The sequence below is a fragment of the Camelus ferus genome, chromosome 10 (assembly GCF_009834535.1).
Source record: "Camelus ferus isolate YT-003-E chromosome 10, BCGSAC_Cfer_1.0, whole genome shotgun sequence".
NCBI lineage: Eukaryota > Metazoa > Chordata > Mammalia > Artiodactyla > Camelidae > Camelus > Camelus ferus.
In genome coordinates, this window is record NC_045705.1 from 21,277,034 (window position 1) to 21,421,212 (window position 144,179).

At 43.4% G+C, this 144,179-nt stretch overlaps 2 protein-coding genes and 1 non-coding gene across 6 annotated transcripts; 1 reads left to right on the forward strand and 2 right to left on the reverse strand.

The window, feature by feature from the left end:
• Nucleotides 1-10,882: 10,882 nt before the first annotated feature.
• Nucleotides 10,883-49,444, forward strand: CAT (catalase). The gene is made up of 13 exons (XM_032488443.1): nucleotides 10,883-11,053; nucleotides 24,538-24,709; nucleotides 25,771-25,881; nucleotides 27,162-27,292; nucleotides 27,798-27,902; nucleotides 28,484-28,609; nucleotides 31,537-31,728; nucleotides 32,187-32,339; nucleotides 35,353-35,491; nucleotides 38,239-38,369; nucleotides 45,109-45,216; nucleotides 48,312-48,395; nucleotides 48,732-49,444. Exons 1-13 carry the CDS (start codon nucleotides 10,988-10,990, stop codon nucleotides 48,795-48,797), a joined length of 1,584 nt encoding a protein of 527 aa, XP_032344334.1. The 5' UTR covers nucleotides 10,883-10,987; the 3' UTR covers nucleotides 48,798-49,444.
• Nucleotides 29,579-29,650, reverse strand: TRNAV-AAC. The gene has a single exon. It is a non-coding gene; the product is annotated as a tRNA-Val (tRNA).
• Nucleotides 49,445-57,917: 8,473 nt separating the features above from the next.
• Nucleotides 57,918-96,118, reverse strand: ELF5 (E74 like ETS transcription factor 5). Of its 4 annotated transcripts, none has more exons than XM_006195047.3 (7): nucleotides 85,391-85,562; nucleotides 80,775-80,899; nucleotides 69,652-69,885; nucleotides 66,469-66,519; nucleotides 60,054-60,122; nucleotides 58,896-59,091; nucleotides 57,918-58,426 (listed from the first exon to the last, which is right to left on the reverse strand). In XM_006195047.3, exons 2-7 carry the CDS (start codon nucleotides 80,893-80,895, stop codon nucleotides 58,330-58,332), a joined length of 768 nt encoding a protein of 255 aa, XP_006195109.1. In that variant the 5' UTR covers nucleotides 80,896-80,899; nucleotides 85,391-85,562; the 3' UTR covers nucleotides 57,918-58,329. The 4 variants fall into 4 exon arrangements, with proteins under 4 accessions (XP_006195109.1, XP_014423552.1, XP_006195108.1 ...); XM_014568066.2 differs by lacking the exon at nucleotides 85,391-85,562 and adding an exon at nucleotides 95,704-96,118 and having other exon boundaries at nucleotides 57,919-58,426; XM_006195046.2 differs by lacking the exon at nucleotides 85,391-85,562 and adding an exon at nucleotides 87,466-87,621 and having other exon boundaries at nucleotides 57,919-58,426.
• Between the last annotated feature and the right edge of the window lie 48,061 nt (nucleotides 96,119-144,179).

The following is a 144,179-nucleotide window of genomic DNA, read 5'->3' on the forward strand; positions in this document are numbered from 1 at the left end:
TGCACATTTCTGGTGAAATTTTATTCTGGCTGGATCCAGCTCCCATAGGACGCTTATTCTGGCCTGAGGCATGTGTCCTTCGTAGGACTCTGCCCCTAACATTTGCAAACCCAGGGCAGGGCAGAAATAAGAGGGGAAGCTCATATAGCAATTGTCTAAATATTTAACAAACTATTTTATTTTATTTTTATTGAATTATAGTTGATTTACAATGTTGTATTAGTTTCTGGTGTATAGCATAGTGATTCAGTCACGTATATATATACATATTCTTTTTCATTTTTTTGTTATAGGTTATTACAAAATACTGAATATAGTTCTGTGTGCTATATGGTAGAACCTGTGTTGTTTATCTATTTTATATATAGTAGTTTGTATCTGCTAATCTCAAACTGCTAATTTATCCCTCCCCCCTTTTCCCCTTTTGTAACCCTAAGTTTGTTTTCTATGTCTGTGAGTCTATTTTGTAAATACGTTCACTAGACTCATTTTTTTAAGATTCCACATTATATCATATGATATTTGTCTTTCTCTGTCTGACTTACTTCACTTAGTATTACAGTCTGTAGGTACATTCATGTAAATAGCATTGTTTCATTTTTTATGGCTGAGTAGTACTCAGTTGTGTATAAATACACCACAATTTCTTTATCCAATCATCTGTCAATGGAGATTTAGTTTGCTTCCATGTCTTGGCTATTTAACAAACTATTAAAATAGTAAACAGTTAAGTAAAGTTTGTGCTGTCCTCCTATGTTGACAAATATACCTTAATAACAACGTGGTAGGCCAGGTTGAACTTAAGAATTCTTGGACTTCCGGTTCATCCCTGGAATTTGGCAGTGTGGAGAGAGCTGGACCCAGCCAACTAACACTCCCCATCCAGTTGTGTGTTATAGCTGTAAAATCAAAAGTTCTATATAGTAAGCTGTGATTTTAACCATTAAAATCCATACTAGTCCTAATCCATTTGGCAGTCCAAACTTAGTGTTGATTTAACTCCCAAGGGCAAAGCTCTAATCAGCACCACAGCCATGTGCCCTGCTTAAGAATTTTTAGTTTCCTACATTTAAGTTAAGCTATCAGGAAAGGCGCAAAGTTACTAGAGCGAAGGAATTACAAAAGGCTCTGGGTGAAAAGTCCTTTATTTTAAACAAGTGCAAGAGTGAAAGAGATTAAGTAGTAACTGAATAATGATCATTTTACGAAAGTGTTAAAGGAGTTTTTGGAGAGAGCTGTGCTTTGTGGAGGATTCAGTTTATTTGTAGAAAATCACTCCTTTGTCAATGAAGCTTCAAGACAACTCTTGCTGCTCCTAATTCAGCCCAGTAAAGCCACTCAAGTCTCTCCTATCTAGAAACTCCAGAGCTTCCACTGTCTTGATATATTAAATAACCTACTATTCTAATAATTTTTCAGTTATAAATGATCACTGCAGAAGAGAAGTTTGGTCTTACAACTGGCAAAGAATGAACTATAGGTACAAATGAAAGAGAGTTATCATTTGACAAGAGGAAACACCAACACAGTGGCAATCAAGCATGTTTGCCAAGACTTTAAAGGTTATGATGATTATAAATGTGAACACAAATGCCTGCCCTGAAATGTCACTGCATTATGTGGTAATGGGGTTCAGGGCTGGCCACCCAGAAGTGTCACCTTGGGCATGTAGGTAATTCTGAGCTGAAGACAAGTCTAAACAGACTGAAGGAGGCCTATTTATCCCTCCCTTAATTCATTAGAGAATTTAGATACCAGGAAGGGAAGTATTAGCAGAGAGAATTTTTTCATCACAAAGACTTTTCTGCATGGCCCAGCAAAACATTTGTTTATTCAAACATTTGCTCTTCCCATCTTTCTGTGAACTGCCTTCCCCTCCTTTGAAGTCCCAGACCCCTACCCTCTTCTCCTTAGCTCAGGATGTCATAGAAACCTCAGTTGCCAGACTGTTGGGGAGCCTCATATCTTTGGGATTCCCGTACATATGAAATTAAATTTGTTTTTCTCCTGTTAATCTGTTTAATGTCAATTGAATTATCAGGCTGACCAAAAAAACCTAGAAGGAAGAAGGGAAAATTTTCCTCCCTTACATTGGCTATCCAAAATATGTTGCTATTAAATTTTAAAAGTTATCTTCAAAATAAAAATACAAAATTTAAAGGTTCTTGAAGAGGATGTTCAGGCCTCTAAAAATTGGTCCACAGACTCTCAGGGTCTGTTTGAGAAACCATGAAATAGGACATGGCTTTGTACTTACCTACTTACTAAATGATCCCTCTTTTACTGTGGGGCCTTGAACAAAATGGTCTAACCGGTCTGAGGCAGTTTCTTAATTTTGAAATTCGGAATAAGATCTATTTCACAGGGATGTTGTGAGAATTAAACATAACATGGGATATGTAGTGCCTGGCACATGGATAGAGCAGCAATACCTGGGTAGTGGAAAGCATGTGGGATTTGTACTAAAGAGAATATATATCAGATCAGGCTTTGCACTTCTGGTCCTGTGACCTTGGGCAATTGACAAGAGCAAACTTGGTCTTCCTTGTCCATGATATAGGGAAATTATCAGTATTCTTCCCAGCTGGATCGACAGTGTGTGGAAGTCACTCCAGTGCTGTGCATATGTTAGATTCCTTTACTCCTTACTGCTTTCCCATCTCCCTACTTCTCTGTCTTTGCTCCCTCCAACCCCCCTACTCCTGCAAAATACACTCTCTAGGTGTTATCTAAATTCCTATGAGCATTTGATGCTTTGTATTGATAGTGTTTTTCCTGGATCTTCCTTATTAAATAAAAAAATTTTGACAACTAGAACATTAACTACTGGAAAATTTTCTTAGGAAAAATTTTCAACTGCTCCACCTGGATACACTAGGCTAAAGGACTTGAACCCACTGGGTGCCTGAGAAGAGAAGAAAGAAACAGGAAAGTTTATTTTGCCTTTTCACTCCTAAATACATTTCACAACTTTTCCTCAGTCTAGCATATTTTAAAAATCACTATTACAAGGGTTATGCTAAATCCTTGTGGCAATCTGAAAAGGCAACTGAAAGGAATATTACATGTTTATGAAAAGTAAGCTTTGATGAGACTTTATTGAAACATAAAATAGCAGAGATTAATGCCATTATTTAATGTTTACCATTTAAATCCATCGATCTATCAAAGTCATATGTGAAATTCTTCTCATATAATTAGCTTTCTGTTGGACTTTGGTTTTAAAAATAAAGATGTTTCAAAACAAATTTATGTAACAACTGTACTCTAGCAGTTGGCAAATATACAAGGCAAACAATATACTGCTTTTGCAACGCAGTCAGGAGTCAATGGCCATTGATTCCTGCGTGTGTCAGCAGATATTTACTGGTCTGAGGACTCTAAAATGTGAAGCTAGGCTTTTTTGTGTGCGTGTGGAACTGGGAAGGAAAGTCTAGGAGTCCATAGAGCTGGATTCTAGTTCTGGTTTCCAACTAGCTTTAAACACCAGGTACACAGATATGATGATCTAGGAGGACCTCAGTTGTTTATTTTTTTCCAGATTTATTGAGGTGTAATTGGCAACTAAAGATTGTAATACTTAGGGTGTACCCAGTGATGATTTAATATATGCATACAGTTGTGAAATGATTACCACAATCAAGCTAATTAACACATCCATCAGCTCACATAGTTACCATTTTTTGTTTGTGGTAAGAATACTTAAGATCTATTCTTTTAAGCAAATGTCAAGTGTATAATATAGTACTTATTAACTATAGTCACCATGATGTACTTTAGATATCCAGAATTGATTCATCTGATAACTGATAGTTGGTACCCTTTGACCAACATCACCTCATCTCCCTCACCCTTCAGCCCTTGGAAACCCCATTCTATGCTCTGGATCGATGAGTTTGACTTTTTCAGATCTCACATGTAGGTGAAGATCATATAATACTTGTCTTTCTGTATCTGGCTTATTTTACTTAGCATTAATGTCCTCCAGGTTCATCCATGTTGTTGGAAATGACAGGATTCCTTCTTTTTTTAATATATATATATAGCTAGTAATATTCCACAGTGCTCACATTTTCTTTATCTACTCATTTGTTGACAGAACTTAGGTTATTTCCATATCTTGGCTACTGTAAATACTGCTGCAATGAATATGGGGTTACAGATATCTCTTGGAGATACTAATTTCAATTCCTTTGGATATACACCTACAAGTGGGATTGGTGGATAATATGAGAGTTCTATTCTTAATATTTTAAGAAACCTCTATACTGTTTTCCCCAATGGTTATTCCAACCTACATTCCCACCGACAGTGTACAAGGTTCCCTTTTCTCCATATCATCACCCATTATCTCTTGTCTTTTTGATAATAGCCCTCCTAAAAGGTGTAATGTGATACTGTGGGGTTTGATGCTTATTTCCTGATATTAGTGTTGTGGGACACCTCTTGGTATACCTGTTGTCTGTTTGTAGGTCTTCTTTGGAAGAACCATCTATTCAAGTCCTTGCCCATTTTTTAATTGGGTTGTTTGTTTGTTTTGCTATTGAATGGTAGGAGTTCCTTATGCATTTTGGATTTTTTAAAACATTTTTTATTGATTTATAATCATTTTACAATGTTGTGTCAAATTCTAGTGTTCAGCACAATTTTTCAGTCATACATGGACATATACACACTTATTATCACATTTTTTCCTCTGTGAGCTACCATAAGATTTTGTGTATCTTTCCCTGTGCTATACAGAATAATCTTGTTTATCTATTCTTCAATTTTGAAATCCCAGTCTATCCCTTCCCACGCTCCGCCCCCCCGGCAACCACAAGTCTGTATTCTATGTCTATGAGTCTATTTCTGTCCTGTATTTATGCTTTGTTTGTTTGTTTGTTTGTTTTTGTTTTTGTTCTTTAGATTCCATGCATTTTGGATTTTAACTCCTTATTTTTAAATTAGTAATTTGAGGGTGTTGGATGGTTCCTTCCAGCTCAGTCAGTTGTCCTTCGGGAATAGTTGATTGGCTAAATCCTGAAACTGTGATATTGCCAACTGGAGAAAGATTAGATTATGAGGTCCATAGGCCAGGGATCATGACTATTTATTAATTGCTGATCCCCAGAGCCTGCACAGGTTAATCCCCAATAAAAACCTGTTGAATGTTGAACAACTGAGTGCTGACTAGCCAGCAGAATGATATTCAATTCAGAGCCAACTCTACATACAGCTCTTAAGCTATGACTCTAAAAGTTAATGAGCAGTGCACATCTGAGGGATCCACAAAGGGATATAGATTGTGCAATGACAGCTTCGACTGATGTAAGGGCTGAGGATTCCAATACTCCAGCCTCACATCTACAGGTTAGATCGTTTTATGATTTATACTGAAAGCTCCATTAAGTTAAACAAAGGTCTTTTCTCAACTGAACAGATGCCTATTGTATTGATGGTGTCCCATCTAAAAATAACTAACTTTCTAGTGGATCCTGACACTCTTTCTTCCCCCTTCTGCCAGGCATCTACCACCATCACCACTCCCATGTGCCAGTGGCAGTTTTCTGTGGGTCCTGCTATAATATCAAGCCCCAGGAAAAATTAAGGAAAGGCAGAGATTGTGTTGTCGGAGCACACTGCTCTCAAATTGTCCAAGTGCAATTTTAGCTTCACCCCCGGGAGCCAGTTTAACTGGATGTTCTATAATAAGGCTGCCCAATGAGCTAGTCATGTCCCAGAGAGGGTGGGGAGAGTTACAAAAGCCATCCCTGCCCTTAGCCCAAACCAGCCAGTGAGCAGCAATTCCCTAAATTCAGTTCTTAAGATATGAGCACTTCCACTTTGTGTTAATAATAGTTTTGTCCACAGTTTACAGTTTTAGAGCTCAAAACATTTATGCCCAATATCTTTGAGGTTGATCACTTGTTTGCAATCCTTTCAGCTTCTAGCTAATGGAAAGTTGGAAACCATTGTTGTAATTTTCCAAGGAAGTTTTAACATGCCTCATCATAATCACATTCTATCTTAAATGATGTTTGGCAAGGTTGAGATTGAGAGTTCCAACATGCATATTAACTTCTTAACAGAATAATTCATAATTAGATATATTACAATTTTTTCCTTCTTTATTTTTCTGATACGTGTCTTCAGCAGTAAAGTTCAACACCATCCACTTGGCTTCCATTAACAGATGGACCATACTGGCCTCTCATTCACTAACTTCCAAAGTGACTCGAAGACAGTTATTGTTTCTTTTAGTAAACATTAAATTACAGAGTAAAGAATTAACAAATTTTAGTATCAGTAATAATATTCTTAGTTCTTCTGTTTGGATGCTTCACTTATTAGATGTGGAAACTGTATTTTTAAACAGTTAAATACTGATTTCTTACAGACCACACTGCTGAGAGATGGCAGAGTTAAAACCTAAGGATTCTGACTCCCAAATCAGGGTCCATTTCTCTTTACCGGAGTCTTAAAGCATGGTCCAGAAAATCCTGTTGGTTCCCAAGGCCCAGCTGGAGGGGTCAACGGGGTCAAAATTATGTTAATAATACTAAGATGTTATTTATGTTTTTGCTCTCATTCTCTCGTGAGTGTACAGTGGAGTTTTCCAAAAGTGACATGTGATATTGCAATAGATGGAATGTGAAGGCAGATAGGAGAATCCAATTGTTTTCTATGTCAGACACTAAAGGATTTGCAAAAATGTAAACCAATGCCATTATTTGCTCCAATATTTTGGAAAATATAGTTACTTTTCATAACAATCTGTCATTTATGTTAACATACATTGAGCTTATTATTTTTATTTTAAAATAAATAAATGTTTAAATATTTAAAATTTCTCAGTTATAATTTCTAACTATATATTTTATATGCATTTCCAACATTAACAAAATAAAGCTCTTTGGAGTCCTCAGTACTTTTTTAAGAGTGTAAATGCATTCCGAGATGAAAAGTTTGAGAACTATCGCCCTACCCCATGCTGGTTAGGACAAGCACTGAGGAACACAGGGTTGCAATATCTCCAGAAAGTGACCTTTAAAATACATCACATCATGGGGGTGGGTATAGCTTAGTGGCAGAGCACATGCTTAGCATGCATGAGGTCCTGGGTTCAATACCCAGTACCTCCACAAAAAAAAAAAAAAAAAAAGAAAACAAAAGCATCAAGTTATTTTGCTTTTTATGAGTTGTATCAGTCAGAATCCCTGCAAAAATATAGCACACACACACACTGAAGGGACAATTGTGGAAAATTTCTTTAAGGGACTATACAAAAAAGAGTAAGCAGGGTTAAGGGAAACCAGGGGGAAAGTGAAGCACCTGTAACTGTCAGGCTGTGCCATCCTTGGGTCTGAAGAGGCAAAGAAAAAGAGTGGTTTCTGGAACCAGTTATACCTGTGGCTGTAGAAAACGGCTGCCTCCAAGGAATGGAGGAATCATGGCAGGGGAGGCGAGGAGTGGGCTTGGTAGGAGTGGATCCAGGTTTTGTGGGAGCCAAAGCTTATATAATTTGCACTACCTCTTTAAGGACAAGAACAAAATAATCAGGCACAAAACCCAATCTTTATTTACAATGGTAAAAGAAATCATAACTTACAAACTTGAGGAATCTGACAAGTACGATACATGTCACAAATTACTGAAAAATTGCACACTATTTTATTAACTGCTTGACACATCTCTAAACTTTTCTGGATTTTGACTGCATAGTTTTTGATCACCTCTTCATATACCAAAAAGGTCATACTTTCCAGTGGAGAGAATAGAAAGGTCATTCAGTCTTCCCTCTAGTATAGTTTATCAAAATTTGTGTTTGTTATTGATTGCTCAGAAAAGTTTCATTTCAACTTTGCTTTCAACTTACTACTGGTGATGCAATTTAAAATTTATGAGTTGTCAAATCTGGGGAAATCAATACCAACTGGCTTTCACGTAGGAGTTGTAAGATGTCAGGGCATTTCCCATGTTTTGTGCTGTCTACTCCCAAATACTTTTTGAACTGATCATCTGTATGAACCATTCTTGCTGTGATACTGTATCATGAATTTTATGTTATTTTCATCATCATTATTCTTTTATGTCAAGCCAGCTAGAAATTAGTAAGAACCCACGTGAGTATGATTGGGAAAGACCATTTCCAGCCAAGAGAAGAGGGTGAGTAATACCAGGTTCAGCAGAGTTGAGAATCCTAGCTTAATGGAGTAAGGAGAACAGGCAGGGCAGTAGTGGGGGATAAGACCAAGCGACAAGACAACAAAAATGTGCTGGAGTTTGATAGGGAGGTGAGAAGAGAGGGCCAAATGTTGGCAGGAGGCTTGGGATGGGCTACCATGCCTTTAGGTAGAGAAAGCAAAAGCTCAGTGATGATCACCAGACATAGAAAAGGCCATACAGATACTCAGCAGCAGAGTCAGACATAACTCTGCCCTTTTCTCACCTGTGAAACCTTATGAACGATAGCCTAACTGTACACAGAACAAAGGCACATAATTATATTCCACTAAACCCAACTAAATGAATCTCCAGCTCAATGTCTCCTCAGCCTGATGACAAAAATAACCACAGTCACTCCAGGGACACCTGATAAGAGAAGAAGTGTGACAGAGGGGAATTCAGAATAGAAAGAGACAATGGTCATATTGAATTGTGGTTAAATATCTTACTCTAATTTTATGAAAACACACTGCATGTAAACATTGTGAGGACTCTTCCCAGTGGTTTAGAAGGAATGTGTGTAGGTGGGAACTCTAAAGTTTAAGCTTCAGTAGCTTCATGGTAAATCTGGCTTTGGTGCTGATGTAATGAATACCTTGACCGCTCTCTCTTCCTAACCACCCCTACCCCGAGCCCCGTCTCATGCTAGCGTGCTATTGGCTGAACTCAGCAAGAAGGCGGGGAATCGTGGGGACAAGTGGGTGATAAAATCAAGATCCCTGGCATACAGATTAGATCGAGAAGGGTGGAGAGTGGATTTGGAGAAGCAAACAAAAATGCCTACTTTTCAAATGACACAGATAAGCTAAGTGATGACCCGGAGAGATATTGCACTTGATCCGACTCATGGGGAAAACTAGAAAGAATCAGAAGTCCTACCACTGAGTAGCAGAGGCCCAGGAAACAGAGTCTTTACGATATGGAGTTACCTGCAACAGGGTTCAGCAGATGTGATTTACATAGAACCACTGAAGAAATCATGTGCGTTATTGAATACTTGAAATCTCTCTATGGGCATTGTTTTTTTTTTTTTTCTTTCATACTTTTTGGTTTCTTCTTTAGGGTTTTCTAACAGGTCTGGTGATCATAATGTGACTTGGCAAAAATCTCTGGTAGCCCTCCCTAGCTCCTTTCACTTATATTGATATTTGAAAGACGTATTCCCATGCAAATAATGTTATAAACAGTGGTCAGATTTCTAGATCCATCGACAAAAATCCTTTTTCATACAAATGTGACTAAACTAGAGTTCTAACAGTATGCTAACATTTCAAAGACAACCCCAAGCATAAAAAGTGATATGAACGCAGAAGTAAAAGAAAAGAGTGACAGCCTGTCTGGAAAGAGACAATCCCTGACCATATAAGGATGGAAACAATCAAGGGCAGGGAAGGTGTAAAGAGTAAATATGATGCCCTAGGAGTGGGAGATTCACAGAGTGGAAGAAAGATCCCTGGTGTGGCCTCAGGATGAGAAGTTGTAGGAATCCAGTTCTCTGTTGAGGTCTAGGAGTCCCATTTTCCCCAGCTTTATTGTGGCGAGGCAACTGTTTCAAACTTTGTATACAATCTCTCTAGCTGGGGACCAGCAAGTCCCCTTTTCTTTTTTCATCTAATCAGATTAAGCATTTTGAGATGAGTCATACCCCAACTGAAGATATTTTGCTATAGAACTTTTTGCATATTTGAGCTCTTGGGCAATTTTGTTCTGGAATATGACAATTCTATTTCTGTCTATTTCACTTATTATATTGCACTGCTCAAAACCCTCAAAAATTAGTCCCATTAACTTGTTGAAGACATATTCCAAACTCTATGGCAGCATTTCTATTAATAAACAGTGGGTCTGAGCATCTTAGTTAACTTAAATTACTCTACATCAGGAGCAAACTAACCTCTTGACGTCTGCTTATACTCTGTCATGGTGGGGAGACTTCATTTACCTTTATTGTCTTTTTGTCGTGAAGATTAAGTGACATAATCTGGCAAACATCTAGCAGTGTCTAACACATAGTAGACACTCAAAAAGGGGAGCTTCTAAGTCAAAAAGGGAGTCTTAAAGGCTGACTTTTCTTTCTATGTATTTCAGAGTATTAAGATCATTTAGAACAATGTCAATGTTTTGCTTTTCTATGTTTTTTAAAACGGCACGTTTTTCTGTGTGACAAAGAAAAAACAAAGTACTGTTTGAGAGTATGACTACTGATTATACTTAAATGCAAAATCAGTGTTTGCATTCATTCTAAATTCCATCAATCCTTCAGTTGTAAACAATACTAACATTAGGGTATAACAAAATTTCACTTTGCACAGAGGAATTCAGCCCAGGATTTCGGACTTTTTAAGAGCTGACAGCATATTTAAGGAGTTCAATGCCCCACTGAGCAGGGCCTAAGCGTTCCCCCAATAAAACTGGCAGGCCACCAACCGCCCCGTCCCAGGGCACCCTGAAGGAATGCTGATAAGCCGAGGCGGGAAGTCAAGTCCCGGTACTAGGAGCCCAGTCCTAGGCTCACCGATCCAGGGGTTTTGATCTCGCCTCTTTTTCCCTCCCCTTCCTTTCTCCTCCAGGAGTCCCTGCTCCTCAACCCCGCCCCTACTTGGCTTCCAATCCTATCTCGCCTGGCGCTCGGGCGGCCAATCAGGAGGCGGCCCTGCTGAGGGGGCGGGACGAGGGGCGGAGCTGAGCGGCAGAGCCCCAAGTCGCCTACTTCAGGCGCGCGGCTGGAGACGCGCGAGCCCAGGCCGCCTGCGACGTTCTGCGACTCCAGTCAGACACCATGGCGGACAGCCGGGATCCAGCCAGCGACCAGATGAAGCGCTGGAAGGAGCAGCGGGCCGCGCAGGTACACCCTGCGCTCTCCGAGCCGGCCCTACGGTCCTCGCACAAAGCTGGGCGACCGCGAGTAACGGCCCCTGTTTCTCCAGAGCGGCGGTTCCGGGGCGGGGCGGGGGGGGGGGGACTGTACCACCGATCGGGGACCGGGGTGGGGCTGCCTTTCGGTCCGGTTGGACTGTTACATTCGCGGGGAGGAGGGGAGAGGGTTCTGGGGCCGGGGGCAGCCAGACCTGCAGGATTTGTTGTCAGCCGCAGGGCGTGGGTTGTTGGATCATAATTTTGCACTCTTGCCATCTGGGACAGAGGTCGCAGCTGGAAGCACGAGTGAAGGCTCACGGGGAACGAGGCAGAGAGCTGCAGCTGCAAGAAGGGAAGTTGGGTGGGAGGGGGAGTGGAAACAGGCTTTAGCTTTGCCCGCTCAAACAGTAACTACCAGCTTTCATATTTGCGGGACGCCATGGGGGCAAGGACCGTGTTTTATCATCTCAGTGTCCCTAGCACCGTACACACAGCATTAAGCGACTAAATAAAACGATTTTTACATCCATAATTTCTTTTGCACTTAAAAACATCAAGCCTAGCATTTTAGAGCTGGAAGCGACATTTCAGATTAATTAATGCGTTTATTCCACAGGTATGGTTTGAGTGCCTGCATGTGCTAGGCACTGGCTGGGATGAGGGGTACAAATTCCAATGAGGCCAGAATTGGCCATGGAGAAGCTCAAAGTCTAGTCCGAAAGACAAGACAGATAAACAAATGATTACCTTCCAGCGTGGTGAGGGCTCTAATACAGCTTATCTGTAAAGTGTAAAGGGACTGATGGACTGGGCTGACAGGCTTGTCAAAGCAGGTGACATCTGAACAAGAGCTTTAAAGATGAGTAGGATTTCAGCCCAGTGGTGGTGGGCCAGGCATTCCTGGCCTGTACCCAGGAGTGCAGAGTCTTAAAGGGCATCTTTAGATGAGGGCACATCTGTTCTGAGTCTTCTTTTGTCAAATTGGCCCAGAGTCCTTGCCTAGTTCCCATGGCAGCTGGTTAGTGGCAGAGAGAGTACTAACTAGAGTCATGCCTCTAGTCCTTTAGTTATCTTGCCTCTTCTTGCCTCGTGCTCTTTCTCAAAACCAGGTTAGTATTCAGGAACTGGGGTATGAATGCCAAGTGCTTGTGGATTGTCTTAGAGTTCTCTATTTGTGAGAAGACAGCCATCCTCTAAGGGCCTGGAAAACCTCTTTTCTCATTCTGTCCTGTATCGTACGCCACTAGGGTATTTAGTTTTTCATGAGTTCTTAGTCAAAGTGAACGAGAGAGACTTGTAATCTTACTAATCAAAGACAAGCAGCTAGTGAGTGGAAGAGTCAGAATTAGAACTCAGCTTCCTGGGGCCAGGACTGTCCATACCCAGGGGTTGCCACATCCTGGTTCACACTGAGGTTTTCATGACTACTCAGTGAATTGAGAAAAATATGGACAATGTAGCAAGTTTTTCGTAAAACAAAATTTATTCATCTTTAAAGGACTCCCCTGCAACTAGCTTGCCTCTTCATTGTTTGGGAGAATCATTAACTATTGTTAAATCATTAAGACCTTGCTGGTGGCTTACCCTAGATGGTTGCCCATGTGAGAAACGGCGGGCCCACAGAGCACACCTGTAATCTGGGGACTCCTAGTTGAGCTACTGCTGCCTCCTCTGCCCGAGCATCTTAGTGTACTGTTTACATTGTCCTGATTGGTGGTCACGTTGATGTCTTGTTCCTTGCTTTCAGCTGCTCTGAGTCAATATTGTTTATTTCTTTGAGGTGACCACCCCCAAAGGAATTTTGCATATGTCACATAGTCTTTTTAAGTTTTCAGTGCTTTATTTTGAGAATTTTCAAACGTCCAGAAAAGTAGAAAGAATTGTGTAGTGCCTACCCATTTATCCACCACTTTTTTTTTTTTTTGCTATATATCTTTTATAACATGTTATTCCAGCTGACTATCCCTTCATACATCCATTAACCTGTTTTTTGGGGGTGCATTTCAGAGTAAGTTGTAGACATCAATAGACTTGACCCCTAAACACTAAGCATGCAAATGAACAGAACTCAGTGTTTATTTGTATTTTTAAGGTAAAATTTACATCCAGGGAAATACACAAATACTAAGTGTACTAAATACAGACACTTGTGAATCCCATTCCTTTATTGAGATATAGAAGCCTCATCACCCTGGAGCATTCCTGATGCTGTTTTCCAGGCATTTCCTGCAACCTCTTCAGTCTTGCCCCAGGCAGCCGCTGTTGATTTACTTTTTTATCCATTGATTCCTGTACTTTTTGCGTAATGCTGCTTTCATTCAGCAAATATGTTTTAAGATTGAAAAAAAATGTCTCAGGGTTCTTTCACATTGTCACATATATCTGTAGCTCTTTTTATTGTTGAGTTGTTTTCCATTGTGTTAATATCCCACCATGTGTTTATCCTGTTGCCAGGCGCCTAGGCTCGTTCCAGTGTTTGGCTAGAATGAATAAAGTTTCTATAAGGGATCTTATACAAGTCCTTTTGTGCATATATGCTTTTATTTCTCTTAAAAAATACCTACGAGTAGAATTGCTGAGTCATAAGGTAAGTGAGTGTTCTATGAGAAGCTGCTAAGTCTTTTTCCAATATGGTTGTACCATTTTACATTTCCATTGACAGTGTTTGAGAGTTCCATTTGCTCCACATCTTGCCATCTTTTGGTATTGTCATTCTTTTAATTTTAGCCATTCTGGTGGGTAGGAAGTGGTATTTGCAATGCTCTGATGACCAGTGAGGCTGAGCATCTTTTCATGTGCTTATTTGACCACTGGTATATGCTGCTTTGATAGATCTGTTCAAATCTTTTGTCCTTCAAAACATTGGATTGTTTATCTTATTATTTTTGATTCATAGTCCATATTTTAAATATGATTTTAAAATCGTGTGTGGGTTAAATGCTGTAATAATATATCCCAAAGTGTATAATGGTATAAACACATTAGAAATGTATTGCTCTTACATGATTAGCCAAAGGGGTAGTGAGTACTCTGTAGCTCACAGTTATTGAGGGCTGCAGGCTGAACGAGGCTTCCCCTTCAGCATCACTATCTAGTCACAGAAGGTGAAGAGCTTGGAGGAGAGTAGGTAGGAGGTTTAGAGGCCAGGCTGGAAGTGGTGTAGGTCACATCTCACATTCCTTAGGCTAGAACTCTGTCACATGGCCACACCTAACTTTGAGGGAGGCTAGGAAATGCAGTCTACCTTTGTGTGTAGATAGCCAACCCTACTACAGTATTCAAACATACATTCCATGTGCTGAAAATCTCTAGCTGTTTTCTTGTGGTGTTGTGATGGGCAAACAGGCGTAAACTCTTTCAAAAGAGTATGTCCTTTTTACTTTCTGACATTAAAATATTCTTTCTGTTAGAGAATTATGACAGTAAAGGATGATATATATTGTTTAAATCTCCTCTTGCGTAAGTGGGCAGTGGGCAGCCTTGTATCAGTATCCTCCCCCCCACCCCCAACACCAGTTTGTTTTTATTTTGTCTGAACTGTGAGCACTTGAAGTTATGGAACTTCGGTCGGAGGGCACCCTGTAATCTCCTCCCTCAAGAGCCAGATGCCACATGGCAAGCTGGGTGTCTCCTCCTTTGGAACCAGAGTGTCAACCAATGTGAGAGCAATTTATTGGGCGTCTCTCCTTGTGGGCATATTTTGCTGCTGACAAGCGAATTGGGAGTTTTGTAAGCTTTAACAAGTGAACAGTGAATCAGATATGTTCATAGGTATGCCTTGGATCTTCTTAAAAATCTATTTCTTTTTCTCTCAAAATACATTGAGGGGAGGGAGGTGGTTTTGCAGATATTCCCAGTCACTTTGGAACTTAGACAGGAACTTTGTTGTTTATTGCTTAGAATGCCCTTGGTTCTTCCTTTGGGATACTTAACTGTAATTAGTAGTCTCTGATCCCTTAGAAACTGGAAAATTTGAGCATTTCAAACCTTACCTTTTTTTTTTTTTTTAACAGTTCCCTTATTACTTGGGGGAGAGCTTGGGTCTTAGCCTGTCCGTTCCCATCAGTGAGTCATAAGACAGTGCCTTTGAGGGTCTATGTATGTTTTGGGGTAACTTGATAATAACTGCATTGATGTAACACTGCCAGCATTCGGGCTGGGGAAGGGGTGACCGAGTAGCTTCTTGTGTACATGTGTTTTCATTTCTCGTGGGAACTATCTTGAAGTGGAGTTGCAGGGACATAGGGTGGCAGGAGGAGAGAGACAGACACTTTGAAAAGTTGAATCAAAATTTCTAAGCATTCACGTCTATTAGCCAATGTCTGGACCACCCCATATTTCTTTTCCCAGGTAAGAAGAGAGTCTGATTGCAAATGTAAAACAAGCAAATGTTTATTTTTGTTTATTTTTTCATTTTTGTTCTTTATTTTCTTTCTGAGTACTGTGACGACTGTAGTTTCAACTGCAGGGAGTAAAGGACTCTTACATTTGTAGATCAATTACCCTTCATTTTTTGAGCCCTTCTCTTCTCTTATTCCCTTTTCTGAAAAAATCGAAGGACTAGGTCAATTCTCAGTGCTTATCAGACTTATTTAGTAAAGTCATTTTCAAGACAGAGAAAAACCTCTTTTGCAATAGCTATTCTGTGTATTTTCAAGGTTTTATTCTTGGTGGGATTATTCTAAGTGTTTGCTAATTATTGAAAACCAGTAGCAATGTGTTTTGATCATATCTTGCTAGAAATTTGGACAACTCACCAAGAAGAAACTACTGTGACATGTTTGCTCTCATACAAAATAATATGAAACAGCCTTGGACTTGAAAAGCAAACATTTCCCATTTGGGTGAGGAAGGAGGTGCTGTCAGTCAGTCTGTGTTTAGGTCCAGCCATGTGATTTTGAAGCCTGTCATTTATTTTCCTTGTAAAAGGCAACCTTTGTTTTATGTTTCCCCTGGAATTAAAACTGCCCACTCGTTCCCTTCCCTGGGATCCTGGGACTCTTTTGATTTTCTTCAGGCATTTGCTCCCCTTCCCCTGATGGAGTTTGACACCAAGGACAGGCAATTCTTTGCATGCCTGTTGCTTCTTATTGTTCCTGGCTTACTGCATGGTTGTCAGCCTGAGGCCATAATACTTCCGGGTCCCATAAGCCGAGATGTCCTGTTGCGTTCACTCAGTGTACTTTGTTCAGTACCAACAGGATCCACTTGTGTTCTTGATGACAAACACAGTTTGATTTTTTTCTTACACTTACCGGATTTCACTTTTCCCACTATAGATTACTTAATATTTTATTGAGTGACAGTTCCCTAGGCAGATGGTATAGGAAAACTTAGGCAATGAGTAAAGTAGAGTGAAAACTCATGCTCGCCTCCAGAGCTTAGAATGACCCACTGGTCTTGACTTACCCTGGGGCACTTGGTGGCTTAACCATGATGAAGTCAGCTTACAAGATGATGTACGTTCCAGTGATGAATTTGCCGTTTGGGGCCCAGAAAGCATAGTTTTCAGTCTTTAAGGAAAATCAGAAAAATTTCCCAGTGTTGTCAGTTCACTGATTTTGTGCTTGAGAATCCATCTAGTGTGATGTGGTATTGAGGTGGGTCGCTCTCTGATGCTTACAGTGTTTTGAGATGAAAACAAAACATATCAGAACTGAATCCAGAATTGAGGAGTAAATGGCCTATATAGAAGTCGGGGTTTTCCACTTTTTCTAGTCACAATAAGCCCTCTCTGGGCAGGAGCCAGTGTTAATCACCTGGTGCATTGTATATTTTAAGTACAGTGCTGAATTCATCTGCTCTTTGTCTTAACTGAATGTGTTAATATATGAAAAGGTTTTAATACATAGCCTGGTCAGAGTTACCACTCTTGTATTAGTGTTATTAATGTAGTCCTGTGTTTCTCTCCCTTGCTTCAACAACTCCCTTACTTCTTTTATGAGGCATTTCTCTCTGATTCTTCAAAAAAAAAGCCCCAAACCTTTATATTGTGGAAAATTTCAAACCAGAACTGAAGTAGTGAGGATAGTGTGATCAACTTCCAAGTGCCTTGTCTCTCAGCTTTAATAATGATCTTATTTCATTTTATCTGTAAATATTCTCCAGAAGACAAGAATTCTTTAATAACACCGTTGTCACATCTACAAGATGAACAATAATACTTAATATCCTCAAATATCCAGGCAGCATGTTCGCTTTCCCAGACTGTCTCTGTGCAGAAAAGAGTTTGCATGCAGGAGTGAGTCTGCTGTCCCTAGAAGGGCCCACTTGCAAGGTTGGCCCTTGGCTAGCGTCCAGACCTCGGATCTCTGGAGGGTTCTCTGGACCCTAACTGATAAGAGTGGCTCACGGTGCCTAAGTCATTTGTGCAAACGGTGTGGTTTACGCTTTCCTTCTGGGAGTCAGAAGGTGCCTCCATGATCAGCACCCAATACAGACCCTGGGCGCTGAGTCCCTAATGAGCTTCCCAGCTAGACAGGATTTCACATGCATTGCCACAACTTGCTGGGGGAGTTAAGCGTGTCCTGTGTGACTCCACCAGGAGAGGACTCTTGGAATCTTGTGCTGGTTTCCCCTGGATTTCATGTGCCTTTTGTCTTTGCTGATTTTGCTTTGTATCAAAATGCTGTAATAAATTATGGCCTGAGTATAGCTAGATGCCGTGAGTCTTAGGGAGTCACCGAAACTGGGCCTGGTCTTGGAGACCCCTGACACTGTCTCTCTCTCTCTCTCTTTTTTTTTTTTTTTTAACATTTTGTTCAAATCCAGATGCAAATAAGGGTCACACATTGTGTTGGTTTTTATGTCTCTTAAGCCCATCTTTCTTTTCTCGAAGGCGGTTGTAAACGAAGTTTATAATGGTTTAGTGAATCAGCGAAGGGTCAGGCTTTATAGTCAAGCAGGGTTCAAAATGAGGCTTCACCACTGGGCAGGTTACTTCACCCCCCTTCCCTTTGGTTTCTCGTATTTAAAACGGAATAATAATTCTTCTTACCTGGCAGTATTATTGTGAGAATTCACTTGAATAAAACATGTGTGTAAATTGATACATGTCAATTACACAGCCTACAGAACATGTGCAGGATATGCTGGCTGCGCTGTTTTGAGAGGTGATAATATATGGTTAAGATTTGGGTCCTTGAGCCAGTCTGTTTGGGTTCAGATTCTCATTGTGCCTCATTCTTGGTGGGTGAGACCTTGAGCAGGCTGAATAACTTCTCCACACCTCAATTTCCTCTTCTGTGTAGTGGAGATGATCATAGTCCTTACCTCAGAGAGGTGGATTAAATGTGATAACCCGAGGAAAGAGTTTAGAACAATGCCTGCATAGCAAGCTGATACTATTGTTAATTTTGAGGCTGGAGTGCTTCTCACACACACACATCACATACCTACGCTGAGAGAGAGGCAGGGAGTCTATGGGATGAGAGGAGATTCAAGTTTCACCTTTCTTACTGGTAGAGGCTTGGTTGGAGAATGTGGCTTAGGAGTTTTGGCCAAGAGGGCTTTCTGAGACCGCACCCCTGAGTTGAATTTATTTACCCTTGTGTTTAGACAACTCTGGAGATTATCAGGCCTCCCCTTGGGAGGAATGGGTGCTGCTTGTGGCCACTGGCTTCTAAAGGGGAGGCTGTGGGGGCCCTGTGTGGCCTGGGCCCCTTTCCTAACTCTCCCCTTCCTTTGATCAGGACCAGAGGCCTGGAGTACCCCAGTGTCATCTCTCCACCTCCAAGAAATCTGAGGGCCAGGGCAGTCTTTGATTGTCTGTGTATGGGTGTGCATCGAGGGCACTCGATGAAGCCTTGCTGAGTAAGTGTGTGAGGCAGTGATTTGCTAGAACACCAGGTGTGCTCAGCATTGATCCCAGAGTATAGCGCTGTTGTCATGACCCCGCCAGGACTGAAAGTTAGGGCACGGTTTGTATTACCACTCTTTCAATTTAAAAAAGGAAGACTAAGATGGTTAATAAGTTTTTGAAAACTCTGTGAGCAGAGGGCACTAATTAGTGGAGAAACTGTGTTGATTAAGTATTTCACCAGAGAAAGCCAACCTGAGTCCTCCCAGGAAAATTTCTTCTGTGACTTAGTTTGAGCCAAAAAATACAAACAGCAAAGCCAAAATGGAATTTAACTTTGGGTCCCTCTTTCTAATCATGGTGCCAGTTTTTAGCCAGGCCAGGTTACTTCTTTGCCAATTTCTGTGACAGGTTTTATAATAAGTTTGTCGAAAGGTGTTTGATCAGAATTTGAAGTTGTAAATTCAAATATTTCCCTTTTATTTTTTGGAGGGGAGACGCACGGAGTGGCACAGACCATTACATATTGGTCCATAGTTTAATTCACTCACACGTTGAATCCACAGCATCTGTTGTGCACTTGTTGGTAACTCAGCACTGTGGTGGGTGTCAGGCCTATGGATGCAAAGGAGGCTACTGTGTAGAGAGGAAAAACCGTGCTGTAAACAGGCAGTTATAATACTTTGTTCTGTTGGGCCCAAGAAGATGCCCTTGACCTGGCTCCCGGCTCTCTTTCTCCTCGTGGTGTAGGGTGCGGGCCGGAGGAGCAGTTTGGGAGAAGCACGTGAGAAGGTCATGAATAATCAGCAGCCAGAAACATGTAAGCACATTAACAGGTACAAGTGCTGCTTTTCCAGAGACGGAGCTCTTAGAATTGTCCGGCAACAGAAAAACTATTCTGTCTAAAAAAAATTCGTGTTCTAAAGTGATCTTACACTGAGTTAAAAAAAAAACAAAATGACAAGCCTATAATCAGAAGTTGTAAGACATACCTTTGCCCTTCTACACTTGTTACATGTGGCAGGTAAACGTGTGCCACCACGCTGAAATCTGCATAAAGTTAAATTGTCTGAGCATGTGGCATCACTTGTTAAATGGGAATCAGAGCATTTATCTCACTGAGTTATTGGGAGGCTAGAGAGAAGGTAGTCGGGAAAAGATCTTGCATGTGGCAAGTATTTGAGAAATGGCATTTTCAGAGGTAAATGAGAAGCTATGTACAGTTCTTTCAACCACACTGATTCTGTCTTTGTCCTTTCTGATTAGCTTTGGACCCGCATAGCCACCCTCCATCATACCTCTAGAGAAAGCCCAGAGCTTGTCTGATGCTTGTGAAAAACAGGGGTGCAGGCTGCAGGGTGTGGCTGTATTGTGGTTTTACTGGCATTCATTATCTTCAGGAGTCCACTGTTTCCACTCTCCTCCAAGACGGCAGACTTAGACCGTGGTGTGTGCAAGACAGAGGGATGCTTCTTGCTAGGCTCCATGGTCCATGGGGACAGGGAGGACAGGGACCATGCCTGGTGAATGAGTGAGTGTTGAAATGAGTGCACCTGAGGGGTCCTTGTTCTAAATGCCCCACCTCCCGCCCTGGGCCCTACCGTCCAGCCTGCAGAGGGGTCCACCTTGGGACTGCTGAACTTCTAACGTGACCCAGGGGTGCTATGGCTGCTTTTTATACCCTCGACCTGCAGACAAGCTCTGACTTAATTTCTCCCTCCAGCCCCTTCTCTCCCAGCTCCTGTTAGTCTTTCACTGTTGCCAGGTGGTTGCTGCCTCTGCTGTTTGTGCATTTTTCATTTTTTTCCTCTTCTTCCCTCCTCTCTTTCCCTCCTGTCACCCCTGCCCTTCTCAGCTTGTGCAGAGAGTGGCTTCATCAGACTGTACTCATCTAAATAGGTATCATCTTCCAAGTTTTGCCATTCCTGGATATTTCTGTCATTGCTTTCAGCGCTGGAGGGCTGGTTTTCACTGCTTCCTACTTCAAAAATGAAAATAAATGGTCTCTTCCCTAGGGTTGATCACAATGTTCACTGCCCACAACTGGCTTTTTACAGAAATGATTTTTAAAAATGTGCTTTCCATGTTTTTTCCCAGCCCCACCCTCATTTTATTTGGTAAAGCTTCATTGCATTAATTCGCTCCATCTCAGCGAATATACTGCATCCTTCTCATCTTCTAGTAAATACTCTTCTTTTTGCTTCAGGTCAGTTTCTCTTATCTGATGTTGCCCTAATCATCCCCGCAAGTCGGGGTTCTTTTTCTCCCTAGTCTTTGCCCACTGGCCTCCCTTCTGTCTTGCTGACTGTGTTGAAGCTTTTCCTATCACACTTGTTTTAAAGGCAAATTGCATATCCATCAGCTTGTGTGAGGAAAGGTATTAAAAATGAAGGCAATTGGTCTATTAGACCAGGGAATTAGAAGAAATGCTTAATGCTGTATTTGTAACTTACAAACCTAGGTTTCATTTCTTGATGGGATGGGTATTATGGAGGAGATTCCTGTGATGGGTCAGGGGAGGCCCACTGGTGGCAACATTGCAGCCTGGCCACGCTAAGTTTCCATGATTCAGTGTCATCAGGCGAGACCATCTCACTCTTTAGTTCGTCACTCATTCATTCACTCATCCAGCTTACTCTGCATCTGCCTCCTTTGGGCATGGTTTTCATTCTTGACTTGGTCATGCTGACCTAGTCTTGAGGAGGGGACATGCGATGTGTTCTCATTTCTCAGCGCAGCTCCTTCCTGCATTCGGGATGCGGGGATGTAAATGACACACTGACCTGTTTACCTTTCCTTTTCCTGAGCTTGGTGCTTCTCTCATACTCTTCTCCTTTATGGGATGTTCTTCCCTCTCCTTTTTTTTTTTTTTTTCAATTTTTCCTTTAGTGCCTTGTTGATAGGATGAAAAGAGCATATAAAGGGTAGACAGATTTAGTTTGCTCATACTTTTTATGATTTTAATTGTGGATCATCCAAAAGCTTTAGGTCAGTGGTTCTTAATCCTGGCCTCACTTAGGAGTCATCTGGAGAGCTCAAAAAAATCCCAACGATGCCCAGGCTTCACCTGGACTAATTACATCAGTAATTTCTAGGGTGATGACCAGGCAGCCTTATGCTTTGAAAAGCTCCCAGGTGATTCCAGTGACAACCAGGGTTGAAAAATAAAGATTTTAGGTTTAAACTAAATCTTTTCTTTTCTTATTGATTTTCTGGTTTAGATGAAAAAATGTATACAGTGTCATATGTATCACATGTGGAACTTCAAAAGAGAGTGGTATGATTGGGTGGGAGCTCCTAACTAGACCCTTAAACTTTTGTGCAGTTTGGAAGGGTTTGTTACTGGATTGGTGAGATCTGGTGAGAGAGACTGAATGAATGCCTACACATTTGTCGTGGCTTCTAGGAAAATAAAACCTAAAATGCTTTGCTTCTGCTGTCAGGTCGCTTTCTCATGGCTAGTAAAAGTGGTAGTGAGACAGGAGGGAAGGGGGCAGGGCATACCCACTGAAGGAAAGACACAGCAATTGAGAACAGGACAAACTAGTTAGAACCAAGATGGCGGAAGACTCGGCTTCCAGTAGACCTTGAACCTCATGGCGCACCCACAGGTGCCGTGACAGTGCCTAGACTGCCCATGAAAGGTCAAAAAGTGGGCAGGGGCCCAATTCCTGGAAATCACTGCTCCTTCACCCAAATAGTTGGAATAATCCTCCTACTCATTACTGTATGAAATTACCGAGCCCATGAAAACTAACGACCCTGTGCCTCGTGATCACTCTCTTGCCTTCTGAGTCAGCCCACACTCTGTCTATGGAGTGTGTGTCTACTTTTACTTTAAACTAAACATCCCACACCTCTCGGTCTCTCTCCCTCTCACCTTTTGAGACGGCCCACATTCTGCTTATAGAGTGTGTATCTCCTAAGCTGCTCTCCCTTCCGAGTGAGATGGACCACTGTCTGTGGAATGTGTATCTCTAAATAAACTTGCTTTCACTTTACTATGCTTCATTCTTGAGTTCTTTTCTGTGGGAGGCAAGAACCTGTTCTCTGGCCACAGTAGCATATGTGTGCCTAATGTGTGGCCGCATTTTCCACACATTTAGTTATTTTAATCCATGTATTAACTATGGGAGGTAGTTCTTTTTTGTCCATTTTGCAAATGAAAAACTGATTCAGAAATAGGAAGTAGCTTGCTGGTAGCCACACATCTGGTAAGTGACAGAGATGGGGGTTGGAGAGAGGCTCTGCAGTGCCAGCACTCATGGCTTCTCCACGGTGCCATGTTGGCCTTTCCTCACTCTGATGTGGATAGAACTCTGGTGTGTGTGAAAGCGTCTTGTTTATTAATTTTGAAAATTCCAAGATCTCTTTTATTTGGTGCATTTTCCCAAAGAGCTCATGGTACTTTTATAGTTTTTAAAGTACTCCCCCACTCCCCTGCCATATCCTCTCTAGAGAAGAAGAGGCAGCTATTGTGTTTATTTTAATATTCAGAACAGATGTGCATGGAGAGTAAAAGTTACATCCTCTGTTCCAGGTTTGGGGAAATCCTGATTGTAACACTTTTCTGGGTACGTGAAGTTGGTACCGCTGACGTGCACCAGTAGACCTTTCTGTGTTGTTCTCCCAGGATGGAGATGGCTTAGCTCTGCCTCACCCACATAGCTCCTCTGATTTCCCAGTGAGCAGGGGAGGACTTTGGAGAGGCAGTTGGTTGTGGTCAAAAGCAGAGTGTGACCACAGAACAAGATGAAGTGGGAGCTGCCCAGAATCAGGGGCTTAGAGACGCTGCTCCTACCCTAGATAAGGGACAGCTGAGAGGCTGTTTTGTGGGGTTTTTAAATGTTTTTCTGTGAGGGAGGGGCAGAAAGTAATTAGGTTATTTATTTTTAAAGATGGTACTGAGGATTGAACCTAGGACCTCAGACGTGCTAAGCAGGTGCTCTACCACTGAGCTACACCTTCCCCCTGAGAGGCTTCCAATATAATGGAAATGGGAGAACTGGGTGGATTAAAACTAATTATTACCATCAAACAACCTATCCCATCTCAGAGACACCTGACATCTTTAGAAAATTAATACTAGCATCCATCTTACCAGTTCCCATTTATTTTCAGTGACAGTAAAAGCCACTTTATTGACTTTTTGGGGAGAGGGGATGGTGGAATTGAAAAGACGTTGCAAATAGCTGGTGTACACTGCTTGAGAGAAATGCATGCACTGTATGGAGTGACCCGCCTTAACATCTAGAGCAGTCATACAGCATCTGTGAGTTCTGAGTAAAGCATGAGCAGGCAGATTCTCTGGAGACCACCTTCTCACTGTGAGTCTGGACATTCGTGTTAAGCACATGTGGTCTTTTTTCAGGTGATCCCTATCTGGAGCCCAAGGGCTGTCCCCAGAGCAGGAGGGGAGCAAATTGGCAGGTTATTTAGCCATCTTCCTGCTCTAGGGACAGCCTAGAGCAGATTTCTTAGCATTTCTTAGCATTTCTGAGACCTGACTATGAATTTCAGGCAGTGGGATATTTTGTAGTATTTCAGTACTTTGGACACAGGAAATTGAAAAAAGAGTTTGGACAGAAGATTTAAAAAATGCAAAAAGATGGCCATGTAAATGAAGGGTGTGATTGTACTGACTCTCTCACACTTTTCCTCTCGTGTTCACTCAGAAACCTGATGTCTTGACCACCGGGGGCGGCAATCCAGTAGGAGACAAACTCAATGTTATGACAGCAGGGCCCCGCGGGCCCCTCCTGGTTCAGGATGTGGTTTTCACTGATGAAATGGCTCACTTCGACCGGGAGAGAATTCCTGAGAGAGTTGTGCACGCTAAAGGAGCAGGTGAGAACTGTTGTCAGTTGCTGTGAAAGGACTGTTTCATAGCACCTGGGTTAAAAATTATTTCTCAGTGGCTCGGAGCTCCTTTCTCCTTTAATAGAAGTGCCAAGTCTCCATTCCTAGGAGAGAGGAAAAAAAATGTCCATCAGTAGAGGAATCAGTAATTAAATGATGATTATTTCCCCAGATTGGACCTTATATGTAAAATACTTTGCTTTATTAAAAGTAGAAGTAATCTTCCATTTATATTATTTTATAAATGTAGTTTAGTGAAAAAGTAAAAATATGGAAATACAGACACAGACATGCTGTAATTGTAATAGATTTAGATGGCGTACGTAACTGGATAAATACTGGAATGAACTTGGCAAAATCTAGGATGGTCGTGTTAGTGTGGTGAGTTTGTGGCGATTTTTCCTTTTTGTCCCAAACTGTAAAACTTTAACTTGTTTTTATTACAGAAATAAAAGACTGGGGTGGTGTTTAAAGAAAGCTGAAAACTCAGAAGGAAAAAGAAAGCTTGATAGAAAGGAAGAAAAAGTTTTTGTCTAACCTGCTTACTTGCACTCCCAGTTAGAACTTCTTAATGTCTTCATTTCCTCTTCTTCCATCTTCTCCAGCTTTTTTCCCGTGGCTTTTCCATCGTGACTTTGATATGCTGTTAAGTATGTTGTCTGGCTCTGTGTTGTCCTTCCTCAGTGTTTAATCTTTCTTTCTCTGTGTTTTTTCCTTCTCTCCTCCCCGTTCTTTGTCTTGTAGGTCCTTCAAGTTCTTCTCAGCCCCCGTGTCACTGGGGCAGCATTGACTAGCTCCTTCCGGCCCCATTCATCTTCTCCTCTTGGCTCCAGCTGTGTAGCGCTCAGCTTAGCGCTGAATGATCGTAGGTCTTTGCATTTTGCTCTCATCATTTTGTGTTTGGATGTCCCCCTGTCTCCCATCACATTGGAAGCTCCCAGGAGGCTAGTGCTAGACCACAGTTTTCTCTCATCACTCAGTTGCCTATTGAGGGCCTGACGGCCTGAGTGACGGTCTTGTAATGAGGATTTCTGTGTCTTTCACATTAGGGGCTTTTGGCTACTTTGAGGTCACACATGACATTACTAGATACTCGAAGGCGAAGGTGTTTGAGCACATTGGAAAGAGGACGCCCATTGCCGTTCGCTTCTCCACTGTTGGTAAGTCAGTCTGCTTGCATTACTGGTGTTGCTTAACTCAACCCTGTATCTTATCTGGGGCACTTAGAATTTAAGAAAAATTATTAGACAATAGGAAACAAGCACTTCTCCAAATAGTAGCAAGGAGTTACAGTAGAAAAAAATATTTTAAGACATGTAGGAAGTTACTTACAGTTCTGTTTGTTGAAGTCTTAGGAAATCACACTTATGCAGAGGTTGCCTCTGCAATTCTGTGACATTTGGAAAGAATTTTTCCTACAAGTTGTTCCCTCCGGCGGAAGCGTGGAGTGGGCATCTTACTCAATAGCCACGGTAACAGCTGCCCTTTATTGAGGTTAACTCTGTGCCGTCCATGGTGGGTGCCTTACTGACATTAATTCTGATCCACAGATCTACTTTGCAAGGTGGGATTCTTTCTATTTCAGAGAGAGTTAGTGTTTTTTTCCTCATGTTACAGAGCTAGTAAGAATTACATCTGTCAGATTAGATCTCAACACACCACAGTGCCTGATGAATTCTGTTTCTGCGTGAGTCTGTATTTGTGCATGTAAAAAATACTGTGGAAACTATGGTTACCAAAGAGGAAAGGTTGGGGAAGGCTAAATTAGGATTCTGAGATTAACGTATACACATCACTATATATAAAACAGATAAACAACAAGGACCTACTGTATAGCACAGGGGGCTATATTCAATATCTTGTAATAACCTATAATGGAAAAGAATCTGAAAAAGAAAATGTATATATATATGTATATGTATAACTGAATCACTTTGTATACACCTGAAACTAATACAATATTATAAATAAACCATACTTCAATAAAAAAAAATACTGTGGAATGGAAAAATAAGTGAAATTAAGAATAAGAACTTATGTTTTGACTTATTTTCTTAATATTAACCTCATAATTTTGACAGCTCGTCTGTTCATTATTCACTACCTCAATCTTCATAATTATTCTCTTCCCCTATTTTAATTTAAATTTGAATTACCTGTTTGAACAAAGCTATCTTATTATGTTAAATGGATAATCTTTTCAGCTGTTTATATATTCTCTAGTTACTCTCCATTAATTCCTTTTTTTTTTTTTCTGTCACTTTTTAGGCTTAGAATTAGCTGGTGGTGGTTGAAATAATAGCCCAGGTGCTTAACTACCTAATTTACTTCTAGAAAATGAATTGGAAAGACTAGATCCCAATGTTTCTTTATGACTTTAGGCTTCTTGGATGCAGAGTACTCTGGCGTAGGCTTCATTCTTCCTGTTTAAATCTTCTAGCTGGAGAATCAGGCTCACCTGACACCGTTCGTGACCCTCGTGGGTTTGCAGTGAAATTTTACACGGAGGATGGTAACTGGGATCTTACTGGAAATAACACCCCCATTTTCTTCATCAGGGATGCCATGTTGGTAGGTGATGAAGTATTTTGTACTCTACAGATACTTGTTGATTTAAACTGATTTCAAATACTATGTATAGATTGGTATTTGAGGAAAAGCCCTGGGAAAGGTGGAAAGATGAGAATTTGGTTGGCTGGATTGCCTTTTTTTCTTTTTCTTTTTGGTGGGGGGAGGAGATTGCCTTTTTAAACACATTTTTCTATATTTAATATCTTTTTACAAGATCAAGTAACAACAGTTATCTTGGTCTTAGATTTGGCATTTTAGGATTCACCGACTTAATGGGAGTAATCCAGTCTTCCTTATAGAGCATGGAAGATGAATAAAAACAGGCAATTTGCCCTAGAAACATGTAGCGGGTAAATTTCATTTTAGGATTTTGCAGTTTAAAATTCTAGGGTTATATTGTTCAGAATTATAATCCATAAACCTAGTAATAGGCAATGTGTAATATAAGACATTATAATTCCTGTAAACTCAATTTTTGTTTTTTTTCCTCTCTTTTTCCATTTAGTTTCCATCCTTTATCCACAGCCAAAAGAGAAACCCTCAAACGCATCTAAAGGATCCAGATATGGTCTGGGACTTCTGGAGCCTGCGCCCTGAGTCTCTGCATCAGGTGGGAACACTTCTTTTTTCCCTGCGTTGTATCACCGGATATGGAACTGTTAATTATGCCTCCTAAGTTTTTCTCCAGTTTTGGCTATTTTATTATATTGTTTTTTTGACTCTTGAGGGGGAGGCTTTCTCAGATTTCTTGATCCTTGAAGAGTTTTATAATGACTGATTTTTTAAATCTTCCCCCATTCATAGACCTTATGTGATGCTAGAACCATCACCAATTGAAATTAAGCAATATTAAGGATTAAAGTCTCTAGTAGGAAGTAAAGCTCTTTGTATTAGGGAAATGAGGAGAAAGTAGTACCAAACAAATTTTCTATTAAATTAAAATTTGAATAACAAGTTAGGCTAGTTTGTTTTAGCTTTTCTTTATAGAATTTTGAGCCATGAGGTTAGTGATTGGTATATCATTCTGCTTTAAAATTGTTCTGTTTGTTAATTTTTATAAATGGTAACCCTTCCTATGGGCACTTGGCTAGTACGTTCTGTGATTTTCCTGGAAGCTTAGGACTGTCTTAAAGATAGAAGATGTTTTGATTTAAACTGAAAATTTCTAGGCTTTATTTTTCTGTTCCTCAGGTTTCCTTCCTGTTCAGTGACCGAGGGATTCCAGACGGTCACAGACACATGAACGGATACGGATCGCATACTTTCAAGCTGGTTAATGCGAATGGAGAGGCAGTTTATTGCAAATTTCATTACAAGGTATGCTTTGCCTCTGGGCAGGGGGTGGAGGGCTCCCACCACCCATGTCTCCTTAACTTTCCTGAGGACTGGGCAGCCATCAAGGCCTCCCACCTTTCGCTGACCTCAGGGATAAGTATTGATCTAGTTGATAAGGACCATGACTGTTTTGTTGGCCACTGCCCAAGTGAATAGACTCACGCTGCCCAGTTAGAACTATGTGTGGTCGTTTTTCATGTGGCAGGAGAATAAGAGCACAAAGCTACTGTCACTAGTCAAGCTTTCTTCTTTTGGATCCTGGGAGCTCTGCCATACATATTTGGAAAAAATGTTCATTTTGTGCTGGCTCTCTGGTTTAGTGTTTCTGGTGCTAGCAGGGGCACATTGATGTTTTTTTTTCCTTCTCCCTGGAGAAGGAAGATCTAAGATTTGGTCTGGGCTCAAACATGAGATAATACAGGCCTCCAAGCTAGGCAAAGGAGATTCCTACCTGGTTTAGCCTAGGGTTCTTTGTTGGACTTTAGAGTCAAGTGTTAGCAAACAGTAAGGATGGTCTTGCTGTGCCTTCCCAAGCCTGGAGTCACTGCTCTGAGCACAGATACTTTTGGGATCCAGGAGGGGACCAAGGCAGAATCAGGCACTCCTGTCTGTAATACCAACCTCACTCTCATTTTCAGCATCTGATGCTATCTTTCCAAAAACATTTCTCCTAACTTTCTAATTCATCCCTCCATTTATTTAGCATTTATTGAGGGTATATTATGAACAAGGCAAATGCAAAATCAGTTACAAATGTCAGAAAACAAAAATTCTGGCTTTTCCATTTGCTTTCATACAATCACATCAGAGTAGATCAGTTACCTTTGGGGAAGCTTTTGTGAACCTTTTAATTAACTGAGGTGTTTTTCCTCCAAGGCTCTTTAGAAATTTCATTTATTTGTGAGAGAGGTAATTGGGTTTATTTGTTTATTTTAATTCACTTTTTTTTCATGGAGGTACTAGGGATTGAACCTAGGACCTTGTGCATGTTAAGCGCACACTCTACCACTGAGCTATACCCTCCTCCCAAATGAGGTGTTTTAAAGAGTTCTCTCTTAGTATGATCTTGGCATTAGTTAGAATAAGTAATATTGCCAGAGAACTCTAGAAGTTTGTTAAAAACCCCCTGGTTGCCTAAGAACTTGTTTCCAAATACTGCTGCTAAAATAAGCAGAGACAGAAATGGACTGATGACAAGTATAGTTTTCCTGTTAATGAAATCCCCAAACCTGTTTTCTTCTGTCCTGTCTTAATCTTTATCTGAACAATTTACATGGGTATTTCAAACAGGAAAACTGTCACCCTCTTTATATTTATGACTTTATACTTACGTTCTTTGTCAAGGAACAGTTGTAGGAAACAGTTGACCCATTGGCTTGTAATTGCCAAAAGGAAGCAGTGTAGTGTCACTTAGAGCAGGACTAAATGATTGTATCTGGGACAGCTGGCATGGTTGGTGGCTTTGCAGACAGAACAATCTGAACTCAGATCTTCCCTCTTCTGGATAACTGTGACTTGGTATATTATTAAAAGTTCCCTGAGCTCCAGTTCTGTCTCTGTAGACGTGGGATAATTGTCTCAGCAGTCTATGGTCCTGGAAAGATCAGATTGCTTATGGGTCTGTTCAGCAGAGGGCCCTGAGGTAGCATGAAATCTACATCGATTCATCGATTTGGATTATTCTGGCCTAAGATTATTCTTTTCTAAGCCTAAGGGATTCAATTAAAGTCAGAAAGGTATTGCAATATTATTGCACAATTTAAGGTATTAACTGGGTGATCTGCAGTTGGTGACCTCCGTTTTTTAATCCTGAAGATCTAATAATAAAAAGGGTTTAACTCCTGCAGTGGCTAGAGAGAGCTGTTCTGTGGTAGACGTAGGCCAGCCTTCCAGGGTTGACTTTTTCCAAGGAAATCTTTCCATGTGCTTGGCCTGTTGAGAGGTCTTTTAGAATAAGGTGCAGGTGGGAAGTCTATTGACCTGCAGGATGGGATGACAACAGGAGCACTTGTGAAAGTGACAACTTCTCTGGGTCTTAAAGGCTTGTTCAGAAACTCAGAAAACTAATATTGGCTCCTCATAGTTGGAGGACTGGTTCAGAGCAGCTGCACTGAAGTTCTTTCCAGCTCTATGAACTGTGATTCTATGATTTCTTTAAAAAAGAAAAAGGAAGAAAGTTGAGGTGGAGGGATGCTAGTTGAGCACAACCTCAGTAATTGATTTGAGCTATTATAAAACAGGTAATAAAAAAAATTACTTCATGCAAAAAACAGGGGAAATCCTTTAATTTTATTAGTTTTTTGCTTATTTTAAAAATATATTTTGATTTTTTTTCTGATTTGAAAAGTATAGCATGAGTATAAAAATTCAAATAATAGTCACTCTGGAAAACAGTTTTGAAATTCCTCAAGAAATTAAACATAGAATTAGCATATGACCCAGCAACTCCATTTTGAGACAGACACTCAAAGAAATTCATGGAATTGGAGACTAAAATGGTTAAAATGGTGAATTTTATATTATATATGTATATTTTATAGCAAAATGTTTCGGCTTGTCTGAAGACAGTAGTGCAGCATTCTTTATATGAGTGAAAAATTGAGAAAAAACTGTATGTCAACAATTAAAAATTCAAATAATATAGAATACTGAAAGGGAAAGGATAGGGCTAATTTTAAATATAAAATGTGTGGGTAGATTCCCTGGACAATGAAAAGAATCAGAATAATCAAGCAGAATTTCTTGTTGACAGATTCTTACTTGCATCAGATTTGAACCGTGGAATTCATGTTACGAGGAAAATCCAGTCTTTGGGTAGTGTTACTCATAATGCTTCAATGAATTACTGATTCAAGGTTAATAACTTTGATCATAAGTTTCAGTTTGAGCTTCTTTCTTTCATTCTGTAGACTAACCAGGGCATCAAAAACCTTCCTGTTGAAGAAGCAGCAAGACTTGCCCAGGAAGATCCCGACTACGGCATCCGGGATCTTTTTAATGCCATTGCCACAGGCAACTATCCCTCCTGGACCTTTTACATCCAGGTCATGACATTTAATGAAGCAGAAAACTTTCCATTTAATCCATTTGATCTTACCAAGGTGAGTCAGTTAACAACTAAATTGTTTTCTTTTTAAAGTGTCTTCATGCCTAATTTAAAAAAAATTTGCAGTCAGGCATTCATAAGGATAAGAAAGTCAAGTGCAAGACACAGTCGGTACCACTTCAGAGTTTTCTAGCCTGTTAGTGAGGTCTTCCTTCCAGTTCCTGTTTGATGAGTTCGTTGAGTTCATCTGGTTGCCCTGGTATATTGTTATTAGCAGGAAGCAAATTTTGATAAGGAGATGTGCTTTTGTCCAGGGAGAGTATCAATATTTACTGCTTACTGTTGTGAAAGATTCAACCAATGTGCTCACCTTACTTTTTTATTTTATTGGATTAAAAAATATTATTTTCACTTATTATCATTGGCTTCATTGTATTTGAAAGCTGATATTTTTATGGGTACTTTAATTTCCTTCTGTTGACAGTCTGATAATTGTGAACATATTATTTTTAGGTTTGGCCTCACGGGGACTATCCTCTTATCCCAGTTGGTAAACTGGTCTTAAACCGGAATCCAGTTAATTACTTTGCTGAAGTTGAACAGTTGGCCTTCGACCCAAGCAACATGCCACCCGGCATTGAGCCTAGCCCTGACAAAATGCTTCAGGTAAACCTGGTGGATTGAGATGTTCTGAGGCACACGCGCGCGCGCACACACACACACACACACACACACACACACACACACACACCCCAAGTATAATTTGGCAGATCTTTTATATAAAGAATTAATGAGGACATCACTTAAAATTTCATCTAGGTCCTTAGTTTCTGTGGAACTAACTGAAACATTCTTAAATGAGCATTAAAGCATAAAACAAATTTCATACTACATCCTTCAATATGTTAAGACTTTGATCTTTAGTCTCTTAATTTAGAAGAGGTTATGTTAGAAATGCTGTAGGTATTTTTCAGGTCAAGTATGCTTTTTCAGTCTGCAGTCAACAAGAGGGACTATCATTAATTGATTATAGCACTTGGTCAGCATAGGTTTTTTCATTGCCTCTTCCATGGTGATGCTTGAATTTTTCCACGTGTAAAAAGAGACCCAGAGATGATTTTTACAAACTCAGTTTATGTTTCCATTGATTAAAGGCAGTGGCTTAATTTAACTGTCTTGGTAATGTTCTTAGGCTTACGATATTCTTCCATCACTCTCCAATGTGCTCTTTCAAGAGTACAAAGAGTGAAAAATTCTTCTTTGGATCAGAAATTAATAGGAAAACAACTGGCTTAATAATTATTGAATAAATCCATCTTTTGTGTTCTTGGACTATGACCATGGAACAAAGGTTAAAGTTTATACCCTGGATCAGACCACAGGGACTGACGGCTGTTTCTTATGTAAGCGTCTGATTCCAGTTCACGTGTCACTCTCCATGGAGCCAACCTAAGATCCCTTGTTTTTTAAATAACTTTTTTGCTTTGTCATTGGAAACATCTGAACTGCTTATAGAAAATAAGTTTTAATTAGTCTTTAGTTCAATTTAACTACTATAAATTGAATACCTGTCTACTGGTAGATTCTTCTGGCTGCTAATAACAGATATAAAAACACAAGATAACTCTCATGTAAGGCGGAATGCTGTGGTGACTCAGAAGGAGAAGTCTTGTCTGATAGGAGGATGATGACAAAATTTTGAGAAAGGTAGCATTTGAGATGGCTTTTTGAAGAATGGATAGGATTTCTATTTTCAACAGTGGTGAAATGGAGCAGGAGAGGGACATGGGTGTAGACACAAAGGTGGACCGTGTTGGGTATATTTAAACTGTAAACAGTCACTCTTTCCTGAATTAGAGGAACCAAGATGCGGTACATTGAGTGTATGTCAGAGGGGACCTTAATGCTTGAGGAGAAGTTTGTACAATTGTCTTTTCTAGGAAAAGTTTTCTTCATATATATCAAGTAGAATCACTCCTGTTGGTGATAAATAGAAAAGAAGAAACTGGGGGTTAGGAATAGAAAAGGGAGGTCAAGCAGATTACAGAGGATAAGCAGAAGCTCTTGCATTGAAACCAGGGAGCAGAGGAAGCCAAGACCATGTGACGTTGAGCCTGGGGTTAGGAGGGAGCTGAACTGCAAAAAGGCACAAAATTGTCATGGGCAGAGCCAAGGCTGCAAAACCCTGGTATTAAAGATACAGGTTGAGGGACGAAAGGTCACCCAAAGTCTTCTCACAAGAATCCAGGTAAGTGTGGGTCTCTGGGACCACAGTGTGACCTGGAGGCGTTGAGCAACACCAAGTCTAATAGAATTAGTTGAGCACTGAAGTGTTGGGTGGAGGCCTGGCCCCGGGGAGAAGGACCCCAAAGCAAAGACCCATTCTCGACCATAAGAGAAAATGAATGTATGAGGCATTCTGTTGAGATTGCTTGAAGGAGCTCTAGTTGGTTCAGGGAAATTATCAGTTCCTAGCCTAGTTTTCCACACAACTCCTTAGGTCATTTCGCTGAGAGTTTTGATACCCCGGAGCGTGTTAGGGGCCACACATCAGGGAAGGACTGTAGTATGGGTTTAGCCCTTTGATGACCAGTGAGGAACTGTTCAAGGCTTTTTGAGTAGGTCAGTAATATAACCTGCATGGGACCTTAGGAAGCGTCTTTCAGCGGGAACGTATAGGATGTTGTTGTTGGAGGAGGGGCTGGAAGTGGAGGGCCAGCTGGGAGGACTTGGAAATCACTCTGATGAGAACTAATGAGTGTCTGGGTGGTAGCTGTATTACAGTAACAGACCATGTTCCAGTTGCCTTTCAACAAGGTCATCATTAAATATTAACACTTTGTAATCAAAGCGGTAAGCCCAACCTCGGTGAAAAGTCACTGAGACTGTCCCCTGAGTACTGGTGATGCAGGCGCAGCCTTTCTTCACTCCCATACTCTGCAGTTTACCAGGAGCGAAGAAATTGGCCTGACTGCTTGGGTGGGAGAGCTTTGTTCTGCTTTCTCACCCTGGCCCAGCAAGGAGCTCAGGCCTTGGGTAAGGCCTCCATTCAGGCTGGAGCCAGGGTATGGCCTCGCTGGGCCCATTTCCCAGTCTTGACCTGCAGGTGGAGTGGAGATGCCTTATAAGCCATAAGGGGACTCAAAACCAGAAATACATGACGAGGCCATATCCGAGAGTTGCCTATGGCTCAAGGGAATCTTCTGTCTCGTTGGTAAAGTTAGAGCACAGCTTAGTCTTTACAGTTGGTTTTGTTGAAATTTGCTCCTTTGTTAAGAGCAAAAGTTTGATCCCTGGAGTGAGAAAGTGGGGAGGAGTGGAATTAGTTCATGGTTCCAGTTAGTTGGGTTCTTGCAAATTTATCTTACAGTGTAGTATGTCCTTGTGAATAGGAAATACTGCAAGAGGGGCACTAACTTGTTATTTGAGGGAAAAAGGAGTTATTATCTAGAACATATGTGAAAATGTGTGGATGTCTGGCCACATGGCACGGAAGATTAAGGACTGTTCAATTAGGGAGAACTCACTGCATGACAGAAAAGAGATTGTGCCCTTTACTGGGGGGATGGGCAGGGTTATGTGGTGCTTTGTGCTGGAACCTTGACAATGCAGTTTATGGACCTTTCCTTTTTTATATGTTACTGCACACAGACACCGTCTGTTTCACTTATCACTGCAGGGCCGCCTGTTTGCCTATCCTGACACTCACCGCCACCGCCTGGGAGCCAACTATCTTCAGATACCTGTGAACTGTCCCTACCGTGCTCGAGTGGCCAACTACCAGCGTGACGGCCCCATGTGCATGCTGGACAATCAGGGTAGGTGTGGGACCGCAGCTCACTTCGCGGGTGCGGGGCCACTGCTGAGCAGGCGGCGGGCCGGCGGCCGCACCAGCCCAGGGCTTTCCAGGCTGCCCCACGGGTGCTCCTGCCAACCACGTATTTTTGCCCAGCGTTGAAGGTTTACACTGCCTGAGGACTCTCCGTCCTTTTATCTACTTTGTATGTTTTATTGAGAGTTCCCACCTCAGATTTACTTGCTGTCCATCTGACAGTGAAAGGCAGGGAGAAAGAGCTTTCACACTGGCTGTTATAGGGTATCATCCAACCTAGGGAGCAGGCTTTAAAGCCTCTTCTCAAAGCAGACAATCTCTAAAATCACTCAAGTCACCAGGACTCTTGGAAGTGCAAAAGCTAAGAGTTTGCATCTTTTGTTTCTCTTTGTGCTTTGCTGGGGCCCTGAAGGAGCATGTCTAGCTAGAAGTCGGGGGGTGGGGGGGGGGGGGGGGGGGGAGGGGAGAGGAGTTAGAAGATGGGAGAGAGAGTAAATCCAGGGGTTTCCCCCCACCTCTCTGATTCACAGAAACTGGTGAGATGAGACTCCACTGCCTTTTGTCCTTTGGAGCTCATCTGTCAAATTTGATTTTTTTCTTTTCATTACTCTTTTTTGGCCATGTTCAAAAAGTCTCTGATTACTTATTCTAATTAGAGAATGCTTGATTAATGTTTTTTTCCTTTTAATATTCCACAGTTTAACATAGATCTCAGTTTCCTTTTTTTTATTTTCCTGTTGAAGGCATCTGATCCCTTCAGAAGTTTTACTGGTTATTCATTTTCATAGCTATAAATACCTATATTCAAACAAAGTTTATTTTTCTATGATAAAAACAGTACATGTACCCTAAAGGAAATGTGGAAAATATAAGGGAAGGAAGAGAAGGGAGAAGAAAAACTCGTTAATAGTCACAATATCCAGAGGCCAGAACTGTTGCATTTTGCTGTATTTCTTGACAGTCTTTTCTGTGAATACTTCTGTACATTTAAGATTATTTGTATATATAAGTTTGTGTCTTGCATTTGCTACCATTATCATTAAGCCTTTTGTAAGTATTTAAGTTGACATGCTCACTAACTGTGTTAGGTGTTTGCAATATTTCTGCTCTCTGAGGTTTACAGAAGTATGAGGTGTGTTATTACTCAAAGTAACCGATACTTGCTATGTCTGTCTTCTGCATTTTTATTCTGAAGTGATTTCTTTTCATTTATATTCCTTGGTCCTTTTGTTGTTGAGAGTGGCTGTATCAGAGAGGTTCATGTATATTTTGGAACTTCATTAATAAGGAATTGCTTCATGTTTACCATGATAGTGGCATACTTAAGAAAAAACTACTTTGACACACTTTTGCCTAGTTTTAAAAGTAGAACATTTGGGCTGTGCTCTTGCAGTTTGATGAAAAAGCTTAATTGTTTCAGGTAGTCAATGACTTGAAGACAACTTTGAGTAAAGATCAGAGCTTATGAGAACAGAATTTTTAAATTACTCAATTGGCACGTTTCAAAGAACTAATTCTTCGTTCAGAAAACTACTGCGGTGGCTCCTTATTGGAGCACTCTGCTTTTCATGGAGGTGGGGCTGACCTACAATGAATTTCTTAGGCTGATGCCTGTACTCCATGGTACTGTAGTGCCCTCTCTTCCTCCATGCACTCGGTACCTTGATCAGTGTGATACACAGGCATCTCCTGATTATTCACCCTGGATAATCTATTCTGGCAGCGAGCTGGGTGAAATTCTAATGCCAGACTAGTTTGTTCAAGCCACTTACTATGTTTCCAGGCTACCTTTTCTGGTTAGGCAGCATGTGCTCTGATCATTCAAGCTTCTGCTAATATCAGCCAAATCAGAGTATAGATGGGAAAATAAACATGCCAAGGTGGAAAAAAAAAGCCTCATAACTTATTCCAGAAGTCATAATAATGTTTTGATTGTATTTGTCATTATTTTTTTCTGTAAGTCCAGATAAATGAATGCTGACATACTAGAAATATCAAACTTCAGAAAAATATTTTGAAAATTTATCTGTAGAAGAAAGTGAAAGTGAAGCTGGAATTGGATAAAGTCTTGGTCAGTAAAAGGAAGATGCCCTGAGAACCTTAAAACACCGTAAGGAATAGCGAATAGAGGTCTGTGATAGGAGTGTAGTACATGCTGGGAGGGAAAAGACAAAAATCCCAGATCACCGCTGACCACCACGTCACCTTGCAGCAGTCAGTGAGCATCTCTAGGTGTAGTTCACGTGTCCACTGGAAGAGCAGAGCTAGAACCTTCAGTTGCTCCCAAGAATGCTGAGATTCCATGTTTGAATTGAGCCCATGCCCAAATGAAACCTTCCAACTTGAAATGTCTTCGGGCCTCATCTTTTATGGGGGCCAAACCAAACCTGTATAAATGTATTTGTACTGATAAGCATCAGAAGACTGTAGAGATGAGACCGTCTGAAGCATTCAAAGGAAATTTGAAATCTCTTCATTAAGATGCAGAGTGAGACAGTCCATGCGAGCATTTGGCAGATGGCAGTGTTCTCTAAGGATCTGAGTACTGCCTTAGCTAACTATGGGGCGTTAAAAATTATATGTGCGTGGCATGTATATGTGTGTGTGTGTGTGCATATACATATGCATGTATACATAATTGCCACTTGAATTTATTTCTTATTTTGTTGACTGTTTGCAGACTTGCTTCACTTTTCATCTTCCCAAGTGAATTTGTGTGGTTTTCCTTTAAAGGTGGGGCTCCAAATTACTACCCCAACAGCTTTAGTGCCCCGGAACAGCAGCGCTCTGCCCTGGAACACAGCACCCGCTATTCTGGGGACGTGCAGCGCTACAACAGTTCCAATGAGGATAATGTCACTCAGGTAATGGCTCCTTCGTCTGCTCTGGCTGGCGCTTGCTCGTTCTTGTCAGTGTCTGCGTATGTTCCCCCCTTTAAAGTGCCTTAAATTGAATGCAGGGGCAACACCTCTAATAGTCATAAGTCAGTCCCTGTTGTATTAGATGGAGTGGAAGAGTTGTGTTACTCTGCTCTTTGGTATGAGGTATGGAGACTCATTTCCGTTCTCCCAAATTTTATTGAGGGGGTATAAATGGAGGCCTTTGGAGAAGCAGCGATCTCATGGAAATCTAAGAAACGGGCAAGTAAAGCTTAAGGACAGCCGAATCTAAGGATCTGAGGACAGTCCAGGTTTCAGGGACTAGAACTGGACTCAGAATAGCTCTGAGAGCCTCAGTGGCCATAGTCTGGGTGGTTCCGGTGCCGGGCACACCGTTCACGTGACTCTGCCCCTGCTCTCCAGCACCAGCTGCTCATTCTTACCATGTCCTCCCCTCTTTCCCCCTCTTTTCTCCTCATAGCTGTGTTTTAACATTGTGGTAGCTTTACTTTGCCCATGGCCGAACTCTTCTTCTTTATGGCTTCCTTCTCCATGTGTTAACTTTTTTTTGGGGGGGGAGCCTTTTTACTCCTTCTCTCAGTACTTCTATATGAGATTCTGGAGAGGAAATTGGATTGAGTTGATTGAGCTTTTCACTCTAGGTTGCTTCATTGGCCTTTGGCCACTTAACTGCCCGGGGTCAAGTGCCCACCCTCTTTTCAGTCACCTGCGGCTGCCTGAGGGCTGCTCTTTTAGCAGATGCAGTGGAAGAGGCCCTCTGACTTTTAAAAGCAGCTGCCTCCATAATGTGCTCAGTGCAGCCTACACTGCACACAGGAAGAGGATAAAGCTACAAAGTGTAGTTGTCTTAGGGCTCTGCTTGGGTAGTTGGTGGTAAACGTAGTTAAATTAGAATAGGACCTATTCTGGCTTCTCAATTTGTAAATGTGGGTTCCAAGTAAAATATACTTAAACACATGAATTAATTCACTGTGAAGCTATCTTTATTTGTAAGGCACTTATGTGTGTAAATGTATATACAAAAGAAATTACTTTATTGTAGGATGTAAACCATATTTAGATGAAATTAAACGTCTCCTGAGAGCCTTTTATAGTAACTGCCTTATCCTTGGTGATGCAAGTGATACCAAGTATATAACAATACAAGCCCTGCCTCTCAGAGAGTTTTGCCTACATGAGGTCTATTCCAATGTTAAAGCAGCTAATACAACCTCTGCAAAAATTAACTTAGGCAACGAGGCTGTTGCTGACATGTTGAATTTTACTATATATATGATCATTCTTATTTTGAGAGATTTTCTCATCACTATATAGGACTCAAGTTTTTAAGCAGCCATGACACTGCTTAGAGCTTCATGGCATAATCCTATAAGAGTCACATCAAATATAAATAAGTAGGTCCAGATTTATACTCTTAAAAATGACTCACTTGGACTAAGCCTCTGACTTGCGGCAGACTAGCTTGTATCAGGTCTGTCCTTTCATGAGAACGTCAGAAAGCTAGATAAAATACAAAAAGCATCTGTTTGAGGGCTTTGGAGAGCTTGAGCAGCACCAAGGATTTGAGGGGACAGGACTTTGGACAGAAAAGAAGTGCAGAGGTATGAGCTTGACATTTGGTCTTCTTTTCTCATGAGGCATTTATGACTTTGTTAAGTGCTGACCAAGATGCTGAGCAGAGTTTACAGCATTTTCATGGGTCTGGAGGGATAAAAATTGGAGTTCAGGGCCTGCTAAGAAAGAGGGTCTCCAGTTAACATCCCAGACATTCAGTTGGAACCCTGAAGGGCCATGCCTAGAAATAAGGGCAAACCTGAAATCAACTTGCCTTCGCAAAAACAAATCCAGTGTTGCACCAGCGTAATCTTAGACTGGGTTTAGGCGATCTCGACCTCTATCCTGACTGTCTGCCAGAAGCAAACTAAAGTCTATGGAGGAAAAATAGAACCTCAGATTATCTCTATGTTTTTTCATATGCAAATGTCCAGCTTTCAGAATACACTGTTAGGCATACCCAGTACATAAAACCTTATAACTGAAAACCAAGAAGGCGGAAAAAAACAAAACCCTGACAATAGAAACAAACCTACTGGAGATCCAGATAATGGAATTGTCAGATATAGCTTTTAAAATAACTGCAAATAATATGTTCAGGAAAATAGATGAAAATATGTAGAATTTAATAAGAGAATTTCAATCTATAAAAAAAGAGAATGGACATACTGAACTGGGAAATGCAACAACTAAAATTAAGAATTTAGTAAATCAGCTTAAAAGGAGATTAAATACAGCTGAAGAGAGGATTACTGAATTGGCAGATAGAGCAGTTGGTATTATCAAGACTAGCTCATGAAGAGAGAAAGAAAGAACTTCTCTTCATTATGAGAAACCATTTAGAGACTCAGAAGGCAAGCCACAGAGTGGGAGAAGAGATCTGAAATTTCTCTAACAACTCATGTACAGAATATTTCAAGAACTCCTACAGAGCATAAGAAGAAGACAGACAAATGAATAGAAGAATTGGCAAAGGCTTGAACAGGCACTTCACAAAAGAGGACATCCAAACGACTGAAAAACATGAAAAGGTGTTTTATCTCATGAGTCATCAGGGACACGCAATATAAAACTACAAAGAATTACCACTACATACACACCAAGAGTGACTAGAATTAAAAAGACTGTGTACCAAGTATCGTGAGGACAAGAAACAACTCTAACTCTCATATGAGTGTAATTTGGTTCAAGCGTTTTGAAGAACTGTTTGTCAATATCCATTAAAGCTAAACATATACGTGTTGTATGACCTCGTATGTGCACACCTATGTAGATCCTCAAATAGAAATGTGTACACATGAGCACCAGAGGACATGCACAGCACGGTTCATTCATATTACCCATGTGTTCATCAACAAAACTTGGATGAATAAACAGTGGTATATTCCCACAATGTATAGCAATGAAAATTAATGACATCTTCAAGGAGCAGTGACATAGATGAATCTTACAAGCATGACACTGAGCAAAAGAACGAGACACAAGAATATGGACTGTATGATTCCATTTGTGTACATTTCAAAAAGAGGTAAAACACATTTATAGTATTAGAAGTCAAAAAAATTATCCTTGGGGAGGCAGTTGGAGAAAGGCGATAATGACCGTGTTGTGGTGGGGTGTGGTAGGGGGGTTTCTGAGGTGTGAGTGATGTTCTGTCTTGATCTGGGTGATTGTGACACATTGATATTCACTGAAAAATCATAGAATTTCACACTTACGTTTGGTACCCTTTACTGTAGGCATGTTACATTGAAAAAGAAAAAAAAATCATTCTCTCACTTCATATAGACCAGTAAAAATGTGACTTTCCTTTCAAAGGAATTTGGTCCCACTCCTAAAGGTGGTTAGTGTGTTGAAGCAGATAAAACAGCTCAGCATCTTCATCTGGTTAATCATATGGAACAGCCGTCCCATGTGTGGAGTCCATGCCTTCCTGTAGCGAGCAGTCCAGCTGTCTATAGGTGGGGGTTGTTAGCCAGGCATGAGAAGAGGCAACTCAGATCTCTGTAGAGACTTCTTCAGTTTGCCTTCAAAGTCCCAAACTGCCTTTTCCTGAACGGTGGTGAAGCTGAAGCTACAGTTAGGGGATAAGGGTTACAAGCTATTGACATTGTGGTCGTCTTGTGTCATGTGCTGAAGTAGGCATGTGGTTTATCTTTGTGTACGTACATGTGCTTTTTTCCTAACCTTTTAAAACTGTGTATTAATTAAATCTCTGGCAGAGCGAGTTTTTTTTTTTTAATTATTTTTTTAATGGAGGTGCTGGGGATTGAAACCAGGACCCTGTGCACGCTAAGCACATGCTCTCCCCCAGAGCAAGTGTTTTATATGGGTTTTATTGATAAATATTTAACAGTTGGCTCCCTGGGGAAAGAGCTCTGGTTTATAGTGTTTGATTTTCATGATGAAAATACTCCGTAGGGCTGATTTTAAGCTACCAACATGATGTCACTGAACCAGTGACACTGGGACGTGGTTCAGTATCACACTGCTGTATCTGTTTCCACCACAGAGACAGAATACTCACAGACAGCTTCACGAACATAGGTAATATGTATTAATTAGGAAGTGATACGTTTTAAGGGTTTATTACTTTTGTTTGTAATTAATTTATTTAATTATAAGTTTACATAATCTAATTTTTTAATGCTAAACTTTGAAATTTTTAAAACATTTTATTTTAAAAAATATTTATTTTATTTTTAAAAAAGATTTATTTAGTTATAGTCAGTTTACAATGTTATGTCAATTTCTGGTGTAGAGCACAACTTTTCAGTCATACATGAACATACATATATTCATTGTCACATTCTTTTTCACTGTGAGGCACCACAAGATCATGTATATATTTCCCTTTGCTATACTGTATAATCTTGTCTATCTATTCTACATATGCCTGTCAGTATCTACAAATTTCGAACTCCCAGTCTGTCCCTTCCCACCCCTCTACCCACTGGCAACCACAAGTTTGTATTCTATGTCTGTGAGTCTGTTTCTGTTTTATATTTAAGTTCATTTGTTATATAATCTAATTTTTAATAATGACTGTGTTTAACAGCTCACTCACAAAATTCCTAAAAACTTGACAGTCTGCTCTTACGAGCAAGCTCTCTCTGGCACACCAGTGGAATTGCAGGACCAAATTCCTTTTAGTTCAAGATAGTAGGTTGAGGTGCTATAGAAGGACTTTCTTTTACTTCTCACACATAGACATGCTAGATTAAAGAAATTTTAAAATGAAAGAATGTAGTTGAGCTAATTAACAAGAAAGTTCAATCTCCAGGTCCCAGAAATGAAGAGAGGAATCACAGTAATGCGTGAACACTGAAGGTATATTATTTCACGGGGGTAACCAGACCCTGTTTATATCTTATTAAGATTTTATGCCTTGTCCGAGGGGCTAGGAGTTTGAGGCCATAGGCTTCCTGTGTTGCAGAGAGCTAGAACTGGTCTCTTGACATAATGATGAGAATCAGGAACTCGTACCCCATTGAATTACTACCTACCAGACTGAGAATGCAGCTTGAAAGCATGTGGGTTCTAGATGAAAGCAGTCAAGCCTGAGAAATCGGAGGCTCCTTTCCCATGCTGTGTTCAGATGAGGTCCGTGCGGCCTTCTCCCACTTAGAATTATGTGGAAGCTGAGAAACAAGTGAATCAGTGAGTCCTGTTAGTCCTCTGCAGAGATGATGAAAAAAAATCACCCCCTGAAGACAACTTTCACAATTTGGACATATTTGGTACCTCTGCAGAATGACTCCTGTTGAAGATGAGTCACAGGGAAAAGTTACAATACATGCAAGGAAATTCAATGCCCTGAGAAACTGTACAAGCAGTAGATGGAAGAATCTATGCATCATAGAAAATCTAAAAGGGGCTTTAAAATAGACGTGTATGCAGCATTCAAGGAGATACAGAAAGGAATATTATCTATAAAGAATAGAATGTGAGAAAACAAAGCCAGATAGATTTGAAAAAGAACCAAATAGAAATTTCTAGAGACAAAAAAATACAGTCTTTGAAATAAAAATCCAACAGTGAGAGTGACTCAGTGGATGTTTAAACAATATGTTATATACTGCTGAAGAGAGAATTAGTGAATTTAAGATAAACCTGAAGGAACCCCAATAATGCAGTACTTTGATTGGATTGCATTGATATAGAAAGACTGATTTTTTAACTTTGGCATAAGATTTAAATTTTGCTCAAATTTTTAAAAAATGTTGTTTTGATATTTGGTAACTTAGAAAAGCTACGAATATTTGACATTTTATGAATTTGCTACTTTGGATCATTGGATAGTTTTGGACTTTATAAACATTAATAGAACAGTACACAGAGTAGCATCTGGTACATTATAGGTACATGAGTATTTGTTGAATGAATGAATGAAAGAAATGATAGAATAAAATCATAGCTGTAACCTGGAAATGGTTGATTTCAGAATTAAGCAGGGACCATTAGAACTCATAGACCTAATGCTAAGCTCTTATTTTTCATTTTAACCTATTGATAATCACTTTAGAGTTAAGCCAAATAAGCTAAACAAAATATCACTATTAACGTCTGTCTTCTCCAAGAAATCTTGGCTTCTGAATAACTAAGGACATAGATTAATGAATTAGAGTGTTTTCCTTTTGGTTCTGGATGAATTGAAAAGAGAATATATTGTGCTAAGCTTACATTTGACGACGGTTTGCACATTCTGTACTTGTCAGTATTAAGGTGTGGTGGCATTTTTTCAAAACAGAGATTCTGGGGATTGAACCCAGGATCTCATGCATGCTAAGCACGCGCTCTACCACTGAGCTGTACCCTCCCCCACTCTGTAGTGGTATTTTTAATTGTAAGCTACACTGCCTTCTATTGATAATAGATTTATAAACTGACTGCAAAGGACATTGTTAAAAAGAAATTATGAGCTATTACCAACAACTGAATTCTTCCTGTTTTGCTTAAAATAAAATAAAAAGTGAGGAACTCAGCATGTGATGGTTTCACCTGTAATTTTAAAATTATTCTTAAATTCTTTTTCATTCTTATGTCAATGACAAATCTCACATTTTCATTTCAAAAGTGGCGTTTTGGGTGAGTTTTGTTCGTGGTAAAGTGGTTAATTGAGTCTCTGCACGCTAACTTCATTGAGCAGGTGCGGGATTTCTATTTGAAAGTACTGAACGAGGAGCAGAGGAAACGCCTGTGTGAGAACATTGCTGGCCACCTGAAAGACGCGCAGCTCTTCATCCAGAAGAAAGCGGTGAGTGGTGCTTTGTCAGCTGAAGGGTGCCACCTGCTGGCAGGAGAAGAGATTACAGTTGTGTGAGAGAACCCTTCAAAGGAAGTGTTCTTTCTGTTGTACTTGAGTTAAGGAGACTTAGAAAATTAGTACAAATTAACCTCTGATTATTTTCTCTCCATATTTTATCGCCAGTAAATATGCCATATCCATTGACCTTTAGCTGTTTGTCCAGTGGGTCAGCTGTCTCCTCTGCTGTTTAATTTGACTGTAACCAAGTTCTGTGCAAGAGAGTATTGTCCATCAAAATTTTGCTTAGACTTTAGATGATAAAAAATACAGAGTACATTTTTGTGGTTTTAGGTGTACCTGATTACTTGATGTTTTGACACCCTCCATCTGAAACAACTTGAAACTTGTGTTTTCTGGGATGAGAACTGAGCTGCTTCCAAAACTCAGGCTGAAATTTGAGCTGAGGTGCCAGGGTATTTCCAGTGGCAGCTCATTGTGCTGTGTGCTCACTAGTGGTTTTCTGGCCAGCCACGGGGGTCACTCTGGTAGAGTTAGGAGCGCCTGCTGTTTCCTTGACTCAGTTGCTGTTCGTAGGGGCAGCTGTCTGACATGTGTTCTAAGGCCTGGAGACAGGTAACCAGCAGGCTGGGCACTCTCTCTGTGCACAGAGGTCCATGTCTGTAACTGTCTCCCTTGTGATGTTATAGACATGACGTAACAAGTGTGCGTAGGAAAGATAACCCTTTAAGTCCGTCTGGTGCTAGTACTTCTTGCTGTCTCGGGCAGAGTCTGACAACTGCTGTGTGATATGGGGGGCAGGTTTCTTCTCATCTTACTGATGAGAGTGAATAAGACAGTTTGTAAGTAGCAGAACTGGGCTCGAACCCTTGGCCTTCTATTCTCACATATGCTGACGCTGCAAGGCCTTCTGTGAGTTCTTGGTGCCCTGTCTCCTCTCGAATGCTTGGGATCAGCCCATGGCCAGAATTCCTGCTGGAAAGTCTGTCAAGTTACCCAGCAGGTGCTGGTGTTCATATACCTCACTTTCAGTTGAGGCAGTGTCTGGGACTGTTTCTCTTTGTTGTCGCTGTTTATTTATTTATCTTTATTCAAGTATAGTTGATTTACAATGTGTTTCTGGTATACAGCATAGTGATTCAGATATGTGTGTGTATATATATATTATTTTTCATATTCTTTTCCATGATAGGTTATTACAAGGTGTTGAATACAGTTCCCTGTGCTATACAGTAGGACCTTGTTGTTTATCTATTTTACATATAGTAGTGTGTATCTATTAATCCCAAAATCCTAATTTATCCCTCCTCAACGCCTTCCCCTTTGGTAACCATAGTTTGTTTTCTATGTCTGTGAATCCATTTCTGCTTTGAAATTAAGTTCATTTGTATCATTTTTTAGACTCCACATATAAGTGATATGGTATTTGTCTTTCTCTGACTCACTTTGCTTAGTATGATAATCTCTAGGTCCATCCATGTTGCTGCAAATGGCATGATTTTATTCTTTTTTATGGCTAAGTAGTATTCCATCAGATAAATCTATCACACCTTCTTTATCTAGCCATCTGTTGATGGACATTTTGGTTGCTTCTATGTCTTGGCTATTGTTTCCAAGTTTCAGCTACTGTAAATAGTGCTGCTGTGACATTGTAATGTGTATATCTTTTTCAATTAGAGTTTTCTCTGGATATATGCCCAGGAGTGGGATTGCTAGATCATATGGTAACTCTATTTTTGTTTTTAAAGGAGCCTCCCTACTGTTCTTCACAGTGACTACACCAAATTACATTCCCACAAACAGTGTAGGAGGGTTCCCTTTTGTCCACACCTTCTCCAGCATATATTATTTGTGGACTTTTTAATGATGGCCATTCTGACTGGTGTGAGGTGATACCTCATTGTAGTTTTGATTTGCATTTCTCTGATAATTAGTGATATTGAGCACCTTTTCAAGTGTCTTTTGGCCATCTGTATATCTTCTTAGGAGAAATGTCTATTTAGGTCTTCTGCTCATTTTTTGATTGGGTTTTTTTTTGTTACTGAGTTGTATGAGCTGTTTGTATATTCTGGAAATTAAGCCCTTGTCAGTTACATTGTTTGCAAATATTTTCTCCTATTCTGTAGGTTGTCCTTTTTTTTTTTACTTGTTTGTTTATGGTTTCCTTTGCTGTATAAAAGCTTATAAGTTTGATTAGATCTCATTTGTTTATTTTTGATTTCTATTGCCTTGGGAGACTGACCTAGGAAAACATTGCTAGATTTATGTCAGAGAATTTTTTGCCTATGTTCTCTTCTAGGAGTTTTATGGTGTCCTGTCTTATGTTTAAATATTTAAGACATTTCGAGTTTATTTTTGTGTATAGAGTGAGGGAGTGTTCCAACTTCATTGATTTACACTTGTTTATCCAACTTTCCCAGCACCACTTGCTGAAGAACTTGTCTTTTCTCCATTGCATATTCTTGCCTGCTTTGTTAAAGATTAATTGACCATCTGTACCATTGATCCATATGTCTGTTTTTGAGCCAATACCACTCTATTTTGATTACTGTAGCTTTGTAGCATTGTCTGAAGTCTGGGAGGATTATGTCTCCAGCTTTGTTCCCTTTCCTCATGATTGTTTTGGCGATTCTGGGTCTTTTGTGGTTCCATATAAGTTGTAGAATTATCTGTTCTAGTTCTGTGAAAAATGTCCTGGGTAATTTGATAGGGATCCCACTGATGGGCCTGTTTCTTAGTACAAATGACTATAACTTGTGGAGTCACTCTGAGGTCAGCTCTTTACATGCAGTAGATGCAGCTCATCTCATAATGTGTTTTTCTCACAATATTCCATGGGGCAGATTTAATTATCTCATTTTTTTTTATGGGGCGTGGAGCTCGCCTGAATGACTTACCCAAGGTTGCTCAGCCAGTATGCGTCTGGGTTTTCACTGGCCCCTCAGGTCTTACTTCATGTAGGTAAACACTGTGGCTCGAGCTTCCGTGGATGTGTGCTTCTTCCCCTGTAAACACCGTGGAGCAGACACCGGGGACTGGCTCGTAGGGGCTGCGGTAGTGTTTACATTATTTTCACTTGATTTCAGGTCAAGAACTTCAGCGATGTCCACCCAGAGTATGGGGCCCGCATCCAGGCTCTTCTGGACAAATACAACGATGAGAAGCCGAAGGTGAGCCCAGAGCAGCCCGGCTGTGGCGGAGGATGTGTGTCCTGGATGGGCGGAGCTGGGTTTCCTTTTATGATGAGTCTCCTTGGGGACAACTGTTAGATTTCTTCAGCAGCTGTTCAGAATCTCGTTTGGCATGTAAAGAACTAACTCACCTGCAAAGCATATACTCTTCATTTCATCCCAGGGCAATATAAGACAGCTTAAGGTGAACACATTCTGAATTGGATTTTGATTTGAGCACAGATTAAAGCTAAGATAAATACGTAAGTTACTACTGCTGAGTGAGTTAATTAACCTGCTGGTCTTTTTTTTTTTTTTTTTTTTTTTTTTGAACAGAACGCGATTCACACCTTTACGCAGGCTGGTTCTCACTTGTCTGCAAAAGAGAAGGCTAACCTGTGAGGGTCAGGGGCCCTGATCCTACACCACGTTGCCGTCTGCCTATGAGGCCAAGCATGGTATTCACACACATACCCGCTCATCGCTGGATGGGAGATTCTCCTGTGCTCGCCGTGCAAAATCAAGCTTATGTCTGTCTAATGATAATCCAGATTTCTATAGCAAATAATATAATAATGGCTTTTAATGCTGTTTTCCTAGGGATAAATGAAGGTTAAGGCTTAATAATTATTTAAAGGAAACATGTATTTGCCTTTGACAGTTGATTATTCACTTAAAATGACTAAGAATGAAAGTTTCTAGCAGAAATATGGTTTTATTTGATAAGAAGAAAATCTTGATGAAATTAATGTTTATGTATCATCTCCTGGCCTATTATATTAAAATATGGCTATAATGATATAAGAAGAGAAGATAAAAATCCAATCAGGAATTTTAGCTTTTCTAAGTTCCTTATAGGAAAAACACATTGAATGCATTGGTGTTTTTTGAAAATAATTTCAGTATCATGGCCTAAGGTTTATTCCTGCTTGGAACTGATGAGATATTTTAAAACTTGGAATTGCTCTTATGCTAATGCAGCATTGATTTTGCAACAAACTGATTTGTACTTGCTTATATTTTTACAATAAAGTGATCTATACATAAAATAGAAGACTGATATTTGACTTTTTTAGGCTTCATATATAACTTGGACTGTCCTGAGACTCTTAATCTGCATATCATCTGCTATCAGATGTATACACTTAAAATTGAAAATGCCAATTTCACAAGGAAAGTATGTTATTTGTTAAAAGCAGTAGCTTTTAGACACAGCCTCTGAGGCACAGGGGACCTGAACTTTATTCCGTCTGGAAAACAGCAAACTCCTCAGATCTTTTGTCCATTAGCTCATTTCCTTATCTGATTATGAGTTTTATTTAATTTTTTCTTTTTTCCTTCCAGTTTTATTGAGATAAAATTGGCATACAGCACTATATAAGTAAGGTGTACAGCAAAATGATTTGACTCATATATCACTGAAATGATTATCACAAGAAGTTTAGCGAAACTTTATCATCTCGTACAGATACAACATTAAAGAAATAGAAAATTTTTTCTTTGTGGTGAGAACTCTTAGGATTTACTCTATAACTTTCATATGTAACATACAGCAGTGGCAATTATATTTATTGTGTTACATATTACATCTCCAGTACTTGTTTACCTTATAACTGGAAGTTGGTACCTTTTGACTGCCTTCATCCCATTCCCCCCTCCCCTTACCTCCCCACTTCATTGTAACCACAAATCTGATCTCTTTTTCTATGAGTTTGCTTGTTTTTGAAGTATAATTGACCTACAATGCTATGTTAGTTCCTGTTACATAACATAGTGATTCAGTATTTCCATACATTTCAAAATGATCACCATTATAAGTCTAGTTATAATGTATCACCAAAGACATTGCATAGTTATTGAATATCTTCCCCACACTGTACATTTCATACCCGTGATTCATTTATTTTGCAGCTGGAATTTTGTACCTCTTAGTCACCCTCACCTATTTCTGCCCCCAACTGTCCTCCCCTATGGCAACTTTGCTATGTTTGTCTATTTGTTTTGTTTTTTAGATGCCACGTATAAGTGAAATCATACAGTATTTGTCTTTCTCTGTCGGACTTATTTCACTTAGCATAATAACCCTCTACGTCCATCCATGTTGTTGCAAATGGCATGATTTCATTATTACTTATGGCTTATAATATTCCATTATATGTATCACATCTTTTTTTATCCATTCATCTGTTGATGGGCACTTAGGTCACAGCTTGGCTATTGTAAATATCTTGGCTATTGTAAATCATTAATGCTGCAGTGAACATAGGGATGTATGGATCTTTTGAATTTTGGTGGATAAATACCCAGGAGTGGAACTGCTGGATCATGTGGTGATTTTCTTTTATTTTAATTTCTGATGAGTCTCCATACTGTTTTCCATAGTGGCTGCACGAATTTGCATTCCCACCAGCACTGCACAAGGGTTCCCTTTTCTCCACATCCTCACCAAGCCTTGCAATTTGTTGTCTTTTTGATGATAGCCATTCTGACAAGTGTGAGGTAATAGCTTATTGTGGTTTTGATTTGCATTTCCCTGATAATTAATGACATTGAGCCTGTTTCATGTGTCTGTTGGCCATCTGTATGCCTTCTTTGGAAAAATGTATGTTCAGATCCTCTGCCCACTTTTTAATCAGGTTATTTTTTTTTTTAATGTTGTATGAGTTCTTTGTATATTTTGGATATTAACCCCCTTGTCAGATTATATCATTTACAAATATCTTCTCCCATTGCATAGGTGGCCTTTTCATTTGGTTGATAGTTCCCTTAGCTGTGCAAAAACTTTTTAGTTTGATATAGTCCCATTTATTTTTGTTTCTGTTTCTCTTTGCTGAGGAGACATATCCCAAAATATTACCAAGATTAATGTCAAAGAGCTTACTGCCTACGTTTTCTTCTAGAAGTTTTATGATTTCAGGTCTTACATTTAAATATTCAATCCATTTTGAATTTGTTTTTGTGCATGGTGTGAGAGAGTAGTGTGGTTTGATTCTTTCTCATGTAACTGTCCAGTTTTCCCAAAACCATTTATTGAAGAGGCCATCACTTCCGCATTGTATGGTCTTGCCTCCTTTGTTGTAGATTAATTGCCTATGTAAGCATGGGTTCATTTCTGGGCTTCTGTTCTATTGATCTGTGTGTCTGTTTTTTGTGCCAGTACCATATTGTTTTGATTACTGTAGCTTTGTAGTATAGTTTGAAATGAGGGCGTGTGAAATGAGAACTTCCAGCTTTGTTCTTTCTCAAGATCATTTTGGCTATTTGAAGTCTTTTGTGTTTCCATACACGCTTTAGAATTATTTGTTCTAGTTTTGTGGAAAATGATCTTGGTATTTTGATAGGAATTGCTCTGAATCTATGGATGCCTTGAGTAGTATGGTCATATTAGCAGTATTAATTCTAATCCGCCAGCATGGTTTATCTTTTCATCTGTCTGTGTCCTCTTCAGTTTCTTTCATCAGTGTCTTACAGTTTCCTGAGTACGGTCTTTTACCTCCTTAGTGAGATTTATTCTTGGATATTTTATTCCTTTAGGTATGATTGTATATGGGATAGTTTTCTTAATTCCTCTCTCTGTAGTTTGTTGTTAGTGTGTAGAAATGCAACAGATTTCTGAATATTAATTTGTAGCCTGCAATTTAATTGAATTCATGATGAGTTCTAGTAGTCTTTTGATTATGAGTTTTTAAAAGAGGGTTCAGAACCTCAAGTGTTTTTTTTTTTTCCTTTCTTTTTTTAACCTGTATTTGCCTGTCATGCTTGAAAATCAAGTGGAACACCTTAAAGATGAGTTCTGAATACGAAATGAAAACCTGCCTTCCTTGGAAAGCCTTATTCCCTTCATCTCAGATCTTCAAAACCAGTTTGTCCTTACTCTCAGGAATCTGAGCTCTCTTGAGCTTCAGGAAACCATTAGACCATTAGTAGATACAAATTCTCAGTCTTTTAGCTCAAACTCCTTTGTTCTCCTGACAAACTCCTGCTTAAATTCCTTCTGCATTTTAGTGTGCTTGAAAACTATTATATTTGTAGACATAGAAAATAAATTTATCCATTTGTAACCAATGGTGAATACATTCAATACAGTAACTTTACTATAGTTATATCTCTTTACTATATTAAATATATAAGATAAACTTAAAAATGAATATACTTTGATGCGGGAAGAGGTTATTAATTTGAATACTGGCTATAAACACAAAGACAGAGGTTTTTAAAAAATTCTTTATTTTTTCTCTCCCTTAACAAGAGGCACTGGGGATTGAACCCAGGATCTCGTGTATGCCAAGCGTATGCTCTACCACTGGGCTGTACTCCCACCTCCGAAGACAGAGTTTTTGAGCTAATTTTCTGCTTTGTTCTATTCTGTAGTCTAAAAATAAGTTGGTAGTTAACATTACATATATCCAGCATGTTTCTATATGTAAAAATCTGACACATGGAAGTAACCCCAGTTTTACTCTGGAAAATTACTTTTGTAATTTCAAAGGTAAATACGGATGAGGTTAACTTCTGCAGTTAGGTTTTACTTCCTGGGACATACTACCTAATGATATTCCTTTTAAGTGACATTAAGATACAGGGACCCATGGTGATGGCTAGCCCATAATGGCAAAAGTGTAAGAATGCAAGAAAACGAAACTTGTTTTTCCTTTCTGGTCACCATCCCCTTCATGTCCTCACTTCCCTTTGTACTCTGTTTAGATTTCATAGTTCAAAGTGATAATTACTCTAGAACCCAGCCTTGGTAAACTGCGCCTCTCACTTACTCATTTCTTACCCTGGAAATGACTGTGGCTGGAGCAAAACACAGCCCCACAGCCGTGCTGACTGGGCTTTTAAAAATCTGACCACAAACCTCAAGTGGGCCTTTAGCACTGCTGGGAAATCTCCCTTTACTTCCTCAGTAAACTCTCCCACTGGTTTCTCCCTCGCACTCTGCTCTATTTCACCAAGGAGAGAATGACTTCTTTATCTATTACTTCATCAAAGTCCTCTGACTTGCCAGCATCAGCATCCATGTTCTCTTTGTCCCTTCCTGTTGACAGATGAGTTCTGTTCATGTTGAAGATGAGCCCCCCACACACGCACTGGTCCATGCCCTCCTGCCCGCTCTGCAATTCTGCATCCTTCCTTTTAGCATGCAAACCTACTCTTACACGTCTTCTCAAATCCCCTCTTGATCTCATAAGCCTCTCTTGCTATTGCTTCCTTTATTCTGCTTCCCTTTATTGAAAAAACCTTGAAAGAATTGCCTTTACTTGTAATCTTCACTATCTTCTGTCCTTTCTTGAACCTACAAGCAGACTGCTTTTGCCACGATCACCAATGACTTCCATGCCACTAAAATCCAATTGTCCCATCCAACAATCCCAATTTTGGGTATGTACCCAAAAGAAGTGGAAGAAGGGACTTGAAGAGATATGTGTACAATGTGTTATTATTCACAAGGGCCAAAAGTTGAGAGCAACCTGAGTGTCTATTGATAGATGAATGGATAAACAGAATGTATATCCAGACAATGGAATATTATTCAGCCTTAAAAAGGAAGTAAGTTCTGACACATGCTAAAACATGGATGACATTATGCTAAGTGAAATAAGTCAGACACAGAAGGACAAATATGCTGTGATTCCACTTTTAAGAGTTACCTAGAATAGTCAAATACACAAAGACAAAGTAGAACTGGTGGTTGCCAGGGGCTGGGAGGGGAGGGGCAAATGGGAATTATTATTTAGTGGTTACAGAGGTTCAGTTTGGGAAGATAAAAAGGTTTTGGAGAAGGATGGTTGCACAACAGCATGAATTGTATTTGCCACTGAACTATATGCTTTAAGATCGTTAGAATGCTCAATTTTATGTTATGTGTATTTTAGCACCCACGCACAAAGCCCAGTGGTCCATCCTCAACCTCACCTTACGTGGCCTCTCAGCAGTGTTTGAACCTTCATCATTGGAACCTTCTTTTTAAAAGAAACCAGTCTTTTTTGAGATATAGTTCACATACCATAAAATCCACCCATTTAAAGTGTACGCTTCAGTAGTTTTTAGTATAGGCATCAAGTTGTGCCATCACCGCAATCAATTTTAGAACATGTCTGTCACTCCTTAAAATATCTCCTACCCACTAGCTGGCACTCACCATTTCCCCAACTTAACCTAATCTGTCGTTAGATTTACCTACTCCGCACATTTTATTTAAATGGAATTATACGATATGTGGTCTTTCACGACTGGCTTCTTTCCCTTGGTGTAGTGTTATCAAGATTCTTACCTGCCGTAGCATATATTGATACTTCATTTCCTTTTATTGCCAAATAATATTCCATTGTACGGATAAGCTGTGTTTTATTTCCACTCATCAGTTGATGGACATTTGGGTTGCTTCTGCTTTGTGGCTGTTATGAATCATGCCACTGTGCACATTTGTGTGCGTGTTTTTGAGTGGACAGGTCTTTCCACTTCGTACATTCTCACCCTGATTGATTGATTGATTGAAATACAGTCAATTCACAATGTTGTATTAGCTTCTGGTGTACAGCACGGTGATTCGGTTATACATCTACACCTAGATTCCTTTTCCTATTACATTCTCACCTTCTTAAAAGGCGTTTTCACTTATCTTCTGGCACACCACTCTCTAAAAGTCGACTCCTGGAATTTTAAAGTCTATTATTATGTTTTGCTCACCTCAAAGGGGGACTTGATCTGGGCTTATAGAAACACTGAAGGATCACCTTGTTGCTTCAAATTCAATGTCTGAATTTTGGGTTTAAAACACGTTAATTTTTTCCTTTCCTAGATAAAGGGGCATCGCTCTAATTTGTAATCTCTGCTACAGAAACGAGTTTTAAGAACTTCTTAGCACTGGCTTTTCTGAGGGAAAAACAGTTTGCAAGCTGTTTGGCCATTTCTTTGCTTCAGTTCATGATATCACCAAAAGGCAAAGGGCCAAATTCCACTTAAAAACCATTGGAAGGCTTTTAAAGATGTGAAAGGTTAGTAGAGGTGAACTCAAAAAGTTCTGTATACTTTTGAGTTTTTGAGAATTTTTATCAATCATATTAACACACTGAGGGTTTGCTATGGAAAACTCCATTGTGATCCTTTTTCACAAAGGAAATACTCATTCCTAGTTTGACTGTTTGATAAGGGAATTTAGTATTGTCTGTTGTTTTGCTTTGCTATTGTTTGCTTAAGGTGTGGTATTTTAAACAGTCCTTGTATTTTCCTTTCTTTAGTGAATTGCATTATGAAGCTACATGTGTCAGTAAAACTCACATTTTAAAGAGTATAGTGGGTTGAATGACTGTCCTCAAAAGCATGTTTCCATGTTGCATCCTCAGGAACATGTGAAGGTGACCTTACTCGGAAAAAAGGGTTTTGCAGGTGTCTCCAGATGAGATCATCCTGGATTACCCATATGGGCTCTACACCCAAAGGTAAGTGTGCTTCTAAGAGACCAAAGGGAAGAAGGCAGGCAGTTCATATAAAGATGGAGGCGGAGGTTGCAATTTTACAGCCACAAGTTGAGGAAACACCTGGAGCCACCAGAAGCTGGAGGAGGCAAAAAAGGATCCTTCTCCAGAGCCTGTGGAGGGAGCATGGCCTGGCCAATACCTTAATTTTGGGCTTAGCCTCCAGAACTGCGAGAGGATGAATTTCCATTGTTTTAAGTCACCAGATTTGGTGATATGTCTTGGGCAGCCCTGGGAAACTCGTACAAAAAGGATGCTAGTTTAAAGGTTTTATAAAATGAAAACTTCTTGAGTAGCAGAGGGATTAATTTTTTTTTTTTTTTTTTTGTTCTGTGAATTGCTGGATGCTCCACTCTGGGGCGGGGCAGCATCTCTTAGGTAGTGACTTACTCCCTGGTACCATCCACCACTGCCTGCCCTGCTGGACCTCAGTCCCTGCCATCCCCTGGAGATTCTGGGTTCTGCTTCTTCACTGGCAAGCTCGTTGCCTGAAAGCTCCCTCCCAGCTTCCCTCCCGTTAGCTAATGTCCAATTTCCTGGACAGTCTCTTCTTTCAACTGGACTGTGAGCTTTGATCCACTTCCCTCTAGGACAGGGTCCCCAAATTCAAGATGTAAACACATTCTGGATGTATGAAACACAAAAACCAAAACCTCCCAAACTGGACCACAAGAGTGTAAGAACAAAGTTCAACACCTGAGGCAGCGTGAAGTGGTGACAAAATGCTCTTCCACTTGGGTCCAGGAAAAGACCGCCACAGGCACAGGGAACCTCGTGGTGCAGATCTGATTTTTAAAAAGAAATTTGGAATCTGGATTTGTCTGTAAATCTCCTGATTTTAAAATGAGGCAACTAACCCATAGTAAGAAACAAAACCAAAGCTGAAAACACAAGTAAAAAAAATTGTGTGTATGTACACCAAACAAAAACATATCTGTAGACCCCACTGGACCATGCGCTCCATCTTGTGAGGGGACCCCTGTCTCGCGATGGAAAGGTGGTGGGCAACATCACTCCAGATGTTTCTTACACCTCTGGGGGGCTCTGTAGGAATCTGCATCTCCTAAATGCTAGGACACGGAAGGGTCTTCAGAGGTGCTATAATTGTCAATGCTTTGCTGAATCGGTGACTGGAATAATACAGAGACAGTGTAACGTGTTAAATATTTTATTCACATTGTTTACAAAGTGTATCCACCTGGAAAACACAGGAATCCAAAAATAGATTATTTTACAGTCATTCACATTTTTTAACAACAAGTTACTTTTGAAGGGAACCTGTAAGCACGGAGGCCCTCAGCCTGCATTGTGGTTTGGCGCCTTGTCACATGAAGCTTCCTGCTCTGGGAAGCAGAAGTCCGGGGCCGTCCACCCAGCTGGAGGGCGCCAACAGCTCACCTACCAGTGATGATGAGAAAACGTCAGTGCAGACTTGAGCCCGTGAACATTCACTGGTGTAAATTCAGCGCCACTATTTTTTGTTAAGGAAATACGTGTTTTGGAGCTTGCGTACACATCAGGTAGGATGACAAAATGAAAGGGACGCATAATCTAATTGGACATTACAGAGCTGTCAGGACACTCCCGGTTCTATAAAGGGTTGACGTCTTGGCCACAGACAGAATCGATGAATTACGAGCTTATTGTGTTGATAACTTGAATCATACAAACAGCCGTGATTTGGACATTGAGGCAAGCATCTTTGACTAACTCTTTGCATGTCTGATGCCCCCCACCCGTAGGAGTAGAGGGGGAATAAACTCAGCGAGAATTAAGAACGTGCCTGATTTTAAGTGTGTTACTCCAGAAGGATGGCCATGGGCGTTTTGCTGAGAGGCCAAAAAGATGTTTTGGTTAAGAAACTTCCTATTAACTTATGCTAAATCCAATTATGTACCACCTTGATGGTGTAGCTCTTTTACTAATTAAGAAACTTTTCTATGGAATTTGACTTTAACGATTTAAAATCTACAGTATGTTTGTCTTTCCCACATTGCACCCCCTCCTACTATACTGACTACAAACTAATTACTTTTTTTTCTTTCTTTGTGAGCTGCCACAGTAAGTATGTGAAAACTTTGGAGCCTTTGGAATGGGAGCACTGGAGGAGTCTCTCAGGGCAGAATCGGATCCTTTGTCTCTGAGCAGCGCCAATGGCACTGGCTCCTGTGGTTCTGCAACTCTTGATTCGGGAAGTAATGTCTGATCTAGGTACCATCAAAGGTCATCCCCCCTCCCCTTGGGTGAAAACCAAAAAAAAGAATTTCTTAAGGGTTGTTGCCATCATCCGCAAGTAGACCACAACAACTCTGAATCCAAGTGTAAGCTGAGATGTGGAGAAATTTTATCAACACGTTTACAGGTTTAAAAAAAAGACAAAGACTTTCAAGTGTCTGTTGCAATCTGATTGTTTTAGAAGACAGAAATCCATAAAATGAGCTTGCTGATGGAGCAGATCATAGCTTGTCGTCTTGCCACCCGTGGGCATTTTTTCCAAATTTGTACACTAATCTTCGGTCGACCCGTTCCAAAATTCCCGTTTTATAGTAGTACCTGTGAAAGGCAGCAGAAGAGAGATGTGGGGGAGGTTCACACCCCAGGAAAACAACAGAACACAAACACGCTCCTCATTCCTCTCCGGTGACGAGGCGGGCTCTGGTTACCCTGGTATTTTCACACCCTCTTATCAACTTACACTTAAACCTTTCCCAGACGTCTTGAAGACTGAACCTCACCACATTCAGTTCAAAACGTGTGTGTGTGTGTGTGTGTGCGTGTGTGTGTGCGTGCGCGCGTGTGGTGGCCTGGCTTCTGAATGATCCCCAGGGAACACTGCTGAGCATGAAAAGGACAGCATGTCAATTTACAAACCCTAATCCCACCTGTAACTAGGAACCAAAGTGTTGGCTCCTAACCTTTTGATTATCAAGTGAAAAGCTGCGAAAACAGTTGAATTTTCTCCAGCTGGCTGTTTTACAGAACTCTGCCTGAAGGTTCCCGGCGTTTCCTGCCGTTCACTTACCTCAGAGCTCTGCTCAACTTCTCGTATGTCATCCTGTCATTTTTCTTCCTTTGTCCCCACATCTTTGCCAGGGCTTCTGATTTAACCACCCGAAAAATACCTTGTTCCCTGTCTTCCCATTCCAGAATGCCGCAGTTTTCCTCAGGAGATAGAAGCAGGTCTCGCACAAATTCCCATAGATGAGAACTTTGGAGGCCTTTTGAGAAGGAAAAAAGTCAGTTAAAGAATTAAAAAAAAAATTTCTTTTTTAAGAGACGAGTTGTGCAGCTTCTCATTAACCCCTGAGAACTGCTGCTTCCTGGAGTCATTTCCCAGTTAGGACCGAGCGCTCCACTTGGAAACTCACGGAGCTGTGAAAAGTCTTCTAGAAAAAAACCCGCAGAGACACCACATTTACATCGACCAGCAACACCGCGTGGCTCCCAGACCTTCCCTGCTCAGTGGAACAACTAAGTCTTACAGAATTAATGGAATGACGGTCAAACGATCTTTTCATTCTTCTCTGTGACAGGCTGTATGCTTGTATGGAGATCCCTCAGCCACAACTGTCTGGCTATAGCCAACCCTACAATTATGTTTTTCATGAAAAGCCGGTATTTCTCTTGTTCTATTAGATCATAGTGAAGACTGGCTCTGGATTCTGACTGCCTGGCTTTGGGTCCTGAGTCCACCTTTTCTAGTTCTGTAACCAATCTCTCTAGTTATCTCTAAAATGGGTTCATAAGAGTACTTACCTCATAGCACAGGTTAGAGGATTATGATTTAATACATATTAGGTGGTTAGGACCAAGCCCAGCAGGCTTGCCTCTGCACTGGGTATATGGGTTTCAGTGCTGGGAAAGCTAAAAGAATTGCCAGCTCATGGGGTTTCTTTAAGTATGTCAGTGAGATGGACCCACGGCAGACCAGGAGAGATAAACCCTTATTCAAAAACTCAGCAGGCTTAGACAATTTCTTTAACCCTCATAATACTATTTCCAAGCAAAAAGAAACTGGATTTTGATAACCTTATAAAAGTCATCGTCAATTTCTCTATGTTCTTTGGGAAATAACTCATCCCACTCAAACACTGAGTTTCAAAGCTTATTAAAGTAGATTACTTTGTCTCAAAAGTGGTTTTAAGAAATCAGCAATGAGAAATCGCATCTCTACACTTACTTGTTCGACTATGGTTGTGACAGTCTTGACTTTTGATGCCACTTGTTTTCAAGCAGCTGGAATCAGCATCTGCAACAGAACGATTTATCCTTGTAGGGAGAGATGTAGGGCCACGCTCTGACCTTAACTGGTACCTAAGTGAGCAGCTGCTCACTGCACCTTTGTGGTGGAGGACAGCATGCCGCGTGCTTCGGGGGTAATCAGGGGGTTTAAGGGGTGTTTGTATCCAACACTGGGGACCTGCTGTGTGCCTGGTTCCGGGCTCTGAGCTGGAGATAGAAAGCGAACAAGACCGACTTGGTCCCGGCTCACGTGCAGGTTGAGGACTACTGGGCCACGAAAACACAAGTGAAACACAAATCGCCATTGCTGTAAGCGTGATGAAGGAAGAAAGGCACTGGATAGAGGATGAAGGCAGAGGAAGACCTGCTGTAGCTGGGGTGGCCAGGGAGGGCCTCCTGGAGGGGAGACACACTGACGTGAGGAGGTGGAAGAGCGCTCCAGCGGGAAGGAGCGGCGCGTGCAAAGCCAAGCATGGAGTGAGCGTGGCTGCGGCGGCACACGGTGTGCCCGGGGAGGCTGGTAGGGGATGATGCTGCCAGGTAGTGGGCTGCCGGCAGGCCACGTGGGCACGTGGTAGGGATGTGGGATGTTATTCACAGAGGAAAGCCAAAACTCTGGAGTTGGACAAGATCCACATTTTAAGAAGAGCCTTCTGGCTAGCGTGTGGAGAACAGACTGGCAGGGACACGAGTAAAAGCGAAGAGGGTAGAGCTTATGAATAGCAAGGCATTAACTCAATACTGAGTTAAAGTAGAACTCACACTGTAAGCAACAGTCTGAGACACCTGGTGGTATATGATTAAGAAATAACAGGTGACACCGGATGGCACCCTCGCCCCGCTGCCCCCCACCCCGCCATGCCCCCTTGCTCACTCCGCTCCAGCCACACGGACCTCCTGGCTCTTTCTGAAACTCGAAAGCACATCGGCCTCAGGGGCATTTGCTCCCTTTGTGCTGAGTCCATGGGCTCAGGCCCTCATCTGCATCTTTGCTCAAAGTCACCTTCTCAGGGAGGCCTTCCCTCACTGAGATGGAATTGCATATACTTACCCTATGCGACACTCCATGACCTACTTTTATTTTTTGCCGTCAGATCTATCCCCATGGGACATACTGTGGAATGTATTTATTTTGTTCACTGGCTGATTTTCCCCACTAGAGGGCAGGGATCTGTGTTTCCACGTGTACCCCACCCCCTCAGCACCTAGCACAGTGCTTGGCATATAGTAGGTGCTCAGGAGGCGTTGGGGAGCAGCCGTCACACTGGACTGCACTGTATTTGCCATTCCTGCTGCACCGCCTGGCAGGTACACTATGCTGTAACCACTGAAAGACAGAGCAAGTATGTTGTCCAGGGAAGGAATGGTACCCCGTGCACCACGCTGCTGCCCAGGGCGACCTGTCTCAGTGCCAGTGGGTTGTGTCACTCCCTGGTGTAACATCCTGCAGTGGTTCCCCTTGGTCTCCAGGGCAAAGGCTGCCATGTTAGGCTGGCCTGTCACAAATGGACCTCCAGCCCATTCTCCAGGCTTATCTCTTGATACTGCCCAGCTTCTTCCCTCTTCTTGGGTCAGATAGTTCCAATGGGGCTTGACTTTCTCCTGCCTCAGGGCCTTTGCACAGGTTCCTGTACCCTACTTCTACCCAGCTGACTCTATTCTCACAAGACCTCTTCAGGAAGTCTTCTCTGAACTTCCCTCTGGGTTAGACCCCCCTTCTCTGTCCCACAGCACCCGTGTGTTCCTCAGTATCCCAGCACTGGTCCCACTGCACCGTAAAGGTTGATCTCATCTCTTGTTTGCCTGTACTAACAGCTGATATTAATGGAGCACTTCCTACATGCCAAGTGTGTGTTAAGGACTTCATATTCAGTATCTCATTTAACCCTGCCATGACCCTGTGCAGCATTATCACTATTCCCATTTATTGAGGAGGAAACTGAAGTCCAGATAGTTTAGGAATTTTATCCAGAGTGGTAGAGCCGGGACTTTAACCCAGATTAGTTCTGTTCCAAAGTGGATGTTCACAACTACCACTTCATCATGTCTTTCATAGCAGGTGTTCAATAGACACTTAATGATTATTCAAGTTTGTGGAGCGTTTGCTACTGCCAAGAGCTCACTTGGTCTCACCCCTTCTTATGATGTATGTTTCTTACCGTCTCCATTTTACATATAAGAAAACAGGGGTGTGGAAGCGGCTAGGTATCTCACTGTAGGCCACTGACTCACTGGCTCACGAGTTTTGAGCCGCAGTGTGCCCTCTGTAGCAGGCCCTGGGGGTACAGCACGGGATAAATCTGTTCTCTTCTCTCAAGGGGCTCACACCCAAGTGGGTAGGAAAATCTGATGGACATGCATGGGCTACTTCAGGTGGTGATGAATCTGTGGAGAAGATTACAGCAGGTGAGCAGACAGAGGTGAGGGGCAAGGGGACGAGTGAAGCTGCAATCGTAATAAAAGCCAACAGAGAAAGCTCTCGGACAAGGAGACACCTGAGCAGGAAGGAGAGAGCCCTGCCTATGTTTTGGGAGCACGATCCAGGTCATGTGTCTGCCCAGTGGCGGAGCCGAGATCCGGGGCAAACATTTCAACGCCAGAGCCCTCAGCTCTGAGAATGACAGTGCATCGTTCACAGGAACGAACAACGACAGGAATGTGTGACTTCAGCTTGTGGCGTCCCTCAGGCCTCTTCTCGGCCCTGTCCTATGTTACAGTTGGGAACCGTGTCGATGTGGAAAAACAGGCTCATGTGCACAGGCCAAAGCATGAATGAATACCCAGGTGAGATCAGCTGACACTGGGGCTGCCGCCAGGTGGAGTGGGGTGACAGCAGGTGAGCAGGGCTGACGGCCGGTTGATCAAGACTGAGAAAGAGTCCGGCCCTCCCGTCTGATCTGATGCCACACTACGCAGTGTCACCTGCAGAGCAGGCTTCTCTATTGTTTTAATTTAATCTTGTAAGAAGAGAGAAAACAAACGGCGTGGTAAAGATAAAGGTGAATTATTAACCAGTGACTAGACAACGAGCTTTCCCTGAAATGCCAAAATGGCGAGAAGTGGGAGGAAAAAAGTCACCCTTTTAATTTTTATGATTTCCCCTCCTGTGCTTTGGATGGAAGATACTTGGCTTGACAGGATGAACACAGGATAGGTCAGCATGAGGCAGGGTTATGGGCAAGGTGGGCGTTTCTCCTCGTGGGTCTTGCCTGAGATAAATAATCCTGTTCCATCTGTTCCCAGTGCTCAGTGGTGGCTTTGAAGGTAGTGGTGGCTCGGCTAGATTGGAGGCCTTGCTTGGCAGATGGTGGCAGTGAGAGTGGCAGCAGGGGTGACAGTGGGGGCAGAGGGGCTGAAGGCATCATCAGTGTGTGCCCACCTTGAGGCAGGTTCCCGAATCCAAACCTGCCCAAGATCAGCCAGAGGTAGCAGCAGCAGCACTGCGAACACCCTAAACTTCTCTGCAGAGGCCCATGCTGTTCTGGGGGGCAGCTCTCCGTGTCTTACAGCTGTCTTCACCTGGAATGTGTCCCTGCAGTTTGGACATGGCCCAAGCTCTCTGCTGTTGATGGGATTTGCAGGAGTTTGGTTGCCTTGAAACTAGAGACCGTTAAATTGTGGCCGAAGGATACATTCTCAGTCGTTGATTGGGAACGTGGTCAGCTGTCCTCCAGAAGGTGGGACGGAGGCTGGAGTTTCTAACACAAGCTCACCATGTGCACGTCTCCATAACACTACTGGTCCAGCCAGAGGGCCTGCGCCCCGGGCCAGGAGCAGGAGGCGGCTCGTTCACGGGTGTTTCTGCCGCAGAGATGGAGACGATGGGTGGAAAGGGGAGACCAAGTGGAGCGGGGCTGGGTGTGTCACTTGGGCCAGTTCTGACGGTTTCCTAACTTGTTGGGCCTGAGCCTCTTCAGCAGGTATGAAGTTGAAAATCATCCTGTTCTCTGAGTCCTCATGGAGCTGGGCTCAGACCCAGAGGAGTCTTGAATCTTGGGTTTCAACTGAGCGGACAGCAGAGTGAACAGAAGGGTTTGTCAATGTGTGTGCATGTGCGTGTGCGTGTGCAAGACTGCGTGCCCCTGTGGGCATGTGGTGAAAAGCACAGTGTATAAGAGCATGGACTTGGAGAAAACGAGTGGGAATCTCTGTGCTACATTTACTTGTAATTTACAAGTTTCAGCGCCTCCAGTTTCCTCAGAGGTGAATAGGGATAACATTACTACCTAGTGAAGTTTTGATGAGGATTAAATGAGTTAATGTACGTAGAATACTCAGCCCGGCACTGCGCTGGGCACATAGTAAGTGCTTCACAAATGGTAACAAGAGCTATTAATCTTTACTGAAGATGGATGGGAACATTGCTTGAAGCTGTTCCTGGCACAGGGCCTTTGCACAAACCATTCATTCTCCTTAATTGTTTCTTTCCTCTTTTCCTGGCTAGCTTCTGCTCATCCTTTTGGCCTAACTGAAATATCTCTTCCTCTAGGGCTTCCCTGGTCCCTAATTTAAATGCGATCTTTCTTCCATCACACACAAGGCGTCCTGCCATTTTCCTCTGTAATATCATCATAATCAGCAATTACATATTCATTACTGGGGTAATTTGTTTAATGTCTCTCTGCCTCCCTTGCTCCATGAGGGCAAGACCTTGGTTATGCTCATCACTGGAGCCACAGTACCTAGCTCTCAGCCCGGCACATAGTAGGCATTGAATAAAAGCTGGTCAAAGGAATGAATGAATGGAAAGGAAAAGAAAGAAGTAGATGAGGGGAAAAAGGGTTATGGGCTTCAGATTTAGGCACATCCAGGTCATCTGTCACCTGCTAACTTTGTCAGCTTTAGCCTCTAAGCTTTGGCGCCTACCCTGCGGAAAAGGCTATGGTTCTAGTACTTGTCTTACAGAGTTACTGGAGAGATTCCTTGAAACGATGTCTAGAAGGTGTCTAGCTTAGGGCCTAGTTCGCTGTAAGCACTCAGCAAATACTAGCTGCTATTATCATTGTTGCTATTATTACAGCAGCACTGACTCTAACTGGGACTGGTTATGGATTCAGGTAGAACCTTCTCCTGGTGTGGGACACACTAGCTCTTTCTAGCTCATCATCTTCCTCGGCTGTGAGGATGGCAGGCTGGCAAAAAGACATAGGTGGGTCGAGCCCCTGAGCCCTGAGAGCGGGCTGGTCGGCCGAAGCTCCCAGAGTGCGGCAAGCGCCTTTCCTGGGCCCAGGCCTTCAGACACAGACTCAATAGTGGCCCTGGGCCTCGGTGGGCTCCTTTCTTCCAGGGGCTCTGCCGGGATTGGGCTGGAGGGTGAAAGCTGGGGTTCACTGCCCAACCCCCAGCCTGTTACAGATGGATGAAAATCCATGAGAGCCAGGAAGCCAGGTGGGCACTTTGCTCTCTGCAAGGAGGAGACACTACATGATCGTTGGGCCCAAATGCAGGGAACCTTGAGAAATACAGAGCTGCTCTCAACAGGGCCACTGGGATCTGTGAGGCAGGGTGTGCCTCCTTAAGCCCACTGCATGTGGTTCATAGACTCAGCTATTCCTGCGTTAACTCTGAATAAAAAACTCATCATTAAAGCAATAGCCTAAATCCTTGGTTGATTATTTGGGACTTTAAGGAGAGAAAAATAAAAATCATAAAAAACCCTTCCTCTGTGTCTGCCCCTCAGCTGGAGAACCACCGTGTCCTGCCGTATCTTTGCGGATGTATGAGCTGCAGTCTGTGGAGGAAAGGGGTCTGTCCAGGACCCACAGCTCCTCCCACCCTGGACCAGGGCCTTTAGTGGGGCTCAGAAACTAAGCAATCATCACGATCATCATCATCATCTTTAAAAAATGAAATCTCCAAAGCTCCCTTTCCTAAACTTTCTCCATCTGCAGAAGTGAAATCATGAGGGTTAATTTTCAGAATCAACAAGGCCATCTGAGATCCTCCATCACCTTGTAATTATTAAGGTGATCTGCTTAGTGAGCTCATCTTCATAGGCATTATCAACCATAAGGCTCTAATGGTTGCTAATTATGATTATTATTTCTAACAGGTACCAGTTTTTGGAGCACCTGTGCTGCTGGCATAAGCCAGGCACTTCGTATGTACTATGACCTGAGCTCACCACAACCCAGCGATGGGTTTTAGAGACAAGGAAGCTGAGCCTGGGGAAGGATAAGGAAGCAGAGACCCCAGCCCTGTACTCTGTCCACCACGTATCTCCCGCTGTCTTCTCTTAGCCTGTCATTGTTTCAGGTCATCACCCTTTCAGCGTGGTCCTAGACAACCATCAAGCTCACGTGCCCAACAACAGCCTTGACACAGCCTCGGGCAGCTTGAACTTGGTTACTTACAGTCTCTGATGGCGGCCTTGGTCTCTTCAGCGTCATTGAAAAAGGAGTAACCTGGAAAAGAGAAAGGAATCCACAAATCATGCCGTATAATCCTGGTTTCCCTGGCCAGGCCAGCAGGGGAGGTGTTGGGAGAAGGGGAGCCACTGTCCCTCTGCAGGGCAGTTTCACTTCAGAGGGAACCTTTGGAGACCATCTGGCCTTTATAGGGCCACCCTGAAGCCACCCTTGAGAAGTACAGTCTCCTTGTTTCCTCAGGGGCGACCTGGAGACAGCCTGGGCCAGGCATCCCAGCAGCTTCTAGGGTTTTCTGAGTGGGCACTGGGAATCCTGGCTTGGGATCAGGAGGCCTGGGCTCTGAGCTGGGCTGAGCCCCTGCCCCCTCTGCAGACTTGCCCAGTCACCGAGTCTCTGGGCTCGTGTTCCTCACTGGCAGCATGTGACAAAACCACCACAGTCCTCCCCTTTGGCTCTCAGAGTCTATGTTCTGGAACATGGCCTCTAATCCGGATTCGAACGCCTGTTATGTGCTGGTCAAAGAGGAAAATGGACACAGGGGTCCACAAGAAGTGCAGTACCCTGATATGAGGATTTAAAGAGGATTTGGGAGCCTGTCTTGGGATGGGGGGCCTTGGTTGTCTCCTCTGAAGAGTAGGGTGGGTTTGTGGGGAGGTCAGGAGTTCCAGTTGATGTTTTCATGTAGCAGCACAGGGCAAAGGACATCTCTTCTAATTTGGTGTCCAATGTGAGGGCCAGTTTCTATTCACTGAGAAGACGGGGCCAGGGCATATTTGTGACTGTTGGTTCCTAGGGCCATTTTCTGATTGGTTCTGCTCAGCCACGCCCCTCAGTTCACTCTTCCCCGGGAACAGGGCAGGGGCTAACCAGGGACCGTTCCTCTCCTGCGCTGGGGGAGTCACCTCTGCCCTCACCCCTCTGGCTGACCTTGCCTTCCAGTGACCAGGGTCCCCATATTTCTGCACCCTTAAATCCTACTGAAATGTTTTCTGAGCCAGGAGCACACTGGGCCCTAGAGTCCCCCTTTCACTCCTCGCCCTTGTTATGTGTCCTTTTCTGCCAGAGCCCCAACCTATGGGATAATATAAGGCCTCAGCTAGGTAATAACCAGTTTAACATATAATTTCTTATCCAAACAGGGACATTTTTGAAAATGAAAGACCAGATAACAGGTGGGCAAATGGGGACCCTGGAAACTGGTCACAACACATGTATTCAAAACACAATACACATAGCCGCTTGAGGAACATGATGGAGAATCTGAGGACGAAGGAGGTTGATGGGGTAGACAGTCTTTCTGCTCAATATGCTAATGCCCTGGCCCAAAGAGTGCCTGACACTCCACCCTTGTGACGCCAGGGATTCCTTAGAATGAGCAGAGGCAACTTATGGCCTGTTAAAAAAAACACGTTGGGTTTTTAGCTTATTTGTTCTGCACAGACCCTGAGGCAATGAGACCAGGGACAGGTATTTTTGATGTAACCACTGCCAGGGAGGGAGGTGCCCGAGGTGGGAGATCCCAGCACAGGAGATGCTGGGGCCTGGAGACAAACGTGACTGACTTGATGCTTGGCCGTGGCTGGTGGTGCCAAGCTGCGTCCTCTCCCAGGACGGAATGCTCCGTTTTCATGGCCCTGGGATTCTTGTGCAGGGCTCTTCCCTTAGGAGGGTTCCGCATGGAGCCCCCAGTCTCCTCCCTGAGCCACTGTGATTTGCTCAGACTTGCCTCCTTTCAGGGAAAGTCCACTCTCAGTGCAGGCTGCTGCTCTCAACTCCTTGCAGGTCACTGTCATTGGTGATAATGAAGCAGAGACTGGACAACAATGAACAGCAGGTCTGTTTGTCCTTTTCTCACCCCCAGTGAGCCATGGCTCCCAGGGCAGAAGCTAAGCAGTGCCCAGGGGTCCCCATCCTTAGCTTTCCTGCCTTGATGGGGAGATCAAGGGGAGGACAAAGACTCCTAGAGCTGAAGGTCCTCTGTGGGTTTCTGCCCAAATAGGAATCCCTGCCACAGCATCCCCATCAAGCAGGGGGCCATAAGATGGCTTGATTATCTCCAGCAACGGGGAACTTCCTTCCAGAGGTATCTTCTGAAGCAGCCATTTTAAAAAATGCTAACTTTTAGAAAGGTCTTTCTTAAAATTGAGCTGAGATGTGTCCCATTATTTATTTATTAAAAAAATTTCTGCCTCTTGGTTGTATTCATGATGACAAAAATAGTTGCCATTCACTGCACTTGTGTCCTTATCGGCTGTGTCAGGTAACGTTTCACTGAATCCTGTCAAGGAGCCCATGGAAGTGTGTCATCACTCCATCACAGAGTGGAGACAATGGAGGTTCAGAGAGGTTAAGCCACTTGCCAGAGGTCCTATGGCTCAAGAGTGTTAGAGCCAGGGTTGGAACGAAGGTCTTTCTGATCTCACAGGCCCTGCTGTGTACCAAATTTCAGTGAATCAGCCCTGTTTGCCATGTGACCTTGGAGAAGTCACTTAACCACTCGGGACCTCAGGTCCTTTATCTGAATTTTAAGAACCTGTCCATCAACATTCCACTCTTGCAGGGTGTGTTGAATGCTACTGGCGCCACCTCGTGGCCATTTGATCCTTGACCATTAGGAATGTGATGAAAGGAAAGAGCAACCATAAGTTTGTTTTTTGTGTCTGGGAGTCTGTTTCTGTTTGGTACACCAGAGACTAACACAACATTGTAAATCGACTATACTTGGATGAAAAAAAAGGAAATGGCAATTAGTTGGACAGCTCTGGAAACAGGGAAGGGACAGGGTCTATCAGGTTAATTTTCTTCTGCTTAACGAAAGGTCAAGCAGAAGTCTCTTTTTGTCCACCCTTTATGGTTACCATTGTTATAATCATAATATTTTGTTGTAGCAGTCTTGCTCCTGGGTGGTCCTTGAACATGTTTTAGTTTTCTTTTCTTTTTAAAAATATACTCAACTTGCTTCCTTGTAACTCTCTCCATTTTACCTCCAGTCTCTGATTCTAAAGCTTCTGGTATGGAGAGGTTTGGTTAGCAGGGGATATGGGTTCACAGAGAGTTGCAGTTAATAAAATTTCGCCATGTGAGTCACATGGTGGGGAAGGACTTCGCAAGGTCGCTGGGTTCCAATCCTGGGCCCCTCCCCTTGAGGCCCTGCCCTCTGACACTGACCTTGAGAGCGAATGTTCTGGAGGATGAAGTACAGGTACTCCCCACAGATGCCGGCCGCCTCGATGAACTCCTCCTGTGTCATACTGCACAGCTGCAGGCCGCTGATGTTGAAGTGGCAGAAGGAGATGCAGCTGGCGTCCAGCTTGTACTGGTCGCAGCAGAACTGGAGCCACTCCCAGACATGGCGCTTTGTCCAGTACTCAGGGTGGACGGATGTCCAGTAGGAGTCGCAGGCTGCATCAGGGGAGAGGCAAGTGAGATGACAGCCCCCAGGAGAGCTTTAGAAGTCCCCCGAGGAAGGTTCTGGTTATGTTAACATCCTCATCCTCTGTCTAATGGGTTGAAAGGGCTTCTAGCCCTGGGGTGTTCTGCTAGGGCCCTGGTCACCTTCCATCCTGCAGCAAAAACCAGAGGGGACTGGATCTGACCAGTGGACATACTGGCAAAAGAGGGAATGACAGGGCAAGAGACCCAGTCATGGCTTGGCTTGGGAGTGCCTTGAAAGAAGGGAACTAGAGGAGAAGGAAAGAAAAAGTGCCCTTAGATATTTGGTTTCAGACAACATGGTTTTAAGAGCATAGATTTTGGAGCCTGAGAGGCCTGGGTTCAAATCCTGGTCCTTCTGCTTTCTACTTGGGCAAGGTCCGTAGACATTTAAGCCTCAGCTTCCTCATCTGTAAAATAGGGATAATATGCTTCACTCACAGGGCTGTTCTGGACTTTGGGGTTAATGTATATAGACTATGCAGTGCATAGAAAATTATTAATAAATTCAACAGTTATTAAATGCCTACTGTTGCCAGGCACCATCTGAAGCTGATTTGATCTCTGCTCTTATGGCCAGCTGCCCAACACTGGCTCTGGTCTGTGCGCTGCTTCTGGCCACCTTGTGCTGAGGGCCTCGGGCTGCAGAGACGTTGCTCAAGTGTCTGGCTGACATTGGATCACCATAGCAGTTTCCTCCAGAGGAGAGGGAGGTGGAAGAGTTAGTTGCACTGTTGTTTTTGTGTTTTTGGTGATGTTTTGAGGATTTTCTATCCTGAGGCCAGATCCCCTTTACTCTTTCAGAGGAGCCCCCTCCACTCCCTGACAGAGGTGGGCACCATCCTGTCTGGGAGGCTGGGCAGTGGATGGCCCAGGGCTGAGATTGGGTGCTCAACAGCCTGTCTCAATGCCAGGAGAAACTGAAAGTGTGGCAGACATGATACGGAAGGGGTGAGGTATCAGGTACTTGGTCAAGAATTTTGACAGAAATAATTCCTGCCATTGCCATGGTACCCCATTCATTCAATCAAAAAGCCTCAGTTTCTTCATCAGTAAAATGGGGGTAACGATAGCACCTACATCATGGGGTTGTTCTGTGGATTAAATGAGTTAATACATGTAAAAGTTCTTAAAACAGATTTTTAATGCTATTATTATTGAACACCTACTATGTGTGAAGCAACAAATTGTATGCTAAGGATTCACAGTGAACAAGAGGTTTGGTTCTGGTTCCCCAGGAGGTCAAAGATGAGGAAACTGACTGTACTTCAGTTTAACAAAAAGAGAGAAAAGAAAAAAGAAAAAAAAATGAGGAAACAGAGTCATGGAAGACTTGCCCAAGACCCCACAGCCAGTGTGGGGTAGAGCTGGGATGTGAACCTCAGTCTTAACTCGAAAGCCATCACTCTTCCCATCCCTCATATTGGTCCTCAAAGCGTCAGCACAGAGAAGAGATGAAATGTGGAGGGAGAAGCAGAGGAAGATACAGAGAAGGAGGAGAAAGGCAGAGAGCAGAGTCAGGCAGAGGGGACTGGCTCAGGCTGTGTGGACGACAGAAAGCCTCACGAATTAAACCCCACAGCAAATGGCAGTTAGGTTGTTTCGATTCTCCCTTTAAAGGCTGCATTTGCTGCTACTGTCCCCAAAGGAGCTCGGACACTTCTAATCCCAGGCAGTTGATGGCTTCTCTGACCTGTCAGATGTCTGCTCCTTTAGCACCCGTCGCGTGTCAGCCAGGCTGCTACGTGCGTGCCCTTATCTAGTTCTTTAGATTAGCTCTAGTTCTTTAAATCCTCCCAGATAGGTAACAGCAGGAAGCTGAGGCTCCCCCTAAAACTCAGAGCCCTTCCAGAAATCTCACCTCCCATCATGGAGTAGATCGAGGCGCAGTCAAATTTTAACACTAGGTTTGTTACAGACTCAGGTCTTTGGACTCCTCGAGCGCCAAACGCAATGGAGGGAGAATGAGTAACAGGTGCCCTTTCCGGCTCCCCGAACTGGGGGGACGGGCAAGCTGGTCTCTTAAATGGGGTGAGGGTCGGGGCAGATTAGTGGGTTGGCCAGGAGGGGTGGCTTAGGTGGTCCGCCCATCCCCTTGGTGGTGCCCTGTGCAGGGATCATGTGCAGTACCTTCCTTTTTGCTCCCAGTACCTCAGAAGTGGCAGTGGGGTTTGGCTTTTTTGTATCTTATTGTTCCCAATTTGCCGCAACTGCGCACGCGTACACTTATTTTTAGTCCGTACTGTTTTGTCATTGGAGGAGACATTTGTGTAGGTGCGAGCGCTCCAGTAAAGGGTCCCAGGTCTCAGCCTGTCTCAGGTTTGTTTAAATTTAAGTTTTTAATCAGAATTCTGTATGTGTATGGGTCAAAGAGTGGCTGTCTGGCCGGAGGGTGGCAGCTAATGTGGCCTCGGCCTGCGGGGTGAGGAGAGGGCTCCCGCCGGCCCACGTCGGGGCGCCACGGTTTCATGGGGAAACCCGTGGCCCTTCCCTGTCTGGCCCTGACTTTCACCTGCAGGGTGGCGGCGCCAGTAAACCCAGGGGCCTTCCACTTTTCTGGGATTCTGAGGAGAGATGTTTATGAGTCTTGGGATTTTCCCGCCTTTGCTCCTGAGCTGAGCGCCCCCGGAGATGGCTACCGGGGTGCTGCCCTTGGAGGACGCGCTGTGCTTTTCACGGAAAGGGTTCCCGAGTCGCCGGCGCCTCCCGCCTCGTTATTTTCTTTGGCACTGGGAGTTGGCCATGTTGTTTCTGGAGACTGATGGGGCCTAAAGGGTTCGGAGAGGTGTGTGTTTGTCTGTGGGGCTGGGGGGGCGCCGACTAGGGAGGTGTCGCTGGCGCAGCTGCCTTCCCCTGGGCTCCTTCCTCTCAAGCTCCCTCACAGAGCAGGCTTTGTGCGCGGCTCCCGGCTGGCCGTGGAGGGAGGCCAGGGCCAGAGCCCAGCATGGCGGGCTCCCGCCGGTAAAGTCCTGCCCACAGTCCCCCGAGCGGAGAGTCCCCCTGGCTGCTCTCAGCCACATGGAGGGCAGAGTGCCAACATCGCAGGTGCTTTTTGCTCGTCGTGTGTTTCCGCGGCCCTATCCTCCCAGGGGTGAGGAAGGCCTGCTTCCTCCTCCTCCTCCTCACCCCACCCCGCCCCGCAGCTTCCCTCAGCACTGCTTCCTGCTCTGGGTCTTTCCGCAGGCACTTCCGGTCACCTCGCTGAGGTCCCCACCTGCCTTCTCCTAACCCCTGCTCGTTCTCAAACGACAGCTCTCAGCCCCTCTCAGGGTGGCATACTTTCCCTGCACAGCCCCGCCCCCCAGGGGTCCCTCTCAGAAGGCCCTCCTCACGGCCTCCCTCCCGCCCCAGACCTTGAGCGCCCCCTGTGGGCGGGGCCAGCGAGGAGCCCCCTGTGGGTGCGCAGTGGGTGTACTGACCGCCGGCCAGGGGACCTGCGGCTGTTACCTCCACTTCACAGGGAGGGAACTGAGCTTCTGGGAGGTTACTGACTCTCCTCAGGCCACAGGCTGGTCAGTAAGGGAGTTAGGCCCCACGCCCACTCCTCCATCTTTGCATGTGGGAATTTGCTTCATATTTGCCTCCCTCTTCTTGGTTGACGAGGACCAAGTTGGACACATATTTGGAAGAATAAAAAGATTTGGCTAAAGACATATATATATATATTATTTGTATACATACTATATATTTACATATAAAATAAATATATAGTATTATATATTACATATATATGTATATATTATACATATATTACATATATACACATATGTGCGTGATGTGTATGTGTATATGTGTATAAAATCTAGGTTTGAAAGATCAGAAAAAGGATAGAGAGACTGATGATGACCATGTTTGCGATTCCAGTGAATGACTTGAAAGATTTTTTTGCTACTTAGTAGAGATGAACTCAGGGAAAATAAAAGACAGGGTGATATGCCCATAGAATATATCATCTTTAACAGGTTATATTGTCTGGAAATGTAAAGTGGTTTCCTCCATATGTCTCCTATTCAAAAAAGAATGTAAACTTTTTGGAGAAGCCGAGCTATGAGGCCCTTCTGCCTACGTTTACCAGTTGGGAGTGGATGACAGACACTCTGTGCCTGATAGACTTTAATCCGAATGTCCACAGGTCACAGTTACAAAGCAGGCTTGGCCAGCTCCTTTGAAGTGGGAAGTAGGTCAGGACACTTGTTTAAGGGATAGCTGCATTGGGAAGAAGAATTGAGGGGCTAAAGAGAGTTTTCTGGTGGGGGGGGAATATAGTAATGCTATAACCTGGGGTGCATTTAAATTCAGAGAAAGGGCTTAGGCTTTTAAGAGCTGGGCTGGTGCACTCAAATGCTCACAGGGTCAGCAGGTGATGTCCATGACGGAAGTGGCCCCTAATGGGGACAGTGGGATTGGCAAGTTCATGCTAAGTAGACAGTTGCAGCTCAGTTGACTGTTGCCATGTGGGAAGGTGGGCCCTGTGTTGTCAAGCTCAGATTGTTATGTGAAATCTCGTAATTTTTAAATGCCGACTTAATTTAATTTTTAAAAACCACTCTGAGGGCCAGTCAAAACTCCTACAGGCTGGCTCTCGTCTGGCAGTCACTTTGTGATGGAGAACTTCACATGCTTCTGGACACTTGTCTCCATCAAGACCATTGTTTACAGTGATCATGCTAAGACTTTGAATTTTTTAAAAATTGAAATGTATTTTCTATACATTGAAACTTATCACCGTAAAAAGCCATGCTGCTTTGCTGGGAGTTAAGGGGAAGGTACTAAATGGTTTCCCCTCCTTAGCTCCAGAAGTCTCCTTGAAAATCACTGTTCTAGAACTTAAAACCGGGGCTCCTGTTGTTTGGATTCCCCCTAAAAGTTGAAAGCATATGTGGCCTCACACTTAGTGGTCCTGCCTCCTTGGGACTAATTGGCAAAATGGGGATAATAGGACTTAACTCATCCTGCCGTTAAGAGGATTAAGTGAATCAAAATATGGAAAATTCTTAAAACAGGGGCAGGCATACAGTAAGTGCTCATTAAATACCACCCATTTATACTTGTTAATATTGGGGCTACCTGTACCACTAGTTTAATTCCATTTCCTCAGATACTTCTAATATGTTCTCTGTGTGTGTGTGTGTGTGTGTTTGTGTTTGTGTAGTTCAGCAGCAGCTTTGTTTCATTCCAGAGATTTGGATTTATTTTCTTTATGAAAAATAAGGAAATTATATTACAAACCAAGCTAATTTGTTCGTGAATTGCCAGCATGAGTTACATGGCCAATGCTGTTCAAAATATGGGGACACAAGTGAGTCTGTGTGACTTTGTAAAATGCCTGATGACCAGGACACACACCAGGCCCATGTTTCTGACATGGGGGGTGGAGAGCCTGGGGTTAAATTCCCAGAGTGGACAGAGGGGGCCAGGGGTAACTGAAGCCAAATGGTAATGCCTGTGCTTCTTCAGTAGAAATGCCAGAGAGTGGGTCCATGAATCCTCTACTTTGTTATATCCCCATTGTTTGTTACAGACATCTGATGTCGTCTCAATCTTATGCAAAGTGCTCTTAAAAAAAATTCTAGGCATATTCCTTTGCGATCTCTTCCAATATTTTGACTTTTTAAAAAATTACAATGAAATAGATGTGCAACAGAATACAAAAGTAACTTGAGCTTTGAGCTTTTTATTATGTTCCTAGGTCCTCTGGAGGAAAACTTGATGTTTCCGTTCTGCTGATCAGGGAGCATAGATGAAAAATTTTGTGATGCTCACTGTTTATGCTAGCTACAGGGATTCAGTCAGGCTCCTATTCCCATCCTCCATTCTAGGGTCTGTCAACTGACCTGGACTTTCTGGTGCGAATTTCAGGATATTGTGGGAGTAATAACTGAGCCTGGGCTGTGAAGATGGACCTTCCTGATTTGCAGTCCTGGCTCTTCAGCCTCTTAGCTGTGCAATCCTAACACAGTTTCCTAACCTCTCTGCACCTCAGATTTCTTCATTTGTCAATCAAGAATAATAATAGTGCTTGCCTCTTAAGAAATTTACCATGAAACGGAAGAAAAATGATGCATGTAAAGAACTTAGTCCAGTTATCTGGGCAACAGTAAGCTTTTGACATCTCACTTTTAATTAGTTATTATTTTTGAACTGCATCTGTTCTTGGGGAAATGAGGCTGTCCCCACTGGGGCCTCAGTCTAGCTGAGGGACAAGCAGAACAAAGCAACCCAGGAGTCAGTGAGGGGGAGGCAGACAGTCTGGGTCAGGAGGCCTGAGTTAGACAGTCTGGACGATAATTAGCATCATTTATGAGCATTGGGAGTTAGGAAAGTTTTTTGCCTGGGGCAGCACTGACGAGGGCCGGTGAGCAGACTGGATAGCACAGGGCACTGTCAGTTGTGGCTTTGTCACTGAAACGGAGGACTTTATGAGGGGAAACCTGAAATGATAAATTGCTTCCAGGTTTCCTTCCAGAGCTGGTCTAGCCCCATCCAGTAGTCCTTCTTGGCTTTCCTCCCAAACCTGTGGAATGATTTAGACCACGAGATGGAAAAAAAAAAAAAAAAAGTCCAGAGCAGTGTAAGAAACTGGATGGAGAAGAGGCGACAGACAAGGGCTGGCTGGGCATCAGCAGGGAGCTGTGGCCTTGGGCGTCTGGTTAGAAAGGGCAGAGAGCGCCAAGCCCTGAGCAGTCCCGGGGCCACAGCTGCCCAAAGGTTTGGTTGTGTGCGGGATAGGCTGGAGGTGGCTAATGGTGAGGTCTCTCCCTGGGGTTGTCCTAGGGTGTGACAACCGCCATGGGGCTCACCTTAGACTTTTCGATGACTTTGTGTTTGATTATCTGGTTTTGATTTAGAAATTCTTAGATGCTATCTCTTGTATCTGCTCTCAAACTTCTCTACCCGGTGCATGAATCTTGCTTAGGAAAAGCCCCCGTGGGACCTGGATGCCTCTTTCCCTGATCTGGATGTTAATCCCCAAGATCAGTGGGTTTGGCACCTTTTTAAAAATAAAGTTCTTTCTTCAGATAAAATCTCCCATTGCTAACGTATTTGTTGAACACTTCGTATGTGCCAGTTACCATGCTGCACTTCTTGAGTGTTCTCATACCATCCTCAACACGAGGCTATGAGGTCCTAGATCATGTAGCTTATTTTATAAAGTAAATGAAAAAAGTAAGGCACAGAAAGGTTAAATCCCTTCTTGAGGTCACACAGTAAGTGGCAGAGTGAGAAGGAAGTCATAGTGCTCCAGCTCCTGCAGCCAGGCCTGAATAACCACTATGCTACACTGTCTTCAGAATCAAAGTGAGGGTTGGGGTGGAGAGGCGGGCCTAAATCCTGTCCTTCTCAGCTGTCACTCCAGGTCCCTGAGGAACCCCCCAGGAACCCCTAGAGCTGCTTCAACCTAGAGACCTCTGCTGCAAAGTATAAACAAGATCCCGATGCCAAGGGGGTATGTGGTATGGCCACCATGGCGATCGGGGGTTGGGGGATGTGGCTATGTGGAGGGTCAGGATGGAGTTCCAGAAAGTGGAGGTGAGGTCAGGATACTCCGTCTGATACTTGTCAGATGCTTGGCTACCGGAGCTTGATTAGAGAAATAAAATGTCACATGCGTGTGAAATATATGAGCTACACCTGCACCCAACTTTGATAAGGTTTTCCAGGATTTGTAATTCTTTATTTTAGGAGAACTGAAGGGAGGGCCAGGGAGAGCTAATGAAATTCTAGAGCATTTTGCAATCTCTGACTGTCCACTCGCCAGCCTGCAGTGCAGCCACACAGAAGTCCTGCTTTAAAGAGCTGGCCAGATCTTTTGCACTTAACACATGGAGGGCACACTCAGCTGCCTGCTGCTAAAGCCATTGAAAAGGCAGTAAAAATGGCTGATTCTCTAACCAGGTTGCCTCCTACCCTCTCGTGCACATAATTTAGCTAGCAGCCCCATTGTTTCTTTATCCCTTTCTCTCCCTTTGGTCTCAAAGTGTCTAAGATGCCAGCACTTTTGAGTTGGAAGGGCTGAGATGGAGACCAATATTGCCTTTGTTCAATATGGAAAGTGAAGAGAGGACAGAGGAAGCTGTCTGCCCGCCAGCTGGGAGTCGGGAGGTGTCTTGGCTGCGGTGACCACCTACCAAGAGCCAGGCGCTTTGCTAAACACTTGATATGTGGAATCTCAGTCAATCCTCCCATTGTCAGGAGGTGGAAGCTGTTTCAGCCCAGCACAGTATATCTCAGGGATATTAGGAAAAACCTGCCCAAGGTCACAGGGCCAGTCAGCGCCAGCACCAGCCCTTGAACCCAGACACAAACAGGAAGCTGCCATTGGGACCACCCTGAATTCAGGCTGGAATTTCCCATGAGGTGGGCAAGGACCTCAGGAGAGATGGCCACTGAGCACTGAAAGTTTGCAGAGCAGTGTCTGGAGGTCAACCTGGCTGTCCCTTGATGCATCCCTCTCAGAGAAGTTTTTGTAGATACTGAGACCCACGTGTCACCTCTTGGGGTGAAAAAAAGAACCCATCGCAGGGCATTCCTCCTACCACTGGGACTCGGGGAGCGCGGGTTCTTAGTTGAGGCTAACCTTTCACACCCAAGTTTGACCTTTAGGAGCTCAGAGACACTTAGCTCCTTCTGGAATCCAGAGGGCCAGCTGGTGAGCCTGAAGCCTGCCTCCTCCCTCCGGGAGTGTTAGGGAGCTGAGCCACTCTCAGAGGATATTTTATTTTCACACTTTGGTAGGAATTTCTAGTCTCCCAATAGGTGGTGGGGGATGAAGGCTGTATCTGTGATGTTGCCTGATTCAGGAATCAGAAAAGCTTTTGGAAGGGATTCTAGCAGTGATCTGGTCCAACCCTTCATTATACTGATGGAAATGTGGAGGCCTCAGACAGGAGAAAGCTGGGACTGTGCTTTTTAAATGTACAGTTCAGTGGCATTAAGTACATTCACATTGCTGTGCAACCATCATCACCATCCGTCTCCAGAACTTTGTCTTCATCTCAACATGAAATCATCCTTTTTTTTACACACTTACATGTGCTTGTCATGTGCCTGCCTGTGTCCCAAACACTTCACACATATTAACTCATTTCACCCTCACAACTCTACAAGATAGGCATTACTGTTATGTCCACTCTACGGATGAGAAAACTGAGGCACTGAGAGGTTAAGATGGTGCAGTTATTAGATAGCAGAGCTGGATTTCACATTCAGGACACCTGGCTCAGAGTCTGACCTCTGACAACTACAGAAGCTCCTGAACACTGCCTGGGGTAGGCGGCTGAGGCCACCCCCTCCCATCCGCGCCGACGCCACCCAGCAGCAGAGGCAGGAAGGGGGCGCTCCCAGGATGGCAGGTCTGGGTTATGCAAGGTTGGAGAGAAGGGCCACGAGCTGGGCCCCACCATCGTGGGACATGTGGGGAGTGGACAGGGACCCCAAAGCCTTCATTTTCCTCCTTCAAATTTAGCCTCTTAACCAAATATTGAGAGGGGTTGGAGACTGAGTAAATTTCTCATTGTCTTCCTGGGAAACAAGGTGCTTCTTGAAGGTCTAAAGGAGAATTGTAATGTGTAGTTGGATGCAAGGGTCCACATGCAATTATCTGGACCCTTCAGGTTAAAGTGAGCCATGTTGTGTGTGCACGTGTGTCATGTGTGGGGGTGGGGAGGTTGTGGGACTGAATTACTTAATGTGCCTCAGGCCTGTCTGTGCTGCACTGGCCTTTGGCCTGGAGGCAGGGGCTCCTCGTGTGGACATTTCACAGCGTCCTTGGAGACTCAGCCTCTCCTGGAGGCTGCCAGCCTCCTGACCTGGAGTGTGGACCCCACCGGGCAGGGGTGCGCAGGGTCAAGGCTGAGCGGCCAGGACCCGCAGCTTGCTCAGCGCTTGCATCACCCTCCGTGGGTGCACCTGCCATGCACCTGCCGTGCTAGCAGTCAGCCAGGCTTGCTGTGACGTGCAGTCACCCAGGTACCTGGGGACAGAGGCCCTCAGAGGGTTTCTGGGGCAAAGCTCAGCTGGCCTCCCTTTGGTATGGGATTTGCACAAGGCCCTGTGCTACCTTTAGGTGGGGAAAACTGGGCTGGGAGAGGAAGAAGTGTGGGAGGGTGGCCTGGTGGACGTGAGGGGACTCCTGTTTACTGAGCACTTGCTTGCTGCCAGGCTATTTATTTCACAGTTTGGTTCCCTTAATCCTCACAGTGAATCTCATCATCCCTGCTTTAAGGACAAGGAAATAGAAGCTCAGAGAATATCAATCATATTAATATCAATAACCACCACATTACATCATTTATAAGATGACCATGTAGGATAGTTAAGTGCTCAAGTCAACTTGCATGAAACACAACTGACTGAGACCTTGGGCAGGTCATGCACCCTCTCTGTGCCTGTTTTTTATCTATAAAATGAGAATAATAATTACTTCTCATAAGATTTCTATAAGGATGAGATGGGTGCTTGGCATAGGGTCTGGGGCATAGCTAGTATTTAGCGAATGTTAGCTAAGCCATGATGATCAAGCAGTCACAGTGTACTAGGCTTTGGGATACGGGTTTCTTTCTACAACATTGTTTAAATATAAAAACTCCAAGAGATTGGCATTATCATCTCCCTTTTACCTGTTAGCAAACTAAGGCTCAGAGAGGTTAGTGGAGTCCCCCAAGGCCACAGAGCTGGGAAGAGGATGGGGCGAGGATTCCAGTGCTTTCCTCTCTGTAGAGGCACCCTTCCTCTGCCCTGAACACTGGTGAGAGCTGGCATTTTCAGGCCCCCAGCACTGCCTGGACGCCCACCTGAGGCCAGCACCACCTCCTGCCCCACCTGTCCGAGCTCAGATGGGCTTCTCCAGATGTACACACCTGTCTGATGCTCAAAGGCAGGATAATACTCTTCATTGCTGAACAGATCAGTCCACGACATCAGGGGGTCGCAGAAGGACGCGTTGGGCAGGAAGGTGCTGTGTGTCACTGAGTCCAACATCACCCTGTAATGGCAGGAGAGGCTGTGAGGAGGCGGATGATGGTTCCTGGAAGCCACACTGCAGGAGCCCCCAGCAGGGTGATGCCTGGTTTTTAATAATGATAGCAAACACTTATAAACCAGGCAGCCTCCCAGGAGCCAGGGACCCCTCTCAGTGCTTTCCCTGGTGACATTATTTAAATCCTTGACACATCTTGTGAGGTTTGTGTGTATAGCTCCATTTTAGAGATGAGAAAACTGAGGCAGAGGGGTTGAAGTCAGTTGCCCGGGTAACATGGCCGGTAAGTGGCAAAGCTGGGATTTCAGGATGAAGGTTTTTATTATGCAGTGGTGCCTCCTCCTTTACTTTTGCTATCCTCTCACACCTGACCCCTGAACGCTGGCTTATAGTGTCTAACAATATGCTTCTGAAAACAGGGCAAGATTGTTATACATGAATATACCCACAAACACTTATCCACATTCTGAAATCCGAAAGCTCTGAAACTGAAAGAGTGTGTGTGTGTTTGGTGCAAACTTATTTCCCAGCAAAAAGAGTCCTGAACTGATGTTACATAGGTTTTATATAATGTCATATATATGTGACATCTATGCTTCTATTTTGTATACAAACCAATACTATATGTTTATATAGTCATATATAAACTATAGACAGGCTGAATAGTTTATTTGTCCTACTTGATGAATATTCCTATGATACACTGCAGAAATATTACTGTATTTAAGCAGTCCTGGCAAGCAGGCAATTCCTTGAGAGGGGTATTTTGTGCTGTGCTCTGTATGCCTTGTGTAACCCTCCTAATCCTTGAAGAATTCTGAATTCTGCAGCACATCTCGCCCCAGGGTTCTGGATAGGAGCGTGAGGACCTGTGATAATTGTAACACACTTGCTTCACTGAGGGCTCTGGGCTGAGCAGTTGACGTTCATTATTCATGGTGTCCCCAGTGCAACCACTCTGAGATGGGCTCTGGTAGGGTTCTGTTTTGCAGATAAGGGATGGGCGCTCCGAGATTGCAGGTAACATGCCCCACACCACCCAGCTGGCAGGTGGTGGAGTTTGGGTGACAACTCAGGTTGTTCTATGTAAGAAGTCCTGATCCTACTCGCTGTGCTCTAGTCCCTGCACACACTGGTGATTGGGAAGCTTTGGGAGAAGGTCTCTGATCGAAGTTGGAAAGCGGATAGAAAAAAACGGGCCTGGGCCCCCCACTCGCAAGCATTCTTGCCCACGCCAGTCTCATCTTTCAAGTTTCTCTTTGCTGTTCCCTATTCCCACGGTTCAAGGAAAAAAAGGACAATTTGTTTAGTGAATTAGAAAAATATGTTCACTCAGCTTCTTTTATGATTATTGCAGTAAATTGATGAGATAGAGTTGATTCTACCCTCTTTTGCAAAGGGGGCACGGCAGCTTATGATTACACAGCTGGTAACTGTCAGAGCAAGACTAGATTCCAGGTCTTGGGTTATTAAGCACATGGAATTTTAAGATGGTCAGGAGTTTATTCATCATCTAGTCCAGTGTTTCCCAAACTTTAGTCGTTTGCCTGCCTCCGTGATAATTTACTTAATACATTAAAAAAAATCACCTCTATTTCTGTTTAACACAACTACATGTATTTAAAAGGAAAACTTTATATTACCACTGCACGTGGAAAATCAGTATTCATTTAACATACATAAAAATAAAGACATAAGCATTTAAGTAAAAATTAGTCATCCATGCACCACCTGGATCAGAGGTTAGCAAATTACAACCGACAGGCACAATCTAGCCCACCACCTATTCTGAATAGCCCACAGATAAAAATGATTTTACATTTTTAAATGGTTAAATATTAAATGGTTATATAAGTACATAATGTACTTGATTTTGCCTTTAGGCCTGCAAATCCTAAAACATTTACTCTCTGGTGCTTTAAGAAAAAGTCTGCCTACCCCAACTGGATTTATCTTGTGTGTTGTGAGTGGTGTGAGCACTGCATGTTGGTCCAGTCTTTTCCCTCTCCCCGTCATTTTACAGTTGAGAAAGTTAAGTCCTGGGGAATTTGTGGAACTTTGTCAAGGTCACACAGCCAATGGGTGGCAGCCTTACAGTGTAGAGAATTCTAAAATTTTCCAACTCTCGACCCATCTACTTCCCTTTCTAAAGACTCTCATGGTCTCACCTGCTCACAGACACATTCCCAGGCGCAGTTACATATCAAATAGGACCTCAGTACTGAGAAGGGCGAGCATTGTTGATTCCAGAACCAAAGACCAATTCTTTGGGGGTCTTTGCAAATCTGTCACCATCATCACCATCAGATGTGCACAAGGACTGTTCTCCAGACATAGACAAATGACTGTGTTCAGATTCTCACACACAGGCACCCTCTCTGGGCCATCATCGGAGAGAGTTGCCAGACCCCACTAGGAGGCCTCCTTCCTGATGCCCAGAGAGGGTTAACGTGCCCAGCGGATTATCACGGTCATGGATCTCCGCCTGGGAGCCGTATCAAACAGAGGTCAAGGCTGCCTGGGTTTGGACTCTGATTTTCCCACGGATTGGTTGGTTTTATATCCTAAGCAAGCGGCTGGATGACGAGGGATGGGGGTAGCGGATTACGAGAGAGGGGAGGGCCCCTGGAGCCCAGAGCCCATTCCGCTTTCTGGACTCGACCTCAGATAAGTTCCCCCACGTGAGGGCTAAAGGTAAAAATGCCCCCTGCCTCTTGGAGCTGGAGGCTTCAGAAACTGAGGAAGAGGAGGCAGACCTCTGACACGGCTTTCATGGGTGGGTTTGGAGAAAGCAGAGGTGGCCTCTGCATAGAAGGAAACTTGAAAACAGTCCCCAGGTCTTCCGTGTTAATTAGAAATCCTCCAGATACAAAACGCCACAGCAGGAGTGCGCACCTCCTCATCTCCGCCTGACAGATGGCTCTGAGAAGTCACTCAGTAAATTGAATTTGATCATATAAAAATTAGGAAAGTTTTTGCGCAATCCGATATTTGCCTCCTTTTAAAGATTTCTTTTTTCCTCTTCGCACCAGCCCACTCGCTTGCTCTGTCATCTCTCTCGTGCCCTACACAGTGCCCTATGTCTCTGATCCCCTTTGGTAGTTCCTTCTGTGGCAAATTATATCCATTAGGCTTTCTTAAAGGGCTCTCTCAGGTGTACAATGTGCTATTTTTCTTCTGTAATTAATTTTTTGCTTTGTGGAAAAATGTGTTTTATAAAAGGCTGCAGCTTTTTTTCCCTCCCTTGCTATTGCAGTAGGAGGAGGGAATTATTAACTCTGGACTCTCCACAAAAGACCTTGGCCACTAAGCCAGCACGCTCTAGCTGTGAAAGTTCAGGAATAATGGCTGCTTTTTATTCAGCTGCCCAGCTTCTTAGGCCCTCTATGGGCCTGGTGATAATTGAACATTTTAGCTATTAAGGTTTCTTTAATGTAGGTGGGACAGGGTGGTGGGAAAGAACAGCTGTTTGCGGCCCCATTTCTTAGTGGGGACGTTGAGGCCCAATGATATGTAGGCCGAGGCCTGAAGTTAGAACATGCATTCCCAACAGGGGAGACATTGACCCCAGATGGAAAAAACTGACTCTTGAGGGTCAAAAAAAATCTTAGACATTATTATTCTTTGTGATCCTCCGAAGGGCCACAGTACATAAATGTTAAATGGTAAATCTGGGATAGTAACATTTTGTGGAAGAGGGTCAATTAAGAAACAATGATCTAAAAAGACTCCTTAGTAGGGGTGATAATAACAAAAAAGTTTGAGAAGCACTGGGTTAGACCTAGAAGGACAAGAAGAGGATGCCCAGGGAGGGTCCTAGGCCTGCTGTTCTAACCACACATTTTTGTGTGTTGAGAGGCTGGCTGGTTTGTCATCATGGAAAGAGCACTGGGCTGGGAGTCATGATTCTGCCTCTTGCTCCTCTCCAAGCCTCAATTCTTCATCTGCTAAATGAACACACCGATGAGGTCGACTCCAAAATGTGCCCTAGCTGCATGATTTTCTGTAGGAACCCACCCGATTTGGCTGACACATCCACACACGTGCACAATGCATACACATACACATGTACACATGCAGGCACGTAAGCTCACCCAATTGGAGTAAAATTCAACCACTATGGAGATGAAGCTTTTAGCTCTAAAAATTCCCCCAGTTTTCTCTTCTCCCTTTCCTCCTATGCCCCCGCTCAGCTGTGGACTCTGGACATTCTTTGCCTGGGCTAGCCAGGCCCCTTAATAACTCTAGAGCCTCACTCACTGCCCATCCATAGACCCACGGCAACTGGAATCACTTTCCCTAAAGTGTAGAGAACATTTCAGCTGCCTAGTAAGTAGGAAAGGATCAAGCACGTTCCATACAAGGGGGAGGAATCGAGTGGGCTCTCTTCCATGCACGAGAAAGGCTGGCTGCAGGTACCTTTGAAGATGGCATGGACACTCAAGTCCCCGATGTCTCCAGTGGCTTCCTAACCCTTCTGAGAGCTGGCTCACTCACCAAGGGTGCACAGGGAGGGTCCGCACAGTCAGAGATACAGGCCTGCGGGCTTCTTGCCCTCACACGAGTCAGAGGCAGCAGTCACAGGTGTGGTGCTCATGGCATCTCTGCTCAGCCTTCCAGAGAGAGCAGAAGGAGCAAACCACCCAGCCTTGGCCAGTTTGCCAGAGGAGGAAAATTCCTTCCTGACCCTGGCAGAGATCATCAACTTCACTCTGGGCATGTGACCAAAAATTCACCCAATTAAGCATCTACACATTGGCTGTTTATGCACCAAAACATCACTGGGCAGAACAAGGCCATGAGGGTGTAAACCATGGTAAAGGGGACCAAGGAGGGCCTTCCCTGATCCCATCATCTGGGCAGTCTCACTGGGAAGAATAATGCTTTTCCTTCTCTAAAGCCTCCGTGGTATCCCAGTTGTCCACCAGGTCCCAAGCCCTGCGATGCGGCAGGGTCAACTTCCCACCCTTCAGACCTCCCTAAGAAGGGACGCGTGGAGGAAAACCGAATGGACGATTTCAACACTTGCTGTTAAAAGATTGTGGGCTGAGTGTTTGAGTGTTTGTTCTTCTGGGAGAAACCAGAGCAGCTGTGAGAACTGACTTGCTGATGTCTTGCCAAGTGATTCCTCGTCTTTCTTTGGCTTGAGTAGGGAGTTTGTGAGTTTGTTCGCTTTTAGTTGTTTTGCTGAAGGTGCAGCAAAGACTCATGGGAGGAACCCCCTATAGTGTTCTCTGGGCTCCAAGACAAAGCTCATCAGTTTTGGATTAAATCTATCGGAGTTTAGATCCTACCTCTGCCATGCCCAAGGCAAGGGGGGCAGGACACACGTCTCACTTCTCAGTCTGTCGAAACTTTATTTTTTATCCTTTATTTTTGCTTCATATGAGATGTGGTATGTAAAAATCCATGACCCTCTCTAAGCTCCTCTCTAAAATGGGGATTTTAACATGCAATCCTCAGGATGTCCCAAGGAGTTAATAAAATTAGGTAATATATGTAGATAAGTGGGCATAATACATATGTCCATTCCTGTCCCAGAGGGTAGGGGGGAAATCAATTGTAATCAGTACTTCTAAAAGATTGCTACTCAGGTGACTTCTGAGAAAGAAAAAACCACCCTGTGAAAACTCCTGCCGAGAACACACTGAATCATGAAGAACATTATCACAGAGAACATGGGCACAAAAAATTAAGCTTTCACTCCGAGCTGCAAACAACCCGTTTCCCTGGCTCTTTAAGCTAGACTAAAACATGAAACTGTCCCCCGATATCACTTTACCTTTCTAGGCCTCAGTCTCCTCATCTGTAAAACGGAGAGGTTTCTCCTACTGATCTCTGACAACCTTTCCAGTTTGTAAAATTCGTAGCACATCTAAACAGGGGTCCCCAGCGTCAGTTGAAGGGAGCATGTGCCACCGGCGGCTGCCAGCAGGGGGCGAACGCACAAGAGCCCCACACACTGCAGTCTGAGAACAAATACAGTGGAAAAACCCTAACCATTGCTTTTCTGGAAGCATTCTATACTGAGCTGGTGTGCGAAGGCAGAATGGGTTTCCTTTAAGCCATTATATACAGACAAACTCTTGAAAAATGCCCCAAACTGTATCAAGGCAGCTATCTTTGTTTCAAGAGGGGGCCAGGAGCAGGCCAATGAGAAAAGGAGGAATTTAGCAGGAGGAGGTGGGCTTTGTTTGAAGCTGGATATCTTTCGCTGTAAAATCCAGCTTCCCTTCCTAAGGTTAGCTTTAGAGAATGGAGTGTCTGTGCGCATTCCCTCTTAGTTCCCCTTGGTTTAATTAAGCGATCCGAAGGGAGCGGGGGGTGGGGCGGGGGGCTGCCGAGGAGGGGGTGGGTGGCTATACAGCCTGAGGAGGCAAAAATGTCTTTCTCAGGCCAGCAGTTCAACCCAGTCAAACAGCTCCCAGGAGGCACTGTGACTGATGGAAGTGGCAGCAGGCCGGCGGCAGTCAGGAGCTGGAGGCGGACCTAAAGACCCAGGCCCCAGCCGGAGTCTCTAACCCCCGACACCCCTTACAGTTCATCCAAAAGAGCAAAGAAAAGGTGCTTACGTGAGGGCAGCGGTGCAGGGTCCAAGAGGAGGCTTTCAAGGCAAGAGAAGGCGGGCGCTCTCAGCACCAGCGTACAGTGGAAATAAAGGCACCTGTAGCCTTGTGATATAAGTAACACCTACAGACAGGTCCGTTTGGTTTTTCAGGTTTATGCACAGCCCCTTTGATGACGGTGACATACAGTGTGACACGGCTCTTTGGAGGGGGGAATGGTTCTCACACGCAGAAAGTTTACCTTTATCCTGCTTTTGTGCCCGGCTGCCCCCTCCCCCCAACCCCAGGGGACTCAGTAAACAAGCTGAGAATTCTTGCCTCTGGGAGCTTTGCGGGATCCTGCATTTGCTGGGAACTCTCTTTGGGGCAAGCTGGAGGGGAAACTCTGGAATCCAGCCGCGGTGCCCGTCTCTGCAGCCCCCTCCTGGGCTGGCGGAGTCCTGCGATTTTGTATATTTCATCGGCATCCTCCTTCCCCCCCACCAACCTCGCGTGGTAAGGTGAAGGGGCAGAATGGGACAGTGGTTAAGAACACAGACCGCGCAACCAGACGGCTTCGGATTCAAATTCTAGGTCCATCATTTTCTAGTCGTGTCACCTTGAATCACTTAACTAGGTAGTTAATAACTAGTTCTAACGCAAATAAGCGGATCTATCCACTGGGTGCTGTGAGGGTTGCATGAGGTCCTCCAAGTGAAGCACCAAATAAGCCCTATGTTTCGTTCTGATCATAGCATTTTCTTCGAGAGAGCACTTTAATCAGAAACCCCTTCTCCACCATTTCCTACCCCCTCATGCCTTCCGACTAGATGAAGGGAGCAGCTAGTTTGTAGAACCAATGTTAGGCCCTGTTTCTGCTTTTTCACTCAGAGCATAACAGGCCATCGGACTCGTTAACTTACTCAACTTCTAACCTTTTTGGATGTAATGAGCTACATGGTGGCTTTCTCCCTTCTCCTCCCCCTTATAGACGAAGAAAGGAAGAGGTTTAGCAGCTCAGTCAGGTGCCCACAGCTACTGGGCCAGGATCTGACTTGGATACCAGCTCTCAGGTGTCTTGCTGAGAACTGCCTGTTTCCCTGTAAGAGCAGAAACTCAGCCTAACTTAGGCTGAAATATAGAGTGTCCTCAGTCACCTATGGGACAGCTTTGAGAACCCTCTGCCTTGTTGCACTGTGCTTCCAGCTCTCCTGATCAGCCAAGACCTTGTGTCCAGATTGCAGCTCTGAATGTTAGAGTGAAAGCAGGGACCCTCACCACCACCCGAAGAGGCAGCGCAGCCTGAAAACAAATGTGAGTTTAAAAAATATTTTTAGGTAAATTCATAGGTGATGCCATTAGCAGGACAGATTTGCAGGGTGATGGTGAAATGTATGAACTTAGGATTAGGGTCCCTGTCTCTATGATCCTGAAACTATTTTTTAGAAAAGAGTCTGTTGGAGTAAGATTACATTTTCTATGCTCTACTGACTTAGAAATTTAAGAATAAAAAGTTTTCTGTCAGGGGGTGTGTATGAAAACTCCCGGCACCTGCCACCTGGAAGACATGAGATGAGGCATCAATTTTTCAGGGCCTTAGTTTCCTCATCTGGAAATATTACTGTGATTCCTGGTGCATAGTAAGTTCTCATTGAATGTGGCTGTTGTGATCTATGGAGAGAAACATAAATGTTGATTGAGATCACTGACCTTTGAGCATTACCATACTAAGTAGGATAATATTGCCCTTCTGCAATGAATAATCATAATCGCTACCATTTATCTGACATTTAATAGGTGCCAGGAACTGTCTAGGCATGCTACACGTATTAAATCACTTAATCTTTACATCATTCCTCCAAGGTAGATACCATTATTATTATCTAAATTTTACTAATGAGGAAACAGGCATAGAGAGTTCAAGTAACTTGCCCAATATCACACAGCTGGTAAAACACGAAGCAGGATTTGAGCCTAGGCAGATGGGACCAGAGTCCACAGCTTCACCATTATGCTATCATTTGGTACTTCTGGAGCCAGAATCTAAGTTGATATCAATTTTCTTAGGCCTCCCAGGTTGCTGCTAGGATCCTTAAAAGCAAGGACAAGGGTTATAAATCTGTTGTTCCCTGAAACACCCAACATGGACTTAATGCACAAATCAGTGCTCCAGCAAATCTTGTTGGTAGATTGTGTATTTGCTTTATTTCCTCTTCGAGTATCTTTCCCCAGTCTCCTATATCCAGCTCATCCTGTAGCTGTTCATGCTGTCCCTTCTGCTGGCCAGGGGCCCCAGTTCAGCAGATAGTACCAGTGAAGTGGCTCCCCTGATAATCCCTCCTTGGCTATGAGCCTCATGGAAGAATTGAATTTTGTGTGATTTCCAGCACTGATGGCGTCATGATTGCCTTCAGTGGCAAAGTCCATGGCTGGCAGAACCATAATGAAAATGAGGATAAGAATACTGATTTTGTCATTTTACGGTTGAATTATGACAATGTTTATGAAACAGCAGACACAATTGCAGGACTGTATGTTCAGTCTCCTTTCTTCCTGTAAAGATACTGGAAGCCAACTTAATCAATGTTCCTATGTTTTAGGTTTACCCAAATAACTCCGAAGCCATAATGGCTTTTCAAAGGCACAGATCTGAGAGGTCCAGCTAAGGGAAGCCTTCTCAAAGGAAGAATTCTTGAAGGCAGAATTTCCTTTAGTTGTTTTCCTACCAAACATCAGTCCCCTGGCAAGCACGAGGGCTTGCTTCCTGAGAGAGTTGCTAGGGGTGACAATTTGAAGAATGGATGTCATTGACCCCGGTGGCCAGTCCACAGTGTTGGTTGGAGGATGTTGTGGTACTGATGGTGCTGCCATGAACTGGTACTGAATGGACGAATCCCTCCAGCCATGACTCATTCGCTTGGTTAATTCAGGAACCTCATTAATGAAAGTTAGGCTATCAGTAGATAATCCATCAGTCAATCATTAAAGGCTTAATCTTCCTACAGGTGAGCTGATGCCAGACTTGCTGGTGAACTTAACTGGTGAACTGAACCTCAGTTTCCTCGCCTGCCAGTGGGAATGATCACAGATGTAGTGTGATAATGGGTGTGACGACACCGACATCCGTGTCTCTACACCGAACTCACTTCTGCCAGTTGTCATCCAAAGGCATGTCTTCAGTGAAGGGACTGGGGGCGGACGTGGGTGTGAGGATGGAGGGTGAAGAGGGAGGAGGGTTCCTGGGGAAATTTATAATTGTATTTGCATAGCTCTACCCTCATCAATCAGCCAAATCTGATTTCTAAGACGTTGTTGATTATAATATACATCATTGATTTAGGTAATCATCGTGGGGAGAAAACATTACGTTAAATGTGCAGTTAGATTATAGAGCTTATCCTGATTTCAGAAATGTTAAAATGTGAATGTAGTAAACATAGTAATTAAAAAATATATATATATAATAGCCCAGTATTTTCAGGAGTATTAAAAAAAAAAGTGAGACCTAGTTGTCTTAAAGACCTGAAGCCTTCAGGTAATAGATGCTCTAACAGAGATTTGGGGAGGAAATATTCAGAGGTCCAAGACAAATTTTGGGTTAGTGGCTGTAGGACCTACAGGGAGGGGGAGGTCAGGAAGGGTTGGAACAAGTCAGAGAAAGCTTCCTGTGGGATGTGGCATTTGAGCTGGGCCAGAAAAAATTAGAATGACCTGGTAAAAACGGTTCCTTAATATGTGCCAAGCACAACAACTGTAGAAGTTGGGGCTGTTAATTATCCCCATTTTTCAGAAGGGGGAACTGAGGTCAAAGAGCTTCAGTAATTTGCCCAAGGTTCTACAGCTAACCAGTAGCAGAGCCAGGGTGCCCCCTAGGATTGCCTGATTCAAAACTCAGGCCACTGCCCACGATGCTTTACGATGTATGGAATGACCAGAAGGAGAGGCTGTTTCCAACAAGAGGAAACCTGCAGGTGTGTGGGGGACAGAATGAGTGGGTAGCCCCAGAGCTCATGGAAGGTTGACTTGAGTCTTCCCTTGTGTCACCACGTGGCAGCCCTGGACGTTTGAATCGTGGTGCCTGGGGGATCAGCCCCTGTGAACTGGGTGGGGCGGCTCTCTGGCTGGTTGATGAGGACTTTGAGTTTGAGGAGTCCTCAGATCTTGTCTGTTCTTCAGGGGCATATTTGCACAGGGAAGCAATGATACTTTGTCAAAAACTTTGATTTTCCTCTTACTCTTCGCCTGTGTATCTTTCCAGGGTCCGCTGTTATTTTTTACAGAGATTGTTGCTGTGTTTTCTTCTCCCACTCATTTTGAACTAGTACTGTTATCTTTAGTTGTTTCCTTGCAATCTTCTGCTGCCTCCTACAGCTTAATTTGCCATGAAAAATGCAAAGGTCTGAATTACACACGGAAATTTCCTGACTTTGGTATTGTTGGGAAACTCATTCAGAGAAATAGTCTTGGTAGTAAGCACAGAATGGTGTAAGGACTGAGGCATTGTGCTTTTCACAAAATTTCAGTCTATCACTATTATGAACTTGTCTGATTTATTGCTTCATTCTAGAGTTTGTCATCACAACCTAACTGAAATCCAGTGATTCCTGGCACTTATTAGTACTTATAAGTCTGAGGGGAGAGCCTTCAAATTTGGGAAGCTGCCCAACCTCACCAAGAGGTTCGCATCAACACTGACTTGTCTGTGCCTTGAATTTGCAAACCCGCGGAGGTTCCCATAAGGAACGTGTCACTCCCCAGGGTGTTTGTCCAGGGCCTGCATTTGGGGAAGTTATCGCTGAGCTGTTGGAGTCAAAGTGAAGACAGGTGTCTCCTTTAGTCCTGGCTGTCACGCTCCCTCATCTCTTCATGAAGTGATATTTTAATTCCTCTCAACGTGCCAAGGCAGATAGGTGGGATTTAGGTTCCTTCTGAGTTGACAGCTATCCCTTTGGTTCCAAAGAACCAGTGAGATGTGGGACATTAGCAAGTGATACAAGAACTAAACAGGCAACTGTGGTATTGCGATGAGCAAAAGCCAGATGAGAAGGTATCTAAGAAAAAAACAAGTGCGAGAAGGAGCTCTAGCTTTTGAGTCTGATTGATGTGGGCTCAAAGCTCGGTGCTGTCACTTGGTAGCTAGTGATACTTATCTCTCTGAGCCAGTTTCCTCATCTAAAAGCCTGGATAAACACATTGTTACTTCAGAGTTTTGATGTGGATTGAAGGAGAGGTTGTAAAATAAGTACTTACTTAGCCCAAAGCCTGACATTTACTAAACACTCAGTAAACGAGGGCTGCACTGCCTCCTGCTGCTACATCATCACCACCACTAACCTTACCCAATCCTCGGTTTCCTAATCAGCACAATTAGAATAATATTAGCTACTTACTAGATTAATTAAAGTAATACAGATGTGTGCATCTGGTACCTAGTAGATATTCATCTGTCCCTTTGTTCATTTTCAGTCTCTTATCTGGCATCTATCAAAAGTATATCAACCTTGGGAGTTAGGAGAAGGCCTCCATATTTGGCCAACAGCCCTTAATTATGTTAAATGGAGCAATACTTTTATATAATATTCATTCCCTCATCCAGACTTTTTTCCCCTGAGGTCCAACATGCCCTTTTGGGAACAAAGAAGCTTCAGGAATCCCAACAGCTCACTTTACAGAGTGGCCAGCCAGATTTGCCATATGGCCATAGAGATCCCAGCTGGCACAGTTTACATCTGTCTGCAAAGCTCCGTGCATGGGCTTTGCCAAGTTCACCCTTCTGCAGTATCTAGGGGAGAATGGAATGGATGCCACCTGCCTCTATGGGACAGAAACGGGCTCTTGGTCTTTTTGATTTGGGGGTTGTAGCCACCCCTGGCTGCAGCTGTCACTTCAGGCAGAGGTCAGGTGGCACCTCTGCAGTAAAGCAGATGACAGATTTTGCACAAGGCCTCCTGAGGGAGGAAAGAATCAACTGGGGTTAAGCGTTCCAGCCAAAGCAAGCGGTGAGTTGCATAATCGCCAGCAGACACGGCTGTGCTGAGAGAGGCCAGTTCAAGTAGCTAGCGCTGCGAGCCGACTGGGGGGAAGGGCAGAGGTGGCCTGGCTGGCTCCATGCCTCTTCCACAGTCCCTAGGCAGTGGCTCAGCCTTCAGCAGAGGGAGAACCTAGCCGTGCAGTGTTACCTGACACCCACCTGACCCCTGATGTTTAAACAAGTTTAAATCGCAATCGCAGACTTTACAGAGGATCCCGTTAATGTCTGGGCCCCGAGGAGCTTTATCCTGCCCAGAGGTGAGTGGAGTTGACTTCTGGTCAGGCCAGTGTTCAGAAGGAGTGCTACCCTTCCAGGATCCTTTGCAACTGACAAACTAGTTTAAAGTGATGGATGTTTAAGACAAGCCAGAATATATCTGGAGATAAGATTTGAAAATTTGGTGGACAGTTAGTGACTAAAGAGGACACCTGCAGGTGGAATCTGCAATTGGGAGCTCCATAGATCCCAGCTAAATAGAAATATGGAAAAGCCTATTTTTTTGGGGAAAAGAGTTATGACAAATCCAAGTTATGACAAAGAGTAGGGAGAAAAGGCAGAATTCTACCCCATGTACTCCCACTCCTCATGCTCAGAGCCTGCATAACACCCAGACACAGCTCCCAGCCACACTTCCTCCTGTATCTGGCCTGCTCTCCTCCCCAGAGACCCACCACACACAGCCCAGATCCCGCCACGCCATGCTCAGCCATCAGATAAACACAGCCCTCTTAGGAAGCTGATTAATAAAACTATTTTATCTATAATTACACTTGACTGATAATAATGTCCTCAGAGCCTGCATGGTTAGATTGGCTCAGATTGTAACATCCAGATTAGGGTTGAACTTGCTTTGAACTGTGGACACACTGTTGGTCTCTCCAGCTCAGAGATTACAAATGGCTTTAGCTGGATTCGCCCCATGGAACTACGAGGGTAAGTAGAATTCCAGCTCTCCTTGGTTCTCTTTTCTCTCTGACACTGTACAGATGATATCTCTGAAAACACATGGCCAAAAGTCGGAGGAAGGCCGAGTCAGATTCCCTCCTCTAACCCACCACTGCGTACTCTGGTGGCTCTACTCTCAAACCAATGTCAGTCCCAGATTCCATGGGGGAAGTGGCTGTACCTGCTCTCTTGAAGACTGACACTTGAAAATAAACAGTTTAATTCCTGGATTGTGGGCTCCTGGGGATGGACTCCAGTGAGCCATAATTAACTCTTTAAAGTCTTCATGGTGTCCTGCAAATGTCTGATTCTTTGTGATGTAACGCTGAGTGGAGGCAGCGAGGAGGCCTTTTAGGCTAATTACACGTTGGAATGAGGTTAACGACGTGCCTAAGATTTTTTGCATGGTTCCTGTGACATTGACGAGTCACTTGGTAACATGCTAGGGCTAAAGACAGTGATGACTTTTAAAGAAGGTGGGGGCTAGAAGCTAAGCTAGACAGGCCTCTGACGTCATTCCCCAATCTATCCCCCCAGTTTCTAGGAATTAAGAGATCTTGATTTTAAACTGGCATTTAGTGCCAGGGGCCTGGAGATGTGGACAGCCGTCTGCTAAGAGTCTCAGCTCTCTCTTAACACATTTTACAGTGGCTGAATTTAGCCAAGGATGAAAGCAAGAGCCCACTAGGTAAGGGTGGCTTTGGGGCTGGACAGAAGGCATGATGGTGCAAATAAGCAAGGTGTGCATCAGCCCTGTCAGCTGGTCACAGGAGAAAGCCCAGCACACAGGAGTGCGTGCTGGCACCGGCCACCTGGAAGAGCTTAATGTTACTGCGATCCCACTCTGCAGATGAGCATGCTAGCATTTCAGAATTACACAGGGAGATCCAATAGCTACCCCTTTCCCATCCTTCTGCTCAAGGCCAGGCATTACTTCAATCACCTGCAGACTTGTTCCAAGGGACTCCAGATTTGATTCAAGGTTGCCATGTGCTGCTCTGCGGGCTCCCCAACATTCCACATGTGGATGAAACTGGGTAAAAATCTCACAGACTAGCAAGGGAAAAAGTCACCACAGAAAGGCCATCATGCTTCATAAGCTTGTCCTACCCCTTGGGAGCGGCGATGGAGGCTGGTTTTGCAAGCTAAGCGAATGTATAGGAACCTCCGGGTTTCCTTGGCACTCGAAAGGAGGCACCCCCTTTTCCTCCCTGGTGGAAGGATTGGAGCAGGGCTAGCTCTGCCCATTGGACGTCCTCTCCCTGCCCACTCAGACACACAGCACCCACCTTGGCTCGCTCGTCCCACCAGGCTGGGCTGGGCTTCGGTCCTCGGACGTAGTCATCACCTGGCTTGGAGAAGGCCCCGGTTGGGCGGGCCCCTCCTCAGGGAGAAGGACACCGCATGGCCACCTCCAGGCTGGTGACAACCCCTCTGGGTGTCCCAGCCCCGAGCAGCCTCCCAGGCGCAGCAGGGCCCCAGGATGGCAGCCGGCAGGTGGGTCTCCCACCTCCACAATGTCCAGGCGGCAGCAGAAGGTTAGGCAAGTCTCTCGTTTTGACAGATGCTGCCAGAGAGAGAGAGACACCTGCCTGCTGGCCCGGCTTTGCTGAGGTCTGTGTGAGCTGCAGGGGCTTCTGATGGCCCGTAGCCTCTGGGGAGGTGAGGTGCAGTGTCTGGAGGAGCCGCGGAGAAATGTGTCAGGTCAAGCTTGTCAGCACCTTAGCACCCTGCCAAATAGTAATTACCAGTGCCTTGTGCCACCCAGCAGAGGGAGGGCAATATTTTTATGCCCATTTTATAGAAGGGTAAGTAGAGGCCCAGGGAGATCAGACTTAAGCTAGTCAGTCAGAGGCTAAACTTGGCCCCGAGGAGGTTTGACTCAGAGGTTGCTACTGCACTTTGGGTGAAGCCAGTCCTGTGGGGTGGCCACGGGCAGGTCTGCCCCATGGCAGCTGTGGGCCCCAACAGCTGTGGAGCCTCTGTCCTCCTTGGGGCTCCCTTATCTCTGCCTCCCCCACCTCAGCCCTAATCTGACTCTGCTTTCTATTTCTGGCCCATTTGGCATTTGACTACAGCACAGTACCCCTCCACCCCCAGTGGGGAACACTAGTCTCCTGAATTACTGTGTGAAAAAAATGTCTGGACAGCTAATTTAGGACAGGCTGCCCTCTGTAGTCCCTGCTAGGGATTCACAGAGCATGTTAACCTACTAAAATCCCCGAGAAGTCTTCTAGTAAAGAAAGCTGTTTAATTTTGCTTAACCCAGCATTTCCCAATCTGTTTTGAGCAACTTTTTCTAGGAACACCAATTAACATACCACCAAGCTAGAGTTCCACCAGACAGGTTGGGAAATCCTGACGGTGAAGGTCAACTCCCCAAGAGAAGTTGCCTGTTTCGGTGGCGTGTTCCCTGCACCACCCACTCTGGCGGGCTGAGCGAATTGGGCAGAATTGAGTGGTGCCATCATTTTCTTAGTTCCTCAGGCATGAAAGCCTGAAGTCAGCTTTAACACTCATTCCTCAAAGTCCTCACCCAAAGCCGGCCACCAGGTCATATGACCCCCCCACCCCCTCCCCCACCGTGATGTTTCTCTCCTATCTACCCCTCTTTCCTTAGTCAGTGTCAGATGATCCACCACCTCCACAGAGAGGCCTTTCCTGACCACTTTTTCTAAAATAGCACCTCCTGTCAGGTGGCCATGTTGCTCAACCCCAGGGGGCGCCCCTTCCATAGACCACACCACCAGTGGTGCCTGCTGGAGTATGCAGTATGGCTGCCCCTCACTCAGTTCCCTTCCTTCAGGTTGGTTTTCTTCACAGCACATTCCACTACTTAACGTTGTATGTACTTACATATTTATTTGCTTATTATTTCCAGGACATCAACTAGTGGTTGTGCCAGTTGCTCACTGCACAAGAGGGCTGGGCCAGGCATTACCTTGTGTCCTTTTAAAAAAATCATTCCTGAATCCATACCTAGCTTGCAAATCCCTGCGTGCAGTAAGGAAGAGGTGTCAAGACATCCAGCCTGAGCTCTGTCTTCTAAGCTGAGTGTCCTGGAAGGGCCAACATCTTCCCATAAAGATGCCTTTATTTGATTTGCACTAAGGGGTTAGCTGCTTGACCAAGTGTGCTCCTATGGGCTATGTCTACTCAGCTGGGGACCCTGTGTCTAGTAACCCAAAGGTGCCCTGTGGGCTAGCCTCATGATCTCTTCTCATTCCATGAATTGGGTGACCATTTAATTTACTATCTAAACCAGGACAATTTTGAGAGTAAATATGGCACTATTTAATAACTGTGTGAGGACAACAGACAAAAATTAGGACTGTCCAGGACAAACCAGGACATTATGGTCGCCCTGTCCATGTGGGGTACACTTTGTTGTGTTTATTGCTTTATCCCCATTGTCTAGAGTAACGTCTGGCGCATCATATGTGTGGCATGTAATTGAGGGAATGACTCCTGCTATAATCCCCAAACTAGGTTCCGAGTTTTAAGTCTCCCTCCTCTTCTAATCCATCCTTCTAATTTTAGGATCGGTCCTCTTAGAATACTGTTGCCTATGCATAAACCTCCCACTCCAGCATCTCTAAAGCTTCTGCAGCTTCATTTCCCAAACTGTCTTCAAGGCAACGTTGAATTCAGTATGATGCACTTAAAGAAAAAAAGGAAAAAGGGATATGGGTTAATACTGGGGGAGCATTTGAATATCCACAGTGACACGGTGCAGGTGAAAGAACTACAGAAAACAAACTTGCTAAACTTTGCATAGCCCAGTGATCCCAAGATGCACTGAATCTAGAATTCCTGATCCTGAGCTACTTAGCTACATTTGATGGAAGGGATGGGAAGCACTTTACAATGCTTTTCCTTGGGCCAGAGTCCTTAGTTTGATGTTCAAAGGCAATAACAATTGAGCCCGTCTGTCTCTCCATATTGAGTGCTTCCGAGTTCCCCTACAGGAACCCTTGGTTCATTCATTTATCCAGTACATTTTTTTCTGAGCACCTACTATGTGCCAGGCTCTCTTCCAGATGCTGGAAGCATGGATGTGAACAAAACAAACAAGATCCCTGTCCTGGAGAGCTCACAGACTGGATGGCCATGAAGAAAAACCCGCTTTGCTGGACTGGTCAGGGAAGGCCTCTCCAAGAAGGTGACATTTGAGCTGAATGTCACCTGAATGGCATTGGTATTAGCTAAACTGGTTTGCTCTCCATTCCCCCAAAACATCCCGTGCATTCCTGTCTGTCTCCAAAGTCTGGGTCACATTCCTCTTCAAGTTGAGATTTTTCTCTCCGTGTTTGCCCGCTTATCTAGATCCAGTGTTTCCTTCAGCGGTTGCCTACAGCCTGATTTCCTCCAGCAGCCTTCTTGGAGTCCTCACGCGTCTCCACCAACATCTAAACTCTTCCAACAAGTTGATCTGTCACGTGTTTGGCCATTAGCACAGGCTCCCTGGCATTGCCTTGTATCTCTTTTTTGTTAACTTTCCTGAACCCACACCTAGATTGTGAGCCTTTGTGCACAGTAGGAGCTCAGCAAGTGTTTGTTGATGATAAAGATACATTCTCCAGCACAGGCTGGATGAGGATTGAAAAATGGCATTTATGCCAGATTGGACTGATGGCTGTGACTGCCTGAGGAGTTGTGTTTAGAAGGATCCTGATGCTGTGTGTAAAGAGTGACACAGTCTCTTAGCATGTTTTCCGTGTGTGTGTGAGCACAGGCACATCTGTTTGTTCTTCCTGAGCTAGAACTTGCAGATGTTCAGTGTTATTGCTCAAATGGGGGTAAGTGATGCGTAGAACTGAAGGAATTCTCAGGAAGAAGACCAGGCACTATATTCGTGATGTGGATCTCATCAGTGTTTCCTATGCCCGGGGGGAGAACGGCAAAATGACGGGAGGGAACCTTTCTTAACATACCGGTCTCCAGCTCTGTGTTGCTGTGGGGTGGCTGCAGAAGAGAAACTGCTGTAGGAGGGGCCTCAAGGGGTGGAACTCTTCACTTAGCTTCTTAGGATGGACCCCAAGCCAAGAAAGCTTGACTTCCTACTTCTGTACTACAATATGGAGCTTTTGGAAGTTTTTAGCTTCCTAGCTTTAGAGAGACAACTTTTTGAATATAGGTAAAAAAAAAACAAAAAAAAAGGAAATAACTTTTAATGGCATCTGAAAATTATAGTAAGAAAAAAGTAACAAAGAAAAATAGAAAGGAAAGTAGTAATCCATAATCTCCCATCCTGAACACAGTGTCTACTCTGGGCAGTTTATTCGTCCCTTCAACAAATATTTAAGTTAGTGCCTATCATGAGTTAGGCACTGGGCTCTGGGCTAAAGCAATGCACAAAGTAGTGAGTATCCAAAAGGAAAACATAAGATTTCTTTTTGTTGATTGTAAGGTGTAATGGGCTGAAGGTAGCTCCCCTAAAATATGTCCACGTCCTAATCCCTGGAAGCTGTGACTGTTACATTATATGGTTAAGAGTGACTAAAATGTGATTAAGTTAAGGATCTGGAGAGAAAAAGTTTATCCTGGATTATCTGATTGTGTCCCAGATGTAAGCGGCAGAGGGCTTTTAGGGATGGACACTCAGAGGATAGACACACAGAAGAGGAGAAGGCAAGGAGATGGAGGCAGGATTGGGGTGATGTGGACTCAAGCCAAGGAATGTTGATAGCCACCTGAAGCTGGAAGAGGCCTCCCTTCCAGGGAGCCTTTGGAAGGAGCATGGCCCTGTCGACACCTGATTTCAGACTTTTGGCCCCCAGAACTGTGAGTGGATAGATTTCTGTTGTTGTAAGCTGTGAAGTTGTGGTTATTTGTTATGAAATAAAATACACAAAGTAATTATTTGCAGAAAATGTAGGCAAGTCCAAAAAGAAGAGAAGTCATGGTAATTCCATATAGTTAAGTAATTCTATAGTTAAGGGACATGGACGGACACACACACACACACACACAGGGATTATTCTGAACATCTTTCCTTGTTTTATTGTTCTTTTTTAATTGACATTTAATTTATAATATTATGTTCATTTCAGGTGTACAACATAGTGATTCAATATTTTTATAAATTATACTCCACTTAAAGTTATTATAAAATAATGGCTGTTTTCCCTGTGCTGTACAATATATCCTTGCTTTGTATTTATTTTATACATAGTAGTTTGTATTTCTTAATTCCTTACTCCTATCTTGTTCTTCCCTCCTCCTCTCTCCCCACTGGTAACCACTAGTTTGCTCTCTACTTCTGCAAGTCTATTACTCTTTTGTTATATACATTTGTTTGTTCACATATAAGTGATAATATAGAGTGTTTGTCTGTCTCTGTCTGACTTATTTCACTGAGCATAATGTCCTCTAGGAGCATCCACACTGTTGCAAAGGCAGAATTTCATTTTTCTGGCTGAGTAGCATTCCATTGTTTGTGTGTGTGTGTGTGTGTGTGTACCACATCTTCTTTATCTGTTCATCTGTTGATGGACACTTAGGCTGCTTCTGTATCTTGGCTATTACAAATAATGCTCCTATGAATATTGGGGTGCATGTATTTTTTTGAGTTAGTGTTTTCATTTTCTTCGTATTATATTTCCACAAGTGGAATTGCCACATCATATGGTAGTTCTGTTTTTAGCTTTTTTAGGAACTTCAATACTGTTTTTCATAGTGGATGTACCAATTTACATTCCCATAAACAGTGTACAAGATTAATATACAGACATCTATTGCTTTTCTATACACTAATAATGAATTATCAGAAAGAGAAAGCAAGACAATTCTATTTAAAGTCACATCAGAAAGCATAAAATACCTAGGAATAAACTTAACCAAGGAAATGAAAGACCTTAGTTTAAGGAATAAACTTAACCAAGGAAATGAAAGAACTATAAAATATTGGTGAAGGAAACTGAAGATGATTCAAAGAAATAGAAAGATGTACAAGTTCATGGATTGGAAGAATTAATATTATTAAATATCCATACCACTCAAAGAAATCTACAGTTTTAATACAATGTCTATCAAAATACCCATGACATTTTTCACAGAACTAGAACAAATAAACAAACAAAAAATTTATATGGAACCACAGAAGACCCTGAATTGTCAAAGCAATCTTGAGAAAAAAGAGCAAAGCTGGAGGGTTCACACTTCTTGACTTCAGACTATATTGCAAAGCTACAGTAATCAAAATGGCATGGTACTGGCACAAAAAGAGACACATACATCCATGGAACAGAATAGAGAGCCCAGAAATAAACCTACCCATTTATGGGCAATTAATCTATGACAAAGGGGCAAGAACATACAATGGAGAAAAAAAATCTTTCAATAAGTGGTGCTCAGAAAACTGGGACAGCTACATGTAAAACAATGAAATTAGAACATTTTTTCACAATATATACAAGAATAAACTCAAAATGGATTAAAGACCTAAGACCTGAAACCATAAACTCCTAGAAGAGAACATAGGCAGAATACTCTGACATAAATTGTAGCAATGGTTTTTTTTTTTTTCATTTGTCTCCTAAGGCAGAAGGAACAAAAGCAAAAATAGACAAATGGGACCTAATTAAACTTGAATCTTTTGCATGTCTTGTTTTTGTTTTAGCATTATTTTAATGACTTCCATCCTGTTCTGTCTTATGCATGTGCTATAATTTAACTAGTATCTTGTTTGATGTTTTGTTTTTTTCCAGTTTTCCACTGTTACAAGCATCACTGCAGATCTTTTTGATGGTAGCAACTGGGGCTGGGCAGGATCAGGCACCTCTCCACTGCCTAGAGTGAGCTTCCCAAAGCCAAGCCAGGGAACCGGTGCCTGGCAGGAGTCTCTGGGGTTGGGGTTGGGGTTGGTGGGGAACAGAACAGGCCAAACTTATTAGCATGAGGGAGCGGCTTCAAAACCCACAACACCTTTCTTTTGAATGAATAGGATTAAGGAAAGATTTACGACCCAATTGAGAAGAGTGGGAAAGTCTTTCAACTTTGGATTCAGAGAAAACTAAGTGACTAAGGGATGAACATAGATTTATGGCTATGGAATGGTGTTGATTGGAATAAATGTTGATTAGAGACTGCCTGTTGCTTCAGCTCTGCCCCACCCAGTGGGATACACAACTTAAAACCATTTTCTGCATGAAACATCTCCCTCCTCAAAAGGGCAGTGGGTGACAAGGTGAACTTCAGAATTTGAAGCCATCACCAAATGTCCCATAGGAAAGAATATGCATTACATTTGTAATCAGGAAAAAAATGTTTTATGTTCCTTTTAAAAAATGTAGTCACTGTGTTGTGTATTATCGTGTCTCCACATTGAGGGGAAGGTGACCTAAATTGGATGGGGGAACAAGAGATGAACTTGAACTTAAAAAGAAACAGAGTGAAATTTGGACGCATGCTGCAACCATGAAACATGAGGATGAACCTTGAGGACATTAAATGAAATAAGCCAGGACAAATACTATAGAATTCCGCTTACGTGAGGTACCTAAAATAGTCAAATTCATAGAAACAGAAAATAGAACAGTGGTTGTCAGGGCTGATAGGGAGAGGTGGAATGAGGAATTCTTATTTAATTGGTGCATAGTTTCTGTTTGGGAAGATGAAAACTTCTGGAGATGGATGATGGTGATGGTTGCACAACAACGTGAGTAGGCTTAACGCCACTGAATTGTATACCTAAAAATGGTTACAGTGGGAAATTTTATGTTTTGTATGTTAAAAAATTAGATAAACAACAAGGTCCTACTGTATAACACAGGGAACTATATTCAATACCTTGTAATAGCCTATAATGAAAAAAATATGAAAAGGAACATAAATATATGTATAACTGAATCACTGTGCTGTATACCAGGAATTAACACAACATTATAAACTGAATATACTTCCAAAAAAAAAGAAATAAATGGCAGTATACAAAAAAGAAGGAGGCTTTTTTAGGAGCCACAGACAAGAAGATGGAGAAAGAGCAGAGGGTAATAGGGAGACCAAGGGCCATGTGGATGGGGTAGCAGAACGGCTACTCACGCTTACCTGTCAGGGACGGTGCTAAGCCAGTCCCTTTAGAAGCCCGTCTCGTGAATCATCACAGCAACTCTAGGAAGTAGATGACAATTTCCCCTGTTTTACAGGGGCGGGAACTGAGATTTAGTGAGGTCTACTAGCGTCCCAGGGTGGCCTTAGAGCAGAGCTGGAATTCAAACCCAGACCTGGTGTGTCCAGAACCCACTGCCATTACTTTCATGGAGCCTCAGCTACTACAGGATGTGCTTTGCATGTTTGTTTCACTTAATCCACACAACAACCCGGCCGGTTTGTTATTATCATCCCACTTTATAGACAAGAAAACTAAGACCTAGAAGTTAAGAGGTTTTGCCTAATTGTGTGCAGCTAATAAGTAGCAGAGCCTGGATTTAAACCCAGGTTTGCCTGGATTTGGAACCCATGTGAGGTTTTTCTGTGGCTTTGCTGGCTTAGACCAAAGCTAACTTCAGGGCAGAGTTTTCTCATACATTGTCCATTCAGTCTGGCTGTCTGGTGCAGTGGGGTGGGGAAGGGCGGTGATTATTTGCTGGTGTTCTCTTATATTAAAATTCAGTATTTTAAGATAGTCTCTGGTTTGTAGGGTCCCTTCTCCAACTTCTTAGAAGTTGTGCAAGTCCCAGCTTGCCCGCCTTCATTGCTTTTCTAAGAACTAACACCAAGACAATCTCTACTTCAAGGCATTGTATTAGAACGATTTATCGACTTATCTGTCTTGTCCACCTGGTTCTAAGCTCTAAGAAGGTGTGGACTCTGTCTGATTTATGTTTGCTCAGTTCCTAGCACTGTGCCAAACACATAGGAGGGGCTTATTAAATATTTGTTGAAAGAATAAATGATTTAAGCCAGAGGGGCAATGAAAAGGCTTAAAAAAAAAAAAGAACTCTGGCTCATACATGAAATGATCTATGAAGAACAGCAGTCAGCTTTTGCCCCTGACCTTGGTGTCATCTGTATTCATCTGAGTAATATTAATTGAATCCTTGCTAGGTGGGTTGGGAAAATAGAAACAAATATGATAAACCCCTGTTTTTAAGGAGCTTAGAGTCTAGAAGGGTGGTGCAGAATTACACATAAATCCCGAGAATAGTGGTCACAAGGTAAACAGTGTTGAGTGTCCTGAAGAGGGATGTGGTTTCTGGACGAGGACGAGAAGAGGGACGGAGTGAAGTTAAGATCCTCGACCTCAGCACCTAGGCTGCTTGTGGGTTGTGCGACTCTGGCATTACATAATCCTCTAAGACTCAGTTTCCTCATGGGAAAAAAGGGAGGTATTTTATGGGTTGAATTATGTCCCAAAAGATGTTGAAGCCCTAGCTCCCTAGTACCTGTGAATGTGACCTTATTTGAAAATAAAGTCTTTGCTGGTGATCAAGTTTTTAGGGTGAGTCCTAATCCAACATGACCGGTGTCCTTGTGAAAGGGGGCGATTGGGACACAGAGGCAGACACGTACAGATGGGAGGCAATGTGGAGACATGAGGAGAATGCCATCTACAAGCCAAGGAATACTGTGGCTACCAGAAGTTAGGGGAGAGTCATGCAACAGATTCTCCCTCTCAGCCCTCAGAAGGAACCAATCTGACATCTTAATTTTAGACTTCTAGCCTCCAGAACTATGAGACAATAAATTTCTGTTATTTAAGGCACCCAGTTTGTGGTACAGCCCTAGCAAACTAACATGGGGGCAGTAATAGTGCTTATCTCATGGAGGTGTGAAGATGAGGTGAGCTAAAGTAAGCAAAGTGCTTAGCACAGTACTTGGCACATACATAGTAAGTGCTTTATAATTGTGGGTAGGGTGACCACTCTTGATCTGGGGGAGTCAGGCGAGGCCTCACAGAGGTGGTGGTATTTGGATTAAGGCTTGCAAGCTGGGTAGGATGTAGGCACTGGGAAGAGGTATAGGAGGAGCTGATTCATGGAACTGTCATTTGCAATGAAATCTTGGGCTCAGGGAGGACATACACTTAGCCCTTGTGTTCTTGTCTTCTGGCCCAGGGGTAGGTAGCCATTGGGCAATGTGGAGGATTCTAGTTATTTTTGTCAGAACAGCATTCCTTTTCTCTTCTTTCGATAACAGTTTCCCTTTGGTAAAGTCACCCCTCCCCTGCTCCAGTCATGGTTCTGTTCTTCCCCAGGCTGGCCAGTTGGAGTTTTCCAGCTTCCATGGGCCTTGAGATGAGTCCAGGAGGGGGCCTAAGCCCCAAACAGGGCCAATCAGAGTTCTCACTAGGCTCAAGTATGGATCCGGAGAAAGAGAGGGTCTCTGTTCCTCTGGGGTGAGGAACAGTAAAGACAGTGAACTTAAGACAATGAACCTGACGCTTCTTAGGGCCATTTTTCCTGACCATGGAGGAAGCCATGTTCAGGATGAGGGAAGAAGGCTAATGTGCAAATGGAAGTAAATTCGAGAGTTGGAGAGTGATTGAGATGGTTGGATGGAGAGGGAGGGAGGGAGAGAGAGGGAGAGGGAGGGAGGGAGAGAGAGGGAGAGGGAGAGAAAGGGAGAGAGGGAGATAGAGATCTGAAGGTGAGACAGTGTTTGAGTTCCAGGATCCAGCATTCCTGACTCCAGGTGGCCCATGGACCTTTAAGTTGTGAAAACCAATACATTTCTTTCTTCTGCTATTTTGTGCTGGGGTTGATCACATTTGAATGGATGAGTCCTAACCTAGTCGCTGTCTTCAGGTGCCTGCCTTTCCCCAAGGGCGAGCAGCCCCAAGGGTAAGAACATGAGGGCAGTGGTGGTGGTGGTGGTGGGGATGTGGTGTCTGTCACAGTTTAGTGGATCACAGACGACAGGAAAGACCTCCACTGCAACCTCACATCAGGATTGGCTTCCCCTCAAATGTCTTCATCATGTGATGACAGATATTTGGGTCCTTTTTTGACCAAAATCCTCTGTGGGGATGGAGGCTAGTCCTGCAAAGAATTTGAGGTTTTAGGAAGACAGAGCCTTGTCTCAAATTCATTGGAGAATTCCAAGGGTCCAAATTGGGAGACCTCCAGGACCCTTTGGGATGGCCATGAAGAGGCTGTGTAGATCCTTGACACCTTAAGAAAAAGGGGGTGCCTCACAAAACCAGGGTCCAATCCGTCCTATTTACCACTCTGTTCCTGGCACCTGTGACCATGTCTTGTCCATAGAAGAGATTCTATGACTATTTACTGATTGACCAGATGAGTGAAAATGGGACATTACTTAGAAAATATTCTGTCTTCTTACCATGTATGCAGTATAGATGGTGTATTGATTCTTTGGTAGAGGTATACATTAGGAACTTTGGAAAGCAAGATATTAAATAAGTAGTGAGCCTAAAATTGGTGCTGTGCCCGGCCTCTCAATCTCCAGTGTGCTTACTAGTCACCTGCAGACCATATTTTCTGGGGATGGCTCAACATGCTATCCCAGCCCACATGCTCTTCTTATAATGTAACTTTGACATTTCTCCCCTAGAGAATTGGGGTCTGTTTCTAGGCAGGACCATGACTATAGTGGAAGTGTCACTTTGTAACTTTTTGAAATATTTGCTTTTGGAAATCAGCCAACAGCCTGAGAAGAGACTTAATCACAGATCTTTCTTGGAGCTATTGAAACGAACTTCTTTCTCCTGGACTTGAAGCTGGGAAGGTGTAAGCCTGGAGCTGCTGAGGGTCCATTATGTGGTAGGCGACTGCTTGAGAGTGAAACCCTCACATAAGGAAGTGGAGGTGACATGGAGAGAAACCAAATCCTGATGATTATTTGAGCCCCTTGATCCAGCCATGCCTGAACTCCCTTTAGTGTTTTCAGTTAGACAAACTAATAATTTCCCCTCATTTTAAAAAAAGCTAGTTCATGTTGGGTTTCTGTTACCTGCATCATGAGTGATACAATGGGCAATATCCTTGGAAGCATGAAGCACAGAGTCTGCAAATCTAGTCTTTGAAAATTCTTCATTGCTATAAAAAGCCAAAGATATTGCCAATCCCATTTCCCTAAGAATATCCTTGAGCAGTCTTATCCATCAATTACTATTAATGAGCACATCCAAAATGCCAACCCTTTGAGGATCCAGGCACCCTCATCAGGTGTTTCTGCCCCTCTTCCCTCCATGACCCCTGAAGTTTCCCAGGCCGTCCTGACTCAGGAATAAAGACCCTACACCTGTTCTCAGCATCCCTTGCTGAGGAAAAGACTGGCTCAGCCCAGGGCAACTCCTTGGAGCTCCTGAGTGACTCATCTTGAACAGAGCCCCAGGTTTGCCTGGGGACTTCCAAGGAGTTGTTGTGTGAGAAACTCTAGAATAAACATGAATAAATAAGATGGGACTCAGTGCCAATTTGGAACAATTAAAGGATCCTGTGAAAGCTGAACCTCTGGAGAGATGTATACACTTCTATTGTATAATCCTCTAAATTGAAAGGGGCAGAGGAGTAGCTTCTTTTGATCTGAGCACCTGTGCACACCTACTCTTGCCCCTTGGGTTCTTGGCACTAGCAAAACTCCTCTCATTATGGCCACCAGCCCCAGACTTTTTCCTGTCACCCTGGGAATGCCTTCTTAAAAATTCTTCCCGAGATCTGGTTCTGGACTGCGCTGATTACTCTAGTGTGTTTAGACCTGGCCCCTGGCTCTGAACAGCAGGAGTGAGTTGCCAGAGGATCAAGTTCTTTCTTCAAGGCAGATCACTCTTCTTTCTATTTTAAGAGGAAGCAGTGATGTGTTCCTCCCTATGTACCTCTTCTTTCTCTCCAAATCCCGATCTCCTTGCAAGGCTGTCAGATGCCACCATGTCTGTGAATCTGTCCCTGATCCTTCTTCCTCTCTTAGGCCTGTCTAGTTTCTACAGCTTTAGAGCTTCTGAACACATGCTTTAGTTCCTGAGTTTTCAGCACAGAGCCTGGTGCAGTGCTCCTTAAGTATTTGGTGGTGATGCTCTGGGTTTTAGAACGCAGCTTCTTCAACTCCTATTTCTCTGAGACAGCCTCTAAAAACTGCCCAGTGCAACATGTTGGGATCCTAGGGGCTCCAGCCAGTGAGAAGTCAGTAACTCACCTTCCTCCCTTCCAGAGAGCGGGGTGGCTGAACTCTCGGGACAAGACACCAGGATTGGTAACCTGCTCATCCCTTTCTAGCTCTGTGATCTTGGGCATGTAGCTTAACCTCTCATTACCTCACTCTCCTTGTCTGGACAATGGAGATAACGATGAGTCCCACTGTTCAGCATTGCTGTGAATTTTGAATAAAAGGATCCAGGTACAGCATTTAGTACAGCGCTTGGCACGTAAGTTAGCTGTTATTACTATCAGTAATCAATAAAAATCTATTCAATATCTAATAGGAGACAGGTCAGAGTGTTAGATTCCAGCCTCTGAGCCCCACGTGGAATTGACTTCTTTGGTGACTTGAACTGTGTCCAGGTCTTGCTGTGACCCATAGTCTGTTTTTTTCATCATTTTATTCATTCACTTCAACGGATACTCACTACCTGTCTCCGATGTGTCACGATCTACAAGCTAACAGCTCCCATGGTCGTGTTGTGGGAATCAGGAGTGAGGCCGGGAAGATATTTTGCAGTTTTGGCTGAATGATGGATTAGCATTCTAGACTACTGATTTCTTCACTAGAATTTATTTTGCCAGCTCCCAGCCTTGCGGTCAGGGACAAGAGATCTTTGCTTTCCTTTAGAGGAATGCCGCGGGTGAAACTAACACTCCTGTTTCTGCAACAGAGGGACTGTAAGGAAAGCTTAAGAGAGAAGTGTGTGGGTTCAGACAATGCTTTCTGGCTGGTAAGGAATGAAACCACAAGGATTAGGAGGTACAGTGCCCATTAAAAAAAAACAGGGACAATCAAGGGACTTAACTCTTTGTGTACTAGCCTGAAACTCAGTATTCAAAATACAGTCTTTGGCTAGTGGTAGTATAGTTTTCAGTAAACAGCTTTTTTCCATTTGGTCCTGCAGGTACTTATTCAGAATATGGAGCTCCATGGTTGACGGGGTGGAGGAGCACTGGTTATGTGCAACACCTTGTCTTACTATAGAGTAGGAGTCTGTAGCCAGAACTTCGCCCTTAAATTCTTTTCACCCCTCTATATTATGCCCAATTATTCAATAATAAGCATCATTTAAAACTCTGGCTGGCTGTGGTTCAACATGCAGACCATTTTGTCTGACAGGGATTCAATGTTGATTGCTTATAATTCCTTCTCTCTCAAATCTTGGTGCTTTTGGGGTAGAACAATCATTCTTTTTGCAGGATTGTCCTTTGTATTCCTGCTAAAATCCTGTCACACCCTCCAGTTATCACAACAACAGAAAATACCTCCCCCCATTTCTAAAAGCCCCATAGGGGGACTGTACCATCTCCTGTTGAGAACCACCAGATTAATGAAGCATGTAGGGCATCTTGTTGGATGATGGTGTGAAGTTGAGAGTCGGACCTTCCCCACTAGACTAAAAGCTCCATGAAACCTGCACAGACCCAGGTCTGTTTTAGTCTGTGTTTGGACAGGATTTGACCTTTAGTGGATTCTCAGAAGATATCTGATAGAAAGAGTATATAGTACAGCATTAATTTCCCATAACTTGGTCAAACTGAACTGTAGAGTTTTTTTGTAAGTAAGGGTGATATTCAAATATTTAACAAAGAGTACTCACACAAGTGCTGGCCAATCAGAACTTGTCCTGGAGAGTCTGGTGGCCCCCTTGCTGGAACAGTGACCTTTAGTTGCTGTCTTGTGGAGCAGTCCAGGGGCTCCCTGGAATATGAATGGGGGAGGCAGGGGACAGTAGGAGACAGTGTCTATTTGTCAAACAAATTTTAACTGCTAGCAAGCCAATGCTAGAATATACTTTTGAATTATCAGCAGAGTGGCTGTGTAGAGTGCAGCACAAAGAACGTGTTTCAGGACACCCTGGTAGCTATTCACTCATTGACTGAATATTGTGTAATTTCTTGACAAAAGGTTCTTCTTTGGCTTCCAGCCTTTCACCGCTCATTTCTTCCAGAAGTCTCTTTCTTCCCTTTGCTCAGTCAGTGACAAGGCATATTATTTAAGAAAATACGGAGACAGAACATTGGGGTTCATCCTGTATTTCATGGACGTAACTCACAGACAAATGCCTGTCCTCAGGAAGCTGGCCAAGGTTTACTGTGTCAACAGTGTCTTCTACCTCCCTCTGCTCCTGCCCTTGAAGCCCTAGCCCTTTCTTCAGGTGACTTCCCTGGACTTCTAGTTCTCCAGACCTTGGCTGAGCACTTGACCCTGGAGGAGGGAAGGGATCATGGTGAACATTTGGATTCCAGGAGATCAGGAGACCCAGATTTTAAGTCCTGCCTCGTCTTCTATCAGATAGTCATTGCAGGCAAAGAGAAAAAAGGCACATGCTAGTGTTGAGTACCCATGGGCACATCACTTAGCCTCCCTCAGTTTCATCAGCTATAAAATGAGGGGTCTGCATTGGCTGCTCTCCAGGACTCTCCCAGCCCAAAGTCCTTTGGTCCTGTCTGCATTAACCGTCTCTGGGTTGTGGAGGTGGAAGGCTTGTCCCGTGCCCAGTGCTGTGGCTGCTGGTCACCTCCTCCCTCACCCGCATGGCTGATGCCCATGGGCTCCACCCATGGGAAGCCTGGGCTCCATCCATTCTCCCATGGCTTGGGACAAAGGGTCTTCTGAACAGTGGGGCCTCCAGCCCTAGAACTTATCTCAGAGGGTCTCCCACGGGGAACTACCACCATGACTCCTTCTCTCCTCCTCCGTGTCCACCCCTGCACTCCTCCCCCCACTCCCCCTCCCCACTCATGCTCTAGCTCCTCCTCTCCTTCTCCCATCTCCTTCCCTTCCTCAGACTCTCAGTCCTGCACCTCATCAGCTCACCTGTTTCAACTCCAAGGCCTTCATCTGTGCAGTCAGACTATGCTTTCTTACTCTGGGTCCTTGGAAGTTACATAACCTTTCCTTGCTCTGTTTCCTCTTCTGTAAGTGCGATATTCATTCCCACCTCATAGGGTTGTTGGGACAATTCAGTGAGATTATACATGTGAAATACTACAGCAGTGTCTGGCAAGTGGGAGTTGCTCAACGTTATTCAGTATTTCTTTTTTTCCCCTGCAGCAGATTAACTTGGCTCATTGAATACAGGTGGGTGTGATAAAGTCAATTATTAATCTTCCTTGAAAAGTTTGCATTATCTTTCCTTAAAGCATTTAAAATATATGAGCAATTTACTCGCCAAGATTTCTTTTTTCATTCAGCTGCCATTCCTCTTCCTTTCTACAAATACACGCGTGCTTCAGACTGACTGAACTATCTGGGGCTCCAAGACTCACTGGACTTTCTTATCCTTCCTTGCCTTTGCATCTGGTTGGCCTGCCCTTTCCCCAGTCTATTTTCTTTGTCTCTGTTGATGGTGAGATAGGTTGAGGTCTTAATAATAGATGTTTCAGGAATTGGCTTACATGCCACCTCCTCTGAGAAGACTTCCGGCCACCCCCCAAGGCAGAGTGAAGTGGATTGTGCTTCAGCCATCTTTTTGTCCTCAGCATCCAGCCCAGTCTTTTTGTACATAAGGTGTGCTTAGTAAATACTAAACGAAAGAAGAGGACGGGAAGAGATCTCCTAAGAACTTACCAGAAAAATAGCAAAGTCGTTTTACTAAAGATCATTCATCTTACTAAGAGGAGAGCCTCTCTGCTTCTATTTCTTTCCAGATATATGTTCCTACCTTGGGCATGATTATAACAAGTTTCATTTTTTAAAAATCCATAGCTGTTAGAAGGACCAGATTAGAAGGGGTGGGGAAGAAGCTGTTAGAAATAAGAATGTGAAAGCAGAAATGACACCTGACCCCCTGATGGTGGAAATGAAGAAGTCCAAAACACGCAATTGGGTGCTCATGGATGCACTTGCTGGGAGTGTGGGCAAACAGCTTTCAGTCGCACAGAATATTCCTACACTGTCCAATGACTGACATTGGAAAGGAATGATCTGAGTTACTGAAAAGTTAAATTATACTTTGCACACTCTACTTAAGGAAAGAAAGCTTTGAAACCCAGTGATTGGGTTTTTAGTGGAATAGGCTTCGGCCATGTGGAAATGGCATGCGACTCTTTGTGAAGATGTCCCTTGAATGTTTTCACACACAAACTGCGTTGCTGGTCTGGAGACCATCCCATCATCTCATAAGTACTTTTGGATATGGAGGGCATCTTGCCAATAAACAACAGAATGGAAAAGTTGTCTTAGGACACTCCTTTTCAAACTCCTCTTTGGAGCCCTGAGGGGCTTCAGCATTCTCTCGAATGTTGATGCTAGGACTGGGGAGTGTGAGAGCTACACTCTCTCCACAGACCATCTTCAGCCCCTCTTTTCTGTGAGACAGGCTGGGTGTCAGTGGCAGATTTGATTTGAAGAAGAGTCATCAGCTGAAAAAAACGTGGCCAGAGTTTTCCTACGGCAAGTAAAATGTGTATCCAGATACATATTCTTAGGAGGCAGTGATTAAGAGCATCTTCTGGGCTCAAGTCCCAGTTCCTGAGCTTTACCTCTCCATAACTCAGTTTAGTTTTTTTGTAAAATGGGGATAATTATAGTCCTGTCTCACTGGGCTATTGTGAAAATTAAATTAGTTAAAATATGTAAGGTGCTTAGAAAACTGTTTAGCACATAACAGATCTACCCAAGTATTTGCTGTCTTTTATTTAAGAAGCCACTTGATCAGGCATGCCTTGCAAAGGATGAGGCAAAGCTCTGAAAGCCAGTTCTTTCTGAGCCTTGAAAAATAGTAGGTGTTTGCCATGTCGAGGGGGCAGGGCATTTCAGTTGGGAGAGCAAGGCAAGGAAGGGTGAAAGATCACAAGTTCAGGCCTCTTGATGTACAGGAGAGGCACAAAACACGGCAAACGTGTTACCATGAAGTAGTGTCTCGGGTCAGCCCGAGTGGTCAGGATGTAAGAGGGGGAGGGAGGTGACAGGGAACAACACTGGGAATGTGGGGGCACCATGGTGTGGACTCCCTATCTTGTCTGCCTTGCTAAGGAACCAGAACCTTATTCCTAGTGATATCTTTGGATCCGGCTTTTAGAAGGATACCCTGAAAGTCCTGCGGAGGATAAAGAAATGAGAAGGAGCAGAGAAAGGTGAGGTCAGTGGCTGATTTACAGATAAAACTCACGGGGTGGGGTGTGATCATGGCAAGGGAGAGGGAGAGGGAGAGGGAAAGGGAGAGGTCGAAGATGGTTCCAGTTTCCTGGTTTGGGCAACCGGGTGGATGTGATGGTGTTCATCAAAATAGGGAAGGCCGGAGGAGGAGCAGGTTTGGGTGGGGAAGGTAGTAAGTTCATTTCTGGGGCAGACTGGATTTGAAGTGCCTGAGGGAAGTTGAGGGGGAGATACTCAGTGGCCAGAAGTCTGATGCTCCGAATAGCAGGGCAGGGCTAGAGATTTTGATTTGTATTCACCAACTCATACATGAGACTTAGAACCTTGGGAGTGGTTGGGTCCATGCAGGGAAGGAGCGTGAAGGGAGAGAAGAACAGGGGACGGAATGCTGGGGAGCGTGGGCCACGGGGTCAGGCCGAGGAGGGCTCCGCACGAGAAGAGGGGCTGCCAGTGCGAGCTAAGCCCTTGGCTTTAGCAGATGGGATTCAGAACAGCCTTCAGAGGGACCCTTCCCAGGACTTGCCCGCCCTGATAATTTATCTGAAAAACATTACTGCTCTCAGAGGGTGTAAAGGGATCTATGGCCTTGGAATAGGTGTGCTTTGCAGTTGGAAAGAATCTCAAGAGATTTATGGTCCAGTGGTTTTTGGTTTCTTTTTTAAGTTTTTAAAGCAGACAGCCTTTTTTAAAAAAAATGAAACCTTGTGCCAAATCCCAATAGATAGAGTGATAAACACAGAGCTGCCTCATTGAAGCAAGGGCTGGGTGGCTTCTTTCGAATGTCTTGGAGCAGCCCTTGCGCCCATTCATCCTGCAGGCATTTACTGGGCACCAGGTGTACAGAGGCCCTGTGCTCAGCTCCGGATACAGCTATGGACAGAACAGTTTCTGCCCCTGGGGCTCACTGGTTCTCAGTCTTGGCTGTACCTTAAAATCACCCTGGGGAGCTCTGAAAAATTTCCAATGCCCGGGCCGTGCCCTGTACCAACGAAATCAGAATCTCTGGCTGTGGGTCCAAGCATCAGTATTTTTATAAACTCTCTCCAGGTGACTGCAGTGTGCAGCCACATTTGAAAATGAGCTGAGCGCAGACCGTCTTGTGCACTCAAGTCTTATCACGGAACCAATGTGGCAGAGCTTTGAGCCAACACACTCCCATAGATTCATTTGGAGGAGCTGGGAGGTAAGTTGGCCAAGGTGCTCGGTGAGGGAGCTGGGCCTGGAGCTCTGTGTCCCCACTCCTCAGCCACCGCTCTCTCCCCACTGCCCGCTCCGTGCTGTGTGGCCCTTCACCTGGTTGGTCACCTGGCTTTTGATGTTAAGTAAAAATCTGGTGAATGATCAGCATTGTTCTCTCTTTTCACCGGGCCTGTCTTCTTTCTCTGTGAGAAACCAGTTGAATTCTTTCTCTAAATGGGGTATTCTTCATTCAGAGGGCGCACAATGGGCTTCTTTTACCGGCAGCTGAGTCTCTAGTAACAGAGACCGCGGGGCCTGCCAGCAATCTCCTTGTGAAACTGGCACGCACCCGGCTTCTGAACATGAACCATGTTCGCTGACGCCTGGAGAGACGGGGGCCCACACTGTGTGTTGGGGCTCCCTGAGAGCCAGGAGCTGCTTTGATGCTGGCAGGGAGAGAGCTGGCTTCAGGGCTCCAAGCCCGTGTTGGAGTCTCCTGGGGGTGCACTCCATGGGGGCAGCCAAACCCTTTTCTCTGTGTGGCTGTGTCTGGAGCCCACCATTTACACTGGGAAAGGTAGCTCTGTGACTTTGGGTTAGTGGTGTAACCTCTCTGAGTCTCAGTTTCAGGCTGAAATACGGGCGATACAGGATTACCTGACATGATGTATATAAAATGTAGGGCACCCGCACATATGTGCCAAGTCTTAGGTTAAGGCCCTTTTATGTATAATAAGTAATTGAACCCGTAGAACTAAATGAGACTACCAAAGCCCAGAGAAGAGAAGAAAGGTGTCCAGGGTCACACAGCCATCAAAGGAGCTCAGGTCTCCCACAGTGAGAGGCCAATAGTGGGTTAGCTATTACCGTTTACCAGATGTTGCTTAGAATTCAGATGGGAGGAGAGAATAGATGGCATGGGAAGTGGGGAAGACTTTTCTCTTTACTTCGGAGGTTGTATTCATAGCCATGAGAGTTAAGCCAAAAGCTGCAGAATTTCACACCTGGAGCAGGGACCAGTTTTTGCTAGGACCAGCTCTGTGCTGAGCTGGGTACATTTGTGCATTATTCAATCCCCAGGAATAAATCTGCAAGGGAGGTATTAGGAATCTTTATCCCTATTTTGGGGATGAGAATTCAGAAGCTCAGAGAAGTTAAGCAACATGCCCAATGTCACAGAGTAAGTGTTGAAGCCAGGCTTTGAACTGAGGTCTGTCTGGCCTGAGAGGCGTCTGCCCTTTTGCTTTTGCTGGGATCTTCCTGAATATGTCCTGGGAAATGAGGTCACCTATGTGTTTTCAGTTCGTTCTTTCACTTCCTTGTGGATTTTGTCCCTATTTCCTAGGTCCTACGCTGTTTCCTTGGTTCCCACATTGGGAGGAGAGTGGCCCTGATACTAATATTAATAATAACAATACTTATAAATAACTGTGTTTCAAGGGCTTGGTATGTCCCAGACCCTGTTGCAAGAATTTACCAGACTTTCTCTCATTTAACCCCTGTATGGTTGGCTATTACTCTGCCAGTTTTTGCAGAGGGAAACTGGCACAGATCAGTTCAGCGACCTGCCTAAGGTCACACAGCTTGTCATGGAGCTGGGATTTGAACTGTGTAGTCAGACCCATATGCTACTTGGCAGAACTTACGAGAAGCAGATGTTGTGGTCTTTGTGCCTCATGACCTGGCTTCTGACTGGCAACTGCCACAGGAAGTATTCCACAGGGGAACCTTCACCGGGGAACGATTCTCTCTGCACTTCATTTTGAGGACACAGTCGTTTCTGGTGTGTGGAGTTTCAGAGTGGATTTGAAAGGGCTCTTACTCTTTTCTGCCGGTAGGTTTCCATGGGCTTGGTCTTTAACTTGGCTGTGACCCCCTCACTCAGGTGGGCTCTCAGGCCCACCAACCCCTTCCCTGCCCTCCTTTAATGAGTGGGGAGCTCCCTTTGCAAGAGGTGGGCCTCCTGTGCTTTCTTGCTTTGTTTCTGGCCACAGTTTCCTCTGCAGGTTGTCTCCGTGTCCCCAGACCTTGGATCCAGGAACCAGACCCAAATCCTGTCTTGGGTGCATGGTGAACCCTTGGGTGTCTCTGGCCAACCAAGGCCAGCCGTCCAGCTCCAGCCCTGGGGGGCCATGGCCACAGTGGGTCAGCATTCCAGCATGAGGCTCAGTGCTGTGTCATCTACAGCTATGCACCTGGGGCTTATGGCTCAGGGAAGGGAGACTCTGGGCTTTTCTTTAATTCAGCCCCTCACTTTTAAGATGGTGCAAATATAGTAGCATTCTTTCCGCCCTCAGTAGTCTCTACTTAAAAAACAACGACAACCAAAACTCTGCCTTAGTAATAACATGAGCAGGACTGATTTACTGAGCACGTACTGTGTACCAAACACTACAAAAAGCATCTCATTTTAATCCTCTTAACAATTTTAAGGCCTGATTATCCTGTTTTTTTCGGTTGAATAAACTGTGCAGAGATTAATTTGCATAAAGGCACAGAGCCTGAAGTGGCCAAGCTAGGATTTGAGCGCAGGTCACCCTGACACCAAAGGTCTTAACTGCTGTCTGTGCCACCTCCCACTCCTCTCCTTACTCATCTTTCCTTTCGTCCTGAAGCCAGAAGACGTCAGGATGGGTGAGAACTTGGATGACTTGGGCGGCGAGGGGAGCGATCCTGTTGCTGTTTTCTCCCTGTCCACACTCTGTGTCTGTGATTTCTTAATCTGGGACCAGGGAGGATCTTGTACAGTTGATCTGGGGTAGAGGGTGAGCTGAGTGTCTGGGAGTCACTTGTCTCTCTCAGCCCGACAGGAACAGGTCTGTCACCTGTGAGTGTGTATGTACACGCGTGTGTTCCGCCCTTACCAGCTCCTCCTGACAGATGGCTGGTCCTGTGTCTGAGCCTGATTCATGTCTAGAGGAAAACAACCCCGACCTGAAGATAAGATTGCACTCAAGCAAGATTGGTGGGTGAGATAATGTGAAATTTGCAATGAGTTCATTTTAACTGGTGACTTATTCCACCCGAGAGTTCTTACGGGTGAGAAATTGACTCCGGATCTGTGGGTGTGTGCAAGGAAAGCTGCAAAAAAGTCCTCCAGGAAAACCCAGGCCTTCCTGTGGCAATTGTGTAGGCACCCAGACCCTGGGCCAGGAGCAGAGGGCGCGGTGCGACTGCTGGGGGAGGCGTCGGGGCCATCCCTTCCATGGCAGGCACTTCCGGTGTTTGTGACATCTAGCTTTTTTGGCTTTCTTTCTTAGGTTTGTTTCTGCATTCTGAGTCTTAATTCCCCAATGCAGGAGCTAGATGCCTGCTTTCTCAGCCCCTGCCCTTTGCAGTTGAATGGGGAGTTGTGTCTTAGGCTCCTTTAGTGAGACACCCTCAAAGCAGACTTTGATCTTGAAAGGAGTCATACGAGGAAGGTGGCACTGCAAGGGATCCAGTTTCAGGAGGGCGGCAGGGGGTCCTGGTAGTGTCGGCATGTGGCACAGTCGCGTGGCAGTGGCAGAGGCATCTCTGCAAAGGCAGGCTTGTGGTCAGGCTGGAGTGGTATCCTTGTTGTTCTTGGTGACAGAGCTTCCATGTCTGACTCTCTGACCCTCCAGGAGATTTGTGAGCTACTCAGTGTCTTTTACATTTACATTTGTTGAGGTTTGCTTAATGGTCCAAGATATGGCCAGTCTTAGAACATGTTCCGTGAATGCTTGAGGATGTATGTCGCTGTCGCTGGGCTCAGTGTTCCCTAAACGTTGATTAGATTCCGTTGGTTGATGGTGGTGTTGAGTTCTTTTATATTGTTGATATTCTGTCGACTTGTTCTATGGATTGTTGAGAGAGGGGTGCAGATGTCTCCGACTATAATTGTGGATTTTGTCTAGTTCTTCTTTCAAGTTTATTGGTAATTTTGCTTCACACATTTTGTAGCTCCATTGATTGGTACATACCCTTTCAGGATTGCTATGTCTTTCTTGTGGATTGATATTTTAAAAATCATTAGGTAATGTCCTTCTCTGCCTGTGATAATTTTCTTTGCTGAAATTTACTTTATTAGATATTAATATAGCCACCTGCTTTCTTTTGATTCAAGTTTCCATGACATATCCTCTCCCATCCTTTTTTACTTTCAGCCTACCTATATGATTATATTTGAAGTGAGACAGCATATGGTCGGGCCACGTTTTAAAATCCACCCTGATAATCTTTCTTGTTTAATTTCTATATTTAGACTATTTACATTTACTGTAGTTATTGGTATCATAGTCCTTAAGTATACCAATTTGTTTCTTCTTTCCTGTTTGTTCTGTTTTGTTTGTTTGTTTGTTTCTGTTTTGTTTTATCTGCCTTCCTGTGAGTTACTTGAGGTTTTTTTTAGAATTGCATTTTGACTAACCTGTCATGTTTTCTGCTATGTCTCTTTGATAGCTTTTTTAGTGGTTGCTCTAGATATTACATTATTTATACATAACTTATCACAGTCTGCTGGTATTGACATTCCGCAGTTCAAGTGAAGCATAGCAACTTGTCTCCCTGTAAGTCCCTTTACCCTCCCCTATTTATAATATAATTACCTTACATATTTCCTCCAAATACATTTAGGACCACATCAGATAATGTTACAATTTTCACTTCAACCATCAAACATAATTTAGAAAATGGAAGAGGAGGACCATTGTATGTATCCCTAATTTTGCCCTCCCTGTATTCTTCCTTCCCTCCTACTGTCCCAAGACTTATTTTGTCATTTTCTTTCTGTTTAGAGAACTTCTTTTTGCCATTAATTTTGATTAAATCTGCCAGTGACAAATTCTCTTAGTTTCCTTCATCAGAGAATGTCTTAATTTCTTATTCAATCCTGGAGAATATTCCTGCTTGATTTTGAGTTGACAGTTCTTTTCTTTCCACACTTGAATAATGTTGTGCCACTCCCTTCTGGCCTCCACAGTTTCTGATGAGAAATCCACTGTAATGTAAATTATTTTTCTTTTTATAGGTAAGGTAATTTTTTTCTTCAGCTGCTTTAAATTTTTTAAAATTTGCCTTTAATTTTCAGAAGTTGGACTATGATCTGTCCTGGAAAGGATTTCTTTGGGTTTTATCTTATTTGGGGCTTGCCACTCAGCTTCTTGAATATGAGATTTATGCCTTTTGCCAAATTTGGGAAGTTTTCAGCCATTATCTCTTTGAATACTTTTCCAGCCCTGCCCTTTTCTCCTCTGCTTCTTGGACTCTGATGACAAAAATGTTGGATCTTTTGTTCCACAAGCCCTCGAGGCTCTGTTGATTTTTTCACTCTGTCTATTTTCTCTCTGTTTTTCATGCTGGGTTACTTCTACCATTCTGCCTTCAGATTTACTGATTCTTCTCTTTGTTCTTCCATTCCACTGTTGAGCTCATCCAAAAACTACATTGAGTTGTTTTTTTTTTTTAAGTTACTATATTTTTCAGTTCTAAAATTCCATTTCCTTCTTTTTCTATATCTTCTGTTTGTTTGCTGAAACATTCCACTTCTTTGATGAAACTTCTGTCTTTTTACTTGTTTGAAGTATGTTCATAATTGTAAGTTGAATTGTGTGTTTGATATCGGCTTGAAAACCTTTGTCAGATAATTCTAATGTTTCTCTCATTTTGGTGTTGGCCTCTATTGTCTCTGTTACATTCATGTTGAGATTTTCCTGGTTCTTAGTGTAAAGAGTTCTTTTCTATTGAAACTGGACGTTGTGGTTATTCTGTTACGATACTCTGGATCTCACGCACATCTTTGTTGTGGCTGATGTTTCTGGACGTTGCTCTGGCAGGGGAAGGGGGAGGTGCTGCCCTGTTACTGCCGGGGTGGGGTGGGGTGGGTAGAAATCCAGGTTCCCTACTTGGCCTCTGTTAACACGCGAGTCGGGTAGGGATTCCTCATTACTAGAGTGGAGGTGGGAGTTCTGGTTTCCCATCAGGCCTTCACCGATAACACCCTGGCTGGGAGGGGCAGAAGTGCCTTGTTACTGCTCACTATGTGTCCTCCACTGACACTCCAGTAAAGGGAGGTGGCCTTATTGCCTCTGGGTAGTGATGAAGTCCTGACCTCCTCAGGCCTCCTCTAATACCACCCCCAGTGGGGAGGGGACAGGGTAGCTTGATAATTCTAGGTGGGTGTGGAAGTTCAGGCTGCTCAGGAGGGCTTGTTGCCACTTGGTGGGGATGAAGACCCCAGCCCCTTACTTGGTCTTCCTTGATGCCACACCAGCAGGAGGGCTGGGGAGTCTCATTACAGACTGGCCAGGGTGGAAGTCTAGGTTCCTCATTTTGCCTTTGCTGGCCTAAGTGTGAGTAGGCACCATTTTTTCTATGATGTTTGGCTGGAGAAGAGCATTGTGTCTAAAAGTCTTTTGCCTTGTGATCCTTTTCTGGTTCTTGGCTGGAGAGAAGAGGTTTTTAGTGGGGCTTTTTTTGATTTGTTTTTTAATGCCTGTGCTCATTTGTATTTCTGGGTTACAGGCTTCTTCAGCTCCCAGTCTGGGATAGATGAGAAAAAAGAAAGTCCAGAAATTTTACCTCCATGTCATTCTTTGGGTCCCAAGTTCATAGCTTGCTTGTCTGCCTTCCCCTCCCCACCTTTCAGAATTTTCTTAGGATTATTTCATATATAACATCTATGATTTTTAGCTGTACTCAGCAGGAAGGGATAGGAAAAAGCACATCTTTCTTTTCCCAGAAGTAGACATCCCAATATCCTTTCATGAACTTGCTTTTGGCTGACACTGGCCGGGTAGGCTCTGCTGTTTGCAATGAAGAACCTGACTGGTGCCCTTTGAGAAGGGAAGGGCCACAAAAGAGCTGTCCCCCTGAAGTGGGCAGACCAGGCTCATCAACAGATTTCTAGAATTAGCAATTCCGTTTTGCCCACAAGTGATTTTTCCTCTGTTTCCTCCAAACACAAAGCTTCTCTTCGGAATACAACCAAAAAAATTTTTTATTACGTTCTCTTATTAAAACAGTAATACTTGTTCTTTGCAGAAAATTTAGAAAATATAGATGTAAAACTGAGAACATTGCACACCAGAATATATGTATATAATAAAAATAAGATTATACTGTGAATTTTGCTTAGTAAGCTGCCTTTTCACTTTTTCAGATATCTTAATATGTTCTCACTCCAATAAACAGTTCAGGTCATCACTTTTTAATGGTTACATAATATTCTATTGCAAGGGCAGAGTTATTTATATATCTGTTTCCCATTGTTGAATGTGTAGATGATTTCAGTTTTTTTTCATTGTAACTAGTTCTGTGTGGAACATCTTTATAGATAATCGATGTGCACTTGTCTAGTTTCCTTAAGATAACCCCCTAGAAATGGAATTGCTGGGCTGCTGTAGGGGACACACTTTTTTTTTTTTAAAAAGAACTTTTGATATGTATCTTTACACTGCCTTCCCATCCTGTTGTAGTCCAAGTGCCACTGCCTGACTCTCATTCTGCTCCAGAGTTTCCTCACTCCTGGAGCACGAATGGTGCCCCAGTTTCAGCACCCCTTCCACTCATGCTAGCTTGTGGCAGGACAGCATCTGACATGGTAATGCATGTGTTGTGACACCCTCCATTTTCAACTTGCTTGCATCCTGGGGACCTTTTCCCATTGACAGGCATGGTGGAGCTTCCAGACTAAGGTGGCACGTATTTAGTTTTAAGTTCAAGTGCTGAGGGTTCAGATGGAAGATTCGCACAGTAGATGTAACCAGCCAGTTCCTTCCCTCACCACTGACCTCTGTTCCTGGGGGAAGAAGAGAGGTAGAGATGAAGTCAGAGGGTTAGATGTGAGTGTGAGTGGCCCCGCTTTGTGCCTCCCTTCACCCCTCAAGATGAATCTTGGCGGGTGGCGGGGGCATGAGGCATGATAAGCTCTGCCTTGAAGTCAAGAGGATCTGTGTCAAGCTTCCCAGTGAACAATCTGGGGAGCTTTCATGCTTCAGGTAAGTTCTCTGTCCATCATAGAAAGGCTGCCATAGAGTAGAAATGGCGGTATGTCTAGTGGGGAAAAAAAAGTGTAGAGACAGCCTCCTAAGGCCCCAGAATGCTGAGGGGGAGGCATCTGAATGTCCCAGTGGCATCAAGTGTGTGTATGGAAGAGGAGGAGGAGAAAGAGGAGAAGAAGAAGGGGAGAGGCAGGGAATGGAAGGGAAGAGAGGAGAGGAGAGGAGAGAAGAAAGGGGAGGGTTAGGGAGGGCTGGGAAGTAGTGAGGGGAAGAAGAGAGGGGAGAAGAAGAAAGAGAAAACAAGAAAGGAGAGCTGGGAGGCCTACAGGGGCTTCTTGCCTGAATGTGTGTGGGCCCCATGGTGGAAGATGGAGGGCGAATGATGCTTCAGGCATCTGATGAGAACACAGTTGCATCTCAGACAATCTGCCAGCATGGGATGTGAGTAAGGACCAGATGAGGTGAGTTACATTTGAAGCCAGAGGCCAGCATGGGGCCAAGCAGATGCAGACAGTGAGGTAACTTCCTTCTACCCTATACACAGGGGGACATTCCTGTCTCACACATACACACATGCACACACTGAGTTGAAACGGTGGTTAAAACCCACTGATTTTGACTTAGTTTACTTGAAAGTAACTAGTTGAACAGTTCTACATTTTTTAAATTCTCATTTTTTATTGATGTGTAGTCAATTTACAATGTTAGTTTCAAGTGTACAGCAAAGTGATTCAGCTATACATACACATGAATAGTTCTACATTGTCCAGAATAGGGATCCCAGGCAGAAAGTACCTCCAATTGGAGAAAGAGGGAAAAAAATGAATTTTTGCAGTTCTCAGTTCAGATTGACTGAACATTCTTACCAACTATACTTATGTCTCTAAACTACCATGGCCCAAGAAGATGTTTTCTAGTTTTAAGCTTTTGCATATCTCCAAACAAAAGCTCCTTTTATATATTTCTATGTTATATATACACAATGATTAGCAAGCTTTTTACAGTCCCATTTTGTTCAGATGAAAAATTTCAAGGATGGCCAGTATCGTGTAAAGCAGGTAATGATCAGTGGAGGTGTAGGCAGGATGCCTCCCATTGATTGACCTCCTGAGATTCATGAGGGGGATCAGTTGAACCCTGAGGAGTCAACAGATCCAGGGCTGCTATGTGTGGTTGTATGGTGTGTATACCGCACAAAAGTGTTGGCCAAGGCACTTGGGATTTGAAATCCAGCCCATGTTCCACTCATCAAGATGGGCTCTGGCGCCAGCCTGTACCCACCTGGGGGTAGGGATGCCTTTTTCTTTAAAGAGTATAGTCTGGTTATAAGCCGTGTGTCCACAGAGCAGCGTGCATCCAGAGGAGGTTTCTTTTCAAATTCATCCAACCTGATGGGGCACCTTTTGCCCACAGATCACATAAAGGCAGGCCACGGTCCTGCGTGAGCGTACTTTGAAGATCACCATAAGTGTTTACTACTACATAGAATTTGGCTTTCTATTTTGAGTCCCCAGTATGCTGGTAAATTTCAAAACAAGTTCAGTATGTTTCCTTGTCCAGACTTCTTGAGTGTGGGGAAGGGGCCAACAGCCTGTTGGAAGAGCAGTGACTGATACTGTCATTCAACTCTGAAGAAATGTGCCAGGCAAGGCCTTATATAAGTGGGCAGAATCCTCTGTCATGATTTTTAGGATACCTAAAAATCAGAACTAAGAGACCAAGGGATTACTTTAGTTTAATATCCTTATTTTATAATCAGGGAATGATGATTCTGAGAAATTCTGGCTTATGTTCAAGGCCACCTCATTCTAGCTGGTGGAGCTGGGACTCAACCAAAAGCCTCCTGGGTATGATCCCAGGGCTCTTTACCTGGCTGTGATGAGGGGGACCATATAACCCAAGAAATGATGGGGTCTTACTCATTGGCTTCCTTTCTCCAAAGACAAATATTTACCTCTTGGAGATGCTCTGGGCATGGTCCTACTTCAAGGGATGACATGGAGTCACACTGTGGGGAGCTAAGGATTATGCTGTCATGTGAGGTCGATGAAATGGGCCGTCTCTCCGTCAGTGGCTTCTGCAGTGCTAAAGTGCATCCTCATTCTGCCCTGGTGCTGAGTCAGCCATGGGAGTCATGCCTACTTCCTGGCTGCAACATGGCCACCCCAAACAACAACAATAATAATAATAACAACACTAATGATGCTGAGCACCGTCATCATCTTGTTTGGTCCAGGCAGAACCCTTTTGATCTGGGGATCTCCAAGCATGTTGCCAACATGATCCAGAGGCTTAGTGTCATTATCTTCCTTTTACAGACAGAGAAAATGAGGCACAAGACGTTTAAGGTCATGCGGGGCATCATTACTGGAGACTTGTGAGGAACTCAGGTTGTTAGCTCTGAAATAAAATATCTAGGCACTTAACAGGCTTTAGGTTGGCAACAGCTGCACTTTATGAGGACTGTTTATTTTTTATAAACCCTGCCATAAAAATGAATACCAATCATTAGATTTCATTGCGAGCATGTCTTTCACAATCTTAGATTCTGTGAGCATGTGGCCAGCCTCAGAAGCAGACAGTTCCTCACCCAGCCCTCTAATAAATACCCAGGTGGGTCTGCAGTGGTTCAGGAAGGTGAACCTTCTCTCCCAAGATTCGAAGCTGGCAGTATATGACAGAAGGAACTGTGGTCAGAGTTTCAGGGGAGCCTCAACTTTTTTCAGCTTTATTGAGGTATAATTGACAAATAAAATTGTATATGTTTAAAGTGTGCAATGTGATGATTTGACATATGTATACTTTGTGAAATAATTACCACAGTTCTGTTAATTAACACATCCATCATCTCACATAGTAACTTAAAAATTTTTTTTTTATAGTGAGAACACTTAAGGTCCACTTTCTTAGCAAACTTCAGTACACACCATGGTATTACTAACTCTAGTGACCATGCTGTACATTAGACCCCCAGAGCTTATTCACTCTATAACTGAAGGCTTGTAACCTCTGACCAGCCTCTTCCCATCTCCCCCACCTCCTAGGCCCCCTGTAACCACCATTCTGCTCTCTGTTTCTTTGAGTTTAACTTTTTTTTTTTTTAAGATTCTACATGTAAGTGAGATCATACATTATTTTTCTCTGTATGGTTAATTTCACTTTGCATAATGTCTTCTAGGTAAATCCATGATGTTGGAACTGGCAGGATTTCCTTCTTTGTCATGGCTGAATAGTATTCCATTGTATATACATACTATATCTTTTTTAAATCCATTCATCTGTTAACAGACACTCAAGTTGTTTCTTTATCTTGGCTCTTGTGAGTAATGTAGATTTTTTTTTTTCAGATATTGATTTCATTTCCTTTTACTATATCCCCAGAAGTGGAAATGCTGGATCATATGGTAGTTCTATTTTTAATTTTTTGAGGAACCTCCATACTGTTTTTCATAATGACTGTACCAATTTTACATCCTCACCAATAGTGCACAAGGGTTTTTCTTTTCCCCTCATCCTTTCCAACGCTTGCTATCTGTTGTCTTTTTGGTAAAAGCCATTCTAACGCTGGTGAGGTGATATATCATTGTGGTTTTGATTTGCATTTCCGTGATATTAGTGATGCTGTGTACCTGTTGATCTTCTTTGGAAAAATGTCTACTCAGGTCCTTTGTGCATTTTTAAAATCAGTGTTGTGTGTGTGTGTGTGTGTGTGTGGTTTGTTGTTGTTTGGTTCTGTTTTTTTCCCCATTGAGTGGTAGGACTTCCTTATATAGTTTGGGTATTAACCCTTATTAGGTATAAGGTTTGCAAATATTTTCTCCAGTTCCATATGTTCCCTTTTCATTTTGTTGATTGTTTCCTTTGCTGTGCAGAAGCTTTTTAGTTTTATGTAATCCCAATTGTTTATTTTCACTTTTGATGCTTGAACATTTAGTGTCCTATAAGAAATCATTGCCAATGTTACTGTTAAGGAACTTGTCCCCTATGATTTCATCCAGGAGTTTTATGGTTTCATGTCTTGCATTCGAATCTTTAATCCATTTTGAGCTAATTTTTGTGAGTGGTGTATAATAGGGGTCAACTTTCTTTCTTTTGCATGTGGACATCCAGTTTTCTCAGTGCCATTTATTGAAGAGACCATCCTGTCCCCATTGTGTATTTTCAGTGCCCTGATCAAAGATTAGTTGACTATTTATGTATGGGTATGTATCTGGCTCTCTACTGTGTTCCACTGGTGTATGTGTCTGTTTTTCTGCCAGTGCTATATACTGTTTTGATTACTGTAGGTTGTAACATAGTTTGAGATCAGGAAGTGTGATGCCTCTAGCTTTGTTCTTTTTTCTTAAGATTGCTTTGGCTATTTTGGGTCTTTGGTAGTTCTATACAAATTTTAGGATTGTTTCTTTTCTTTCTGTGAAAAATATCAATGAAATTTTCATTAGGATTGCATTGAATCTATAGATTGCTTTGGGATAGTATGGACATTTCAACAATATCATTTCTTCCAGTCCATGAACACAGAATATCTTTCCATTTATTTGTGTCCTTCTCAATAAAACCTCCTTTTCTGGGTAATGTGTTCTTGGTTGGCAGGTTTTTTTTTTTCTTTCAGCATTTAAAATATATTATTCCATTCTCTTCTGGCCTGAAAAGTTTAAGCTGAGCAATTCATTGATAGTCTTATGGGGATATCCTTGTATGTGAGGAATTTTTTTTCTCTGCTTTTTAAAAAATTCTCTCTTTGTCTTTGACTTTAGATAGTTTCTTATAATGTGTCTTAGAGAAGATCTTTTTGGATTGAATCTTTTTGGGACATATGAGCTTCATGAACTTGGATTCCAATCTTTTTCCAGATTTGGGAAGTTCTTGGGCATTATTTCTTTAAATAAGTTTACTATCCCCTTCTCCTTCTCTTCTTCATATGGAAATCCAATAATATGTAGATTGTTTTGCTTGATGGTATCTGATAATTCATGAAGATTTTTTTCACTCTTTTTCATTCTTTTTTTTCTTTGTTCCTCTCTGACTGGATAATTTCAAATGATTTGTTTTTTATTTCACATTCTTTCTTCTGCCCGATCAAGTCTGATGTGTATGCTCTCTATTGCATTTTTCATATCATTTATTATATTCTTCAGCTCCAGAATTTCTGCTCAGTTCTCTTTTATGATTTATATTTCTCTATTAAACTTGTTTTATTTGTGTACTGCTTTCCTGATTTCATTGAATTGTCATTTTGTGTTTTCTTGCAGATCAATGAGCTTCCTTAAAAATTGAATTCTTCATTGAACAAGTCACAGCTCTATTTCTTTGTGGTTAGTTACTGGAAAATAATAGTGTTCCTTGGTGGTGTAACATATCCTCAATTTTCATGTTCCTTGAAGTCTTTCACTGCTGTCTACCCATCTGAAGAAACAGTCACCTCCTCCAAACACTGATTGGCTTTGGGAGAGAAATACCTTCTGTCAGTACTGCTAGGGTTTCTGAGGCTTCTGAGACTTCTTCTATGGATACACCTGCTCCACACTTCTTGTTCCCTCTTGGTGGTCGGGGTTAATTCTTAAGATTGTATGTTTTCTCTTGATCCTGCAAAGCCAGGTCAAGTGCTGACAGCTTCCTGTTTGCTTACCCTAGGACATTGTTGAAAGCTCAACCTTCTCCCAATCCTGCAGAATTGGGTTGGCTTTCTGTGCATGCTCACCAGCTATCTGCACAGGCTCACACTTGCTGCCCTTGGGAGGGTGCACAGGGAGCCAGTCATAGGGTATGTTTGTGTGCATGAGTGAAGCATATGGAGTGTTGGGGGTGCTTGTGGGCCAGGTAGAGGGATATGCAGATGAGGAGTCCCTGGTGGCTGGTGAATGGGTTTCATGATGGAGTCTGGAAAGTGGTTAGTAGGATCTGCATTCAGGGGACCTCAGTTTGAACCACAGTTCTGCCTTTACTGGCTATGCCACCTTGGAGAAAGGACTTAGATTCTTTGAGCATCCTTCACATTTTCAATTGTAATGTGAAGGATTTGCATTAAATCACTTGATACTATGTTTTTAAAATGAATTCATGGTTTTGTGAAAATTCATCCTACAACATTTTTCCCCTCCAAACTTCTGAGATGTCAGAGAATCTAACTTTCCTCTGGTCTGAGCCTTTGGAATGCTCAACACCACCTGCCTTGTTGCTATATTACCTTTTTCCAAAGGGATTCAAATTTTTTAAAGCCATGTGGATTTATTCAGAGTTCAGTGAAGGAAACAGATACAATTCTGGGTATTTTAAGCAGAAATGGATTCAATTCAGGGGATTAGGAGTTTATAGAACAGTTGTAAGGGCTAGAGGAATACAAAACTCGAATAGCTGTGATCCAGAGATTATAAAGCTGGTGCCCCATCTGCTTTCACCACAAGTACCTCTGGAACCCATAAGCTGGTGATTGGACACTGGAATGAGGACTCCAGAGGCTGAAATGCCTCTAAACATTCATGTTTCAATCATATTGCTGCTTCACACATTTAGGGGAACCTAATTTTCTTCTAGAACCATACCTTCAAGGGTGTCTGGGAAATGTTGATTTTTCTTTTCTAACTTTTTGAGTTACAGGGAATGGAAAATTAGCACCAACAGTCCTTTTCAGCACAAACACTCTTCAAACATCATTTTACATGGTGTATTAGTCTGGATAGGCTCTGCTATGCTGCAGCAATAAACAACCCTAACATTTCAATGACTTCATATAATAAACATTGACTTCTCACTCACCAGATACCTGGTAAAGCTGGTTAGCCCTCCTCCTTATAGATGCACCATCTAGAACAAATGACCTTCAACACATTGAGATGGAGGAAGAGAGAAATGGAGGAGGCACATCAGCCATTAACTGCTTCATCTCAGGAGTGGCACATGTCACTTATGCCCACAGTTTGTAGCCAGAGCTAGTCACATGGCCCCAACCTAGATGGAAGGCAGGCTGGGAAATATACAGGAGCATGTGGAATATTTGATGAGTGTTTGCTATCACTCATGGTAAAAAAAAGGAGGTACTTGGGCTCAAAGTCAAGGTGAGCCTGCCTCTCAGTCTCCCTTTCCCTCTGTGAAAGGCCCTGAAGACAAAGATCCCAAGGCTCCTCAAATGCCAATATGAATACATTGTATATTAAAGGATTTGGAACTATAGTTATTTGTGTGGCATTCTTGAGGAATCAACCATGGATTGTCTTCTCGATAAATATCCCTCTCACTGGCCTAATCTGGCACCTAAAATTCCCACCATTAACACTACTCTGTGTGCTACCTCAAGGACAGGCATATTTAAAATAAGTGAAGGCAATAAGTAATCCTGGATGACACTGGGGCACTTTCAGGGGGTGGGGATCAAGGTGTGGAAGAACTGGACTGAAAGCATGCCCTGGGGAAAGAGAGAGGAAAGCTGATGTCAGTGGATCTTATAGACCAGCAAGAGGGTCTTGGGGATGCAGGGCAGGGGGCTTGAAGGGAGTGGACAGGGCTCCCCAAGGAAGGGGAGAAGGGAGCTTTAGGCAGATGATCCATACCACATTTTTACCAAGGGCCTGACCTATTATGGCCTCCAAGTGGCCATATCTTCACCCAGCTGCATCCAATAAGGTCACAAGTATGTCTTTGGACTGGGCCTACTTTTGGAAGATAAATTCAGAAAGATCTGTCCAGCTAGACTGTAGTGAAGAGAAGTGAGGCTGCAGTGGGGTGTTTGACTAAGATTGATTTTAAATCTTTTAAAAATTTTTGTTTATTTTCATTGAATTATAGTTGATTTACAATGTTGTATTATTTTCTGGTGTATAATAAAATGATTCTATATATGTGTGTGTATGTGTGTGTGTATGTGTATATATATATATATATATATATATATATATATATATATATATATATATTATATATTCTTTTTCAGATTCTTTTCCATTATAGGTTATTACAAGATATTGAATATATAGTTCCCTGTGCTATACAATAGGACCTTGTTGTTTACCTATTTTATATATAGTAGTGTGTATCTTAATCCCAAACTCCTAATTTATCCCTCCCCCATAACTTTCCCCTTTGGTAACCACAAGTTTGTTTTCTGTGTCTGAATCTGTTTCTGTCTTTGTAAATAAGTTCATCTGTATCATTTTTCAGTGATATCACCCACAGTAAGTGATATCATATAATATTTGTCTTTCCCTGTCTGACTTACTTCACTTACTATGATAATCTCTAGGACCATCCATGTTGCTGCAGATGGCTAGTATTCCATTGTATATATATATACACCACATCTTCTTTATCTGTTCATCTCTCAATGGACACTTTGGTTGCTTTCATGTCTTGGCTATTACAAATAGTGCTTCTGTGAACATTGGGGTACATGTATCTTTTCTGATTAGAGTTTTCAACTTTTCTAGATATATGCCCAGGTTGGGATTGCTGGATCATATGTAACTCTATTTTTAGTTTTTTAAGGAATCACCATACTGTTTTCCATAGTGGCTGTACCAATTTACATTCTCACCAACAGTGTAGAAGGGTTCCCTTTTCTCCATACCTTCTCCAGCATTTATTGTTTGTAGACTTTTTGATGATGGCCATTCTGACCATTGGGAGGTGATACCTCATTGTAGTTTTGATTTGCATTTCTCTGATAATTAGCAATGTTGAACATCTTTTCATGTGCCTGTTGGCCATCTATATGTCTTCTTTGGAGAAATGTTTATTTAGATCTTCTGCCCATTTTTTTATTGGGTTGTCTGTTTTTTGATATTGAGCTGTATGAGCTGTTTGTATATTTTGGAAATGAAGCCCTCATCAGTTGCATCGTTTGCAAATATCTTCTCCCAGTCCATAGATTATCTTTCACTTTGTTTATGGCTTCCTTTGCTGTGCAGAGCTTATAAGTTTGATTATGTCTCATTTGTTTATTTTTGCTTTTATTTCTTTTGTCTTGGGAGACTGATCTAAGAAAACATTGCTAGATTTATGTCAGAGAATGTTTTGCTTATGTTCTCTTCTAGGAGTTTTATGGTGTTGTGTTTTATATTTAAGTCTTTAAGATGTATTGAGTTTATTTTAGTGTATGGTGTGAGGGAGTGTTCTAACTTCATTGATTTACATGTGGCTGTCCAGTTTTCCATATACTACTTACTGAAGAGACTGTCTTTTCTCCATTGTATGTTCCTGCCTCCTTTGTTGAAGATTAATTGACTGTAGGTATGTGGGTTTATTTCTGGGTTCTCTGTTCTCTTCTATAGCTCCATACATCTGTTTTTGTGCCAATACCATGCTATTTTGATTACTGTAGCTCTGTAGTATTACCTGCAGTCTGAGAGGGTTATGACTCCAGCTTTATTCTTTTTCCTCGGGATTGCTTTGGCAATACTGGGTCTTTTCTGGTGCCATACGAATTTTAAGATTATTTGTTCTAGTTCTTTGAAAAATGTCATGGATAACTGATAGGGATCTTATTAAATTCGTAGATTGCTTTGGGTAGTATGGCCATTTTAATAATATTAATTCTTCCAATCCAAGAGCATGGGATATCTTTCCATTTCTTTGAATCATCTTCAATTTCATTTATCAGTGTTTTATAGTTCTCAGTGTATAAGTCTTTTGCCTCTTATTTATTCCTAAGTATTTTTTTTTTTGGATGTGATTTTGAAATGGATTTTTTAAAACTTTCTCTTTCCGATATCTCATTGTGAGTGTAAAGAAATGCAACATATTACTGTATCCTGATCTTGTATCCTGCTACCTTGCTGAATTCGTTTATCAGTTCTTATCATTTTTGTATGGTGTCTTTAGGGTTTTTTATTTATGGTATCATGTCGCCTGCATATAATGACAATTTTACCTCTTCCCTTCCAATTTGGCTACCTTTTATTTCTTTTTCTTGTCTGATTGCTATGCCTAGGACTTCCAATATTATGTTGAATAGAAGTGATGAGAGTGGGCATTCTTGTCCTGTTCCAGATTTTAGCCAGAAAGCTTTGATCTTTAAATCTTAACTCTGCCTAATACTTATTGGCACTTCTGTGGACTTTTAAAACCACAACTGTGTGATCTTTGGCCAGTTATGTTATGTTTTTGGTCCTCTGTTGGCAAGATTAAATGAGAAATGCATGTTAGGCATATAGCAGAGAGCCAGTGGATGCAAGCTCTGCTCCCCCTTTTCATTCACCTTAGTCTCTCTATCTGTAAAATAAAGTGTGTAGACAAGACCTTTCTCTGGAGCTGTGGGTCTCCACAGTTGTCTCAAGGATCAGAGGAGGTAAGGAGAAGGCTGTGTTGGGGGAAAGCCTCTGGACTCTCCACTCTTATTTAAACCAGAGCTTTTCTAGGTAAGATTCTGTTTGGAAAAAATGTATTCTGCTGGTAAAATGAACTCTGAAACCTGCTGGACTTGGTGCTCCCTTTCTTCTCTTTGCTCTAACATGCTATGATCCTGAGATATAGTAATGTTTCTGAAAATGCCTTTAAAATGACAACACACTGTACAGATGTAGCGTTGTACTATTATCACTGTCATTTTCCAAAGTGATCTTAGTTTGGATTTTAGTTAGGACAGGTTGCAGTATCAGCTTCCATAACCCGCATACCTTCACCAAATTATCGATAAGCCCATTTGAAATGAGATTGTTCAGGATAAAGTGAGAAGCTTCTATTTTTTCTTTGATTGAGAAGGAGTATGTTTTTTCAGTTCAACTCAATGCATTTATTATTGCTATGAGTAATGTACTCATTGGATGATCTCTCTCTGTCTCTGTCTCTTTTTCTCAAAGAGAAAGGTTATTATGACATGATATTTCAGAAGGATTTAGAAATGTTCTACTATTCATACAAAGGTCAAATCAAGAAACAAAAGCCAAATATTGTGAATGGATACCTGAACATATGGTACAGGTACCGAAGAGGGATGGAAATGATGAACTCCCAATTCAGGAAAATGCTTAAAACAATTCAGCATCTAGAAGCCACTTATGGTGTGGAGTGGGTAGTTTATAAACACTGATACATGAATGAATGACTCATTTTCTCAGGGAAGGGTGAGGAAGTAAAGGATTAAGATTAGGGAGATGTGCAGAGACTTCAGCTTTAACTGTGTATTAGTGTTTGCTACCCAGGTGTTGGTAATATTATACACTTTTCTATGTTTGAAATATTTCATGATTAAAAAAGCTAAACCCAAGTTTTGATGTCTTCTTTCAAGGAGCTCTTAGGCTAGAATTAGAATTGTTACTACCAGCTCATGGTCATCATCTTGGTCCCAGCACTTTTTGGCTGTGTGCCTTGGGCAAATTACTCACCTTCTCTGAGACAGTATCCTCATCGTAAAATAGGGCTAAAATAGTTTCTACCTCACAGAGCCATTAAGATTAAAGGAGGCATTGTTGTAGTCAATTTGCTAGTATTTTGTTGAGGATTTTTGCATCTATATTCATAAGTGATATTGGCCTGTAATTTTCTATTTTTGTGATATCTTGTCTGGTTTGGGTATGAGGGTGATGGTGGCTTCATAGAATGAGTTCAGAAATATTCCTTCCTCTACGGTTTTTTGGAATAGTTTCAGAAGGATAGGTGTTAACTCTTCTCTAAATGTTTGGTAACTGTTGGTGGGAATGTAAACTGATGCGGCCACTATGGAGGACAGTATGGAGATTACTTAACGAACTAAAAATAAACTTACCATATGATCCAGCAATGCCAATCCAGGGCATATATCCAAAGAAAAATATAATTTGGAAAGATACATGCACCCCAGTGTTCACAGCAGTACTATGTACAGTAGTCAAGACATGGAAACAACTTAAATGTCCATCAACAGATGACTGGATAAAGAAGTTGTGATATATATGCACAATGGAATACTGCTCAGCCATAAGAGAGAATAAAATAATGCCATTTGCAGCAACATAGATGGACTTGGAGATTGTCATTCTAAGTGAAGTAATTGAGAAAGAGGAAGAAAAATACCATATGATATCGCTTATATATGGAATCACAAATGAACTTACCTACAAAACAGAAAGAGACTTAGACATAGAGAACAAACTTATAGTTATCAGAGGGTAAAGGGGGTGGGAAGGGATAAATTGGGAGTTCATAGTTTGCACCTCTTGGGGAGTGATGGATATGTTAGCTATCTTGATTGTGGTGATGGTTTCGTAGGTGTATACGTCTATCAGAATTCATCAAATTGTACATCTGAAATATGTGTAGTTTACTGTACAGGAATTATACCATAATAAAGGTGGAAAACTTCTTTTTAAAAAGATTAAAGGAGGCAATCAATACACAGTTCTCAGTACCTGGAAAACAGTAAGTACTCAAAGATATGTCCACATACAGCATCTCAGGTCTGTGTCCTCTGGACATAAAGCATGAGTGGGATTTTACATGTAGGCCACCACAGTGTAGGCTCCCCGAGTTAGCATAATGTTGCCCCAACTCTGTCCTGTGGCCAACTCGTGTGCCTTACAGCTTTCTGTGGTCAGAAGAGAGCTCTGCTCTCCTTCCAGACCCGGCCAGCAAAGGCCACGGTCATTCCCAGAAAGCCCCAGGGTCAGCGCAGAACAACGTGTTGTGTCTTGAGCTTGGCAGCCATCTTGGCTGGTGTTAACAAAGAGTAATTAGATCACCTGCAAAGCTCTGGTGGAGGCTGAGGTTGTGGTTTGCAGAAGGCTGGGTCAGTGCCAAGGCTACTCTTTTCCTCTAGTCCACATCCCTCACAATTCTCTCCACAAGCCTCGCTGCAGGGGAAGAACTGATCCCGGTACGAGAAGGCTTGGGTTGGAATCTGTCTCCTTCTCTTAGTAGCTGTATGAACTCCGACAAGTAACTTAACCTCCTTAAGCTGATATCTCCTCATCTTAAAATCGTGATAGTAATCTTTCCTTACCTCAGGGTTGTTGAGCAGCTCAAATGATTTAATGAATTGAAAGCATTTTGTTTTGATGAGTCCAGATAGTGTTCTATAGACAAGGGGGTAGGAACGGAAAGGATGGTTCTGAGGACTGGACTTTCTTGCAACTGCAGTTTCCATTTCGTGCAAACCACCCCGTAAGCCCTAGCTCCTCTTTTGGTTCAAAGCAGCTTCTCAGAACAAACCAAACTGATTGTCTTAAACTTTATGCTTTGTCAACATCTCCTCCTCTCCCCTAATTTCAACTTTGGAACTGGATTGTGGTAGATGAGGGGAAGGGGAAGGCAGGCTATTATTAACTGGTGTTTTAAGAAAATCCAGGCTTCTCTTGGAAGATGCAAAATAGTGAAGAGGGATGGTCGCAGATGTGGAAGCGGTGTGATCTTGGGTAAGTGACTTAACCTCTCTGAGCTTGATTTCCTCATCTATAAATCAGGAAACAGGATACTTTACTTGCGTGGCAGTTTAGGGATCAATTGAGATGATGTATGGAGATGCAGATTGCACCTGGTAGGAAGTAAACACTCAATAATGGCAGCTATTAGATGAACAGTGGCTGCCTTTTGTGAAAACAGACCCACCCCGCTCTTTGGCGCCATCTCTGTGCGTTTATTTCTTTCCAAAACTTCTCTGGATGTTCATTTGACTCAGATTTCTCCTGTATACAAATCTCAGGAGTGAGAGCCCCCACCGTGTGATTTCTACCAGGATAGCCTTGAGGGGCTTCTTCTAAAGGCTTGTGACTTTGGTCCCTTAATCGACGCTCGCTGGTGAGGGCTGGGGGAAGTGAATGTGTTTGAAAGTATCTGATGCCTCAAAGTATAAGGTGCTGCACACAGATTAAATCTTTCATTCAAGAGAGAATTAATGTTCCAGTTGCAGAAGCAGAGGCTATGGGTAAAATAGTGAGCAAGGCTTGATTCCTGCCCGCATGGAGCTTACAATCTTTTAGGAAGAACAGGTAAGTAAATTCAGTTGGATGTGGGCTCTACCTGGGTCATAGAAGGGAAACAGTTAAGTAAATCCAGTTAAGTAGTCTTAAGAGCTCTGACTGGGTAGGTGGACTGCTCACGTCCTTGGAGCGGTAGGAAGGCTACTGATCCCTGGTGCCAGGAATGCTGGCGTTTTGGCCCCCCAGGCTCTGTCACTGATGTGACCTTGGACAGATCCCTTTCAACTTTTGGAAATGGGGAGGTTTGCTGTACCCCATGGTGAACTTTATGGGGCCTTTCAGCTCTTACAGTTTTTTTTTCCTTTGGTCATGTGGAGGTTCCAAGACTGGGGAACAACCAGCATTCTCGTTTAAAGTGTGAATTGGATCATTTCAAACAAGAAAGAGGCTAGTGAGGACACACCTGGTTCTGTGTATTTTTTGTTCTTTCTTGGAAAAATGTAACTTCTTTGATTGAATACTCCTAGGCTCGACCAACATGGAGACTTACAGGGGAAACTCCCAGTGACCAAAGAAGTGACTAAAGTGACCATAAGAAACCAAAAGGAGAAGAAATCTTCCTTAAAAAATCCTTGCTCCAGATGGAGGAAGTGTTACTGCAGTTGGAGAAAGTGTATCTGGACATCCAGGTTGAGCCCAGGGGTCCTGAGAATGGACCAGCTGAGTATGGGTTAATTTTGACCTTGATCTACATGGCTTTACCCAAAGGGGAGCTTCTTCTCATGGGTGTGTCATCTTGCAGCAAGTCTTGGTGAAGAAACTGCATCTGGAATCCCATTTAGTCTTCAAAACAATGTTGGTGGAGGGGAAGTAAAGGGATGGAGGCCAGTAAGAATTGGCCATGCACTCGGGCTAGCAAGAGGGAGCAGTCTTTTCCACCCCAGGGTAGCTGACTCCAGTGAGCACTGGAGCCACGGGAGAGGAGTGGGCTGCCTCCCGGGATCTGTGACCATAGCTCGGGGGATACACCTTCTGCCACAACCCTGGCCAGTAGGGAGGGAGTAGGGGAAATAAGTCGCTTGCCTGCCTCTCCTCCCATCTCCCAGTCTTCCCCTTGGACCTTGCATTGGCTGGGTATAACTAGAAGGCAGAGGACAAAGAAGGCTGGTAATACAGTCCCTAGAGGTCAGCCTCTTGAGGCCCAGAGCAGGCGAGAATTCACAGAGCTGGGAAGCAGGGTAGGATCGACACGAAGCAAGAGACTCTTCAAACTCTCACAGCCTTGGGACCAGGAGACTAGGTCCCCACGGAGCGATTCTCAAACACTTGCACTCAGCCCTCTCTTCCTCTCCCACAGCAGTGGTGAAGGAACCGTGATTCTTTGACCTGCCTTTCCCAGAAGATGAGGGGCAGGCATGGACCATCCCTCTCCCTCAAGACAAATGTTTCTTTCCATTTATGAGAGGAGGGGGTCAGACTCATATTTGTTGGGTTCTGATTACATATTGGGGTACAGAGTTAGCCCTTTGTGTATGTTGTCTCCCTGAATCTTTTGGTGAGTAACTCACGAAAATCAACAGCTCCAGAGTCAGCTGCCTTTGAGCGGGGAGCAGACAGGCCCAGATCTAGGAAACCTGGTGATGCTAATGAAATTCCACTGCAAAGCATACCTTTCTCTCTGATTCCTGCAAGACCCCCCACCCCCAACCCCATGGGCCAAGCACCCACATAGCTCTCCTATCAGGAGGAAATAAAATGTCTGATGAATTTTTTCATTCCAAGTGTTAGGAACTTAATTCATTATCCCTCCCAGGAGAATTAATGTTTCCCAGGACAGCCAGAGAATGGGTGGTGCTCGACCCAAAGGAGTGAATCACTAATAGTGGAATCCCAGGCATCCAGGGAGGTCATATTTCTGGGGTGGGTTCCTTCCTGACATTGTTCATATTACACAAAGGTGGCAGCCACCTATTGTCCCCCGAAAGGAGATTGTCCCTGTGGGTGTGGTGATGGTGGGGAAGGAGAGGCACGCCTGGGCTGAAGCCAGGGTTGTCTGACTTTCAAAACCAAATCTGTCCCTTTGAATGAGAGACACTTAAAAGTACATGCAGGCTCCCCGAGTGCAGGGACGAGCACCTGCCCTCCTCTTTGAAGCTGAGTTCCCTTCACCCGGAACACGGTGCTGGCGTTGTGCAATGTCCCTGTTGGCAGAGATGTTTGGGCCCCTTGTTTTCAGGTCTGTGCCATTTCCAAGAAGCAGTTGTGGCCTTTGAGTAGGGCTGGCTACTGAACAGTGGCCCTGGTGCCAAATGAAGGAGCCAAGAATAGGCAAAGGAGAGGAAAGTCCTGACTTTTACATGAAGATGAGACAGCTGTCCGCATGGAGCCAGATGGCAGCTCTGTTGTCCTGTAGTGGCTTTGAGGTCAGGCTTCAGTCAGAGCTGGGCTGGGGATAGGAAAGGGACAGGCCAGGCCAAGAGGAGGGCAGGGCAAAGTCTCCAGCAGCTGAATGGGAGGATGTGAGAAAAGCAATTTTCTTCAGGAGCTGAGGGCCTGGCGGAGAATGGCCCTCAACATTCAAGCCCAAAAGCCAGGCTCTGGGGAAGGGTTATTTCTGTTGTACTCAGCACATCATTGACAGCAGTGATCAGTGCTTCCGTTTACTGAGCATCCACCCCCAAACTAGGCTCTTTATATAAGTTGTTTATTGGAGTCCTTACCAAGGTCCTATTCATTCACCCAACATAGGTTATTGAGTTCTGCTTTGAGTCAGGCACTATTCTGGGCATTTAGTCCAGATTAAGGGATAGGACAGAAAACCCGGCTCTGCTGCAGGGCTGCTGCATGCAGTTAACCTCGCACAACTCTAGAGGGCGTCATATGCATAGGCCGCTTTGTGAATGGAGTGCTCTGGCATTGCACATCCTGGCAGCTCCCCTTTGTGAAGCCCCATTCTAGTGGAGGTAATAGAATACCAATGAGGTTGGTGTTATGATCCTCCTATTACAGTTGGAGACACAGAGGGATTAAGTAATTTGCTGAGTTTTTCAGCCAAAAATGACTGAGCTGTGATTTATACCAGAGTCGGCCTGGCCTAAAGCCTTTGCAATTTGCCTGTGCTGTGTACGTGCCATTCTCCCCCTGGGGGGACAAGGATGAGGGAGTAACCAGGCTGAGAAGGCAGAGCTGGGTTGGAGTCCCAGTAGAGGCAACATGTCCTGACTGGGTGGACTAGAATCAGCTCGGGGGTGACAGTTTCCCTGGGTGAGGTCGACTTAGCTACAAGGCTTAAGAAGAGCAGCTGCCTCCATGAAAAGGCTGGGGCGACTGCCTTTTATCCTCCCCGGCTGCAGACTGACTCAGAAAGATCTGTCTCTGGGGGGACCTTACAGCCTTGCAGGCTCAGAGTCAGCTATCGGTTCGTCCACTTATTAGAAATATTGGAAGGCAGAGAAGTAAGTCTAGACACCTAGAGGTTTGTAAGGGTAGCCTCCAAACTCCTTTGTTTCAGGATGGGGTGGAAAGGATGGTCCGGTGCCCTTGTGTCAGTTTCCTAAGGAAGGTGAGCAGATGCGGCAAGACCAGAGGTGGCGCTCTCCCCCGGTGGGCTCTCCCTGCTAACTGGATCTAGTTTTCTTAGCAATGAGCTTGAGTCTTGCCTTTGGCCCTGACTCGGTGATACCCCAGACATGAAATGGGGAGAGCCTTGTCCAAATTCTTCTGCTTTTTGTCCAAGCTTCTGTCTTGATGAAGGAAGAAAGATGGTCTCTGGCTGGCCGTCCCTCTCCTTTTCTAACTCCCTTCTCCCACCCTCAGATGTCCCTGTGTGTGTAGAAGGCTTCAGAGACCTGAACGGGGCTGCCAGAGACCTAATACCTTCTGCTTTAGAATAGCAATCCTTGGGACTTTGAGGGAGAAGAGAGGTTTTGAGGGGTACCTCTCTCCATGGGATGAAATCAAATGGAACACATGTGGAAAACCCTCAGAAGGCTGATATCTACGTTTTGGCTCCACAGAATTCATTCTTCTTCCATTGTTTGGGTCCGTTGTTCTCTGTCCTTCCGTCCTCGTTGGCACCTGGAACCCAGGTCTAGGGTGAGAGAAAGGACTGTTTAGGTGGACTAGTAGCTTCTAGGTGGAAGGCAATAAACCCAGAGAAAAGACCATGGGACTTCTCTCCTGGGCCCAGTATGGTGCTTCTGCTTAGGCTTCTATGGATCCTGGGGCTCTCCGCTCAGTTCCTCCAGATTTTGTGAAAGATCTTTGTGTTCGTGCTTGTAACAGAGGAAGGAAGTCAGAGTTAGGGCTGGTAGGATCAAGCAGTGGAAACACGAATTCCTTCTTCAGATTCAGGGATTTCCTTCTGTTGGAGCCAGAGTTCATTCCCACCGATGAGAGTAAGCAGAATTCCTTCCCTCAGCTCCTCCCACTGACTAGCAGCCTCAGTTCTCAAGCTCCTTAGGAGGACATTTTGGTTTGAAATGTCAATTACTGAAACATTATTTGGGTGCCTGGAGACTGGGAGAAGGGCAGTGTCAGAGGGAAGCTTGGTTTGCTGAAAGCAAGTTTCACCTTCCTCTTGCTTTTGACTAAGATTGGGTGTTGCCCAGGCAGGCTCTTACTTTGGAAAAGTAATTTTCATGAGAGTTTGGGTCCTGGCTGGCAAGTGCCTGGCACAGTGTCTGTCGTTCTGTCGTTCCGTCCTCCCTCCACCTTAGCACAGACACCACTTTTCCTGCTCACTGAGATGGGAGCCTCAGGGCCTTCTCAACGCAGCCTCCATCGATCAGAGTTGACATTTGAGATGAGGCCTCCTCCCTAAGACTGTGTAGACCTGGGGCCGTGCATTCTCCATCATGGCTTGTCCTCCAGGTGTCCCATCTTGTTGTTGTGACTTCCACAGCCCTTGGGACCCAGAGCACAGTTCAGTGTTGATTCACAGAACGTGCTCTGGATCCATGGCGTTCAGTGTACACTAGCCTTGACTGACTCACTGGTATCAACTTGTCTCCTCCACTGACCAAGCTGGTTCTCAAGGCTCGGCAGGAGTTCTGGCTCAGACCTCTCATTGCCCTATGTTCTCTCTATTACTAATGAGGCGTTGTTCTTTAATTACTAGATGCTGGATATCAGAATTGCTTTCCTTTGTTTCAGTGGATTTAGCAAAGGGCTCATGAATATTTCTTGTGCTGGACATGGACTGTCAGATTTTTCATTTCCAGGGGTACAAAGGTCAGTGAGCTGGTGATCAGGGGAAATTAAAGTGAATGGGAGTGAAGGGACACCAAGCAAAGGGATGCCTCGGACGTCAAGTGAAATTCACCTTCATCGTCGAAGCAGTCAGACCCTTGGATACAAGTCCCTTGGATGCTCTACTGCCTTATATGAAGTGAAAAACTATCAGAATGTGGGAGGAATAGGTGCTCCGGATAACTCACCATTCTAATGAAAATGAACGAAATTATGATATTAAATTGCTAATAGCCCTCACGGTAAAAAAACCATTCCAACATAGATGAGTCTAAATTTCCTACCTCAGGGTGTCCCACATCTTGAGCATAACTGAGTCCTTTAATGATTCAGTTTCAAGGCCTCAGGGTCCTAATCCTGAGAAGCAGAGAGTGGAGGAAGTTCGCTGAAGTTTGTTGGCTGGCTACGGGGTCCGTCAAGAGGTTGTCTTTTTTGGATTAAATCCAAGAGCTTTTTTTTTTTTTTTTAAACCAATTGTTTCTTTCTCATGAAAGCTGAAAACTTAAGGAAGGTAGAGGCTAGTTGGAATTCCAATTAATAGACAGGCTTTTCCTCTACGTCTTGGAGAAGCTTATGTCTGAGGGCAAAAGGAATGTCTAGTCCTGGCAATTGTGTTGGTCACATTCAGTGTAAATGGCTTGAGGTTGCAATGGTCATTACCATCAAAACCATCCCCGCCAACACACTCTGTGGTCCTGAGAAGTCGTCAGCCTCTACGAGCCTCAGTTTCCTCCTCTGTAAAATGGGCAGTCAAGGCAAAGCATTGTAGAAAGACATTAGACCTTTTTTTTCACTCTCATTTGACATTTGTTTTTTAAAAATACGGTTTATTGGCTTTTTCCATGATGAGCTAGATGTATTTCTTGTATACATTTAAAGGATACAGAAAACTAGAAGTGAGAAAAAAAGGCACGCAAAGTTCCCTCACTCAAATACAGCTTCTCTTAACTTTTAGTTTATTTCCTTCTAGTCATATTTTTGTGCATTTTTTTCATTGTGGTAAAATATACATAATATAACATTTACCATTTTAACCATTTTAAATGTGTAGTTTGGTGGCGTTAAGTGCATTCATGTTGTTGTGCAGCCATCACCACCATTTGTCTTCAGAGCTTTTTCATCATCCCAGACTGAGACTTTGTACCCATTAACCAGTACCTCCCTGCTAGCACCTTCCCCAGATCCTGATAACCACTGTTGTGTTTTCTGTCCCTACGAATTTGATTATCCTAGATGCCGCGTGTAAGTGGGACCATTTCTAGTCATTGTTATGAATAGGTAGGTCTTCTTAAAAATGCACAAATTGAGCCCAATAAATAGGGAATTCAACATCCTGATTTCCTAACGTTTTTACATTATCAGCATCTTTTTCATACCCCTCCATTCTCTATGTGAACACATTTTAAATAGCCAAACATTTTCAAATTGAATGGATATAGCATCTATTACTATTCTCCCAGAGTTTCCGGTCATTTGCTATTTTAAAGACAGTTGTGGAAACATAGTTTTGTGTAGAACTTTTATCATATTGGGGATCGCTTCCTTTGTGCAGATTCAAGAAATTAATTACCGGCTTAAAAGAAATAACAACTTTTTCAGGCTGATTATTATCAAATGGTGAGGAAAACGTTTTCAGAGGGTGCCATTCTCAGTGGGGCCGTGCAGTCCTAGTCTCTAATGATGTTTACCCCTTGTAGGATCAGTTTAAGCACTGACTGCTGGGAGGGTGGGATGGGAAGGGGTGCTTCTCAAATTCCTACATAGGATGCTGATCTCTTCGTCAGGGGTGACAGAAGCCCTCCTTGAAGCAGCATGTGAGGAGCAAGCCCTATTTTCTCTTTAGAGTGTGTGTTTAGTTTGGGGCAACCTGGAGGGTTGTTGATGGAGGTTAGGGAGAGTCTAAAGCACCACATGCAAACTGTCCCTTGACTCCTCCACCAGGGCAGGGATTGACACTAGCGACTTTTTAAACTTCTCCCACCTCTGAGTTTTTGTGTGATTCTGGGGCTCTGCCACTGTACAGTCCACCAGTTAGACCCAGTGACTTCAGCTTTCTCACGTCAGCCAGCCTGGCTCATCCCGTACCCTCTTTTGTTCTGTCCCAAGTGTCATGGAGAGACGGACCCATCCTCTCGCTTCCCAGGAAAGCCCAGGTCACCTGTGAGCACACCTGTGCTCCTCCCCCGTGCTTTCTCAGTAGCGCAATCTGGTGACACTGCTCCAACTGCCCTCGGGGCTCTCCAAGAAGACGTCACAACCGCGAGAGATCGCAATCAGCCCGTTCTCTCCCTGTAGCACTGTGTGCTTTGGCTGCCGGGCCAGAAAGCCAGGCTTATTTTTACCTAT

What these genes read in the sequence shown, in the direction of transcription:
- ELF5 (XM_014568066.2), bottom strand. Translation starts at nt 95,759, where the DNA reads ATGACTACGTCCGAGGACCGAAGCCCAGCCCAGCCTGGTGGGACGAGC. An exon ending in GGTGGGACGAGCGAGCCAAG is followed by an intron (nt 80,900 to 95,703) that starts GTGGGTGCTGTG and finishes CTGCCATTACAG; the next exon opens with GGTGATGTTGGACTCAGTGA. An exon ending in TCACAACCATAGTCGAACAA is followed by an intron (nt 59,092 to 60,053) that starts GTAAGTGTAGAG and finishes CCTTCTCAAAAG; the next exon opens with GCCTCCAAAGTTCTCATCTA.
- CAT (XM_032488443.1), top strand. Translation starts at nt 10,988, where the DNA reads ATGGCGGACAGCCGGGATCCAGCCAGCGACCAGATGAAGCGCTGGAAG. An exon ending in ATTGCAAATTTCATTACAAG is followed by an intron (nt 28,610 to 31,536) that starts GTATGCTTTGCC and finishes TTCATTCTGTAG; the next exon opens with ACTAACCAGGGCATCAAAAA. An exon ending in ACAACGATGAGAAGCCGAAG is followed by an intron (nt 48,396 to 48,731) that starts GTGAGCCCAGAG and finishes TTTTTTGAACAG; the next exon opens with AACGCGATTCACACCTTTAC.